Source organism: Lynx rufus, unplaced genomic scaffold (genome assembly GCF_022079265.1).
Source record: "Lynx rufus isolate CCGP_SWC_20201006 ecotype Redwood Valley unplaced genomic scaffold, mLynRuf1.p SCAF_5, whole genome shotgun sequence".
Lineage (NCBI taxonomy): Eukaryota > Metazoa > Chordata > Mammalia > Carnivora > Felidae > Lynx > Lynx rufus.
In genome coordinates, this window is record NW_025814867.1 from 141,236,005 (window position 1) to 141,380,183 (window position 144,179).

The 144,179-nt window shown below is 42.1% G+C and overlaps 1 protein-coding gene and 1 long non-coding RNA gene across 2 annotated transcripts; one reads left to right on the forward strand and one right to left on the reverse strand.

The window, feature by feature from the left end:
* Positions 1 to 32,232: 32,232 nt before the first annotated feature.
* On the reverse strand, positions 32,233 to 77,354 carry ADAMTS5 (ADAM metallopeptidase with thrombospondin type 1 motif 5). The gene is made up of 8 exons (XM_047100158.1): positions 76,038 to 77,354; positions 64,140 to 64,272; positions 51,728 to 51,895; positions 42,003 to 42,286; positions 40,571 to 40,754; positions 40,028 to 40,203; positions 37,485 to 37,660; positions 32,233 to 33,302 (listed from the first exon to the last, which is right to left on the reverse strand). The coding sequence occupies exons 1-8, from the start codon at positions 77,139 to 77,141 to the stop codon at positions 32,735 to 32,737; spliced, it is 2,793 nt and encodes a 930-aa protein (XP_046956114.1). The 5' UTR covers positions 77,142 to 77,354; the 3' UTR covers positions 32,233 to 32,734.
* On the forward strand, positions 76,802 to 83,750 carry LOC124526947 (uncharacterized). The gene is made up of 4 exons (XR_006965770.1): positions 76,802 to 76,874; positions 80,979 to 81,463; positions 82,590 to 82,715; positions 83,667 to 83,750. It is a non-coding gene; the product is annotated as an uncharacterized LOC124526947 (long non-coding RNA).
* Positions 83,751 to 144,179: the final 60,429 nt, after the last annotated feature.

A 144,179-nucleotide genomic window follows, 5' to 3' on the forward strand; every position in this document is an offset into this window, starting at 1 on the left:
AGGCTCCGGGCTCTGAGCTCGCAGCACAGAGCCTGATCCGGGGCTCAGACCCATGAAACACAAGATCATGACCGGACTCGAAGTTGGACATTTAACTGACTGAGCCACCCAGGCGCCCTGTGAAATATTTTCTATGTGAACTACGTTAATATTTTTTAGGCTTCTTATTTTGCAATGATTTAAGTAGTTACAGGAATAGGACTTTGGGAGTCTGGATGAATGGGTGGGTAAAATGCCAAATAGACTCTTTAATGAGTGACTTCTGGGAGTCAGTGGCAGGTGCTGCTGGGTCAGTGAATGATGTTTCCCATTTCCAAATTACAGCAAAGCCGTCTTGGTCAGTGGTCGAATCAGAACTGTGAGTTTTCAAAACAGCTGAGGCAAGCAGGCAATTCTGTTATTTTGTGTGAAATTTTGAGAGCAGGCTTCTCACCTACTTGGGGTTCAATCCACCCCACCAGGACGGGGGATGCTTGTTAGAGCCAATATTTTCTCTGAAGTGGATAAATGTAATTCATAAAACCGGAAGGATGAAACTTTGGTTTGATTTTAGCTCCACTACCTGAAAAACCATGAGGCATCAGAAAAGCCACGGAGTTTTCTCTGGCTGTGTTGATCCGTGATACACGGTCCCTCTCAGCGTCCAATAGTTGTCCACTGAATTTTAAGTTTCCTACCAGGGGAAGAGCAGACGTACTTTAGACCAAAGTTTGCAAGGATGTGAGCGCTGGGGTTTGTTTTTGGGGATATAACTGCTGGGATGGACTGGGGTTGAATTCCATGATTTGAAAAGCTCTATGAAAACTTTATAGCTTCCGTTTTATGACAAAATGCAAGTGTACAGATAGTCACTAAACCCTGTATGTACTGATATCAATAAACCGTGCAGTTAATGGGAAAAATGAAAAGCAGAGACTTAACATGCTAGAGCTTAATTAACACACACATGCGCGCGTGCAGATTTCTTAGTTTTCCAATTTTGATGTGATATAATAACAAGGCCACCGAAAAGGGGACGCTTAAAAGCAGACAGTCATTATGTGACCTTCAAATAAATGTAATTTGACAAACCTCAGTTTTCTTTTATGCTTTGACGCATACGTTGTCTTCTTAGCAGCTTGTAGGCTAGAGGTGCTGAAGAATGACTTCTATTTTCAGTCCTACATGAAGTATTTGGAGTTGATTTGAAAGGTAGCTGTGTATGTTTAATCTCTTTTAGCTTTTAAGACCAGTGGCATTTTTTTTTTTTGGTCATCAGAGAACATTGGCATTTGTAGGTTAATTTGATTCTCTCTAAAGTCATGGCTCTACCATAAACTTAGAATGAACAAATAACCTTATCTGAATCCAAATTAATACATTATTGCATGTCTATGGTTTATGGAAAATGTCAGTAAAAAATATTATGTTAAAGCTGATTTTTATTAGTTGCTTCTTTATTTTTTTTAACCTCTTGGTAAATAACCAAGTTACAGGACAAGTAGAGTAAGAATATGATGCGTGTATATTGCAAGTTATACTTGCAAAAATTTATTTCATATTAAAATTTTCTATGAAAAATTAGTGACAGCTGCACATTCTAATAACTGGCAAAAATGTATTAGTGTCATTGAATATTAAAGCAGTGGCGGCATATTAACAACGGCAAAAAGCCTATTATGAATATTGACAACAACTGTATTTAAATAAATAATGTAAAACATATGCTACCTTTGGAGGTTATTTGGGGGATGTAATAAATTGTACCCTACTTCCCACTCAAATTCTTTACCGATTAAGAAATACAATAAATGAGCCAACATATGGAGAACAAAAATATCACCCTTATTACAGTTAAAACTGAAATTGGAGAATGTGTTCTGCATCTGGGAGGATGTGGGCTTCTGTGTACAGAGCTACAGAGAGTTATATGTAGCATTACTCACCTTGTCACGGGAGTGCTTGACCGGGCACTACCTATAAAAATAGAGCTGGCCCACAGAGAAGTAAAATAGAACATATGGGCAGCTGCGTCTCAAGAGAGAAAAAGATGCTGGTTTCACTAGCCCGGGTTCTCTTTCCAAACTCCCCAGTTAGATAAGCTGTGTGGGGTTGAGTGTTGGGGGGGATGGGAAGAGCTGGGGGGTCAACGATGGAACACTCTCCACACGGAAGGAGAGGCCATGTGTGAAGAAGGATTGCCTGTCCCTCCTCAAATGGTCTTTCTAATGAAGAGCTTCTCGTCCACCATGAAACAGCCTTGAGTATTTCTTGATAATAGGGTGCTGGAGGACAGGGGGGAGTTTATCTTAAGCAATTTCTGTTCTCATAGAATTCTCTCTAATTGTGGAGAACACATGCACCCTCAAAGCAGTGAAACAATGAAACGAAACTGTTACTAGCTCCCATCTTTCAATATTTTTTCTGGAAGCTCAAGGGAATTTGGCTGTATCACATCAGATATGTTCCAGACCATCTTTATTGGTCAGCTAAGCTCAACATCAGTAAATGGTAGTCCTTTGTCTATGCTGAGTAGGGAGCTGCTAATGTGCCTGGGCTTTCGGGTTTAAGATTCTAAGATTATATCCATGTTGCTTTCCATTTGGTCTCCCACAGCAGGAGACATAGGGGGATTTGTCGTCATAGTCTTCAATTTTTTTTTTTTCCTGCAGATGGTAATGTTCCAAAGTGAAACACTGCAATACTTGAGTTGAGAGCTTCCTTTTTTTTTTTTTTTAATATTTATTTATTTATTTTGAGAGAGAAAGAGAGAGAGTGTAGAGGAGAGGCAGGAAGAGAGAGAGAGAATCCCAAGCAGGCTCCACACTGTCAGCACAGAGCCTGACCCGGGGCTTGATCTCATAAACCATGAGATCACGACCTGAGCCAAAATCAAGAGTGGGACACTTAACTGACTGAGCCACCCAGGTGCCCCAAGACACTTTTTTTTTTTACACAACTAAGCTGAAATTATTAATTCAATTTCTTGTGATGGAAATAGCAAAGCTCACTAAGTATTCTGTTGCTCCTCTGCAGTTCATGGCCCACTCGCAGCTCGGTGAGATCATGTGAGCTGAAATGAATTATGTCACTTCTGATCAGAGGGAAAGAAAAAATCCCCTGCATCATTCTCTAGTTTCTTTCTTCGCCTGCCATGGCAACTGAGGATAATGCAGTACCAAATTTAGAGGCTCTATTTGCTGGGAAACCTGAGTGATTGCTCAATAGAGCTATCCAATGACTCACATGGGACATAGAGTATAAATGAGAAATGAACTTTTGTTAAGTCGCTGAAATTCGGGGATTGTTTGTTAGCACAGCACATACTAGCCTATCTTGACGAATATAGTTATCCAGAGCTTTTGTGTGCAAAAAGAATCCAAGTTGGTCTGCGTGTTTCACTGGAAGCACTGTTATATTATCAGAAGTGATTCAATGGTGGAATAGCGAAAAATTGCATAAATGTGAGATTAGAACAAGCTTTTAGGAGACAGGTAGAATTTGGGATAAGTTGAGAGAGCCTCGAAGGCATATGGAGCAGGGGACTTTGACCAAAGGTAGGAAGGGAGATGTTTGTTACACAGTAAAACTGGCTTGGCTGAAAGAGAGAGTTTAAATTCTGACGTTACACAAGATGAATTTGCATAGGTATGGTGAATCTAGAGTGAGAAAGCACTCTGGGAATCCGTAGAATGTCTTTGAGGAAGATGAGGAGTGGACGTGGCAAGACAGAAGCAGTAGGCAATGGTTCAGGGAGGTGACATTGGCAGTGATGCTGACAGTATGTAGATAAGATGATATTCCATCAAATTAGCTGGTGTCAGAAAAACTTGGCATGTGAGGGATATTTTACAACTACAACTACGCTGATTTTGATTTCCTGGAGCATTCAGTGCTGGCAGACAGAGACAGAGACAGGGAGAAAGAAAGAGAAACAGAGAAACAGATCTGGTGTAAAGGATAACAAAAGGGCTGAGAAAAGTATGATTTTGGAGGATTGGTAGTATCTGCAGAAATAGACGGTGGACAGAGGCACTGACATTAGGCAGAAGGTGACAGAATACATTTTGTTTCCAATAAGGGCAAGCCCATTGGACAGTTGTGTATGAAGAATGGTTGTCTACCAGAACTGAATTAGAAGTGAGAACAGGAGCTACAGATCTGGGATTAATGCTCAGTTGTAATCAATGGCCCAAGACAGCAAGGATAGGAAGAGAGAGTCATCCTGTAGAAGAGTCGGCCAAGGGCTGATGACTGAGACCTGTTCATAGTAGAAGAAGGATGACAAGTTCTTTTTTTTATTTTTTAATATTTTATTATTTATTTTAGACAGAGAGAGAGAGAGAGAGAGAGAGACTGAGCAGGGGAGGTGCAGAGAAAGAGGGAGACACAGAATCCAAAGGAGGCTCCAGTCTAGGCTGTCAGCACAGAGCCCGATGCGGGGCTCGAACTCACAAACTATGAAACCTTGACCTGAGCCGAAGTAGGATGCTCAGTTGACTGAGCCACCCAGACGCCCCAGAATGATGAGTTCTTAAAGGACTACCTCAAGTATCTTTTGTGACCAGCACACCCACTTTTTACCATACGCATATTGCCATTTTTTTGTCATTATTACAAATGCCTCTGAAACCATGTTTATGTTATTTTGTAATTTTATCCCATTTGACTCCGTCCTATTCCCTTCCATAATAGCCCAATTATACTCTTGTTTCTTGTACAGCTTTCCATTATTTTTGACTTAATTCATTTAATCAGAGAATATTGTCAAAAAATGTGGCATCTTTCTTCTTTGGCTGTGACAGATTGGCTTAATTCATCCTTTTTCTTCCATAAAACCAGTTCTGTTGGATTGACTTATACTTCCAAGTCTGCTTGACGCATCAATATGTAAGGTGTTACCCACAAAATGTGAAACTTTCTGAAAATCCATAGTTTTTAAAAATCTTTTCATGAGAGTTTACGGAGCCCTGAGTCGATGGGAACTTCACATAAATCTAGAAAGTTTATTTGTCTGCTGCGGTAATACATTTGTTATAATCCAGGGTTGGCGTTTTTAGAGAGTCCTGAAACTACAACAGCTAGGTGTTAGGATGTTTCCTGTGTTTATAAATAGAATGCCTTAACATGTGTTCTCTCTAGGTCTTCTCTGTTCCCTGGATTTATAAAAGAGGTTCTTTTTTTTTTTTTTTTTTTAATTTTTTTTTTTCAACGTTTATTTATTTTTGGGACAGAGAGAGACAGAGCATGAACGGGGGAGGGGCAGAGAGAGAGGGAGACACAGAATCGGAAACAGGCTCCAGGCTCTGAGCCATCAGCCCAGAGCCTGACGCGGGGCTCGAACTCACAGATCGCGAGATTGTGACCTGGCTGAAGTCGGACGCTTAACCGACTGCGCCACCCAGGCGCCCCGGATTTATAAAAGAGGTTCTAAAGGCATTATTTCTGAAAATATTTTATGTGTATTTAGTCAGTCAATAAAACATTTATCGAATGCTTTCACGTGTTAGGTGTTCTGAGGAGCACAGGGAAAACGAAGATGAATCGGAAGGTTTACAAACTCAGAACAGAATGCGCCTTCTAGAAAGAAAAGCATACAAAGGAAGAGAAAAAATATAATATAGAGTGCTAGTGTGTGTATTACAGTATAGAGAAAGATAATGTGTAGGAGGGGTGCACAGGGTGATGGCATGTGGTAATGAAGGTGGGGGAGCTCCCCTTGGCCCGGAGGGTGGGAGAGTAGGAGTTAGGTGACATGAGGGCAGGGAGCAGGAAGGGCATTCCGGGTAGAGGAGTAGCTGGTGCCCAAGCCAGGAGATGAGATGATGGTTCTTGGAGGACCTGTAAGCAGCTTGTAGCATAGAGTGGTAAGAGGTGGGGCCGGAGAGATAAGCTAGAGCCACGTCCTGATAACCTTTCCTTTTCAGTTGTTTAGTCACAACTCTCTTTCCTTCCAGAGAGTTTTCAAGTGCCTTGAAGGGCTGTAAATGCCAGACCGAGACAGGTGAAGCTTTTCCCAAGACGTTCGCCAGCCTCAGGAGAGCAACATGGCAAGACTTGCACTTTAGGAAGAAGACGCCGTCTTGATAGAAGAGAATGGATCAGAAGGAAAAAGGCAGAAGAGCCAGTTGGTACGTTGCTGCAGTTAAGTGAACCTGAGAAACGCATCATGAGGTGGTGAATTAAAGCCAAGGCTTTGCCAACGGAAAGAGGTAGGAGATGTAACATCAGCACAGTCAACACGGTTTGCTAATAAATATTTTCTCACCGAATGAGTTGTGACTAAGTGGATGTGTGGGGTGAGGAGGAGGGAGAAGTCGAGGATGAATTACAGGTTTAGGCTTGGGAAACTAAGTGGGTGACAAGGAAAGTCATTGCTTGGATAATGAACACAGGCCTGCTGAGGTCTTTGTGTGCCTGGGAACGGTAATGTTGCCTGTGGAATAATCTTACCCATGCGGTAAACCCTCTGAGAGCAAGTCAGTGTCTCCCTTTTCTCCTGTAATTTTTTTCCAGCCCTAAGAACGGTACTGATCACACAGAGTGTGGTTATAATCCAATGAATCTGGCATATGTGTTACCCATCTAAGCAGAAGTGACAGGTCCTAACTGAATATTAGTTGGGATTCGTTGGTTACATGCAACGGAGAAGGATTCTGACCGACAGGAACTAGGCAGGGAGAAAGCGAGTGCAGGGAGCCCCCAGAAGTGTGCCATAACACGAAGGATCTAGTCAGGAAGACGCAGTGGAAACGGATGAACCACAACAACTTTCAGCCCCTTTGTCCCTTCGCTCAAGATTCAAATTCCAGAGTGCTCTGAATTATTGCCCACCTTAAGGAACATCTCCATTGCTTAAGTAGGAGAGGCTCGGGCCCCTTATTACAGTCCCACAAGAGGGACGGGGGTAATTCCTCAAACATTTGGAAATCACGGTGTTCTTTTTTTTTTAATATATGAAATTTATTGTCAAATTGGTTTCCATACAACACCCAGTGCTCATCCCAAAAGATGCCCTCCTCGATACCCATCACCCACCCTCCCCTCCCTCCCACCCCCCATCCACCCTCAGTTTGTTCTCAGTTTTCAAGAGTCTCTTACGTTAGCCGGCCATATAATGACTGGGCTGATTCTAGTCTTTATTGTTTTTTGTTTCAAAAAAAATTGTTTTTAGATGAAAATGAAGCTCGTGAAGGACGGGCATGAGCAATTCATCCTCCAGCTAAAAGGGACGTGGATCTTTTTCAGTTTAGCCACTCTCTTTGACAACAAGTTTCATCTCGTCTTCAGTCTGTAGAAAGTAAAACGAACGTTTGGAAAATCAAATGCAAGCACTAAGTTATGGGACCCAATAGGAAATTCTTGGTCAAGAAGGAAATAGTATATAGAATATAATTGAGGAGAAAACTGAAGAGGTAGGGGTGGGGTGGGAAAGAAAACAAGCAAGGCAAGGAAGGGAGGAACACCCACAGAAGAAAAATCCAGCCTTATTTGGATAAACTTCGGAACAACATTCAAACCCAATCTCTAACCCTTGAGTGTCTGGAGGGAACACCCGCCACTAATTACAGGACGCAGATATGGAAGCCACTTCAGGGTTGTGGGGTCCGAACCAGCATCCTGATGGCGGCTTTTAAGATGTGGCTGGGGTTGTTTGTTTGGTGGCAGAAGAGAGTTTAAATTTGCTTCCATTGGCCTTGGTGGATGTTGATATTTCTTCCGTCTCTAATCTCATTCCAGAGCTAGGGAGGTACCTGTGCCAACTATGGCTTTGTTTGGTATGCCAGACAATCCCGGTGCTGCCATGGAATCACCGCGAAGGATGTTTATGGGAAAGTGGGAAACAGGACCCTGGGCCTATTGAAAGTTTTGCTTAGAGATCACTGTGACATTCCTAACCCCATCCCTTTTGTTGATAGAACTGCTTGCATGCTTGTATGGTTGACTCTGAAAACCTTGGAAGCATTTTAAGTTGGTCTGTATTCGAAACCACAATTTTGGTGATGTTTCTGTTTTCTTTCATTTCTGGCAAATTCTTTTAGACAACAACAATTGTTCTTTCTCTGCGAACAAAGATGAGCTCCACCTTGAGAAAGCCCGAATTCCTTCGTAGGGTAAAAAGGAGACGGAACATCACTCGTGACATGTGAAAAGTACTTTTGAAAGCCTACTTAGCATTTTCTGAGAGAAATGTGGTCCTGTTGTTGTATTAGACATGGTATATAGACGGGCTGAATAAATATGCACGGTGAATGTTATAACTCACTCCAGCACTTTCCAGTTTTCTTCTCTTCCCCCCAAGCTACAGAAATGTCTTAGAAAATATATAATGAATGATAGTTCATTTTTTTGCATTTATGCAAATTTTACTTTTTATGGATTATTTTTTTTCCTTTTTTAAAAAAATTTACTTATATATTTAGAGAGAGAGAGAGAGTGCAAACAAGGAGGGGGCAGAGAGAGAGAGCAAGAGAGATTCTCAAGCAGGCTCCACACTGTCAGTGCAGAGCCTGACCCGGGCTTGATCCTACAACTGTGAGATCATGACCTCAGCTGAAATCGAGAGTCAGATACTTAACTGACTGAGCCACCCAGGTGCCCCTCCTTTCTTCAAATAAATTAAAAAAAAAAAAAGACTATGGAATAGCAGATGGGAAGGGGTAAGTCTTCAAAATTTGGAAATCAGAGAGCAGAACTGCCTAAGGAATAAATTTAAATTATTTTTAACTTGTCACCCCAGGGCGGGGAGAGGGGGAGAAACCCTGGCATATTCCTTCTGCTTCAGAAATGTTTCCCTGTCCTACTGCTAGAAGAATTATTAATACACTGTCAGGGATGATATTGAACACATGAAACATTGATTTGTGAGTTGGACTAGAGAACCTCTTACGTTCCAAAAATGAGTATTTATGTTGCTCTTGTGGTCACGGATGTGACCCAGACTGCTTGGATCTGAATGCAAGCTCTCAACTATGGACTCAGCTACCATTTGTAAATTACAAACAAGTGGCCTTTTGTAGAGCTACAATTCTACATACTAGTTGATGCAGAAAGTCCTGGAAACTTCACTTCCCCAGTTGCTTTTTCATTTGATTGTTCTGGAGAGAGTTAAGCGAGTGTGGCCATGTGTGTTTTTGTGTACACACATATGTGTATGATGATATATGATGTATACCCACATGCACGTATGTATACATATAAATACATATGTATACATAAATACATATAAGTATGTATTTAATGCATTTTATGTATGTATCACTAGCAAAGAGTAGACAGGTCTGATGACGATTGGTTAATGGTCTTGAGGAAAAGTAGATTGATATTCTAATACTTTCCCAACCCATCTCTTGTGGAATATGGTTAAAGCGAGCTTAAACTACTTTCCACTATCTCCTTTGTCTGGCACAGTCTACCTTATAATTTTATTTTTTTTACTGTTTATTTATTTTTGAGAGAGAGAGAGAGAGAGAGAACATGAGCAGGGGAGGGGCAGAGAGAGAGAGAGAGGGAGTCACAGAATTCAAATCAGGCTCCAGGCTCTGAGCTGCCAGCACAGAATCCGCTGCGGGGCTTGAACTCGCGAGCTGTGACATCATGACCTGAGCTGAAGTCGACTTAACCGACTGAGGCACCCTGGTGCCCCAACACAGTCTTTTTTTTTTTTATAGTACAGGTGAGACAAGAAGGTAGGTAGAGATTGAACGGAATCCAAGATAGATCCTTATTTGTCTTGTAAGCTCTTTTTCAGTCTATGAGGGAGGGTACGATTGAAGTGAATGTTGAGATATTGTCCCATGAATGGCAATCAAGAGAGCTTCTGATATAGAATATGGAGGGGCATATTGGTGATGAAAACCTGGTAATTCTTGGTAAGAATTTTTCCCATAACTCGCTTAGTGATGTCTACCTTCCTTTCAGGTTATCATTTATTGAGAGTGCAGAAACATGTGTGGTACTTGGGAGAAATCCCTTGAACTAATTAATGCAGACTACGGTTGGCAACAAAATTGTGAGACTATATGTTCATGTTGGGGATTATTTCAAGAGAGGTTCGAAATGGAAGTTGCTGGACCTGAAGCCATTTTGAGCTATCTACCAAAAAAAAAAAAAAAAAAAAAAAAGTATTCCCTGAGAAATGCCCACAAAATTGCACTGCACTTATGATTATATTTCCAGATCAGTTTTCATGGATTGGAGTTGTCCTTGATTCTATAATATAAGAATAAATTCCCAACTACAAGAAATGTTCAAGTCTAGCTGTGTTCCGGTATGCAATCAGTTGACTTTGCATGATTCTCTCTCCCTTGCACCACTCCCGCCCCCCGGAGTGGGAGAAGGAATCATAATAAGTTATCACAAGAAACTTTTAATATTTGGCCTTGTTTTCAGAATTTACATTTCCTGTATTGCTGTGTCTTATTTCGGGTAGGATAATACCAATAGGATTCCTTTGGAGTCTGAGAAGTTTACGCCAAAAATTTTCACCACCTTTACACCAAATTTTCAGTGGTACTTATATCGGAACTATTTAAAACCCTCTACATCCTTCCCATGAGTTGATCATCTATTCATGCCACGGTGAGAATTTCATTAACATACGGCAACACATCTAGAAACAGAGCGGCAAGGTCAAGTTGAAGTCATGGATCATGTCAGAGAGCCCCAAATTCTAAACAAAAGCAGCTTACCTTAGAACGCTCTTCAGTCAGTGATGATTGCTTTGGCTTTCTCAGTAGCCTCATTGATAATCTGCCGTTAGAAAGCTTTCAATAAGTGCATTTAAAAAAAAAATCTGCCCTTCTGAAAGATGAGTAAGAATTTCAGTGATGTAAGCATTAGATACAGATAGTCGTTAAAGTCAGTGTTTTTCAGAAAGTCTCACATCATCATTATATTTAATGCTAGCACCACCTTGTCCAATATAGCAGCCGTTAGCCACATGTGATTGAACACTTGAAATGTGGCTAGTGAGAAAAAGAACTGAATTTTCAATTTGATTTCATTTTAACTTCTTTAAATAGAAACTGAATAGAAAATGTATCATTGATAGTTTTATGTTGCCTGTTTGTGAAGATGGTAACTTTTGGGGGATATATTGGGTTAAATAAAGTATTTTATTAATAATAATGTCACCCGTGGCTTTATACTTTCTTGTTAATGTGACGACCTACGAAAAAAATAAAAATAAAAATTCCTTTGTGGCTTGCATGATATTTCTATTGGACCGGCCAGTTTGGCCTTGAACTTGGTAGGGCTCAAAGATGTCTGAATTACTTCAGTGCGTAATCTCTCCTCATTTCCTCCCATAAAATGATACTTACGTATCTGGATTTTTTTCATTGATTTACTAACTGGTTCAGGACGAAACGGCTCATTCTTCCGCGTGATTTCCCAGTTCCTTGGAGAGCGTCTTGTCTTTTCTGAGTGTTATCATCAAATAGTCAAATTCACCTGGTCTTCCTTGGCTCCCTTAATCCTCCAGGCTCACTGATGCCAACAGCCATGAGCCTGGCGTTACAAATATTTTTGGCTTCCTATTTTAGATGCGGTAATGCCTGAAGGATCTCTCCATTCTGTCTGCTTCAGTCCTGCTAGTATGTTGGCTGCTCCAGATGTCTGAACTTGGCCTTAAACCTCCGCTCTCGCTCCTTGTCACATCCCAGGTGCACTCGTTAATCCCGGTCGAAATTACTTCCCATGGTTTTCCTCAGAATGCTGCTTCCTAAGGAGTGTCGTGCCAATTTCACACCCCGACTCTTGGGGCGCAGAACAGTGCCAGGCCGGAGGCAGAGGCATTGTTGCTGTTTTCCACCAAGCTAAGCACTGGATGCAGCGCTGTACAGGACGACCTGGCTTTTGACCTCCCGTGACCCGCGGTCTAGTGGGAGAGGCACAAAACAAACACTTGTGGGTTTTGTGTCAGGCTGCTGGAACCCGCCTTGCCTGCAAGCACAGAGAGGGGAAGTGCCTGAGAAGTTTGTTTTCCTTAGAACCAGCTCTTAGCCAATGGCTGGTGCACGATGGAATATAGACACTCTGTCCCCCAAGGAGGACAACTGTGGGGTGAGACCTACCAGGGGTGCAGGGTGCCTAAACTGAAGTTACACTCTGTGGGGCTTTGTTACGATCCCACTCTTTTTGCCCTATTTCCATTTCTGGCCCTGCATCCTTACGCCTTTACTTACATGCTAAATATTTGACTTACATCGTTCTCTCAAATATCCTCATCTCAGTATTTGCTTCTGGGGAATCCAACCCGATGCCAGCATTTGTAGGTTCTTGAAGTGGTTCTGGGAAGCTGCCTCTCAAACTGAGAGTCAAGAATTGGGTCTCACAATGGCCAGATGGCAACAGAGTCCCTATTGTTTGTGATCAGCGAAGGGGTGATGACCTCTGGCTTGCGTAGCTTTCCAATTGTTGGTACTTTTACCTCTGGTGAATTTGGATGGGATACCAGTGAAAAGGGATGCACTGGGTTGTATAACAGTATATAGTTTGATAGTTACGGTAATTAAAAGAAAGGTGGAGATGTCTGGTTGCTGCTAAATTATGTATTGTAGAAAGAAAATACTGTACATTGGTTGGCCAATTACCACTTCACGGGGGAGGAGGAGATCAAGAATTCTGTTTCTGTTTTATAGATGTTTAGTTTGTATCCAAGGGAGATTTCCAGGGTGTTTATGTGTCTGCAGATGGAATCAAAACTAGAGATATAAAATGTCACATCACCGGGATATGCATGGTATTTGACACAATTTGTGTAAACCAGAGTTCTCAGTAACTGGTAACAGAGACCATTGCAAGAAGCGAAGAGTATTGAATGGACGCTGAGCAACTCACAGAATTGCCAGAAAGACAGAACAAGGCTCAGGCAATTGTCATGAGCAAAGAAGGCTGGGAGATGGCCATGACTGCACAAACAAGGCTAATGCCATAGATCCTTTCCATCACTACACAACTTGATGTCTCAGCTTGCCCAACCCCCACTTCCATATCTGATTTCTGGAAGCCACTGTAGGAACCTCTACTGGTGCCCCGGATGATAGATGTGCAGCCAGCATCAGAAAGGATTCCGTACCAACTGTTTCTGTGTCTCACAAGCTCTAAACACTTTTGGACCAGCCTAGGCCATGTGTCCACGTGTCACGCATCAGCCACCATTAGGGTAGGTACCTTTTGAAGCTTAGGGGAACACTGTTGACCTTCAACCATGCAGTTGCGTCACCACGTAAGTTCATTTGCTTTCTGTTGCCGAGTCCATTGTATTGGAATACAACAATTTGTTTCTATCTTAAAATATCCTTGTCTTCAGCAAGTTCTTAACGGTTTCTCCCTATGTTTACTTTTGGAAGGTTTGTAGCTTTCGATTTTACATTTTAGGCTTATGATCCATTTTGAGAAAATTGTCTCCAGGGTATGAAGTAAGTGTTGACATTCTTTTTCTTTTGCTACATAGCTATCTGGTTATTCTACCACTCTTTGTTGAAACAACTCCTTTCCCCGTTGTATTTCCTTAGCACATACATTGAAAATCAAATGACCAGATATGCGTGGAACTATACCTAAGACTTTTATTGTATTCCTTTGAGTGATATGTGTGTACATTTGGAAATACCACCCCGTGTTTTTTTTAAAACCTTTTTTTTAACGTTTATTCATTTTTGAGAGACAGAGAGAGACAGAGCGCAAGCGGGGGAGGGGCAGAGAGAGAGGGAGACACAGAATCGGAAGCAGGCTCCAGGCTCTGAGCTGTCAGCACAGAGTCCGACACGGGGCTCGAACTCACGAACCGCGAGATCATGACCCGAGCCGAAGTCAGATCCCCAACCGACTGAGCCACCCAGGCGCCCCCAGAAATACCACCCTGTCTTGATTACTGCAGCTTTATGGGGGAATTTTGGCCATTTTTTCTTTCTTTTTTTCTTTTAATCTTTTTTTTTTTTAATTTTTTTTCAATGTTTTTATTTATTTTTGGGACAGAGAGAGACAGAGCATGAACGGGGGAGGGGCCGAGAGAGGGGGAGACACAGAATCGGAAACAGGCTCCAGGCTCTGAGCCATCAGCCCAGAGCCCGACGCGGGGCTTGAACTCACGGACCACGAGATCGTGACCTGGCTGAAGTCGGACGCTTAACCGACTGCGCCACCCAGGCGCCCCTCTTTTAATCTTTTTAATTTCCTCTTTTTCTGGCAGTTAAGTTGTTCCACAGGTAACAGCTTCCGTTTATTTGTTTTTCAGTCTTTTTCCCCTCAGTATTTAGTTTGCATTTCCCACTGCTATGGCTTTCCATTCATTAATCTTTTACTGTCCAGTCTCTAATCTGCTATAAAGCCCATCCAGCGAATTGTCCTCTCAGATGCTGTGTTTATCAACTCCATTAATCATGTTTTAAAAATCTTTAAATTTTTTGTCATTATGTTCTTATTTTCATTTAATTCCTTGAGAATCTTTATGCCGTTTTTTTAATTTAAAATGTTTTAAAAATGATTTCTATTTAATTTTGAGAGAAAGAACACGAGCGGGAGAGGGGCAGAGAGAGAGGGAGACACAGAATCCGAAGCAGGCTCCAGGCTCCGAGCTGTTAGCACAACCTGACATGGGGCTTGAACTCACAAACTCTGAGGTCATGACCAGGGCTGAAGTCGAATGCTTAACCAGCTGAGCCACCCAGGAGCTCCAATATGTTGCGTTAATATACTTGTCTGCTAATTCTATCATCTGTCATTTCTCAGTTTATTTCTATTAACAAACCTTTCTTCTGACTATGAACTACTTTCCTGCTTCTCTTCATGTTCAGTATTTTTTGTATGATTATAGACATGGCACATGTTATGGTGATAAGTGTATGGATTTTGCTGCCGTCATTTCAAGAGCGTTGAAGTATATTTTGGCAGGAAATGTAGAGACTTGTGGATCATTTTGAGCTTATCTTTCAGCTTGTTTGAGGAGGCATGGGGTAGCTCTACAGTAAAGACTTTATCTGGGGTGTCTATTGAATGCCTCAGGCACTCGACGAGTTTTCTCCAGTTTGAGTAGTCAGACAAAATAGTTTGGGGCTTTTTCAGCTTGTGACTCTGTTGTGGCTTTTGTTTTGTTTCGAGGGAGAGAGAGAGAGAGAGAGGTAGGCAGAGGGAGAGGGGGAGAGAGAGAGAGACTCTTAAGCAGGCTCCATGCAGGGCTCGATCTCACTACCGTGAGATTGTGATCTGAGCCAAACTCAAGAGTTGGATGCTTAACCAACTGAGCCATCAAGGCGCTCCTCTCCCTTGTAGCTTTTTTTTTTCCCAGCCTTATTGTGTTTTACTATATGCAAGGTTTAACTTTACCCTGTGCACACATGACTAAGATCTCAAAGGGTCCCATGCAGTTTTCTAGAGCTATTTCTCTGAGCTTCCTCATCATCAGTACTCTGCCTTGGAGATCCATCTGCTGTCATGTCCAAATGTTAATGCCTACCTCATCCACTCAGTGGGACTGCCACGCTTTGCTTGGGCTCCCGTTCCCTGCTTTGAGACTTAGAAAGTGCTTCCAGAAGGAAAGTTGCAGTGATCACACAGCTCAGTTCATGTGTCTCCCTTCTCTCCATGATCATGGAGAGAGGTCAGTTCATTGTGATCTCATGTTTATTTTGTGACTTTTAACATTTATATTATCAATCAATTTACCAATATTTTGATAGCATAGTTATGAAATAGATCTACATGAAAATAAAATTAAGGTTTAATTAAAATAAATTAATTAAGTTATGAAATAGATCTACATGAAAATAAAATCAAATTAGTTCTCTTGAACATTCGCATGTTCTTATTAAATGTAGGGAACATTGCATTTTTTACGTTTTTGTTACAGAGTCCAGACTGAACATTCATTCTCTCTCCCAACTTTTCCTTTTCACATTCTTTCTGTTTTACTCAGTGTCTCTCTGCCTCTCTTTATTTTTACTCAAGGCTTGATTTTGTTGGTATATTTCAGCCTCTCATTCATTCATTAAATGTGACTGGAAGTGAAATTCCAGTAGAAGTTTAGCACAAACATGACTGGCTTATTTCAGTGTAAGCCCATCAACCAAAGGCGGAAAAAAATTCCAAAAAATTCTATTTGCTGGAAAATTTGCTAATAAGCTTTTGGTTACTCAAAGGCTTGGTCACAGTGTGGGGCTTGAGGGTAGGAGGCCTGGGTGGAGAGAAGACAAAATGTAATAAACACAACAGAAATTCACTGGCATCAAACTGATTGGAGTGCACTAGGAAAACAAGTTATGAGGGAACTATGAAACCCGACTTTGCACTTTGGAAAAATGGAATATTTCAGAGATGCCGATTATAAAGATTGGAGCCATAACAGTGCCCCAAAGCAAGGTTGCTGTTTCACTCCTGTGTAAGCGCTTTTTATTCTTCATTCCTAAAGAAATCTCAGTTTGCAAACAGGATGCATACCAGACCCCTCAAGGATCTCAGAACTCGATCTACGTGGAGAATTAATGCAAACACAGGCTCTTCTTTGAGAGTGACAAAAGGTTAAGCTAAAATGAAACAAAAGGTGTTTCTTTTTTTCAGGCGTATCTGTTTTCTAGTCCACTTGTTGACTCTGCCATGAATTGAAATAAGTTCGTGGTGTGTGCTTGGTTTATTTGACTTTTGATTTTAAAAAGCGAGGGGTGGATTTCAGTCTCTGAATTTGGGAGAATGCATTTGGAGTGAGGTTCTCCTAGCTTCTTGGAAGAAGTGACAGTGAAGTTGGTCCTTAGAAAAAGAGCACAGTTTCGGTAGCAAAATGGCGGGATAGAGTCCTGCCATACAGAAGGGATGGGGTCCTTCGAGACAAGTACATGGGTCGAGGGCCAACTCATTTTAGATGAGTGAGAGTGACCCTGTGGTGCAGGACAAAGGCAAAGGGGAGACAAAGTGAGAAAATTCGGCTTGTGTATGCCCCAGAGTGCCAGAACGGGGAGTTCTGTTTGAACAATTGACAATCGGTAGACACTGACAACTTTAAGTAGAACTCCACAAAGAGAACGTGGGTACACTTAGAAAGGAGGATTAAAGAACAACCAAAGTTTAAGGAGCTATTCCTCTGTGCTCTTCGTTATACAGGCATGCCAAACTCCCCATTTTACAAACAGGGAAAACAGGGCCAAGAGGTTGAAAACGTGCCAACGTCTGAACCCTCGGATCCAGGTTTGTTGAATGAACAACGCCTAAGCTTCAGTCGGGACAAGGCGAAAGACATGGCTCAGGACCAGAGATCTGGCATAAGGCACGGACGCCAGGGTCAAGGGTAACAGAAGAGATCCTCTAGCCTACGTCCAGGTAAAGCTCCTAAGTTGTATCTAATGTTACAGAAGGTGGGGCAAACACCAGAATTCTAGCTTTATTACTTTACTCTGGTTATCAAAGTTAGTAAGATTTCTGGATTATTATTACTTTGTTCTGGATTATCAAAGTTAGTAAGATTTCGGCACACTCAATAAAATACCTCTTTTATTTTTAAGTTTATTTATTTATTTATTTATTTATTTATTTATTATTTATTTATAAAGAATAAGTGTGTGAAGAGAGGAGGGCTAGAGAGAGAGGGAAAGACAGAATCTCAAGTAGGCTCCATGCCACCAGTGCAGAGCCCGGCCCAAGGCTCGATCTCATGACCCGTGAGATCACGATCGGAGCTGAAATCAAGATTGGAGGCCTCACTGACTGAGCCATCCAGGTGCCCCTAGTCTATCGTTTTTTAACTTCCTATTCCAATACACACAATGATACACAAAGTAGCGTGATCAGATATGAAAACGGACGTGTGGCTGGAAAACTTGGCTGGGATTTAAATGCTCTGAGGACCCATCATCCATCATCTGCTGGATTCCAGAGTCAGGCCCTCCAGGATGAAGAATGAGCCTGTAAATACTCTTCAAAGCGCGGAATCCCCGCAAATGAGAAGCCACTGTCTTTCTAAATGCAATAGTGCTTTGGCAGCTTGTGACTTTGGCCGAGTAAGCCTAGCCAAGAAGATTTAGTTAAACATCTAGGAGAACAGGCTGCTTCCAGCATTTAGCTTTGAACTGACAGAAGGAATTACTCACTCGCCGTCCAGATCCCGTGCACAGCGACTCAGAACCGAGGTAACGTGTTCTTAGAGATGGCCCTCAATTCTGACGACTCTTGCGAACATACCAGTCACTGTGTGTCAGATTTTGAATTGAGCCAAGATCGACCCTTATGATGGAGCACCATTTCTGCGAGAGAAAAAACAAAGCACATCAAGAGCGCCAGCGTTTTTTTGTTTTGTTTTGTTTTTTTCAAATTGTACACTCGCTTCTAGAGATGTAGCGTCTTTGGCCTCGACTTAAAAGCTGCGGTGTTGAGTCTTTTAGGAGGTGGAAGGTAATGGCTTTAGACAGCAGAAATAAACGAGAACCTCAGGAATCCTTCTGGTTTGGCACGATGGAATCCAGTGGCAACTACGCGGTATATATCTGAAAATGAGTAATAGCCTCATGAAAATGTAAGCGCACTTCCGTAGTGTGTCCTCCCCTGATCCCACGATCTTACCTGCTCTTAACCACGACGCTAGTGACCTACTCTCTACCACGCCCCCTCAGTCCACCTCACATCTTCCTAATCTTCAAGATATTGTGTATTGTGCTTCCTTTTTGGTTTTGACCAAATTTCCAGCATTTGTACTACTGGCGATTTCCTTTCTAAATTAGGAAACTCTGGAGGAGAAAGAAGGGAAAAGAAAACCCCATCCACCCCCCCCACCTTAGTCAGTTATAACAGCATTAGAGGTATTCTAAAAAATCAGCTTGAGAATGTATATTTTGGCAAAAAATCTTCGTATACAAGGCTTTATACAGCTCTTATCCTTAAAACAAATTCTTTTTTTTTAATTTTTTTTTTTAACGTTTTATTTATTTTTGAGACAGAGAGAGACAGAGCATGAATGGGGGAGGGTCAGAGAGAGGGAGACACAGAATCTGAAACAGGCTCCAGGCTCTGAGCTGTCAGCACAGAGCCCGACGCGGGGCTTGAACTCACGGACCGCGAGATCATGACCTGAGCCGAAGTTGGCTGCTCAACCGACTGAGCCACCCAGGCGCCCCTCCTTAAAACAAATTCTTAAAGAAAACCCTAATATCTATCGTTAGTGACTCCCATCGAAAACTTGAATTGGGATTGTCTGTTGTATTATGGTGTTTTTGTATTTCCTAAAGTTGTCATACTTCTAAAACTCCCCCAGAAACTGAAACAGGCTCATTTATAGCGCTTACTGTTTAAAAATAAATAACATTTTCACCTAAACTACAACATCGTGTAAAAATACCCTTGAAGGAACAAAACTTTCATTCTTCTCAATTCATTTCATTTGGCTATATGGAAAGTATTCCGCTTGGCTCATTCAAAAAATGTGCAAACCTGGCTTTGGGCACAATACTAATTTTCTAGAATGGATGGGCCAAGGCTGATCCCCGTGCATTTCTTGCGATCAGTTGTACATGGCTGGAAGTTAGACTAACAGTGATTTATAGTAATTGCCTATCATCAGTCTATGTCATGCTCACCTGAATAATCCGTCGATTGTCCCAACAATGCCCAGGGCTCCGAACCTACCTGAGATTATTTGCTTCACATGTGAGGGACTACATACCAAGTGCCAAGGTCGCAAGAATGAACCCCTGACTCCCCAGCCCCTGCCTCTCTACCTTCCACAGCAGCGAGAAGAAAAGAGTCACAGGCATGTTGAGTCACATCCACTTACTTAAGAAGTAGTCCCCTGAGAATGTGTGTCACACGGGTAGAGTGAGACGGGAGAGATCCACTAACGTGGTGTTTTTCAATCTCACCGCTACTGACATTTTGAAGGGGATAATTCTTTGTTGTAAGGGGGCTATCCTGTGCTTTGCAGCATCCTTTGATTCTACTTTCTAGAAGCCAGTAACATCCCCCCTCCACTCCCCGCATCGTGACAATCAAAAATATCTCGAGACATTGACAAATACCCTATGGGGATAAAATTTCCCCTGAATGAGAACCACTGTACTAGGGAAAAAGTAAAACTAAGCTTTCATGATTGACAGCATTGCATAATGAATGAATACATGAAGGGAACATCAGTCTATAGGATGAATAAGATAAATATTTATTAAATATACTTAAAAGTAATATATATATATATATATACACATGCATACACACACACACACACACTGCATACCTTGACACTTTAAAAAAATTTAAATGTTTATTTTTGAGAAAGAGAGAGAGCATGAGTCAGGGAGGGGCAGAGAGAGAGGGGGAGCACAGAATTTGAAGCGGCCTCCAGGCTCTGAGCTGTCAACACAGAGCTTGATGTGGGGCTCGAACTTGTGAATGATGAGATCATGACTTCAGCCGAAGTCAGACGCTCAACCGACTGAGCCACCCAGAAGCCCCATACCTTGACACTTTGAGAAATTTTTCACTGGAGGGAGAAGTAAGAAACCTTTATAGTTATGCTACTTTTGAGGCAACTGTGTTTGAAAGAAAAGCTGGAATGTGAGAACGGCAGAAGCTATTTTCTACATTGGTCCTTATTTTGACAAACTCACCAGTTTTAAATCTACCCCTCCCCCGGTTCTATAAAATAATCATAATTTTTCTTTCCCGTGATAACCTGTCAACTAGTTGAAAACGTACTACGTTGTTCTCCAGTTCCTTCCCAACCTTTTCCATCATATGAAATAGAATGTAGTTTGAAGTTCCTCTATCTTTCCCTTTCCTTTCCCCCAGTGGAGGTGCCGTCTGCTGACACAATTCCTGAATTACGATTCCCAGGACCAAACGAGTCCATTAGAAATGCTTTGGAAAGAGAAAATCTAGTAAGGACTTAAAACCTTAAAAAAAAGTTCCCACTGACAAGAATTTCAAAGGTGGTTGACTGCTGGCATTGGGTGAACTGCTCAAGGACCCACTCTCCAGCTGACCGCCTGCCCCGCATTGTTCACATGGACGCAGGAAGGAAGGTGAATGGATGTTAGCATTAGCAGTGTCTACAACGTGCAGAAGAGGAAGAGAATCTGGAAGTCTAGCAGCACACTTCAAGAGTCTAGCTCCTTGCTTGGTGACTATCTTACATGAATGACACTGTTTTCAACCATTTTGTAGAAATGATTCGACTGCAAGATGATTTCTTTTTTTCTTTTGTTTATTTATTTATTTTGAGAGAGAGAGAACAGGGGAGAGGCAGAGAGGGAGAGAGAGAATCCCAAGCGTGCCCTGTGCCGTCGCCAGTGTGGAGCCTGATGTGGAGCTCAGTCACAAACCTCAAGGTCATGGCTTGAGCCAAAATCAAGAGTCGGAGGCTCCACTGACTGAGCCACTCAGGTGCCCCCACAATATGATTTCTTTTTCACCTGTAGAGACCTCTTTCTGGCTTGAGGTCCTTGAATCCTGGAACTGTGTATTATTTGCTATCATGCCTTATCACAGACCACATTACATAAGGGATCAGTAAATACGTTTTTTAAAAATTATCAGTGTACACTAAATATGCTGTAACCTTAGGAGCAAAATTTTCACTTGCAAGTTATTTATTAGAAACTTGTCATTTACAACATGTATATTTTTCTTTCTGTTACATTGGAATTCATGTTCAGCTTCCAAAGTCCTCGAGTTCTCTAGAAATTGTACATATTTTGCGTACATGTGCATTTATTTAAGAAGTTGAACTCCTTATACAATATAGATTTTTCCAAAAAAAAAATAAAGGATAAATGGAAGATCAAGGGAAAAGTACTTTAAGAGGAGGATTATTCTCAGGAAAACTGGACAATCAGAAAGGACCTGTGTTGGAGATTTCTGTTTCTTCCTATGATCCAAAAAAAAAAAAAAAAGTTTCAGGAATCTATCTTTATTGGATTATAGGAACAAAATCATGGGCTCTGGAGACACTCTACCAATATTAAAATGGTTTTGTTCTTTCACGAGGAGGAAGATACAATATCTAAGAGTCTTTTCTTTTCTTTTTTTTCTTTAATTTTTTTTAACGTTTATTCATTTTTTGAAAGACAGAGTTCGACTGGTGGAGAGGCAGACAGAGAGAGAGAGAGAGAAAGAGGACACAGAATCTGAAGCAGGCTCTAGGCTCTGAGCTGTCAGCACAGAGCCCGATGTGGGGCTCGAACTCACGAATCATGAGATCATGACCTGAGCCGAAGTCGGACGCTTAACTGGCTGAGCCACCCTGGCGCCCCTCCAAGAGTCCTTTCTTAAAGCTCCCGACCTAGAGTTGTATGGGTGGCTCATTCATTAGGCACTCGACTTCAGCTCAGGTCGATCTCACAGTTTGTGGGTTTGAGCCCCACACTGGGCTCTGCGCAGACAGCTCAGAGCCTGAAGCCGGCTTTGGTTTCTGTGTGTGTGTCTCTCTCTCTGTCCCTCCCCTCCTCTTGCTCTCGCTCCCTCTCAAAAATAAATAAACATTAAAAAAATTTCAAAAATATATAAAAGAAAAAGAAAAAAAAAAGCTTCTGACTCATTTTCAACAGTACATACCTTTTAAAATCCGTGCTGATGGATTTATATACTGATTCATCCATAATCTGACTGGTCCCCTGTAGGACCAATGACAGAAGAACTGGTAGGATTAGGAGTGACGTCTGTCCCTTTAAAGGAATGGGAACTTGATCATTGCATTACAGATAGTTGAATTAATGTGCTATTTATAACTCCTAAACAGCTCATTTTCTGAGTCCTTATTCTCCTAAAATAGAGGGGCTTTACTGGCTCTCGAAATGACTTGAAGGTGATTGAACAATTTATTACGCTATTGCATACAGCTGGCTTAATATACTTTGGAAAATAAAGGTTTATTATTTATGTAAGTCCACATGTACCACTGATACCAAAACCTGTCTTTACAACATTAAATTTGGGGCCTTCTTAAGTCAGGCACTTGTGGTCCCATAGAACGTTTCAGACATGTTGAAATGTTATTTTAGGGAAAGGCATGCAGATTGGGAAAACAGAACAAAAAACAATAAAAATCAATTCATCTTCCCCACCCAACCCGGGAGACTCTCCAGAGTCAGGGCCGGTACACCAAGTTAATTATAAGACTATGCGACTCCTTGTCTGTAGCTTGCTTATTTTATACAGAAATAAATATAAAGGGTAATGATTTCCACTTGCTCGTTCACTCTTATGCCTCTCTGATTCTGAACAGTGTTATTTCTGAAACAAAAACCTCCATTTTTATGTGTGTAGAAATGACAGGTTAGCCAGAAAAATTAACCTTAAAGGTTGATTAACCAAACTTCCAAAAATGGCATATTGTACAATCTCTTAACTTTTGGAAGAATCAAGAAGAGGTCTTTGATTATTGCCAATTCACACATAGTAAAAAAAAAAAATGTGTTTGTTTATTTGAGAGACAGACAGAGCATGTGAGCAGGGGAGGGGCAGACAGAGCATGTGAGCAGGGGAGGGGCAGACAGAAAGGAAGAGAGAGAATCCCAAGCAGGCTCTGAACTACCACTGCAGAGCCCTACATAGGGCTCGACCCACGAACCGTGAGATCATGACCTGAGCTGAAGTCAAGAGCCGGATGCCTAACCAACGGAGTCACCCAGGCACCCCACATGTTGAAATTTGTAATTAGTTGTGTTAAAATTGGATATTCTGGAACTTCCAAGTCTCAGCCCTAAGAAGGCTAGTAGATTCCATTTGGTACTCTGGTAACACCCGCTCTTGGAACCCAGAACCATCTTGTAAGAAAACTCACAACTTGGTGAAGATACCACAGGGAAAGGCCTAAGACTGCATAAAAAGGGAAGGGCAGGGCTGACCCTGACCTTCTGAATGCACCTGTCAAGACACTAGGTGTGTGAGTAAACCTATCTTGGCCCCTCCACTCCAGTCCAGCCTGATGCATCTCACCAAATGACCCCAGTTGACCTGTGGAGTAGACATATTGTTCAACTGAACCCTGACTCACAGAATCATGAAGTTCAATAAACACCCGTCTTAAGCCACTAAGTTTGGGGATGGCCTGTGAATAGCAATATATAATCAGAACATTCTTATTAAAATTTTAACTTATTTGATGAAAACCTCTACATTTATTTATGGCAACAAGGGATTTCTTAGCCGCACTTTGGAAAACATTGCTGCGGGCAGATTTTCCCATCCATCCGCTCCTATCTCTTTGAAACCTGTTTGTGCTTGTTCTTATCACTGTGATTCTGACTTCGCACCAAGATTTTAACTAATTCTGTCCTTGAGTCTGAGTGTATATATGGACCTATCCTCTAGCAGCCCAAGTGACTCTATGTCAGTTAGCTTAAATGGGAGTCTCATTCCACAACTTTGTGCGAGTTCTAGTAACTCAGATTCTGTGTTTGTCCTGTGTTCCCCCCTTGTATTCTAGCCCCAATAACTGGGTCTTAACCTTATTCATTCCACTTAAGCGTCTAACCTAATAGCCTTTCTCATAATCCCTTGTAGATTGGGATCCTTCCTTGTTTTCACCTATGTTCTCATTCTCTGTAGGTACCATAAAAATTGTCACACATTTAGCAGCTTAAAGCAACACCAATATATTATCCCACAATCTTATCAATGTCTAGGCTCAGAGCATGGCTGCGTTTTTGAAATGAGCCCACCTACAAGTGATTAAGAAATACGCTTTCCTGCTCCCCAAGATTTTGAGGTTTTCAATAATGAATAACCACCGCAACAAAAGTCTGTACCTGCAATTCGAGGCCAACCCTGACGAAGGCTGAAATAGGGAGACAAGGTGCTGTGGGCATCTGGAGGTGAAAAGAGAAACCGAATATTACAGCCGAATTCATGAATTCATGTTAGATGTGGCCCTGGGGCTGCTCTGTATCTTTCTCTATTTCTAGGAACGACCCAGGTGGTTGATCATTCTGAGATTTGCTTCTTTTCACCTGGGAGATGGACACGGAGGGAAACTGAGAAAAATAAAGGTGCACCTTTTGCTTGTGTCTGCGTCGGGACACGTAGTCATTCGTTCTGTGGGAAGATAGGAGTTTAACTGAGCAGACAAAACAATGAGCTATCCAGAAAGATTCCCACAGAACCCAGGAATTATGGATGATTTGGACTTTTCCAGGGTCTATAGTGCCGTTTCTAATCATCTTTGTTCACTCCACTCCTGATCCAAAAGCACCCCTCAGGACCACTTTTATGCCTGTGACCTTGTCTGAACCAGCTCATTATTAGCTGTGAAGGAGACTGTAAGGTTAAAAACTGCATTTTTTTTTAATTCTTCCCAGCAATTTATTAGTTTTCTAAATCAAATTCTCTTTCCTCTCTCTTTAAACAACAGTCCTTTGTACACTTGGAGCACTTGCCTCTTTTCTTGCTGCTTGTCTGATTCTCCATAGTTTCCTTGCTGTTTTTATTGGAATTTCAGGACTACTCTTGGATTTACTCAGGGGGCCCACCACACATAGGGCATCTAAACACTTCCCTGCACTTCTCCAATCTCACACAGTCTGCCATTCACCCCATAGTCCTTCCCTCAGACTCCCATTCCATAGGGATAGAAGACTCCCAGCGCTTAAAGAGGATGAAAAGTGATAATAAATATCTAAAGTGCTTATAACAGTGCCTACACTTGGTAACAACAAAATGACCACTAACAGTTATTATAATGGGATCGTCATTACAGAGTAATATTGGGATTTTTTTTAAGTTTATGTATTTATTTAGAGAGAGGAAAAGAGCATAAGCAGGGGAGGGGAAGAGAGAGAGAATCTCAAGCAGTCTCCACACGGTCAGCCCAGAGCCCGATGAAGGGCTTGAACTCACGAACCATGAGATCATGACCTGAGCCAAAGTCAAGAGACTGGCGCTTAACCGACCGAGCCTCCCAGGCACCCCTTTAATATGCGGATCTTAAGAACAACCTTATAATGGTCATGGAGAGAAACACATGCAGGAAAGTTTGTGAGATGTTTCTCACAGGTCCTGACCCAAAGAGTTGTTCAACCAATCTTAGCAATATTATTATGGTTAAGTTTCTATACCGTCTTTTAAGAGTTTAGGTGTTTGTAATTACTTATTCAAAATCTATATACCCTGCTAAGCGGCACATTTAAAGCACAACAATTCTGAAACATTATTTGGTATATGGGAGAAATTCAACCTGAGGCACACTAAATAGCAATGATTTCAGGTTTAGAAGGAATCAGCGTCCTTAGGAACCTTAGTGCCATAAAGTTTTTTCGCAAACGGAAAGGCTTTTGCTAGTGAATGAATGTCAATTCTTTTTGAATTTCCATGTGTGCATTGTTGACTCTTTCCTTGTCTACCTAGAATAAGTTTATCTTTAAAGAAGGAAAAATGAAGGTGATTACGTTACTTGCTGTTACTAATTTAACATCAGAATTTCAATACTAGACAGACTTTAAGCGAGTGATACTCAGGTAAGAAGAACTTGAAGTAAGAATTCCAAAGTCCCGTAACTAAGGTAGAAGTACTGTCTAAGCCAAATGGAAGAAGAATGTTAGAAACTGCAGAGAGCCTAGGACTTCCTTAAGGACTTCCTTAAGACAGGGCTTGGTCCTACTCTTATGAGAAAATTAAAAATAAATGGACACTATTTTCCAACTCTAAAACATATTATATGCAGTACATACTTTAACCTAGTTTACAATTAACATTTATTATGCCCACTGAAACCACAAAGCCAATGTTTAATTTTACAGTTTGAAGTCACACATAGGGAAATGCTTTACAAAATAGGATATTGTTCCTCAACGAAAAATATTACAGTATAGGTCCCAAACGAGTCAGTTCAAGTGGTTTACCTGAATAACAGAACTGTCGTGGAATGCAGGCTACAAGACGCGGTAATGCTTTCAATAGCTGATTCAGGTTCAAAATTTGCCAAAGCGGAAGAGACATTTTAAACAAGACCCGTCTTAGTTTTCCAAGGTTTTTGGTTTTTCAACTGCATTACATTTACTGAAACATACCATCACTTCTGACAAATTGAAGATAATAAGCAGGTCACATTCTACTGCTTATATACAAAGACATGAAAATCTTCGATATTTTACTCTGGCTTGAAATCATGTTTCAAGATATGAAAATCTCCGTTATACCCACTTAGGTTTATTACCTGTCTTTACTCACAAGGCTCTTATATAGAAATCAAAAATTTGTGCCACGGCTCACGTCAAATTAAATATATTTCTGCAATCTGTTTAGTTATCTGCAGTCTATTTACAAAGCATGTGCATGATTTCCTCTAATAAACATACTAAATGGAAGCAGTGTTTGTCAACTCCTACATTGATGTCATGGCTGAGCGTGTAACGCAAAGACACCATCCGGAGACAAGATATTTTTCTTAATCGAAAGTCTAGTCTTACAAAGTCACACACAATATGCTCTCCTATTCTAATTATACTCTCAGTCTGAGGTGTTTCTAATATGCTGTGGGTTGTTAAAGAAAAGACCAAGAAAGAGTTGCCAAGGGTTTACCATGGACATAAAATATTGCAAAGCTTAAAAAAAAAAAGTCAGGCTAAATACACACAAAAGCTTGTGTATCGGAAACAAAAAGTTAGTTTGAAAGGAACACGGATGGTTTAGTAAGTGCTGAAACACGACTCCTCTAAAAGTCTGTTCCTCCAGCCTGACACTCTTCAAGTTTCGATGTCACCTTAAACATCCTGGATGTACCTATAGCTTATGTCACTGAACCCTGCTGATCAGGCTGACCTTTTGATGCATTTCCCAAACATTGAGTATCAAGTTGTGCCCCGCCTAGACCAAAAACTTAAAAGCTTTTTTTTTTTTTTGCAAATTGAAAAATCATGTAGAATAAAATAGTGAGTCCGAAGTAACATATTTGATAGTTGGTCACTGATCAATATTAGCACCTTGATAAAAATTACACTGGATGTGCCAAAAAGAAACTGAAAAAAAACATATGCGGTTTTATTTACAAATCACAGTTTTCCTCACAGTGTTAGACTTTGGATCACTCTGATGTGGCCGTGCCTTATAAGATGATGGGCCATTTGGTTTTTCATTTGACCTATGACAGTCCACATGGACCAGTTGGTGGAGCTCCAGGATAAGAACCACAGGTAGCCAATTTATCACTAAAGTGCTACTATATTTGGAAGGTGCAATTAACTGGGTTGGCTAATATGTACATTTCAGTCTTCCTCTCTTTTAAAACCAACAACTTCTAGCAACTATACCTTCATTATTTTCCCCATAAAATCTGCATTGAGAACTATGGTATCATTACACCAGAAAGACATTTGGCAGATGAATACTTTTCTGATCTGAACATCATGTGTATTTCCAGTTTCTTTATCTCACTAATGTAACGGGTTGTTTCAATATGTTCCCATGCGCTAACTGATTAGAATATAATTATGCATTATAGACTGATGTGTTTCATGATCATATAACTTCAGACGTCATTTTTCTAGTTCATGCTAGCAAGGAGGCTATTAGGGAGTTTTCTGGGTTTTTTTTCAGTGTACTAATTACCTAAAATGGTCTGTCTGACAATCTAAAACTATAGGTGCTGGCAAATGAGAAAAATGATAAAGAAAACATACAAGTTCCTTTCCTGTGTGTTTAAATGATAGACTGGCTCTATGATAGCTCTGGACGACCATTTCTATACTCATGGTTATTCATTTATTAACTTTGAAATGTTAAAAAAATATAAGGTATTTTTATCACCTCCACTTAACCATAAATAGATCAGTAATATTCACCAATCCTCAGCCATAAACTATTAGCAAAATTTGGCCATTACTAAATCCAATCTAAGTCATACACAAGTCCTGGACTTCATTGAATCTGGCTGCTGTGCTCAACCTAAACCATTACAATGACCTTGTTATTAAGGAATGAGTCAGTGGGGGAAACATCAGAGCCAGAGACAGATCTGGTCAGTTGAATATCCAAGGGTGCTTTGCCTTATTACTGTGACCAGACTGAAATCATAGTCAGAGGCAAGCTGATGTGATTAAAGATGTCCTTGCTTGTCCCAAGTCCTATTTTCACTCCGTGAGATTCATTAGTAGTACAAAGTGACATTCTATCAACGGAGACCCCATATTTGTAGCAACGTTCATGATTACTAGTATTTAAATCACTTAAATGCAATTTGTTTACTCTAACTATAGGATCCCGCCAATGCTAGAGAATAAATGGTATTAATTTTTAAGGAGTGCTTTTAAAGCAGCAAAGGACAGTATTTGGTTTTATCATCACTGATAGCCCTTGGGACATTGTGTGCACACAAATTTCACGTATCAACAGCTCCCTGTCCGCCGTTTATCACTGGTATCAGGGGTTCTGAACTGTGTCTTAGCTTCTGTGGGAAGCTTCCAGGCTATCTATACACCAAGTTGAGAACTCAGGCTTCAGTTGCTTGAATAAGTGTTTTTCTTATCTGTGACTTGGAAAAACTAGTATTAATGAAACCCAACAGACTTATTAATGTAACTACAAGTAACGAATACCACTAGTCAAGAAAGAGTAAGTTTAAAACTTCCTTAGAGAGGAAGACTACAGTATCAGAATAAGGATACGTGAGGAATATATACATATACGCCTGTTTCACGCAGAAAGCCTTCTGTAAAAAAATACAAAAGCAACCAGTGCTGTATATTATGTAAACTCACAAAGTGTACTTTATACACAAACATGAAGCATAAATTAAAAGTAGGACAACAGCAAAACTTTTTAAATATAGAATTTGCACATATTTTTGTTAAATAAGAATAAATACTTTTATCACACAAATTCACATACCAGTCGCAAAAACAATAAATTACATTTTTTTTTTCAGTGCTGCAACTTTATTTTTGTTTGTGATTAATCCCTTCATTCTTAGTTTCATGGGATAAAACTGTTTCCACAGGAAGGCAAAGGACGTTGAATTTACTGAACAAATTAAAACAATGCCCTGAAACCTTTATACAACAAGGCAGGGCTTAATTTGGCCTTTTCTGTTCCAGAAGAAAGGGATGTCATTTTCTTCTGGGCTCCCTTTATTTAGTGACACTGAATCCGGAGCGTTTAGTTTTGTGGGATTAGATTCTTACTATCCTGAGTATTTTCAGACAAACTTTTTTCCTCAAGGAGCCTCAGCATCGTGAATCCTGGACTCTTCATTCACGATGCAACTATGGAAAGGGGAAGTGCATAGTCCAACATTAGACTGGACTGAATTAGATTTTCATTATAGGGGATTTTCCCTTTATCATTCCTTTTATCTATTGAACACTCCATTTCTCTGAATTTCAGTTTCCAGTCTGTATCGCTTTTCTCAGGAGTTTAGACAGACATACATTCCTCAGTCAAACTATTGATACTCGTCTGAAAAAACTAAAGAAAACTCCTTAAAAGCACGGAATAGTGGTTTATTCCTTTTAAGCTCTCTAGGATTGTTTCAATGAGAAGTAGAAAACTTCACTGTTTGGGGGGAAAATAAATGATAAATCATACTAAAAAAAATATGAATACAGTATAGAGAAGTAGAGTAGGAGACAAACATGGCTGCCCTTCAATTATTTTTTTTTCATGCTGCTATGAATATAACAACAAAAGATAAAAACAAATTTTGTCCCAGTTGAGTTACTTGATGAAAATTATTTTGAAAACTGGGAAAAAGTCACGTTGGCCCGGCTATTAATTCTTTTGGAATAAATAGTCAAATAGTCGGTATGATTTAAAATTCTTTTCCGAGTGATTTGAATAGCATTGTTTCCTGTCCCTGATATCTGGTGACCTCCATCAAATGTAGGTGACCAGCTCTATAGAGGACTCATTTCTCTAATGAATAATTTATTAAGAGTAAATGACCATGTCTAAAGCAAAGTCAGTCGATGAAAAGCCAAAGGATGGTTAACAGTTTTGTAAAACGTTATTTTGTTTCACCAAATAATTTCTTAAGAAAATACTTAAAACAGTGAGACCTCCATTCTCCTCACCCACTGAAATCAATGTGATCTAGCAAGATCAATTACATAATTATTTTATATTAAAAATATTTTCTAATAAAAATAAACTCTGGTGAGCTTTAAGGGAACTCAAACAATTGTCCCCTAATATCTTTATATGCAAATCTCTAATAATAGGCACATTTGGTATGATTATTATAAAGTTTCATATGAAACAATTGACTTTGTAATCTATCATAAAGAAAAAGAAATCCCGATGAATTTGAACACCTTGGATTTTCTGAGCTATGGGGTAGAGGGGTGCAGTTGACCGTTTAAAAAGAGATTTTTAGGCAGTCAATTGTAAAAAAAATTCCATATCTAACACCCAAACGTACAACCTACCTAGGCAGGCTATGGAAACAGAAGCAACAAACTTCTCAAAAATCGTCCCGTTTCATCAAACACTTACTGGTACAACCAAGTGCTTTCCAACTGGGAAAAATCTTACGGACAGTATCAGTATACTTACTTGGATTAAAAAAGACAATGCAAAGAATCACTGCCTGTATGGTGTGGAAACAGTCTTATTAATATTAACCACTATTTTTTTTTTCCTTTTGCAAGAGCCACATATATGATAATCACTTCTAGATGTGGCTAACGCCAAAGTGATCTTTAATACTCCTATCAAACTAAATCAACAAGTACAAAACATTGCGGGTCTTAACAGAACCCTTGAACAAAACATACAAGCGAAAACAAATGCATTTTCAAGGCTGGCTGGTAAGAGGTATACCAGTGTTGAACGTGTCGGATGCGATTAGAAAACTCTCTGCCGTGTGTTTTGTACGAATGTTACACAAGGTAGGACATTAGCTGGAAGCCTCTGAAAGGGCAAGCGGTGTGAAGATATAAATCAAAAATTTATATTTGTGTGTTTTTCTGCCTTTTAAATTCTAACATGAGGAAACTAGTGTTTAGACTCTTGAATACGCCTAACATACACACACGCAAACACTACATCTACATCCTAATTATGCATTCATTTGGCTGACTGCCTGAAAAAATACAGGCAGTTGACGTTTAAGTAAATGGATCGGTGTATCTATTTAAATGACCAGCTACGCGGAGATCCTTTTCCTTTTTAGAATTTCGCAGAAGATGCTTCCTGTCAAAACGGTTTTTGACTAAAATCTCATCTCCTGTAGTCTGAAAGTATGTGAAATCTTGTGAAAACAGCAGCAGGTTCTTAATTTCCAGTAAATCATCCACAGCTCTTTCTGGAAACTGGAAGGAGTTGAAATAGCTGCAGACCTACTTTGGTCAAACATTTTTTTATAGAAATATATATATATATATTTTTTTTTAATAGAACCAAGTGATATAAAGTGACATACCAAGGGAGAATGATTTACAAACAGTAAAAATAAGCTACTGTGTATTATGGATGAAAATGATTATGATGCCTTTGAAGACATTCTATAAGAGGTAGGTGACAAAGGGGAGACTGTTCTGCTATCTTCAAATGTCCCCTGATTCTACATTCACCAGTGTTTTTTCATTCTTGTAGCCCAGGGGATGTTCAATAACTCCCAAGTTTTTCTGTATTCCAAGGTCACTACTGTCGCACGAAGCAGTGCACATCTCCATTTGGTCACAGAGAGCAGATTCTGCCCATAATTAGACTCCTGTTGACAATGACATTGAAGCGTGACTTTCTGTGCTTCAGGTAGACCTCTTGTTTACCACGATTGATCACCACCATTTGCCACGACCGATCAGTGATGAATCATCCAGTTAGCTCTGCGTAAGCTCATGACCACAGGCTAACATTTCTTTAGCAAACATTGCTTAAACGCAGAAGGCCTCTGGGAGAGAAGGCATCCCTTCGCTAACTTCCGGTTTGCATCCTGGCACTGGACCGTCCGGGTGTGCCAGCCCGTGTCACAGGTCCTGGAACAGGCGAGCCATGGGCCTGTCACCCACTGCAACTGTGGAGTGTGTGAGCCCACTTTATTGCTGCCGTGGCTAGTGACAGAGTTTACTTTTTGGGTGGACTTCTTGGGAACGAAAAAGCTGTAGCGGACATCTAATGCTTTAGTTGGATCTGTTGCAAGAATCTGCACTATTAGAATTTCCTTCGTGGCTGAGTAGCCCATCCCGTGCAAGAAGTCATCCCTGTGGCTCCAACCACTGTAGTTCATGACTGTTCCATTGATGTCGATGATGGTTTCCGAGGTGGAGATCATGTACTTCCCATTGATAAGGTACTCACCATTTTTCTTCTTCAGGGCTAAGTAGGCAGTGAATCGAGTCTGGTCTTTGGCTTTGAACTGTCGGACTTTTATGTGGGTTGCCCCTTCGGGGATCCTCACCACATCAGTGTAACCCTTACTGGAAGCAGGAATGTCCACAGAGGAGAGAGAGGGAGAGAAAGAAGGAAAAATAAGTAAACACTTAGTAAACGGATAAACAAATACGAGTTCTCTAAAAGTCTTACCTTATCTTCACACGTTTTAATGTAGTGAAGAGATTAGTTTAAAATTGGCTTCAAAAATTAGTTTCCTTATAACAAAATAAAATTGTGAGTAGACTATGAGAGTATATACATTTTTATTGTGATGTTCAAAATTAGGATGATGTCAACAACCTGCCTTCGTTTTAAAACGTACACCAACTTTATTTAGATTTTCAAACACATTGCACACTCTTACCAAAGCCTATCATCTTTACAAAGCTCCTTTATGTTCTTTTGTCAGAAAATGGGATATGTGTAAATACTAACAAAAATCCGCCCTCAATCTCATAGAAACATTTAAATTAACGAGTCTCAGATTTGTCCGCAGACTAAAATCACGCAGAGGTCTTTTAAAAATTTAAATCCCCAGACCCCACACCAATTAAATCCCATCTGTCAGGATGGGAAGAGACAGCAGGATTTTGGGAGTCGTTCCAAATGTGCAGAATAGTTGGGGAACCACGGATTTAACTGCTGAACTAGAGACACAGTAGAAGTTCTGTTTCTATTTCTACTAGAACTCTGGATTATTTGAGCGGAACACCATTGGAATGTAAAATTCTGTAAGTGGGTAACCATCGCTGACTAGTATCATCAAAACAAAAAAAAAAAAGTGAATCTTTGATGCCATAGCAAATTTCCTCAAATGCTGTGTCCATGAAACTTACGACAGATAAAGTGAGGCTATGTGATGGGTGACAAATCAGGTAGGTCTCGAACGACCCATCATATGCTCCAGAATATGGGCAAAGGCATCAATATCTCTAATATCCACAGCTTTTGAAAAAGGCCAGGACAGAAATGCTAATTGAGCACCAAGAGACTCTACGTGTAAGGAGTCATCTTTGTGAAAATCTCTGCCTCCATAAGTAATTTGATAATAAGGTCCCCATATGTTTTACTTTCTTAGTTATTTGAATAGAAACAAATTGCCCGTGTAGTGTGGTGTGTGTGAAATTTAATGATCTGCTGCTAAATTCTTACTCAGGTTGAGAGGTTATGGGGCAACTAATTTGTACCCTGAATATCCCTAAGGTATTTGCCCTGCCCAGGCATGTCCTCTGAATCCAGAGAGGGGCTCCTCCCCAGGGAAATCCTTTTGTGTGTTGGGAATCTGATGGACAGCGACTGCCACTTTCCATTGTGTTGGGAGAAAGAAGATGCAAGGCTGATGATACTGCTTACCCATCCAACTGGACTCATTATTTTTATTTTTGTAATACATTTTGCCTTAGAATTTGTTACGGGACTTACTTTTTTTGAAATACCTAGGATCAAGAGATCATAGGCAAACCTACCGTGGCCTGAAACATAACCTGGAGGGGTGTTGGGGAGGATATCTCGTCTTACGTAGGAAGCATATAAAGTGGAGGTATATTAAAGTATTTGAACAGGTGCACTCCAGAGCCGGTGGCAGTGCTGGGCTCCAAAGCCATGGCCCCTTACTCTTACTTTATGCTCCTTTCCCAACATCCCCATGTGCGACACCCTTACCTCTGCCAGTCATACTTTATAACCGTTACAGGAAAATACGTTCTGATTATATACAGAGTTTAAGTGACGCCGAACAGGATGTCAAGAAAATAAAGAATGAAGGGTAAGGGAATCAGGTAGGCGAGCTTTTTTGTTTTGTTTTGTTTGTTTTTTTTTGTTTTAAATCCTTATTCCTTAGCGTTCCTCATATTCGTGAGAATCAATTGGGATTATCAGCCATTGCAGGAGGTCTTGAGACTGACCTTCCCAAGGCAGCGGGAGGTAGGAGGCTTAGTGCCTTGATTTCTTAGCGCCTCAATAAAATAGGATTCTCTTACTCTCCTGATGCTGAGCAAGAGGAGGACGGAGCTGCCATTTACTGAGGTGAGGAACATTGAGGGAGGAGTGAATTAAGATTAGGGTCGTATTTGTCAAGAGGTGTGAGTTTGCTGAAATATTTTAATATGCATCATCTCCTTTGATGCACACAGCAATATTAACTTGCAAGATAATTACTATTAATTCCATTCTACTCTCACGAATTCTGATTGTAGGGGTTCCTGGGTGGCTCAGGCAGTTAAGCATCCGACTTCGGCTCAGGTCATGATCTCACAGATCGTGAGTTCGAGCCCCGTGTCGGGCTCTGTGCTGACAGCTCAGAGCTTGGCCCCTGCTTCAGATTCTGTGTCTCCCTCTCTCTTTGCCCCTTCCCCACTCGTGCTCTGTCTCTGTCTCTCTCTTTCCCCAAAATAAGTAAACATTAAAAAAAAAAGAATTCTGATAGTAAAAAAAATATAAAAGCGACTCTTCAAAGATCACATGATGTTCGTCACTGAGTCAGAGCTTGACTGTCAAGATTTCAGCTCCAAGATCAATGTCCTTTCTCATATGTCACATTTGACCAAGGTAATTTATCTGGAATAGTTCAACAGTCCTATCACACAATATAATCTTGGTTAAATCAACTGACAAGCTGTTGTGTCACCCACCACTCGTCGCTACTGTGAATTTCTTCATCTTTTCATGTGACAATGAACATGCAGATGTTGGTTGTCAATACAGAGACAAAATGCTAAATTTAGTACCTTAAAAAGTGGCTTCTAAGCTTATGTAGGAAAAATGCATAGCATATAGTACATAAGGTATTTTATTTCTTATTTGATTCTTGAACTTCTTCCCTTCCCCTTCCTTTTTTTTTTTTAAACAAGATAGCCTTCTCATCTTATGACCTAAGGCATAGCCTTTGCTTTAGCATTTAACAACTCTGCAAAATTAGATAAGCCCTACACTTTCAGAGTCCCAGTTTCCTCATCTGTAAAACAAAAAGGTATACTTCATCATTTCTAAGGTGTCTTGTATATATTTGCAATATATACAAATGCAGTATGTAATTGACATGCAGGGAATTTTACAGAGATGGCTCAATACAGTCCGATGAATCGCTAGCAAACAAGATTAGTAATGCATCTTTTAACTCAGAATAGATTCTGCAGACATACAATTTTTTTATTATATCAAAGATACTTTCCAGTGGTTCATAATAACATGGCATGTGACTATTTTAATAAATCCTTATTGTTCATCGGGTTTGCATATTACCTGCCGGTAAAGACAATACAGCACACACATCAAGAATGCATGCGTACCGGGCCGACACTACTCAGCGAAAGAGTGGTTTGACAAAGGGGAAAGACAATCCTGCATTCCAGCAGACTTTTTAGCCTACTCCGTCCTCCTAGCTGATAACATAGTATTTCATGCCAAAAATTGGGTACTTTATTTTTATCATTTTTTTAAGTTTATTTATTTATTTTGAAAGAGAGACAGTGAGCAGGGAAGGCGCTGAGACAGAGAGAGAAGGGGAGAGAGAGAGAATCCCGAGCAGGCTCTGCACCATCAGCGTGCAGCCCGATGCGGGACTCGAACCCACCAACCATGAGATCAGGACCTGAGCCGGAACCAAGAGTTGGGCGTTGAATGGACTGAACCACTCAGACGCCCCCCAAAAACTGGATACTTTATACATTTACATACTTAAAACAAGAGCATAATCAAGGACCATGACAGGAAGCAGACATTACTGCATATATTTCTTTATAGAGAAGATTTAAATCTGCAGAAGTCACTATAAAATGGGATTGCTGTCTCCACCATCGCAGTTAACTTACAGGTCTTCTCAAGAAAAATACAGCCTAATGAAAAATCCTTTGTAAAATGAAATCGTTATGATGCAAACTGGCCATCCTTCCCTAAATTATGCTTCCGAAATAAGGAGATGCTTCAGAAATAGCGAGATGGCTAGCAGGGACCCCACCGACTTTTCCTTCTGGGTGTTCCCACTCTGCAAGACCTTGACCCTGATCAGAGCCATTGCGGTTTATTTGCCACCAGAGGCACCAGGAGCTCCGGCTCTGCAACCAGAGCTTTCTCATCTCCCTCCCCGGTTCTCAAGTGGACCCTATGTTACTGGAGCCATGCTGGACCCCTCCACGGATGGCTCGTGACGTAGCATGAGTCACCCTTTCAGTTTCTCAAGGCTAAAGCTTTGTCCCATGCACGTAAGGGCAAGGGTTCTACCCCCTCACCTTTTTTTATTGAAGGTCCCGACCACCTTGGTGCAACTGGAGTTGTCTCCCCCGCACACTGCGCACTTGTCATACTGCAGCCTGGAGCCGATGATGCCGTCACAGCCAGTCCGGACACACTTCCCCCGGACGCACACGGAGTTACTATACGGCCTGCATTCGGTCCCATCCGTCACCTGAATAACGAGGCTCACGTTAGCGGCGGGAGATACTTGTGGGCAGGTGGTTTGGTTTGCACGGTAAGAGAGCAAGTCCTAATTCGTTGAGTTTTGAGTTTGATCGGGACACTACATCGAAAAATGAACAAACAACCGAAAAAGCATGGTTCCCAGGAGTATCTACCCGAGACATCCTCGACATATTGGCAGAAGGAAGACCTGAGATAAATCTTGGTTATGCACTTTCTCTCTTGAGCCTAATTCCAAATGTGCCAGGAGACCCAAGGTCGTCCTCTCCCTTTCTGTATCCCGAGCATGTTCCCATGGTATCGTCTCGCCTTTTTACATTGCTAGAAACGATCGTTTCACTTCGCATGTGGGACGTGTCCCTTGTGCGGAAAATGAGCAAGCTCAAGATGGCAGAGATCTGGGGCGCCTGGGTGGCTCGGTCGGTTGGGCATCTGACTGCAGCTCAGGTCACGATCTGGCGGTTTGTGGGTTCAAGCCCCGCCCTGGGCTCTGTGCTGACAGCTCAGAGCCTGGAGCCTGCTTCGGATTCTGGTCTGCCCCTCCCATATTCATGCTCTGTCTCTCTCTGTTTCTCAATAATAAACATTTTACAAAGTTTAAAAAAAAAAAAGATGGCAGAGATCCTTCTTGGTGGCATAACTGTTACTCTAGTGATGCATTTGAAAGTCTACACTTGACATCCAAACCTCCTTGTGGTTGAAAAGCATGCCCTATGGTGTGTTGAACCGTTAGATATTGAAATAGACACAAACATATTAGTGCAGAAAAGGAGTCTGGGGAAGTCAGAGCAAAGTACTTACTAGAAGATACTGAATACATTTGGAGTGAAGGAATCACACCCAAAAATAGTATACATTTTAAAAACTAGCTATAAAATAGTATGAATATGCACTCTGTGGTTTGTGCATGTGAGCGTATATAAATAGCATATGTAGTCACATGTATAAATAAACTTGTATTTTGCATTTGGGTATCTACTACTATTTTCATATATGTGTGTGAGTATGTGAGTGTGTATATGTGTGCAAAGTGTAGTGGGGTATACTTCAGCAGACCCACAGGTCTCCAGATGGTGGCATTTCCAGGTGATCTTATTTGTCACAGTTTTTAAATGAAATTGTATTATTATTTTTTTTCTTAAAATTTTTTAATTTCTTTTTTATTTATTTTTTGAAGGAGAGAGAGAGACAGACCGTGAGCGGGGGAAGAGCAGAGAGAGAGGGAGACAGAATTTGTTTGAAGCAGGCTCCAGGCTCCGAGCTGTCAGCACAGAGCCCGACGCGGGGCTCGAACCCACGAACCGTGAGATCATGACCTGAGCCGAAGTCGGACGCTCAACCGACTGAGCCACCCAGGCACCCCGAAAATGTATTATTTTACAATGAAAAGAGAAAGTATTTTCAAAATGACTTAAGGTGGATGTTAACTTCTGTTTTCAGTAATATGTCACACATATCTGAAGGCCAATTTCAGAGGTAGTTTTAAATGCAGCACCTGTTTACAAATTAGATAAACAGTATTTTAAATTGCTGCATACCATTCACTGTGAGAAATAAAACTGTTGGTAACTTAGCAAATGCTTTCCTGTGAAAAATGAGGGATCATTTCATGCACATATATAACGCGTCTAACTACAGGGATATGAATTCATATTATGGGTGTAAGACATTTAACAGTCTGGGTCAGAGATGATGATCTTGAAACCGACCTTCATGAATCACCAAAGGAATTCTTTCTTTTTTTTTAAATTTTTTACAATGTTTACTTATTTTTGAGAGAGACAGAGTATGAACCGGGAGAGGGGCAGACAGAGAGGGAGACATAGAATCTGAAGCAGCCTCCAGGCTCCGAGCTGTCAGCACAGAGCCCGACACGGGGCTCCAACTCACAAGCCGCGAGACCATGACCTGAGCCGAAGTTGGACGCTTAACCGACTGAGCCACCCAAGGTGCCCCGCCAAAGGAATTCTTAATTAAACAATGGAAAAATAGAAAGCTTTCTTGCTTTCTATTTCTAGTTGTTTTCTAGTTGTTTCTAATTGTTTCTAGTTGTTTCTAATTCTAGTTGTTTTCATGCTTATTTTGAAGCTAAAGTCAAACCACACCTCCCCTGACGGAGAGCTACACTTTTCAAAAGTAGCTTTTGAAATATTGACTTGTTTTGTTTGTACAGAATAATTTCTTGTTCTTTGTGTAAGGTTTGAGAACATAGACCTTCTAGAGATGAAAAGAAAACCCTCCAAAATCTAGCCACCCCAGGAATAATGACTGTTTATATTTGGTAGCTCTAGGTTTTATTCTACCAAATAATCTCCAGCAAGGCTCAACTGCTTCTGGACAGGCGGTGGGCAGTTACCTTTGGAGAAAACACCACGTAGTAACCAGTCCCCTTAGCTCTGCAGGTCAGTTTGCACACATCCCCCAGCAGGACACCTGCGTATTTGGGGACCCATTCCACAAATGTCTTGACTCCTTTCGCATCAGACTGATATCCATTTTTGGCCTCACACTGTTCGTGACGGAAAGATTTCCCTAAAAAACAAACAGGTCATGTGATTACTTTACTCTGAACCTAAGACATAATCTTGTGCTTTTAAATAATTTTCAGGAGAAGGCGCAAACTTCTTTCTTTGCGAGCCTCTTGACACACAAGGGTGGAAGGGTTTTATCTGTACATGGAGTTGAAAACGACCATTATTTTCTTCCTACTGTCTGAATACCGAGTTGCTTTTAATAACCATTTAAAAATCACTCATGCATCTGTTATTAATTCGCACACTGGTGGAACCGTGAAGTACAAGATTAATACTCTATTTCTCTAGCCTCCTTTATTTATTACTGCTAGAATACATATTACGAGTCGCACAAGGTGGGTTGCTGACACTTGGGAGCAGCGTACCGTTGGGTGGGCAGGGCGTGACGCTGCAGGAACGGTAGATGGCCCTCTTCCCCGTGCAGTAGCGACCACTGTTTCTGGGTGCGGGGTTATTGCAATGGCGATAGGCAAACTGCACTCCTCCCCCACACGAGCGAGAACACTGGCCCCAGGGCCCCCAGGATCCCCAGTTGCCATGGCTTGATGTCTGAAAGAGAAAATAGAAAATATTTCTAACTCAGAAAGGAGAAAAACATTCAAGACGTACACTTGGAAATCATCTGCATTCAATGACATAATGGAAACCGCATCCCAGGTGTAAATTTTCACTGAGTTGGGCATGGTCACAGATATTGGGCGTTCTGGAATGACAGTGCAATTCCAATTCTAAGCAATTCCTCTTTTCTGCTCCCTGCCGCCCAGTGGCACTAGGATCTGAATGTTTCCCTGTCAGTATTGAGCACACTGCAAGGATTACTCCTGGTTCCTCTGGGCCTTCTGATACTGCCCATTTCCGTCAATAACCATGGCCCTACAGTTAACTTTTTGTCAGCTCTGATTCTGCATTTTTTTTTAATTTTTTTAACGTTTACTTATTTTTGAGACAGAGAGAGACAGAGCATGAACGGGGGAGGGGCAGAGAGAGAGGGAGACACAGAATCTGAAACAGGCTCCAGGCTCTTAGCTGTCAGCACAGAGCCCGACACGGGGCTCGAACTCACGGACCGCAAGGTCATGACCTGAGCCGAAGTCGGACGCTTAACCGACCGAGCCACCCAGGCGCCCCATGATTCCGCATTTTGAACAAGATATACGCCGCTGAGGCCTTTGCACGATGCCTGGCATGGCTGACCGTATTTATGTTTTTCTCCCTCTTTAGCACCTAAGTTCTGCATCCCTTTGTTGCCATCATGCATCCCATCTGAAGCAGATCCCGTCACACGCATAACCGTATTTGACGTGAGTTCGGCTTAGTTCCTGCTAAGACTAGAGTCCTTCTCTGTCGAGAGGAAATATGACGGATATCGAAGAGCACCCACACCCCCACGCACTCACGCTACGTGTAACTGCACCACAGGGAATGATTAGCTCTGTTCTGACGCCCTAGGGGTCTACGACTCTGGCAACTGCAGCAGGAAGATGAGAGGGGCCGCAGGGAAGAACGCTATAAACTCCTTTGCGGAAGGAACGGGCGAAGAGCTCTGGCTGCTGTCGGGGCATCTGAGAATGCGTGGTTGTGTGACAGTCTTGAAAGACAAGCACTGTGCGTGTGTACGTCCGCGCTCTCCTCGGGACCCTGAAAAGCGGAGGAGACTGAGCAAATGCTCCGCTTGAGCCTTTCAAGGAAAAATATCTTCACTAGGAAATAAAGCCTTCTGGTGATAGCACCCACACATGTCACCGGAATGTTCTTCAGATCCTGCGTCCCCAGGCATTGCGTGACAAAATCACTTACTGAATAATATTTTTTCTTGGTCTTGTCCACACACTTGCCCTGCAGGCAAATCCTCCCTTTCCCACATGGCGTCCCTTCCACGGCTGGCAGCTTCTTGGTCAGACACACCATCTGGCCCTGGCGGACCACGGCACACCACAGGCGAGTGCACACATCCATGCCAGGGCACACCGAGTACTCAGGCCCGAACGTCAGGTTGCACTGCTGGGTGGCATCATACGTCTGTCCGGGGAGCTCCTCGGGGCCCGATATCTGCTGGCGTGGTACATCTAGCAAACAGTTCCCTGAAAGAAAAACCGAGATTGACCGCTGCTCTGTGTTTAGGCTTCTACCTACGCAACTCGTGGGTCTGAAAATGCAGCGCTCCAGCTGGTGTGGGAGCGTAAGCCGGCCGCACGTCTGCGGGCTGATGCCCAGGGGCAGAGGCTCCACAGGAGAGGGACACGGGGGCCTCTCTGTATTCACCAACTAACTACCTCCTGGATTTTCACGGGCTACGTACGTGCTCTGGGGCATCTGTGACGATGACTGTGGGATGATCAAGTGAAATTATTTTGTAATAATGAGCTGTAAGAACAGCCGCTGTGCTGAGGGGTGAGAGGAAATCGGGACGGACCCGGAGGAAATAAGACAATGGACACAACAACAACAACAGCAGCAGCAAAAACAATAATAATAAACGAGCATTTACAACCCTGAGAAACAGAATTTGTCCATGCGCTCTGTTTATACCCTTCTCCACTCTCAGCCTAGGTCTTCCTCATGTGCCCATCCACGTCCCTCTCCATTAATTCCATAAATAATTACAAGGGGAGACCTCATTCATTCACTACATCAACAAGCATTTGGTCAGCACCTACGATGTCCCAGCAAACGTACTAGATACGGGGAAAACACGAAAACGACCCAGATCTACGCCTTCATGTCTCCCCCAAAAGTGAAGAAAATAAAAGAAATGAGGCATTTCTTCTAGACTTATGTGAATTTTAACTACACAGCACTCAAGAGCCGCAGAATAAAGGAGCAGTGGGCAAAGACAAGACCTAATCTTTGAAACTTTGGGACAAAGCCCTTCTTTTAATTCTTCTTCTTTGTCTCCCATCTGGGTCTAGTCTTGGATGCACTCAGTAGCTGTTGGGTGCTTGAAGCGTGTCACACAAATAAGTTGGTACTCTCCTTACATAGTACTGTGAGAAGCATCAAGGAGTGACGCTGGGGAATCAGTAGAAGTGGGCATACATGCAGGCAAGGTGAACTCATGAGCTGATACATGCCTCCCCTCCCCTCAAAAGCTTCCCATAAGTATCCCTGCTCAGTGAGTTAGCACCATGAATTGTCTCTGGGCCTACAGGAGCAAGCCCATTACCCATCGGTTTCTGCACGTTTTTGTTTACTTGATTTTAGGATTTGCTCGCTGATTATTAATAGTACTAAACATAACAAATATTTACACTATTCTCACTTCTTTCTTAACTTTTTCAAGGTTTATTTATTTTGAGAGAGAGAGAGAGAGAGACAGACAGAGCACGAGCGGGGGAGGAGCAGAGAGAAGAGGGAGACACAGAATCCGAAGCAGGCTCCGGGCTCTGAGCTGTCGGCACAGAGCCCGACGCGGGGCTTGAACCCACGGACCACGAGATCATGACCTGAGCCGAAGTCAGATGCTTAACCGACTGAGCCACCCAAGCACCCCCCCCCCACATCTTTAAATGTACTCGCTTACTTAATCCTCACAAGAACTCTTTGAGGCAGATTCTAATATTTTCTTTATTTTACAGATAAGAAAACTGAGAAATGAAAACACAGGCCACTGACCCAAGGTCATGTAGCTATGAGGGGTTTATGCTCAGAGCCTGCCTTCCTCATCATATTCCTTCTCACCTCTGCTTAGCATGTGGATAGATTTCTAGCTTTTATTGCTGACCGGGCAGGCGTGTGGAGGAATCTTTTAAATGGTGGATACCCTGCCTAATGGTAGAAACACCTGGTCTAAATTCTAATTCTGGCAAAACACGAAGTGGCTGAGTATTCTTGACCAAGCTCAGTTAAGCTTTCCCTAATTTTCAAGCTCTGTGGAATGCTTCTCTTCTCACTAGGACACTGTAAGCATAAAATCAACTAACAGAAATATAAAGGGTGACCGGAAATTTACAAAACAATGACAGGTGACTCTATGCTCAACATTATTTAACAATTTTAGACACATTCAAGTCATTCTTCTCACTTAACAAAAGAAAATCACACTTCAAGCCTACTTTCCACTGCGAAAAGGAACAGTTCAGCACATTTTAAGTATACTGCAAATGTTTTCACAACCACGGTCAAGTTTCTTCAAAGTGAATACCTTAGAATTCGTCAATCTGATGGAAGCATTATATGAAAATGAATAAAGAACAGAGTTCCTATTTAGTTTCCGAGCCAGAACGTTTGAAGAGGTAAAGCTTCTGAAGGCGAGCCAGAAAAAGCATTAAAAATAAGCATCCAGCCAAAGAGAACTCTGGGAGAAAAACATCGAGTTAAAAGAAAAACATCAACATCAAGTCAATAGGAAAGAATGATAGTCAAACCTCACCAAGCTTTGTTTGGAAGACAGTTAAGACCAGGCACCGAGAATTCTATGAAAAGCGTTATCTTCATTGCTACATGAGAAGAGAACATCGTATAAACCAGGGAATGCTTGACAGGTGGCTGATGTTACAAGAACTGTCAACAAACGTCTGAGACAGCAAGAATACTTTCCGATTCTTCAAAAGTGCTGTTTCAAGACATTTTTTTATTTTACTGAAAAGCACAGAACTGTAAGACTGCCTAACTAAAGATTAGGAAGGGGAGCCTTTAACGTGTGTGGATACATGTGGTCTGGGTGAACTTCGCTTGTCTTGAGCCAAAATAATTGACCACCTCTTTGTGGGCTTGTAGTCACTGACGTCTTTCCACCTGGCTAGGAGATGGTGAGCAAAAAGAAACATAGAATTCAATTTGAAATCAACTTCTAACAAGGAGACTTTGGGATGTGGGGTCTCTTTAAAAAGCTTAATACCCAAGTGTTAAGTTTTGTTTTGTTTTGTTTTGTTTTGTGTGGAGTAAAGTTGACACATGATGTTACATTGGTTTCACGCCCAAAGGGTAAATTTTAAAAATGAATAACACATTTGCTTTGTTATTAAAAATATGGTGTCTCAGGGGCGCCTGGGTGGCTCAGTTGGGTAAGCGTCCGACTTCAGCTCAGTCATGATCTCGCGGTTCGTGAGTTCGAGCCCCATGTTGGGCTCTGTGCTGACCGCTCGGAGCCTGGGAGCCTGCTTCAGAGTCTGTGTCTCGCTCTCTCTCTGCCCCTCCCCCACTCACACTCTGTCTCTGTCTCAAAAATAAATAAACCATAAAAAAAATTTTTTTTTAAAAATATGGTATCTCAGTTCTATGGTTTTCCCTTAGAGGTCACCTGGGGATGACTTGTTGCTTAAAATAAAATGATTTATTTCAGAATTGCCATTAATTTATTATTCCGGTGTTCTCATCAGGATTTGTTGCTGCATCAGTTTCTGTGTATCCTGAAACATACAGTCTATCAGTTTCATCTATATGCTTAATTATGTCCTTTTGCAATATAAAATAGGTACGGACACCTCTACCAAATGGAATGCTTTCCACTGTTGTGCTAGAGAACAACAATAAAAAAGAAGTCCGTCTAGAGCCTATTCTGAATCGCACGGTATATAATATTTAAATTTTTTTTTTCAACGTTTATTTATTTTTGGGACAGAGAGAGACAGAGCATGAACGGGGGAGGGGCAGAGAGAGAGGGAGACACAGAATCGGAAACAGGCTCCAGGCTCCGAGCCATCAGCCCAGAGCCCGACGCGGGGCTCGAACTCACGGACCGCGAGATCGTGACCTGGCTGAAGTCGGACGCTTAACCGACTGCGCCACCCAGGCGCCCCAACAATATTTAAAACCTAAATCACAGTGGGCTGGATACACATTGTCCATTTTTATAAAAATGTGTATAATTTGGGGGAAGAGCGAAAGAGGATATCTGTCAATCTTTCGGCATCATTTGCATTGACCTCTAAAAGCAGCCATCTACGGTTGACTTTTCTTAATGTGTTTGACTTTTATTCTCGACCACTTCTTCCCATCTATTTCCCGTATTTTTCAATTTATCCTAGTCTGAATTCCTATCTGGGCTCTTCTGGGCTCTCTTCCACAAATTGCCAAGTTGTTTTTTTCTTTTCCTCCCTGCTTCCTTTTTTTCCCCCTTTGTGTTCACATTTTCTCCATAGAAGAATGGATAGTTTCTAGAAGAAAGGCAACAGAAATGTGTCCATATTGCATATTCGTTTTTACCAGCCCTGTTCAATTAAATGCTTTAAAGGTGAAAAATTAAAAAAAGTAAAAGGCAGAGATTCGTGATGAGCTATTAAAGGAAAGACGGTGGCAGTCTCTCCATGGCCACAGAGAACGTTAAGGGGGATGCCAGGTAGGCCAGGCCTCCACGAAATGGTCTAGAAAAATCTCTGGCCTTTTTCTATCTGATTTCCAGCACTGTTTGTCTTTCATTTCAATGATTAATGAAAATCATCAGATCAAATGTGGTTGTTCTCTATTCTTTTCATATTTTCTTCTCTGTTTCTAGCACGATGGTTATTTTTCTGTTTTCTCTTCCTTTCCAATAGCACAGGCATGAAATTAAGCATCGGTCCGAATACCCATGGTATATCAGAAATCAATGAATATTCCCAATGAAACTTGTCCCCTTTCACTTGCAAGCATATCTCCCTGGCAACTCATAGTTCTTTTAGGTGTTTATTTTTTTTATATATTTAAAATGTATGTTTATTCTTCATAAACCTATAAAATGATCTTGAAGTTATCTTGGCCTTTCATATATTTTTTAAATTATGAAATTTATTGTCAACTTGGTTTCCATACAACACTCAGTGCTCATCCCAACAGGTGCCCTCCTCAATGCCCATCACCCACCCTCCCCTCCCTCCCATCCCCCATCAACACTGTTGGTGGGAATGCAAACTGGTGCAGCCGCTCCGGAAAACAGTGTGGAGGTTCCTCAAAAAATTAAAAATAGATCTACCCTATGACCCAGCAGTAGCACTGCTAGGAATTTACCCAAGGGATACAGGAGTGCTGATGCACAGGGGCACTTGGACCCCAATGTTTATAGGTGTTTATTTGAATGGCTAGCAGTAGAAGAGGAAGTGATGTATTACGGGCCAGGTGACAGAGACACCTTGAGGCCATTGACAACGCACAGACCATTGTTGCTAACCAAAGGCAATTCCAGGGATCTGTTGGTGACACTGTCACAAGCTTGAAGTGCACTGTTTAGCAAATGTTACGCCGAGGAAATTAGATGAAAAAGTCTCCTTGTTATAGGGTGAAGCATAGCTGTTTAAAAATACCAGTCCTTTAAGTATGTCCTTATTTGCAGACTCTTTTTAAAGAATACATTTGCTGTGAAAATCAAGATACTGTCATGATGGGCCTGGAGTTTTATGAGTATTGCCTTAAAAACTGAATGTTAAGATCTCATTATTAGCGTCATAGTCTACACTGGATTCAGAGAACTGGTTCTCTAATACCATTTTATCTCCAAAGTTCTGTGTTTAGTAGATGGCTATAAACTTAGCTCTTCAAGTATGTCCCATGTTAATATTTCAAAGTTGTCTCTAGATTTTCCTTAGCAGCCTGTGTCAAGGGTCCTCTTGAGCTGCACCTGTTTGGGGGGTGGCCTTCCTCATCACCTCGCACCGTGGACTTCGGGATAGAGTGGACACAGCTATCTTTTTGGCTTCACGGTTATTAGCCTTTGAGAAAAGAAATTCAGCAACCTGCTTTCACCGCACAATTTCTCTGCTGGTGCTTACCCTGATTTTTGGGGATCACAGTCCTCGCCAGCTTGCATAGAGCTAAGTTGTATAAACGCTGCAGAATGTCTACAAGTATCTTGGCGAGGCTGGTGGGGGAGTGCCCCTGAGACGTGGCTTCTCCTTTTCTGAATCACAAATCGGCAGTCCAGTTATTTTAGCCTGTGCGTGTTGACTTTTCAACCGTAACCTAATTGTTACATACTTCTTTGTTGGAATGAAATCAGGAAACACTCAGTATTAATGAATTTAAATTTGGCAGTGGGAGAGTGCTACAAATGTCCAGCTACTTATGGCTAATAATTTTAAAAACAAATCAAATCATGGGAATTTAATTGAGCTTTAAGACCTCATTTCTCTAGCACCGGTGGGAAGGAGACGGATGAGCTCTTTATCCATGAATAGACTTTCCAGACAAGGAACTCTTTAGACACCATCTAAAAATTGTATAAATTTTGTGAGAGTATCTCCTTGGCTTTGCTGCCTTTATATTAGTGTCACAATTTAATCAATTTAATCTTCCTACAGAGCAAATCATTTTTTTCTGAGCATCGATCATTGTATCACATGGAAACATAGAGGTACCTTCGGGGATTACGGTGATATGATACCATTTTTGACCTTTAGGCAAAAGGTACCAGACCTCTGAGCTTTTAGGGCTACATTTTACAGCTTTTCTGGTTTCTCCTTCATTGTCAAATGATATCCCTCCTTGCTCTCAGTTTACCTGCCAGAAGCTCCCCCTGATCCCTGCCATGATGACCATTTTATGGCTTTAAACTGTTAGCAGCCTAGACAAGTAGTGCAGAAAAATAGTAGAACCATTTCTATTAACTATGAATGAAAGGGCTTTGCATGGAAGTCTGAGTCATTTCCTATAAGCAAAGTAAAAGGATTTTACAATATGGTTTCTTGGTATCAGTCTAGTCTTTTAAGAAAGATGTGTTTGTTTGTTTGTCTTTCCTCTAGGATTTTGATGCTCTCCCTGGTTTTCTCCCAAGCTCTGAAGCTGAAATGTCAGAGCCTCAACCATCTCAAAATCAGGCTTACTAGTTCTTTTTTTTTTATGTTTATTTATTTTTGACAGAGAGAGAAAGACAGAGCATGAGCGGGGGAGGGGCAGAGAGAGAGAGGGACGCAGAATCTGAAGCAGGCTCCAGGCTCCGAGATGTCAGCACAGAGCCCGACGCGGGGCTCGAACTCACAGACCACGAGATCATGCCCTAAGCTGAAGCTGGAACCCCAACAGACCAAGCCGGAGCCACCCAGGCGCCCCTGGGCTTACTGTCACTGCACTTTCACATAAACTGACTTAACTTGATTTTTTGGTGGCAGTGTAAAAGTTATTAAATTATTTGAATTCCCACTTAAATCACAGTACATAGAGGGTATCACTGTTTCGGTATCTGTGTGTGCTGTTTTGAAATGAGCGTGATTGAGCTTTGCAATTGTACCCTACTTTCTTTGGCTCTCCATATTCTGAAATGACTTTATTCATTACAGGCTCCTGATAAAAATCAGTGTGTGTGTGCTTGTGTGTGTGTGTGTGTGTGTGTGTGTGTGTGTGTGTGTGTTAGTCATAACACAAGACTGCCTGACCAATATATTCAAAAGTAAGAGTCTAAGCTTCAAGAAATGAATAAATTTAGGAAGTAGACTATGAGAATTTGCTGTTCCAAGAATTTTGGTAATTTAATCAATGTATTTAACATGTGAGTGGGAAATTCAGATAAGATTTTATCAACGCAAGTGATAAGATCCACATCGACTAAAAGTATGCTCTTGGTTGCTATCTACCATGAAGATCTCTGGAATGGACATAGAGACACATGTAAACTATGTAAATTTGTTGCAAAAGTTTTAAAAATCTGAGCGTGGACTCTTAAATACAGGAGTGATGTTTAAAAATGAAGACAATACTGGAAGCATATTTACTGCACAGAAAGTAAGATCATGAATTCCACAAACATGAAATAAACAACTCATTCCAAAATTATGGCAATAAGGAACACAATTCTGCACAGCATTGTAATTAGCTGACCTAATACTTGCACAGGAAAATAAAAATGGTCCCGTTTTAGCCATAAGTATTTGCTGCCTTAGCAACTAAATCCATTCATTTAGGGATTCAAAGTTTAGCTCAAACTTTTGGAATGTGTAATGTGTATTCTGAAATAAAATACTAATGCTATCTCATTTTCAGAAAACCTGGGAAAAAAGCAGCAAAAGTGATATTAAGAGCGGAGACTAATGCCCCACCCAAGAGGGACTTTATTAGATACTGACTTGTTCGATGTGCACAGGCAGATAATTAGGTAAACATTCAATTGCAGGACTTTACCATCTTTAAGTCAGCATTGTAAACTGAGCTGCACTGAAAAATACCCCTTATTATTAGTCTTAAGAAAAAGCCTGACACATGGATTCTTAGTATTTTTTCCTAAATCTTTGAGATATTGGGACGTCCATCCAATGAGCAAAGAGCAGCTTCTATTGAGGGAAATTTTAAACCAGGCTAGGCCTGGATTGTTTTAGGAATAGGATATTTTAAAGAGTTTAAAGTAGCTAAAGCATTACTGGTTCACCACTAACATAGCAAAATGGAGTTAATGAACAGATTTTGCCTCCAAGATACCAAAGAACTTGGTAGCAGAATTTCTTTGAAGGATTCATCAATTGTTTTGACGTTACTTAGCCAGTGTTCAAGATGGCCAACTCACTAAGATATTATGAAATGTTACGCCATTAGCTTTGTGGAACCAAGAAAAACAACTATCACGGGTCCTCTTCAGCTAACTCTAAGCCATGCATCATGAGATAATTTTATGGACAATTATCATGATCAAAAATTTCTGTCATATTCAGTTCAACCACCAGTTTCGGAAAGAGACAAATTTTAAGAGGAAAGAAAGGAATGAGAATATGTCCATTGCTATAACCTGAGAAAATTGTGAACCACACGGTCTCTGTAGGTCAACTACCTCAACTCTAATGCATCTATCCTGTGTGTCTAGGACTTTAAAATAATAAAAGATGAAAAAAATAAAGAAAATAAAAAAGGATGTTAGGAAATTAGCAACAGCTTGTTTCAAAAACTACTTAAAGGTCAGAATTTATTATTTCTAAAAACTGTGACTTCCTTGGTATTTTTATATAATTTACAGGACTAATCCTAGATTTACAGAATTTAATAAAGTGTGCTATGCTCTTGAACTGTATCTAATGGATAAAACCAAAGATTTTCCTTTGAAGTTCTTAGAGTATTTTCTCACCATTCAGATTGATTTTCTTGTTCTTTTCTGTAGTTTTCATTCTACTTCTAGGAGAATCTGCTGTCAGGATAAAACCAGATTCTTCCAGTGAATGCAAATCTAAAGAGCTTCCTTTCCTGTCTTTCTGTTGCCGTGAAGAGGATCCAACAGAATGGTCACCTACATTTTAACCACACCCTTGTAAGAGGCATGTAACAAATAATTCTGAGAGTCATATTAATAGCAGGGAAACAAGATGTCTGCCAACATTCTCACAGGAAGCTAGTGGTGAAGGACGGAATAGAAGCCAGGCTTTCAGGGCACTAGCTAGGCATTCTGTGTGGTCTCCCACACTGTTTCTCTTTTGAACTTTTCAATTCCAAAGCAAAAATACCATAGCTATAATGCCACCAAGGACGTTGGCATTATACAACAACAGACAGTCCCTTTGGTCCTTTTCTGACCCTACCTAAACAACCACCGTCTCACAGGGCGTGGTGGGTTTCGTGAGGACGTAATAAAGTAACACTGGTAATAACCCCCCCCTAAGTTTTGTGACTGAGCCCGTGTTGTCTTGAATGACACATACCATGGCCATCATCCAGGAATTCTGTGATGGTGGCTGAAGTGCACTTGGACCAGGGTTTGGACGCGTCGATGCTGGTTAGGATGGAAGACATTAAGCGCTTATCTTCTGTGGAACCAAAGTTCTCTTCACAGAATTTGGAATCATCATGGGAGAGGCCAAGTAGATGTCCTAAGGGAGAGAAGAGCGGGAGCGCAGATAATGAGCGATTTTGCATTTCTACTTTTCCGTGACAATTATACTAGCACTTGGTCTCCCTCCCCTGCCCCCAACTGTACATGAGTTCATTTTAACTGCTTTCTCATGCACAGACTGGACCCCCAGGGAAATTAAAGCTGTGTGTAGTCAGAGCAGTCACTTTTGGTGAACATTTAGAGGAAAACTGAAAAATTACACAAAGGAATAGACGGTCCCATAATCCATCTGGATCACACATGCTCAACGACGTGTAGAAACAGGCCTTATTTAGAATCTAGAATTCGCAAAGCAACTGTGGGATTATGTCATAGCCCTGACTACATGTTATTTTGATTACTTGTCTAATTTTCCGCCTTCTCTGATCAACCAGGAGCCCCATGAGATCAGAGAACATCTCCTCCATCCACTGTTGAAACCTCTGTATTTAACTCAATGTTCTGCAAGTTGCAAACACTTAATAGATGGTTGTTGAATGTCAGTGACTTCTATTTTCTTGGCCAAGTTACCAGGTAGCTATCCAAGAGACGACAAGGGGGGGAAAGAAAGAGGAGTGAAATTAGTAACGTTCTGGTTCCCAACAAAGGTAAGCTTGCTGTCACCCTTTCGTTTCCTTTGTTTAGAGAGTTCTGCATGTTTGCTCATCCCCCAAATAAATGACAGATTTTGAAAAACATACCCATTGAAGAACCGTCTAGGGCACGAAGATGCCCATCGCGGCGGGTGAGAGCTTAAAGAGAGAACAGCTACAAGAAACGTCGGTGATTGTCCCAAACCACTCAGCCCCGTGGGTGTTCGTGCTCCAGCTCACTATGCATGCTCCCTGCAATCCCAGGCTGCCATTTCCAGTCTATCAAGCTCAGTGTCCCAACCACATTCTTATAATCTAGTCTTTTTTTTTATTGTTATATAAGATTTTCACATAGTCTAAGGATAAAATGACATTCTCCAGGATATCCAAAAATTTTTTTTAATTTTTTTAATGTTTTTTCTTTATTTTTGAGACAGAGAGAGACAGAGCATGAACAGGGGAGGGGCAGAGAGAGAGGGAGACACAGAATCCAAAGCAGGCTCCAGGCTCCGAGCTGTCAGCACAGAGCCCAACGCGGGGCTCGAACCCACGAACCGTGAGATCATGACCTGAGCCGAAGTCGGACGTGCAACTGACTGAGCCACCCAGGCGCCCCTAAATTTTTTTTTTTTAATTCCAGGACAGTATTTTGTAGAGACTCTGAAAAAGTAGACAAGTAGATCCTAATAGCTTTTTTTTTTTTTTTTGGTAAAGTTTTATAGAATCATACACAAAGGATCAAAAAAAAGGGTGTATAAAATACTATAGAAAAACGATGACTGCATTGGGTTCCCGGATGCCAAAGGCAGGGACTTTGGTCATTCTGCCAAAAAGCAACAACAACAAAAAAAAAACCCAAAAAAGTTCAGTGCACAAGAGTAAAACCCAACAGAGATGAAATCTCTCATTCCACATTCCAGCTACTTTTGGCCAACTTGTTAAATCACCAACACCTCATAACAAAACTGTCCACCAAGCAGCTGCTTGTTGTTGCGGCTGAAATTAAGTGGCCAGGGCTCAGTGACCTTCCAAAGCTCCGCATTTTTATGGTATTTATACAGTTATTTACTTCAATAGCATTTGCCAGCCTAGCAAGTTTTCTGTGGGAAACCCTCCTGCTCTCGCGTTTTATTTCCTCAGTAGCACGAATGTGCATCAGAGTCTGTTAAGTATGTCCCAAATAACACGCAAAAGGAGACGGTGGGGGGGGGGGGCGGGGGTTGTCCAAGTTTTGGATGGTACATGGAGTTTTCTTGATGCAACCCACAGCTCTGAAAAAAACAGGACCTTTCACCATGTCGGGTCCAAAATGGCTTAAAGTTACTTAGTGCAAAGAACACTTGTGGAGAAGGCACTCTGTGCTTTCTTGAACTTTTCCGTCGTAGAATCGTTATCAGCTAACGCTGTGAGATTTGTGTGGAAATTTCACACTTGGGTTTTTTTTTTCCCCCTGGCATAGAAGAGAGAGAGGGAAAGTGGCCTAGGGTGACCTCTGCCACTTAACATTTATTTGAATCCAGGTTTTATATTTGAGAAAAATAGGTGATTTCGCATTCTATTTCATAAGATATTCGGATCTATTTAACAAAGCAATAGTCTTTTCCTCCAAATGTGTCGAAACAAATAACACTTTCCATATGAATTTTTATTACAGCATCAGGTGATTTTGGAGGGTAAATTTCAGACTTCTGAATTACAATACAGGCTGGGGCGCCCGGGTGGCTCCGTGGGGTCAGCATCCAACTTTAGATTTTGGCTCAGGTTATGATCTCACGGTTTGTGAGTTCGAGCCCTGCATCGGGCTCCGAGCTGATAGTGCGGAGCCTGGATGGGACTCTCTCTCTCACAGTAAATAAATAAAAACTTAAAAAAAAAGGAAAAAAAAAGAATAGAATACAGACCATGTGGCAAATACCAAAGTACCTTTGAGAAGCCCTGAAGAGTACCTCGATTTTTTCTTTCATATAGAACAGCGACACATATAATTTTTTAAAGATTTCAATTATATAAGCCAAACAGTTTATTTAAAAATATTTTGTGGGGCGCCTGGGTGGCGCAGTCGGTTGAGCATCCGACTTCAGCTCAGGTCATGATCTCACGGTTTGTGAGTTTGAGCCCCACGTCGGGGTCTGTGCTGACAGCTCGGAGCCTGGAGCCTGCTTTGGATTCTATGTGTCCCTCTCTCCCTGCCCCTTCCCCGCTCATGCTCTGTCTCTCAAAAATGAATAAACGTTAAAAAAAACAAAAAAAAATATTTTGTTATAGTTTTATGTATCTTTTGGCATGCCACTTGGCAGGATATTGTGAATCTTATGCTCGGTCAATTTCCTAATTTATCAGCGTAGCTTAGCTGCTGCCGAAGATACGTATAAGGAATTTTTATATGGCGATCAGAAAAGATTGCCATTCTGAGCAGGAACAAATCCTAGTTCCACTTCAGTAAGAGCTAAAAGAAGATGTGAATTTTCTACGATCTGCAAAAGTGAATCGGGAACGGACGGCTTAGGGGTCAAGGGAAAGACAGAATCTTTGGAGGAATATTCTGTTCTCCATGAAGAAAGTCCGTCGGCTGGTTGGGAGAAGCATGCTCTCTAAAGGACAATAGGAGTCATGGCCAACGCGAAGGACATTTAAGCACCCACAGAAACAGGCAGTCCGTTCCAGTAGCTGGAAGCAGGGCACAGTGAGAGAGACCCATGTGACTTCCCTTCAGGAGCTGGACAGGAATTAAAATGGAAGATCAATGTGAGGAATGTTTGGATGCTCTTCAGGAGAGACGTGACAGCCATACTAAAGGCCGTGAGCAGCAAAAGTTGTGGTATTTTCAAATGTGAGTCCCCCGATCATTATGCTAAGACATTAATGTCAGCCTGAGGTTTGCCAATATCTCTGAGCCCTGAAATGCCAAGATACATATAAAAGCGCAGGATATTTTAAAAGGACACTCACGTTAGAGACCACACACTATGGCACTAAACGCTTATTAACATAGAAAAATCCAGAATCCAGGAAACTTAAGATATAATGTCGTAGCGGACAATAATGCATTTCGAGTCGGTGTTGTGAAAGGTTTAATTAGAATGGATCACGATGTCCCTGATCTCCTAGGACATCTGCCTCTTCCAGTGAGAATTCGTTCATCAGTCACCCACGGGGATGTTGAAAATTGCAGATGTGAGCAGAGACGAAGCATTTTCCTGAGAAGCAGCCTTCAGCAGGATTAGCACAGCTGGGATTTGCACAAATGCGTCCCAGAGATTAAGACGGCAAATGAAGCATATGAATGAAGCCTTGGTGGAGAAAATGTTTACAACCCCTAAACTTAGGGTGTTGGTCTATCAAAATGCATTTTACGAGGAGTCTTTAGAGCAATACAGAGCAGAGTTAGTTGAGGGGTGAAGTCCTTGGAGGAGGCCGAGTGATAGAACCAAGGAACCCACAGAGAAAGGCAATTGTCACCCTCGGAAAGCCAGGTATTTCTTTCCAAAGTCCCCGTAGAAAAGAAGAGTGGAGGGCACGTGGGAGACTCAGTCGGTCAAGCATCTGACTCTTGGCCTCGGCTCAGGTCACGATCTCAGGGTTCCTCAGATCGAGCTCTATGTGGTGCCCTACCTTGACAGTGAGGAGCCTGCTTGGGATTCTTTCTCTCCCTCCCCCTCTGCCCTTCCCCCTTTCTCTCTCTCTTTCTCCCTCTCAAAGCAAATAAACCTTAAAAAAAAAAGCAAGAAAAGAAAAGAAAAGAAAAGAAAAGAAAAGAAAAGAAAAGAAGAGTGAGGAGGAATCAAGGCAGTTTTGAAGGTAAAAGAAGAGATCTGAAGAAGCTCAACCGAGCTCCTAGAGTCAAACCCCTACCGAGAAGAGACAACGTAGAAAGTAGACAGAAGGCGATAACTCACTGTCAGGGTTTCAAGTAGAGGTCCCAAAGTCTCGCTTTAAGGACGAATTAGTATTTGCATTTGCAAGAATTAGTGTTCGTATGAATATTAAAATTGGAAGTATTAGTATTTGTAATTAGTAGACGTGCAAAAGATTGAAGAGCAGTTTGCTTTAACTACGTTAAGTCATCTTGTTTACAAGGCTATCTTTTGCAGTCGATCTTTAATTCTTTTTTTTATTATTAAATTTTTTTTAACATTTATTTTTGAGACAGAGACAGAGCATGAATGGGGGAGGGGCAGAGAGAGAGGGAGACATGGAATCCGAGGCAGGCTCCAGGCTCCGAGCTGTCAGCACAGAGCCTGACGCGGGGCTCGAACTCACGAGCTGTGAGATCATGACCTGAGCCGAAGTCGGAAGCTCAACCGACTGAACCACCCAGGCACCCCATGCAGTCAATCTTTAATTCTTGATTAACGTAGCTGGAAACCTTTCACCTCAAATCTGGAGGCAAAGAAAGGAACAAACACACTTGTGTAGTGAGTGCACTTGTTAATGACATTTGTATTTATATATGAACTAAGAACATGAAAGGTATTACAGAAGTCAGAAGGAAGCTCGGAGAATAATGCACCTGGGTAATCCAATATTTTCCCAAGTGCTACAGGCTTCAGAACTGCCTCTTGTTCTTTGAAATCATTATTAAAAGTCAAGATGTAAATTGCAAATGCTTTTGGAGAGAATACTTATCTATTCTTAAAAGACATTCGATCATATCACAAATACAACAATCTTGCTCATGAGTGCCCATCACACAAAGTAAGATCTGGAAAGAGCTTATTTGGATTACACAAGGAAATAAATTTCATGGTGAATTATGCCAAAGCAAAGTCTGTAGGGCAGGAGTTTGAATTATACTGTTAATCTCAGAAATAGCAAACAATTAGTCACCCAGTAATTTCTCTAGTACGGTAATTGTCTTTTTAAAGGCAAAATGAGTGAGATCTCATTAAATAAATTTCATCTTTGATATTCACAGTATAGACTTAAAGAGTATCTTGCCTCCTTAAATTCACAAATGACTCTGATGTTAGTAAATCTGAGAAAATGTATATACACCAGGTGAAGACATGTTACTACAAAGGGAAATGTTGGTCCAGCGTCTTATTCAGCTCAGGTGTTACTCTACAACTAGGGCTAACTTACAATATTAACCTCAGGAAGGAAATTGGGTTGTTCTTCTAAACTTTGGTCTGAAAATTAGACAGCATTTCAAACTCTTGTATCTTGACCCTAAGCTGACCAACGGACAAGGGGACAGAGCACCACATCCTACAAAAAGTCACAAAAAGCTCTGTAATGTGTTTACTTAAGAAAGAACAGCTCGGATGAAGCATCTGTTTCTTCATGAGGTCATGTTTTTATTTTACCTAATTTTCCAGCTGGGATTATTGAGGTGTAAGAAGATCTTGCCAGGGGTTGAAAAGTGAGCCAACAGCTCACGTGGGATCCGAATCCAGAATCCTTGAAGAAGAGAATCAGGAGCTCCAGGAACCGGATCCTACATGTCTATTCAAATGCAAAGCCTTATGCAGAAGTGATAAAACCCTTACAAACTCCCATTTCAAAACGTTAAGCATGAATGGTAAGTGTTGCATCAGTTATAGAATTCGGAAGGAAGAAAACTTAATTTGGGGGCCTTCTAGCTAGCTGTGGATACAAAGGATATTGCATCCTTTGTAACCAAATTCAGGATTATCTCCTGGAAGATCAACACTAACGAGCCACTATAGGATAGCATCAAAATCTTGGGTTTTAGAGTCAAGTGAATTGGGTTCACGTCTTACCCTAGCAGTATACTAGCTGTTGACCTCAGGCACGTTTAGAAACTTCTTAAAGATGCTTACATCTCTGTGTTTTTTCCTTTCTTGGGTGACTCATTGATAGTGCTTACCCCATGGCATTTTGTGAGGATTAAATAATATAAAAGATGCAAGGTGCTTAGAAAATACGCTTGACAAGTATCAAAGGCCCAGGGATTGTGAGCTGACTTTATTGTTCTCACTGATATCCTCGCTTTGTTATGCTCTTGAGTACTCTAATCTTACGTAGTTTTGATAAATTTTGATATTAACAGACAATTGAGGACAGAAGGAGACGTTTGCTAACCATTAGAGGGGGAAAAAATCATGCATCAAGTTTGTGATGTCTTTACTTTTTATGTGACCTTCAACTTGGATTTCTACACATGTGGCAGGCAATCTAGAGGCTTCCACAAGAGAAATGGGAATTGGGATATGATATAGAAAACACAGAACCGGCACACAAAAAACCCTAAATCTCCCATTGCTGCGGGACGTAGAGTCGAGACCCATTTCCACCTTTCATCTGGGGGCCAAGAAAGACAGTGTGGCATGGCTCCAGACTAGATAGAAAATAATAGTAATAATAATAATAATAATAATAATAATGATACGTTTAGCTCATGTTGATTAAAGCTATACGTTCGGGTTTAAATCCAAGTTTAATCCTAGCTTCCTTTCACTCCACATTCACAGTTGGTCCTGACATCTGATTCAGTGTGTTGGCTTCAGTCTATGGTGTTTCGAGGGCCTCTGCAGCTTTTCAAAACATGGCCTTGTTTAATCTAATCATCTCTGGGAGCACAGTCACACACATCAGCGCAACCAAAGAACTCCCTCTAACCACAGCAAAACAGGGGCAGCCGGGCTGCCGTGTCTCCACCACTTACTTCCTAAGCCTCCAGCTGAATACTTGGCTTTGACTTTTTAAGTTGCCTGACTTTAGCTCAGGAAGCATTTTGGAGTCTTTCACGGTGGAGAGATTCCCTTAGCACATTTTATAATTAACTACGATAAAGCAAAGCTCCAGCAAGTTCGCAAATGATGGATTTCATTAGCCTAAATAAAATCAGATTGTTCTCCCTCGCATATGGGGAGCTGGCCCAACATCAATAAAATTATTATTTTGGAGAACCATGTGTGCAGCAGGTGAAATCTTTATTATTACAAGCCAATAATAAAAGTTTGACAAGTTAAAAATATAAACTCAAAATGTAAACTTACATTCACTTGCAAACTTTCCACAGTTCACACTTGGGTTATAAAATGGCCATAACCACATTCTTGCCTCCACTCAAGGCACACGGATGAGGACTGTGTTCCCGAGAGTTTAAAGCGACTTCTTACAATGTCCGAACAATTTAGTCGATGTTTACATACACAAAACATAGCAAGGAGGAAGACAAATTATTATTGCCTGTGTCGGGTCTGTATTTATCAAAATCTATTTTCCAGAAGCCTGCACTGGCATCAGTAGACTATATATCTCCAAAAGCTAGCTCTTTTTACAGAAACGATTAGCAGGAAAAGAGAAGTGTTCACATTAATATCTGGTCCAGGGAAAGAGTCACTTTTCAGAATTGTTCATTGAAGCCACTCTGATTTTAGCCTGATGGACAGAGAAGCTGTAAGATGGGTCCTTCAGGCTAGTTCAAGTACTTCACGTTAATTTTCAAGTTCGGAAACATTTTAGATAGAGGGGATACAAGACCAAAGAAAATTGTGATTCAAATATGACTCTGTATTTTAAACCACTAGGTACAGAAATACGCAGTGGTGGGGCATAGCGTGAGAAACTTTAAGTCCGTTAATGGAAGCATTATTCTTTTCCTTCCTTAATTAAAAAAAAAAAAATTAAGTGTATTCATTTCAAGACAGAGAGAGTGAGTGGGGGAGGGGCAGAGAGAATGGAGAGAGAGAATCCCAAGCAGGCTCTGCACTGTCAGCGTGGAGCCCGACCTGGGGCTCGAACTCACAGGATGCGAAATCCCAACCTGAATCGGAATCAAGATCCGACGGAGCCACAGGCACCCCGAAAGCATTTTCCTTCATCAAATACAGTAAAACCTTGGTCTGCGAACATAATTCGTTCTGGGAAAGCACGTTTGTAATCCAAAGCACTCGTGTCTCAAAGCGAATTTCAAGAACCACCAGCTCGGTTGTGATCGTGCGATGTTCAGCCTCACGTACTACTCGTATTGCAAGACATCGCTCGGTTAGCAAGTTAAAATTTATTAGACCTATTTGCTCATCTTGTGAAACACTCACAGACCAAGTTACTTGCACTTCAAGGTCTCACTGTATATCCTTTTACTGCTTATAGAAGAAATCAAGTAGAAAAATTATGGGAACAGCCTAGAAATTTTCTTCATGGCTTATGCTTTGAGCACAGTAACATACCTCCACAGTCTGTGTGCATGAAGCAAATTGCACGTTTTGGAATGTTCTCAAGCAGATTTCAAAGCACTCTAGCAAAAACTGAGGTCACTTTACCACTGTCCATAGTCTATATATATAACCTCCCAATCTGGAAAGTGGTAAATGTCTAATAAAAGGAAGGGAAGAAATCACACGAGAAGAATGAAGTGGAATTAGAATCCAGAGCACGGTTAGCTCAGACCCATGGTTTCACGCAACAATCTAAAAATAAAGTGCCGGAAACAGCTCAGAGAGTGGCATTACCAAAGATCACGCTGGCTGCAGAGGCAAGACTGTAATAACAGACAGATGATTAGGAAATATTTTGTGGGGTTATTGTCTCTAATTTCTTTAAGGCTCGTACTTTATAACATATGTTCACAATATCTAGGCAAGAGGTGAAATTAAAGAATAATAAAGCAATTAGAAAATAAAGAGAATGCAAGCCAGATCCCTTTGCGAAAGGAAAATTAAGCCCATATCCCCTTATCCCCAGATCTTAAGTTTCTCAGATTAAGCTATATGTAATGCAGAAAGATAGATTAAGTGGGCAGTGTTTGACTGAAGAACGGATTATAGAGAATTCTAAAGAAGGAAATAGAGATGACCCAACCAAGAAATTAAAGGGAACAGAGGGCACGGTCATATAATCAAAGATTTGGGCGTGAGTTTTTCGCATAGCAGCCTATACTTCTCCATCATTGTTCCCTTGTAAAACTGCCCAATACTGTACCATTAAGAAAAGTCCTTATTGTACATAAACAGCTTTAATAAAACATTTGTTCTCATCAGCACCTGTCTTCCTACTTCTCAGGCTGCTGGGCCTGCCCACGTTTACCCTTGGTTTAGGAATTCAGGAAGGCTGGGAAAGGTGATGCCGGAAGGTTCTTCATGCCAGCCCAGTTGTCTTGAGAGTCTAATGCATCCCCAAAGAGACTTAATTCACTGCCACAGCGATACTCTTGCAGAGAAACCTCCCAAATGCTAGCAATGTGTGATAACAGACCATTGCAGGATTAAAGGGAGAAACAGCCCTTCCTTCAAGAACTTTGTAATCTCTTCTTTAGAAGATCAGGATGTAGGGCTCATAATCTTACGGATGGCTGATGTCACAATCCAACAGTGTCACTTACTCACAGAGTCTGAGATGAAGCAGCCTCTGCCTACCCACAGATACAGAACCTTTCTTTCGGAACTTCCATCGCTCTGAATAATGGTGATTAACTACTGGTGTACTTTCAAAATCATCTCTGCTTAATGATAATCCTCTGGAGCATTTGGGCTAATTCTTCTTAGCTTCTGCTGCACTTTCAGAATGTTGCCTTGGGCAGCTCTTGTGTTTTTCCCACTTACTCACTCGTGCACATCCGTCTATAGGTAATAAATACTGATTAAGGATCTATATTAGGCTGTATCATTATCAGCTTAATAGGTATAAATGAGAGAGAGGTAAAGACATATTCCCAGCTCCGAGAGCTCAAATAGCATATGTGTTTTAAAAACCTTTTCAGGCTTGCCAGGTCTTTTTTTTTTTTTTTTAATGTTTATTCATTTTTGAAAGACAGAGAGAGACAGAGTACAGCAGGGGTGGGGTGGAGAGAGAGGGGGAGGAGAGAATCAGAAGCAGGCTCCAGGCTCTGAGCTGTCAGCACAGAGCCCGACGCGGGGCTCGAACTCACAGACCGCAAGATCATGACCTGAGCCGAAGTCGGATGGACGCTCAACCGACTGAGCCACCCAGGCGCCCCACTGCCAGGTCTTTTAAGGTAGCACACATCTCATCATTAGCCCACGTTACAGACAAGAAATGGAGACTCAGTGTCTGAATCGCTTGCGTGAGACAAATCAGAGACCACGGAGGCAGAGATGAGACTCCGTCTGGAGGCTACAGATGCCCAATTACTGTGTAAATTAAATTATTCTCAGTGATGCTGTAAGGTGGTTATTTATGTTAAGGCTTTTATGTCCGTGTGCTGTTTTTTTTCCTTAGATAGTAAGAAGAGTGTCAGTGGAGAAAATTAGAGTCGTGATTAATACTTCAGAATTGAAATTTAACCACTGATTTCCACTTCACTGTTGCATTGTGCTGACTTACACAATTACATCTCTGCTTTGAAGTTATTTGACTCTCCAGGGAAAACACAGCAGCCAGAAACCTGCCCTCTGTGAAATGTTCTCTGCCTACTAGGAAGGTGAAAAAGCAGCTTTAATTTCTGTTTGAGAATTACAGTTTTAGGTTAAAAACCTCCATCTGTTTAAGAGAAATAGAGCAAAAAAGTATCAAAGCATGCTCTGCTCCCAAGAAGATGATGCTAAAAGGTGAGCCATACGTCTAACGTTAAATGAATTTGCTACCTAAGAAGCAAAACAAAAGCATACGTGGTTATAAATAACAGCTGGTGTCTGTAACCTACCCAATTTGGACCCCAAAATAACTCCATGAAATCGGCACCATTATTCCTATACTTCAGATATGAAAACAAGCTTTGAGAATTTAAATAGTAAGACCAATGTCACACAGCAGAAAGTACTTTAGGAAGAATTGAGCCCAGATGTGTCTGATTCTAATATCTAATTCTAAATACTAAAGTACTCATATACCTAGGAACCTAGGTCACTGCCCGGGAAACACATTTCCTAACTGCTGGGATATTTTTCAACAATTAACTCCGTCCTAAATTCCCAATCTTAAGATTTAGACGTGTCTCTTTTTTTTTTTTTTTAATTTTTTTTTCAACGTTTTTATTTATTTTTGGGACAGAGAGAGACAGAGCATGAATTGGGGAGGGGCAGAGAGAGAGGGAGACACAGAATCGGAAACAGGCTCCAGGCTCTGAGCCATCAGCCCAGAGCCCGACGCGGGGCTCGAACTCACGGACCGCGAGATCGTGACCTGGCTGAAGTCGGACGCTTAACCGACTGCGCCACCCAGGCGCCCCTAGACGTGTCTCTTATGACACGCAAATCGGGTGACATTTGAAGACAAACCCTGTGGGCTGTTGGTCTCAGTTTGTCTTTGTTATTAAAGACGAGATAGGACTGTTTGTTGTAAGCTATTATTTACCTTTGACAGGAGCTATTATCGCTCACAGTGGAATAAACGTGACAAATCTCTGTGCAAAACTGATTAGCCCCGGAGGAGTCAGGAGACTCTTGGGTAACTTTCAAGAGGCACCTCGCTGCATTTCATAGTCAACCGTGACAAATGCCATCTCAGAGTCATTGATGGATACACGTCACAGGACAGTAGGTGTCGCAAATTTCTCTTACACGTTTAAATGACACTGTCCACAGGCAACATCTCCTGTGTGCCCGACTGTGCCTTCCTTCTCCCTAACCAGTTAACCCTACAAGTGCAAATATAAACACATTTAATCCCCAGCAGTACATCTGAACCTGGAGAGATCTGGAATTAATTGCCAAGTATTTTGGTTCCCGTTGCAGCTGTTACAAGTGTTTGATTTGGCGAGGGAAGAGAAAAGGCGCTGCATACCAATTTCGTGAGCCACGGTGAAAGCCGCATGGAGGCCATCATCTTCAATCACAGCACAGCTGCGCTCCGGGGAACATATGGTCCCAACGTCTGCCATTCCCAGGGTGTCACATGAATGATGCCCACATAAATCCTGCCGGGGAGAAAGAAAGAAATCATTAAAATCAATTTACATCCAGAAGGAGCCACCTTGTCGAGTCACTTGCTCACTCCAAACAGCAAGAGGGGGATAGGTTTATGGGATCACCTGTTCAGCTCTGGAAATGCTCCAAAGACAGATTAGTGGCATGGACTCTTCTAAACATCTCCTGGCCCCAGAGGGGATGGGACTCAACTGCATTTAAAAAGAAGTCCTGGGATTGTAGCTTGTCCGTTACAATAGCAACCTCGGCTCTCACAAAGAGGTACAGCATATACACAGGCACTTAACGGGCAGGATCACTTTCACATACAGCCATGCTTACTTACCAAAGCCCTAAAATTCTGACCGAAAGTCATGCTAAGCTTATCAGAAGCCCGGCCTAATAATTTATTTTGCATCACAGGGGCAAACTGCAACCACGTGTTTGTGGCAAAATACAAGTGTGTCAGTAACTCAAATAGGAAACTAAATTGTAATCCAAAAGTGTAATCCCTTGAAAGATTGGCTCTTCATTTCCAAATGCAGCTGTAATTTCATTGGTTACGTCTTCAAAAACGCGTGCATTCTTACTCATAGCATCCGAGGCAGCGTTTCTCAACCTGATCAATCTGCGGAAAATATATGCGATATGTTGTGTTTATAGAAGTGAGTGGGAGCATTTTTCTGGTGAGAAGTTGTATAGCTTTGAAAAGCTTCTCAAAGAAAAACATGATCATATCGCATTAAAATGATCATTAAATATGATCGAGTTAGCTGAAAGAGACATCACGAGACAATTTTAAGTTATGAAGCATAAAGAGAAAATATAAGCCAGGATTTTGTACATGATCGATCTGTAATAAGCCTTCCCTTAAATGCTATTTGAGTATTAAGAGACATCAGAACTTCTTGCGTTTGACCACCGTCTTCAGTGAAAATTAATGAACACTGTGTATTTCCACATCCCCAAATGCAAGACAGTATCCTAGTGAGCCATAAATGAATTCCAGAAGAAAAAGGTTTTTTTGAAATACCATTATAAAAGATGACTATTTACCGGTTGAGATAATAAGTATTGTTTCCATCATAGCTATTATCTTTGCATCCCCAACTACGACAATGTCTGGCTCATTTGCTTAATTGAGGTGAACTGGGACATAGAGTCAGATGCAACGTAGACCTTGCACACCTTCAAGACACGGTATGCTAGAAAGCTCTCAGCAGGTTCCAGGACGTCAGTGCACGATGTTTTTACTACATAACCAACGTTACCCACTCCATGTCAACATAGTCATCTAACTCTTCCCTATTTTGCTGCATACAAATCTAACCAAGGTAAAGAATATTTAAAAGATACACCCTACGATCTTCTCTCTAGTACACTTTCAGGTCCTTATTGTGTTCCATAGATTATGAGATCCCAGCTGTGATGCATTACATTGTTGCCTCCATGTCATTATAGCTTCAGACAGTGGAAATCTCGGCCAAGTAGCCTTGGTGAATCAAGTCCCCAAACCAGCAATAGCCTCCCCAAGTTTCCTGTGTATCCTCATATGTCATCCCGTGGGATCTCAAATTACAGCTGTTGAGAACAAATTAGTAGCTTTTAAAATTGAAACTGGAACACGCTTTTGCATAATAATCAGTCTTCGAGATAATAATATAGCACAATACATTTTCAATCCAGTTTTTCTCCAATCATCTCAGTCACGTTAAGACCAAAGACTCACTTGTCATTGCTAGGCACGACAGGCTTTCCCTGCACACATTTTTTTTAAACCCAGAGTGACGTGTATCGTCACAATTTGGGGGTCGTTATCTTCACATAACGAAATGCAGGAATTGTTGCCCCTTCTCACTCCGTATGTCGTTCAGCAGCTCAGATGAAGAGTCACAGCAAATGGAAATGGCCCTCCTGCTTTGAACAAAGTTTAAACTGGATTCTTAATCTCTCTCTGTGTGCTTGTGTCAATTGCTCATTAGAGGCTATCAACTCTCCTTGTTATCCGTGAATTGCATTAAATGCAGTTGGCCCTTTGCCACAGAAATGTGTGCATGTGCCAAAATTATGAACAGAAGCAGTTGTTCTTTTTTTTTTCTTTTTGTAAGCACAACTGATTAAACCCCTTGATGACACGGCCATACTTTACATAATTTCGTAACTATAATTATGTAAACTGGCAACCTCTCCACTTCATTCACGCATTGCAAACCTTGGCAACCCAGATACAGTTTCATCCCCCAGATTTCGAACGAGAAGTCTGTATTTCGTTGTGATCCGATGTTCATGCCAATGCGTAAAAACTCAACTTGTGCATCAAATTACTGAGAATACAGCACATCACACCTATACCAATTTGTGGTAGAGATTTATGACATTTACAGGTGCACACTTTATTTGAAGTTAGTAGGATTTTTTTTAAAGGTTATTTCAGATTAGGAGTAAGGAGACAAGGGGGCGATAGCATCTATCTGTCTGTCTATCTATCTATCTATCTATCTATCTCTATTATCCATCCATCCATCCCTCCACCTTTCTGTCTTCTGGATCTGGAGCAGGGGATATTGACTCATATATACTGTGACTCATATATACTGTCCACATAAAAGGTAATTAAGTGAAAACTGCTAATAAGAGTTTCTGTTTGGTCAGTATAGATCTGAAGGTTCGTTATAGTTTTGTTATGTTAAAGATGGCCCTTTTCACGCAGAATCCAGATCCTATCACCATGGTGTAGATAGCACTGCAAAGGAAGATTAGTAAAATGTAAAAGTTGGAAAAGCATGCAGAAACTTAACAGGTGGCTTGTGGTGTAGGCCAGGAGATATGACTGGGACATTGGATCTAACTCAAAAATAGAGCTTAGATGGTCAACAAGATCGATGAAGACTTGACAAGGAAGTCATTGACATGGTGACCACTCCCCAGATGTGGCTGTTCAGGGGATTATGAGTGTGTCAGCATCTGTGATTCATCATGAAACTTAGAAGGACTAGTAGCACCCCAGACCTATTCTTGGGGATGGAGTCGGGGGGGAGGGAGCCAGAAAAGTATGCTACCTGGAGAAGCAGATGCCCAGAAGATAGTACAAATCCCACTTGACCCACTGGTCCCAATGGCCCCTTAGCAAATCCCAGTGGTCAGTAATGAAGCAAGAAGACATGAGAATGTGCAAAGAGGAATGAATAGCGGGAGCCATGGGATTTCTTGCCTTGACTGGGAGACTGCCTCTCATACAGCATAAATGCGCTGCGGGAAGGAGCCAAAAAGCAACACAAGGTAAGAAGAGCGGCCATCATCACACCTGCAGCAATGGCAGCCCCAATTAAGGGAGAGTTGCTCGTCCAATGGAATCCTGAGTTAAATACCAGCAACTTCTGTTTATATAAATATTACCATCTCATAAGGGCAAGCATGGAGCTCAAGAGAAGGGCACAGAAGAGGAATGAATAAGCCTCAGATGCCTGTCTGACTTCCCAATTCCTATGAAAAGGGATTAAGATAGAAGAATTCGTCTTGCATGGTACATATTTTAGTCTTAAGTACTATTCAAACATATACACCATAATGCAGATTTATCTGTGCATCCAATTCTTGAGGTGTCATTTGCCTCTCTGGCCACCTGTACAGCAATCCCCAATAGCAGAGGTCTTGATTTAGATCTCAAGAGAAACTGGGTTCCTCGGGTCTGTTAGTCCGACCATTATGGTGACCCATGGTATACTATCTCTGTCCATGCTTCTGGATACAACTAGGTGATACAAATATACCGAGGCCACAGATCCAGATGCATTGATTCCTAAAACAATTACGATGTGCCCCCAATCTGCTGACGCTGTGCTCAGTGCCGACCCTGTGATAAATAAATAAGATCTGATCTTGGCCTTAAGAAGCATCGCGATCTAGTGAGCAAAACAGATATGCCAAGAAGGAAGCAAATTGTGACATGCTATTACAACTGATTTTTGAGGGAATATAGAATGAATCTGAATCAATAAAAGTGTCTCAAAGGAGGTGACTGATACTGAGGGATGAATAGAAGTCTGAAAGTCTTAGAGGAGGGGTATCCCAACCAGGAAAGATTGGTCAATGCATCAGGGGGTGGTAGAAGGCAGGCTCTGTTTGGGGGGAATGACAGGAAGCTTGTCATGGCTGGAGAATGTAGGATTTGTCGGGTGAAAGGCAATCAGGGGAAGCTGGAAAGACGGTGTGGCCCAAGTTCCAAGATGGGACATTTCGTCTGCTAAAGGTAAAGTAAGAAGAAGGGAAAGACGGAAGCAGCAAGCTGGAGGTTAGGGGGAGGAAATGCTTGGGAGAGTCCTTTTGGAGAACAGGAATGGAAGCTGATTAGACACAGTCAATGCAAAGTAGATCACTGTTTTTTTTAAGGTTTTATTTATTTATTTTGAGAGAGAGGGAGCTCGCAAGCAGGGGAGGAGCAGAGAGAGAGAGAGAAGGAGGGAGAGAGAGAGAATCCCAGACTCTGAGCTGTCAGCACAGAGTCCCACACGACCCGGGGCTGACCTGAGCCCAAATCAAGAGTCAGTTTTAACCAACTGAGCCACCCAGGCACCCTTAACGCAGATCACTTTTTAATTCTAACACTATTAGTCAGAGTCATTACCTAAGTTGTTTAAATGCTTTGAGACAAAGTTCCCTCATCATTAACATAAGGAATTTGGACCAGGTGATCCCTAAGTCTTTCCAGCTATACCTGTGTTGATATTAAATGGAAACACTCCAATTTATAGGTGGAAAAATTAAAGCTGAGGGCAATAAATGTCCAAAGTTGCAAGCCTGAGACTGGTGAAGCCAAAATTTGAACCCGCATCTAAACGCCCCAATTCCTAAACCACCTTCACCATGGTACTGGTAAAGCATCACACATATTTTTCTTGACAGTTCTGTTACCTTTTACATTTATAGCCTGTGCCTGGTCAAGCAAATTCTTTCCTACAACAAATAATGCAGCATGGTCTTTATCTCTATGGTGTGTTCAGTAAAACTCAGCAATTTAGAAGCATACTAAATGTATAAAAAGCACTGAGAACGATATTCCAGAAAAGAAGAAAATGGAAGGGCTGGATAAGACACCTGGACTTCATTTACTTGTACTTCTCTCTCTCTCTCTCTCTCTCTCTCCCCTACCACATCTGATTGGTCACCTAAGTCACTGATCCCACCTACCAAATGTCTCCTCCTCTTCCTTCCATTATGGCTTCCTGCCTGTACCATCATCTGAGGCTTCTAAGTGGTCCCTTTGTCTCCTGTAACTGCCCTGCCTGTACGCGGCAGTCAGTTACCTTCCAGAGCCCAGATCTGATTAGCATGGCATTCGACCTGCAAGCCAGGCTTCCTGTCAGCCTCCACTGCACTGTCATGTCCCCTCTTGTCCGCTATTTCCTGCATATCTTATCAACATTTTGGGGCCAAACCTTAGCCCAAGCACTCCTTCTGTTGGAAAGGGCTAATTAACTCACAGCCACCTCATTTTAAAATCTCTCGATTTGGTGCCTGCTTCTGTATTGCTAATGCCATTCTTTTCATTTTGATTATCTCAAGTCTCCTTTTGAAGGTTACTGATGGAGCCTGCAACGGCTCCCCCTGGATTGAGTCCAACTACTCCCGCTGGAAGGCTCATCCCAGAACATACTCCTGGTCACGGCCGTTTTAGATTCCCATTGGATTTAATTAACAACTTAAAATCTTAAGTGTGGTGCTTTGGACTGACTTGTGTCTCCCCCCAAACCTCAAATTCGTATGCTGAAGCCTTAATCCCCAATGTGACTGTATTTGGAGGTAGGGCCAAAAAGAAGGTAATTAAGGTTAAATAAGATCATAAGGGTGGAGCCCTAATCCAACAGGATTAGTGTCCTTCAAACAAAAGACATTGAAACCTCCTCTCTCTCCGCTCCCCTCCAACCATCAACGCCGGACCCTGGAAGAAAGGCCATGTGAGCATACAGCGAAAACGTGGCAGGAAGAGATCTCTCACCAAAAACTGAATAGGTTGGAACCTGGATCCTGGACTTCCCAGGCTCCAGAACTGTGAGAAAATGTTTCTGTTGTTTAAGCCCCCCAATCTATGGTATATATTTTTTTATGGCAGCCTGAACAGACTAGATACACATGACACACAATTTCTTCTATAATCTAGTTGTCATCGTCTTCTCTAGACTAGACTCTATCAACCTCTGCCTTCATATTGTGTGCTGTATCACTTCCAACCCCTTTTGTCCCTGGGCCATTGCACATGACAGCGGGGCAAGTTTGCAACGCCTACTTCCTCCTTACGGTCTGGTTAACTCTGAGACTTCTTCCAAATTGAACTCAGCTGGGTTAGGCAACCTTCTAACGCATTTCCATGATATCTCATGGGCACATGTGTCATAAAAATCATCATGCTATATAGCAATTATCCATTTCCTTGTCTGTTTCCTGGGACAGATTCTTTTTTTTTTTTTTTTAATTTTTTTTTTCAACGTTTATTTATTTTTGGGACAGAGAGAGACAGAGCATGAATGGGGGAGGGGCAGAGAGAGAGGGAGACACAGAACTGGAAACAGGCTCCAGGCTCTGAGCCATCAGCCCAGAGCCCGACGCGGGGCTCGAACTCACAGACCGCGAGATCGTGACCTGGCTGAAGTCGGACGCTTAACCGACTGCGCCACCCAGGCGCCCCTCCTGGGACAGATTCTTAGGAAAGGGGTCACATTTTAAATTTCTGAATCCCTCTCTGTTTATTAGGAACATATTGACTGTCTGACTAAATTAGTCACACTATTTCGTTTAGAGAGCATTAGACAGGACTACGTTCTCTCTCTGCCACTTGTCAGTTATTACTCTTAGAAGACTATTTCTTTTCATTAATGTCTTCATCTGCCCAATTATGATGATATTTTGGTTGTATAACACAATGATAGCATGATATCACATACACAATGCCATTATGTTAAGATCTATGGGCAGAATTGATTATTCCTCCCTTCTCTTTTCACATACTTTGTTTATAACTTGGTCACAACATTTACCCAAGTTTTCCTTAATTAGAGTGATATATGTGTGCACCTGCTGCCTTTCCCTTGGTGATAAGCCCAGTTGGGCAGGGAACAGGTATATTCCACATATGCTGCATTCAGTTGCATCAATGAGTGCCTCACACATAGAAGGTATTCATATCCATGCGCCAAAAGTGAGAGAGAGAGAGACAGAGACAGAGAGACAGTAATTACAGAAGTCCTGTGTGTTTTGGTATATTGTCTGTAACGAACCTTAGGTTTTTTAGAATATTCTTCACTATATTTATTGGTTTATTTATCAATTGAGATATAATTGACTTATATTAGTTTTAGGTGTACAACATGAGGATCTGATAGATGTATATGTTGTGAAACGGTCACCTCAATAAGTCTGGTTAACATACATCACTATGCATAGTTACATTTTTTTTTTCTTGTGATGAGAACCTTTAGGTCTATTCTCTTAGCAATTTGCAACTCACATTTGTTTTTTTCTTTTTAATGTTTATTTATTTTTGAGGGGGGAAGGGGCAGAGAGAGAGGGAGACAGAATCTGAAGCAGGCTCCAGGCTCCCAGCTGTTAGCACAGAGCCCAATGCAGGGCTCCAACTCACTAACTGTGAGATCATGAGCTGAGCCAAAGTCTGACGCTTAACCAACTGAGCCACCCGGGCATCCAACACATTTTTTTAAATGTCTATTTATTTATTTTTGAAAGGGGCATAGAGGGGGTAAGGGAGACAGAGAATCACAAGCAGGCTCCGTGCTGTTGATGCGGGGCTCGAACTCACGAACTATGAGCTCATGACCTGAGCTGAAATCAAGAGTCTAAGAGCTAACTGACTGAGCCATCCAGGCACCCCTACATTTGTTTTTAAAATGTCAACTACAGCTGCTTAATCTGCTCCCAGTCTTCCCATTTCTGAGTTATTTAGATGTTTATTGATCAGGATCGATCTATACAGGCTAGGAACCCTGGCTAAGAGTTCACTTTTGACTTTAAATGGGATTTGAACTCAGATGGGCAAGTGGATTAGTCAATCTAGTCAGCAAGCAAGTAAGAAACAGCACATCCTTCTTCCTCCTAGCTTCAGGTCACCCGTTAGGGCTCCCTATTGTCACAAGCTAACAAGGGGCTGGCTGCTGGAGGAGAAATGCTCTCTCATTTCTCAGCACTGCAGAGCAGAACATAAGGAGAGGTGTTAGCTGAGAGACAATTGCCTATTAACTGGCAGAGTGATAAGTAATGAAGGCGAGTGCACCTTGTATATTGCACAGTCTGTAGCTGGTTCATTTTCAGTCGAATGCTTTCGATCCATGTTATGTTTGGGATGAGGGGGGTCTTAAACAATCTCCAATTTTATCATCCTGCAGGTAGGACATTTGTTCCTAAAGAAGAGTGTGTGGTCTCCTAAATGGGTTTAAGAGACTGTCTTTAAAGGACCTATTTTAAAACAAAAGAGGAAACCAGGGGACAAGGAAAAGATTCTGGAAAGCAAAACGAAATCCTGGGGAGATCAGATGTCTACTGTTTGATGGCAGAAGGGGTGCGAATTCCAGCATGAGCGCTATTCCAGGATGAAAATGGTTCCTCTGCCAGAAAATTGACTGGTGCTAAGTTTCTCTAATTAGAGTGCCAGGTAAATGAATTACTAGCACCATTCTGCTGACTCCCAGACACAACGTTCAAGGTGGCCCGGGCCAGTAAACAGGGGTGGAAAACATATCCTCACACATTCGCTTCGTGCCTGAAAAACAAGCAATTTAAGAGAAGACATCTGGACACAAAATTTGAACGGTTCTCAGAGCCCATCAAAACATGGATTTGATGGCTTGGCGTCTGGTTGCTAAGCAACGTACTTCTTACATTCAAAACAGAGTTGTAAAAGTAGGTTCCAGGTGCCAACTTCGGGTATTTCTCATTGAAAAAAAAAAAAAGCCATGAACGTTTCTCTTAGGTCTTAGGGTACCTGATTTCTACGGTGGAAGGGCTCAGATGATTTCTGCTCTCGTCCCCTTATTTCTCACATTCTGAAGCATTAGGTGGAGTTTAACTTTACATTTCAAGGTACTCTTACTGGATGCTGCATAAGGGTCTTGTCATATTTTTCTCAGCCCCCCAGTGAACAGCATTCTTTGAAATTAAGTCTATACAGTCACAATACACATGCTTTTCAAGTATTTGGTTCTTCTCAAGTTAGATGTATATACCAGAGGGCCAACCACAACCTAAGTGAGATTCGCTTTACCAAAAGTATGCTTCTGCTTGGCAGGGAGGCGACGGAGGGCCCATGTAAAATATTTTCCATGTGCAGGCTCCTTTGGAAAATGTTATGTTATTACAATCCTTATTAACATTAAGATAGACCATTAATCTCTTGCTCCCTTGCTTTTATCTACTTAAAACGTACTGATAGGTTTCAGAGCTTGGAAAATAGGAATTGTTAACTCCCCAAATAAAACACAAATCCAGAAAAGCAATAGGCAGATCATTTAGAACCACTAACGGATTTCCCTTTTTTTTTTTCTTCTGGGAAGCAATTAGGAAAATTATGGGGCAGGAGGAGGTAGGGAGTAATGGGGTCTTCTATTAATTTTTGTTTGTTTTAAAAATTATGGAACGTGCATTTGTATTCCGAAATGAAAGTGAACTATTAAAATGACCTACTCATTTGGAGTAGTGTGCCTACGAAAGTATTTTTTCCTCTGTCTCTAGAGAACTTCCTTCCATAAACTCTCTGAAGCCTTCTTCTTGGCAGCTTCTTATGATGCAGTAGAGCAAGAAATCCAGACGTGGAAAATTGCTTACAAGAAAAAAAAAAAAAGTCTTGGAAACCAAATAAAAAAGGACTAGTTTTACAGGAGAAGTTCACTCCATACAGAAGGCTACAAAACGAATGTTCTTCCATTTCAAAGATTAATGTAGCGCAGAGAAATTACAGGATGGTTTTTAGATCACTTAATGAGAAGGAAGATTTTCCATCGTGCGTAGCCTCATGTCCTGCCAGGTTCTTCCTAAACTGTTGCCCTCTGGCATCTTTGTTTACATGTGGCTTACATTTATGTCCCCCCCCCCCCCATGGACCACAAGTGTTTCTCCATTCCAAATTTGTCGACACTTCTCCTTCATACCAGGGGTGCCTGGGTAAAAACAGAGAATTAGGTGGTGGAGCCCTGTGATTCTAAAGCCTGCAAGCCATCGTGGCATCTTCTATCCTAGCTTCTGGGCACTCCATTTCATACCATGCGTTTGCATGATATTTCAAACTTTCAAATCCTTCAGCTACCCCGGGTGGATCCCAAATACTTAAAGAATGAGCTTTCAAAGGCAATTCTTACCAGGCAGCCGAGAGGCATGACTTAAAACTGCCAATCAGAGCACAGTCATGAAGCAGGCTCAGAGCTCTGAGGAAGCCAGGCTCAAAACCAGCCCAGGCTCCGTGTCCGAATGTCACATTTAGGTGGGGACTGAATGATTGAGCAAATAGATATTGTGTTCTTCCCAGAACCTCCGGGCCTATAGAGATCAGTTTCTTTCCTTCCCCTTTAACCATCTTCCTTAAAACAGGGAAATCCTGGGAAAGCATTCCTTCCTCGCGTCTTGACTCTTTGCCCAGGTCTTTCCACACTGGGGCTTCAGAAACACGTTCGTCCAAAACCCAAACATGCAAGCTGGATGTGACCCTTCGCTGGCAGCTCCGGAGGGACAGGCAGTGCCTGACTGGAGGACGAGGCAAAGGAGGCACTAAGGATCCTGATAAGACTGGGTTATCCTCCTTGCCCTCCCGAATCCCTTCCTTACCAGAAACAAAAATTCATCAAGGTGGACACGTAAGAACTTCGTTAAAAAGCCAAACTAGAAAGAGTCTTTCCTTTGAAAAGTCTTTCCTCAGCTTATGCCACAGGAGTGGTTCCAGTAAGGAAGTATGGACATTGACAATGAGAGGTCATGGATGAAAGTGGCTACAACGGATGAACCAACAAGCCCCTCCCATGAGGTTGCACCAAGTTGTATATTTAGGCTCACTGAGAGGTGGAAGATCCCCCTTCCCCCACCCCCACAAAAGCAGAAGAGGGAGGAGGAGGAGAAAGAAGAGGAAGAAGAAAAGGAGGAGGAGGAGGAAGAAATGAAAGGAAGAAAGAAAGAAAGAAAGAAAGAAAGAAAGAAAGAAAGGCCACCCATTCCAAAGATAAATTTGCTTTTGAGGTGCCTGGGTGCCTCAGTCAGTTAAGCGTCCCAGTTCAGTGCAGGTCATGATCTCCCGGTCCATGAGTTCAAATCCCGCATCGGGCTCTGTGCTGACAGCTCAGAACCTGGAGCCTGCTTCAGATTCTGTGTCTCCCACTCTCTCTGCCTCTGTCGTCCTCACACACTCTCTCTCTCTCAAAAACAAACATTAAAAAAAAAAGAGACAGATTTGCTTTTCTCCTTCTCCCACTTAGCTCTGTATATTTTCTCAACCATTCTAGTCCCTTCTTATCCTATTCACGCCTCTAGGACACCATATGTCAGACTAGAGACATCCAGCCTGATTGATCGTCTACGCAGGTCTAGCCATTCAAGGCAGGGACTGCTTCTGGGGACACCCAGACCACGCGAGCAGGGCTGCAGGCTAGCTGGGTTACCCTCCAAGGAGCACTCCGGCAAATCCGCAGCGGCAGGCGGCGTGTGGGAGAAGCCAGGCGGTCAGCAAGGCTGAACCTCTGACCCACCTCCTTCCACGGGCGCTCGGACCACCCACGCAGGTTGCACTCACCTCCCGCGTGAACAGAATGGCCGCGTCGTGATGCTCCTCGTGGTCATCCTCCAGCTGGTTGTGCTGATGCTGCCACTTGCAAAAGTTCTTGAGCGTGGTGGCCGCGTTCTTGCTCACCTCCAGGCTCTTGTCCTTGTCACCCAGCACCACCACCTTCACCACGGCCAGGCGGATGTGGTTCTCGATGCTGGCGTGGCTGTACAGCCTGTTGGCGATGGAGGCCAGGGTCAGCAGGTAGTGCTGCAGGCCCCGGCCGTACATCCGCGCCATGGACGCGTCAGCCACCAGGAGAAGCTCCACCTGGCGGGCCCGGGAGATGGAGCGGCGCCGCCGCCGCCACCACGTCTGGGGTCCCTGGGTCCCCTCGGAGGAGGGAACCGTCTGGTCCGGGAACTGCGGGGCCAGCTCCCAGCGTGGGTCTGGGCCGCCGTGCGCCGGGGGGCGCTCGCGAGGCCCTGGCGGGGACGCGGGAGTCTCGCAGCTAGCGCGCGGCGGCACGGCCTCAAAGCTGAAGCCCTCGCGGGTGTAGACGTGCAGGACCCGCGAGGACCCATCTCCGTACACTCGCCCGGCCTCTGCCTCGGCCCGGGGCCCGCGCAGCAGCGGCTTCAGGGTGTAGCGCGCGTGCTTCACCGCGAAGAAGCCGTCGAGCCCGCCGCAGAGGTCAAAGACAGCCAGGGAGCGGGGGCTGCCGTCCACGGTGCCGCGGTGGAAGCAGTGGTCCCGGTGGCGCCGGCTGGCACCCGGACCGCTTCCCGCGGGCGCAAAGCCAGCGGCGCCCAGCGAGCCATCGCGCTCCAGGTCCAGGAGGAACCTCCGGCCGCCCGCGTAGACGAGGTAGCCCACCTTGCCGCCGCCGGCGTAGATCTGGTCGATGTTGTGCACCAGCCCGCCGCTCCTGCGCTGCGGCGCCAGGGGGTGCGGGTGGCCCGGAGGCTCGGCCCGCTCCTGCGCCTCCTCCCCCTGCCGCCCGCGGGGCTGGGCGGCCGCTGCGGCAGCCCGAGGCTGCCCGGCTGTATCCTGGGCAGGTGCCGCGGCGGGGCCGGCCGCGACCGGGGGCAGGCGGAGCGCGCACAGCAGCAGGGACGCCCACCCGAGCAGCATAGTGCGCCGCCCGCGGGGAGGGGCCGCGCGACGGGGACTTGATGGGTATCTGTTATTCGGTGTGGAAGTGACCGGGGCGGGAGGTGGGGGGCACAACACACACTTGCTTGCAAGGCTGAGTCAAGTGTCGGAGGGAGGAGGGCCTGGCGGCAGCGCCAGCCGGTCCCGGCCTCGGTGCCAGCGTGCGAACTTTTCTTTGTTGCTTTGGAAAATGTTTGGATGCGTGCTCCGGAAAAAAAAAGGGGGGGGGTAAAAAAAAAAGGAAAAAAAAAAGGGGGGGGACGCCGGGTTGTGGAGGTTCCGCAAATACAAGGAACGGGGGTGGGGGGAATAACCCAAATCCAGCCCCCAATGCAGCCACTAACGGTGCACGACAAAAAGTAAGGATGGTGTCGCGCACCAGGCTGGCAACTGGTGCGCGCGGCCTCCCGCCCCCTCGCTGCTCTGGACCCAACGGCAGCGGGGGTTCCAAGCTCCGGAGCCCAGTCCTTTTCTTATTCTGTGGGTGTCCTTGACTCTACTAGAACCAGGAGGAAAGGAAGAAAGAGAGGGAGAAAAGCCATAAAAATTGAAACAAAAAATGCCAGGCGCGGCCTGCGGGCAGCCAGCGAAGCGGCGCGTCCGTGTCCCTTCGGATGCAGTGTCGTCCTGCCCGCCGTCATCCCCAGTCGGCCGCTGCGAGCGCGGAGAGCAGCGCGAGCGCTGTGAAGATGCGAGGAGGTGGAACAATGAATTTATAGCGGCATGCCATCCTGCAATGGCAATTTCAACAATTCGTCACTGCAAGCTGCCTCTTAAAGGGAGAGCTTCCCCCACCCCTCCCACCCTTCCCGGTCCGCGCCTAATCAGATGGGGGAGGGCGGGCGAGGGGTGGTGGTTGGGGGGGGGTTGGGGGGTGATCGAGGAAAGGAAGACCGAGAGGGACCCGGCGAGGTGGAAGAAGGAACGAGGGAGGGAGCAAGGGCGAGGGGGGGGGAGAAAAAGTATTGGGGTAAGAAAAACAGATTTCCTTGGCCTCATTTAAAGCCACAGTGGCTCCGGGTTTGTCTGATATTTCACAACCAATCGGGGTTGGCTAACCCCGGCTTACCTCATCTCCTGAAAGGGGTGTTTTGAAAGTTAGTGAGACAGTGCAAGTCTCTCCCTGCCTCCTTCTCTCCTGCTCCTTCTCCCTGGGTAGGAAGTTCCTGCCGCAAGTTTTTTTCCTCGGTGCACGCCCGTGCGCTCCCGCCTCGAAGACCTTGCCACTCCGTCCGCCCGCCCGCCCGGGGCTTTCGGCTGCCCGTGCGGCCCCTCGCCCCGCGCCCTCCCCGCCGGCCCGCCGCCGCCCCGGTCCCGGGGTGCCTCCCCTCCCCAGGTCCCCGGCCTCTTCGCTGCGGGACGCTCGTCGGGCTCGGGCTCCGGGTGACTAAATTCTCCCAGCCACCGGCAGAGGGGCCGGGCGGCCGGAGAGCCGCAGGCGCTTCCTGGCGCGTCGCTGCGCCCCGAGTCCTGCGGTGTCCGCGGCAGGGTCGCCCGCCGCCTGGGAACTCCGCGCCTTTGTGTGCGAGCCCGGGGCTCACCCCCCCCCCACCCCGCCTTTCTCCGCGCGCCGATCCTCGGCGCCCGCAATCTGTCACTTCATCCCGGGCGACTGGAACTTCCTTCGCTCTGCTCTAAGAAGGCAGGGCGAGAAAGAGTTAACTGTGGTAGAGAATTGAGCTTTTTTTTTTTTTTTTTAATAAGCTTAAAAAAAAATATGTGCCCATACTTTCTCTTCTTCCTCCTGCTTAAATGAAAATCAGATACCCGTTATTTGCATTTATGTGTCCTAAAACAACCGCTCATCGCTCCAGGCCCTGACCTACTATCCTTCTCAGAAATTCCCATTGGGAGAAAAAAAAAAAAAAAAGACTGGAGAAGAGGGGAGAGGGGGGTGCAGGTCGGTGCTTATTGGTAGGTGAGTGGCATAGTCATTGTGACTAGGTTTCTCCTAGTTTCTTTGTTTCCTGTCATTATGGACCCTAATAGAAACGGAAAGAACATCCCAGGGCGTTCTGACCACTATCTGGTAATGGGTAGAAGATCTCCTAGAACAGGAGCACCTCCCACTTCCCTTCATTCTTCAGGCTAATTAATGAATCCGTGGGTAAAATGAATTCTGTATAATTAGCACTTTTCTGCCTTTCTTACCTTTCACTTACAGAGATGCGCACGATAGTGGGCCTTCCTCAGCGGACCCTGAGCTACAGGTGGTTTCCCCAGATCCTTGCTAAGAGGTGTGATCGCTTTTTCAGGGAGTGGTTGGAGGTCCTCAGAGTGGCGGGGAACCCCGTGTGGGAAGCTCAGGATTGCCCAGCAATGGTGCCCAGTGCCCCGTGTGTTGAGGACCCTCTGGAGTCAGTCATGGGGGAGGCAGGGTGATGCATATCCTGAGCATTAGCTCATGTGTATAAATGAAATGATCGCTTGGGGACCCTGGACCACCCAACAGCCCCTAGTGGATTCTGAAATACCTCCAGACTTGGCAGGAAATTGCTGTTGCTTAAGGCTCGTCATCCCCTTTTTATTCCACACCCCCTGGGTCTCTCAGTGGTCAGTTGCCCAAAGCCAATTCTAAAGTTGAATAGTTGGAGGGACCAGAGGTGTTCAGGGTCAGGATATCTATCCTGATCTGTCTTCTCTGTCCCTCCTCAAAACCTTGTGGTCCCTCGGTCTTAATAGAGAGCAAACTTTTTTTTTTTTTTTCTTCCAGTTTCACTGAAAAGTGAGCACCAATACTGGGCACTAAACACCATGTCTAAAACAACTTTGATTTACTAACGTTAACCATTTCATCATTGTTACTCCCAGAGGATCATTTTGCGAGATAAGCATTTTGGATGACAGTGGCTTGAACTTGTGAATTACGATTATTTGCCTTCACAGGCAGGAAATGTCTTCTTTAGCACTTATGGGAATGCCAGCCGAATTTTCCTCTTAGTGAAAGTTTTGCTCCTCTTTCAAAAACACGGTATTTCTCATGTGAATCATGCCTCTGAACTTTATGCCTTTAAGCTTAATTACATAATGACATTTGTCCTCAGAGTATTCAAATGTTTAGAAATATGTTGAAGAACAGGACAGGGCAGAGAAGGCCCCAAACATGAGTATCAAGCACTAAATATTTATTAGAACCACATAGTCACAAAGAAAGGCACTATAACGACAGCTTATGAATAGGATGAGTGGATTCTTACATAGTCAGACGATTTCTACTTGGGGGTGATTTTAACTTTTCTGTGAAAGTAACTTGGATACTTTAGGAAGTTCGTTTGGTAATGCTTTTCAGATATTACCCTCGTGGATTAGGATGAAGTGCTAAGTTCCAGAACAATGAATGTCTTGTCAGTCCAAGGAAGTCATTTGTCCTGGATGAAAGTAGTCCAAGTTGTTATTTTCCTTTTACAGTAGAAGGCTAAAATATATTAGCAGTCGTGCGTAGGTGGGCTAACTGCTACTTCAGTCTTTGATTATTCCGAAAATACCTTTGTATTTGTGCATTTTTAAATAGCTATTTTTTTTTTCAACGTTTATTTATTTTTGGGACAGAGAGAGACAGAGCATGAATGGGGGAGGGGCAGAGAGAGAGGGAGACACAGAATTGGAAACAGGCTCCAGGCTTTGAGCCATCAGCCCAGAGCCTGACGCGGGGCTCGAACTCCCGGACCGCGAGATCGTGACCTGGCTGAAGTCGGACGCTTAACCGACTGCGCCACCCAGGCGCCCCTGTATTTGTGCATTTTTAACGAGAACTTTTCGCTGCGTTGGTGGAGGACGTGATCACACCTGATAACGTAATTTTACATTTCCCAAAAGGAGGGGAGACTTTCTCTGCCGGCCAGTGGGAAGTTGCAGTTGAAATTTATCCTGGTGATCACCTAAGGCCGCTTCCTCCGGGTACCAGAGAGGAGCTGAGAGCAGAGACCAGAGCGATTGCCTGCGGTTAACAAGTCCACCGGTGGTCAGCTCTCCTGAATCCTGAAAACTTGACTCCTTCAGTCGGTGCTCAATCGACAGACAGCACCTCTTAAAATCTATCCAGTTTCGCAAATGTCTGTCGAGGGCTGGCTACCAAGTGCTGTGTGAAGTTCTCCGGAGACACATAAACATGAATAAGCCATGATTGACGTTCAGAGAGGCTCACGGTTCACAGAGGAGCCAATTGTACCAGGAGCTGCTTGGACTACAGGCTGGAAAATGCAAATATGGAGGGAAAAAGGCAAGAGAGTAACTAACCCCTGCGGGCGCTCTGAGCTATGTATTTCCAGGACAGCTTCACTCCATAGGACTTGTGTATCCTTGTAAGTAGTATGTTCTCACATTTCCATTTGCTAAAGTGTCATTTCCTCCCCTCCCCCATCTATGATTTTAATGGTAAGGGTGAGGAAATAAGTGACAATAAAATACTCCCCCTCTAGCCAAACACCTGCTCCTCACCTCCCGTGCAGGAGAATCACAGCCTCTCGACTCTGCGCAATAATTTTCCTTTCCCACACCCAGATTCCCTACCCCAGGCCTTACTGTATTTCGAGCTTCCTTAGTATCGTCCCCCTTTGGGGCCTGATGGTGGATGCGAGGAAGACAGCCTCTCCGTGGCTACTTAAGGCCCTTTATGAATGCCTTGAAGACTCTGGGCCAGCCCTTTCCTTGGGGGGCCACTCAGCTTTTCAAGTTCTAGTTCTCAGAAGACATGCTTCAAAACCAGAGGTTATTTTTAGTCCCTTCGTGTTGTGCGATTAGGCAGCATTTGTCCTTTGGTGATGGCCTATTTCTCTTACCGTAATGCCTCCAGGTTCATCCGTGTTGCCACCTATAAAACAGTCAAACTTCTGGAATCAGAGAGTAGAGTGATGGTTGCCAGGGCCCAGGGAGAGGGGGAAATGGGGAGTACAGATTCAGTTCTGCTAGACAAATGCTAGAGATCTTCTGGACCACGTCGTGCCTACAGTTAACGATACTGTATCGTGCACTTAAAAATGTATCGAGGGTACATTCCGTGTTAAATGTTCTTACCACAAAGCAAAACAAAGCTAAAGATGACACTCTAGGAATGTGGGAAGGGGTATATTTACTATACTACCTTTGATACCAATCCTAAATGTTTAGAAGATGAAGCTATACCCGAACGGTCCTCTCCTTTTCCAGCCCTTTAACTCCGTCTCCAAATCCTCTTATATCTCAGGATGGTCTAACGTGCATCTGGACCGGCCGATACACGTACACAATCTCCCACACATTGAGCACACAAGGCACGTCAGCATGCCTGTGCACACACACACACACACACGCTCACCCCTAACTCGGTGACCCTCTGTGCCGCACTGGCCTGTGCAGAGAAAGTTCTGATCTGATTAATTACACCAATTTCTCTTTGCCCCTCACAAAGAAATCTTTCTTGCATAGCAGAGATTTTTTTTTTTTTTCCAGCGAAGTTTGCTGCAATCCTGGTAAAGCTATTGTCTCTGCTATGTGCCTAGGACATATTACAGAACATTCTATCTGTTGTGATGGATAACATCATACACTTCAGGATCAGTTTGCTGAAAATAAAAAGTAAGTTTTTGGAAAAATAGATTTTCCTTTTTCTTATTCACAGAAATTTTAAACTATAAAAAGTCTTCGAGTGAATAATGTACACGTGTATTATTTAAGACATACAGGTGCTATCTGTAAAGTAAAACCAACAAGTCAGTTTTTATGTTGACCAGCTGGGAAATGTTGTTTTAGCTTTTCTTACACAATTATGCGCATATTACTTGCTTTTATGAGTTACTCCAGTTTTTTTTTTTTTCTTTTTTGCCCCTTTATTTTCCGGAAATCATCTTGAAATCAAACCTTACTGGAAACACATGGAAAATCAGGAATTTCCAGCCTACAGTAATTTGAAACATTTGAGGTCTTTATTTTTCCCTTCATGGAGGCAAATTTAAGAAAAAATTTCAAATTCCTTAATGAGTAGTAATTGTAGTAGGTAGGAGTTGTTGTTCTATAGCAACAATTAATTGTTATTGTTGTTGTTGTTTTAATTCAGGTTTCATGGTAACAACACCTTGCTCAAGCTCCAGAATATTACAGTCTTCTTTGAAAGGATTCGATCTCTCCATGTTAAATGTATTTACCTTATTCTGGTCAGTAAAGTAAGAAGAGGAAATTAGTCTAAACAAAGTTGATAGACACCAATTGGTTACTGTTTCACTCCCCACTGGGCAGGAAGGAAATTGACAAAGTGACTGGGGAGTCAACAAGCTTTCCTCTCTCTTACCATGCTGAGGTCACTGCAAGTTGCTTAGATGATTTAAGAAAGACACTCAGTATCCTTTTTTTCATGGCTGTCCATAGGCTAATACATATCTTTCTAACACACATCTGTCCCAGTCAGGCACTAATAGATGGAAAAGCAGATGATCCTACACGCAGATAGGTGTTCAGATGAAGGCACTGCAGTTTTTAGTTACTTTCTTTTACTTAGGAGGTGATGCTCATCCTATACCTCTCTGTCTCCAGAATCATTTTGGAAACATGAAATGAGACTGCCTGAATGACGATTTGATTCTACATCGCAGGAAGAACCCTACCTGTCAATCACCATCAACTCAACTGAGCCTCCCACAGTCGCTGAAACACTCCAGAATCCCAGCAAGATTGCTACATCTGGTGGGGGGACGCTTGGGTAGCTCAGTTGGTTAATTTTGGCTCAGGTCATGATCTCTTGGCTGTGAGTTCAAGCCCCGCATGGGATTCTCTCCCTCTCTCTCTCTCCCTCTCTCTCTCTCTCTTTGCCCTCCCCTGCGCATGTTCTCTCTGTCTCTCTAAATAAAGAAATACATATAAAAATAAAAGACTGCTACCTCTGATCGCTGAAAATAGGAGCAGATGAGCCTCAGGCAGCAGAAGAGACAGGGAAGTAGAGACTGATTGATTTATCTAGTTCAGGGAACTGTTCCTTGACCACATTTTCCTGCATTCTTCCCAAAAGCTAGACTCCTGCTTTTGTTTTTCTCCTTTCAGGATCTTCTTCCAACCCATCTACACCCTTTCCAGTCTAGGTAAGTGATGAAACCATGATTCCCCTTGTCCTTCAGGAATGGGGGACATCAAATTTTTAGAGAACAGATCTGGGTAGGAAAGGATAAAGTTGTCACTCAGTAAGACTCAAACCTGTGTTTTAAGTCATCCTGTCAAGGGGAGTCCTCACCAGATCTGCCCACAAAGGTTATCACATCCTTGATGGCCCATGTCAGCTGAAGCCCAGATGATTTAGGGGACTCTGTTGAGTGATACCTGAAAGGTTTCTTTTTGACTCATTACTTTAGAATTATTTACCAGTCGTTGGATGTGAATTACTGAACACACACTGACATGTGATTGTGTAACCTCTAGCCTGGTTCTCTGCATCTCAGATCTTCATTTATTTCTGCCACTGCATCGATCAAGTTGTCATCATTTCATTACACCTGGTAGTGTATGAGGTGGCGCTCTTTGAGGAAAGTTGGATGAGGAAAACGGTGCATATTAAAACGGAAAAGACTGGAGGCACTTTCAGAGGGAAACTGTCAGTCGGGGACGGCACAGAGAAAGCCTCTCGGGTGTATTCCACAGATACACTCTATGGAACCTGCAGAAAATTTAAAAATGACTTAAAAAAATTGCTGATGGAGGGTTAAACAGCAGAGGATCCCGTGGCCTCTCTGTTAGCTCCCAGCTAAACAGGTTACCCTCCAAGAAATGCACAACGATGTCTTGAGACTATGAGGTGTCTTGGAGTTTTATTTTTCCTTCACTGCATTTGATTGTAAACCTTGTTTTGCCTTTGATCACTGACAGGTCTCACGGCTGGGTCCCTCCTACACAAGTCAATTTTGGCATGCTGAATGTAGTTCAGTGTCTCAGAATTATTCTTGTCTTTCCCCCTTCCTTCCACACTCTTTCCCTTTTCCCTGCCCTCCCTCCCTTCTCTTTCTTTTCTTTTATTTTTTTAATGTTTATGAGAGCGAGAGATCGGGGGAGGGAAAGAGAGAGAGGGTGAGGGAGAGAGAATCCCAACCAGGCTCCTTGTTGTCAGTGCAGAGCCCGATATGGGGCTCTAACCCTCAAACCATGAGATCGTGACCTGAGCTGAAATCAAGAGTCAGATGCTTAACCCACTGAGCCACCCGGGTGCCCCCTCCCTCTCTTTCTTTATGTCCCGCTTCTCCACTGGAATGCATGCTCCATGAAAACACCAACCTTGCTTGTCCTTGTCACTGTGGTAACTCTAGTTTCTAGCCAGGAACAGGCACCTGGAGGCATGGGTAGACATGTACGCTCTACAAAATATGTATGCTAATTATTTTTTAAAGTCTGTTTGCACGTGTTCACTGAAATTTGTCTGACACCCTTCTTAACCATCTTCTCTCTAATAATAAAGCCCTGTCTTTTCTGAGAAACCCATGGCACGTGTTTGAATAATGATGATCTTCTTCCTGCCCCCTTCCCACAAGCCTGGGCACTGGATACCCAACCTGGCAGCTCAGAGCACCCGCACACATGGCCATCGCGGTTTGTTCCAGAAAGAGCTCTGCCCATTGGAGTCCCATGGGGGACATCTGCCCTAGTCATCTGCCAAATGTACTCTTTCTCCATGATCAAAGATACAAGGACCAGGCACGAAAAAGAGAAATCTAGTTGCTATCATAAACACCCATAAATTCTCCATGGTTTCACACAATTGAAGTTTACTCTAACCGTTGTAATCAACACCTTCCAGTTCCCAGTGCTTTTGCACAATCACATTGTAGTCCTTACCCATATCCTATTTCATTGTGGGTCGATGGCAGGTGGAGTTCTACTGCTCCATGCAAGCATTCAGAAATTCAAGCTCGTTCCATGCTGCGATCCTACCCAGTCTCCATCTGTTGTCTCCAAGGCTGACTTAGAAATGGAAGGAAGAGAGAACAAGAGGGCCGCCCCTCTTCTCTACTTCTGCCTCTAAGTAGTGTCGTTCGTTGCTTGCAGTCCCTTGGCAGAAGTAGCCATGTGGTCCCATCCAGATGTCAGGGGAAGGCGGGAGCTGGGGAATAGAAACAGATATGAGCCCAAGAAGAAAGGGGGACAATAAACGCCTAGCCAGAGATGCCATCAAATGGTAGAAGGCGAAGAAGGAAGCCAAGCGGTAGAAAGAATAAGAGAGAGAGAAAAGAGAGAGAAGATAATGCCATCAGAACCCTTGAATCCGGCGAGGGCGTTAAAATCTTGATTTTTGTTTACTTTCATTAGGAATTCTGTCACCCGAAGGAGAATCCGGATTCACACACTTCTGGTTCGTCGCGTCTGTCCAGTCCCCAGCTCAATGCTTTACATACAGTAGGCGGTCTAAACATTTTCTGAATTGAAAATAGTAAGATCGCATAGTCAGTATTATTATATTGGTCTGATGTTAGCGATCAGGCTTATCCCATTATGCCCGAGAACTGTAGTCTCAAGTAACTAACACGTGTGCGCCACTGGTTTTATTAGTGTTTTGTTTGTTTGTTTGTTTTGTTTCGTTCTTGTTTCTCTGATTCTGATCTGTGTTACCTGTGCATGTCTCATGCTGGTCTGGATCAAAATTGCCAACACCCGTTATCCCAGCCCATACGCCAGTTCCAGAACTTTCACATTTAGGATTAGTTAAACCTGACTTCAACTGTATTTCTGTTATTCTAGGTCTGTTACATCCTAGTCCGTACTGCAAATGTTTGTCAAATCTTACAACATAAGGGTACGCACACCCCCTGAGGTGGGATGCTTGAAGGGATGCTTGACTCACCTGCCCCTTCTCTGTGCCTGACCCTGGGGTGTGGGGAGATGCCGATCGTGTGGCTCGTAGAAGTTAGAGCAAACCGCCAGAGGTCCACATTGTGACAAAAGTCTTCTGCCAAACTGTGACGCAGAAGAGTGGCTGAAAATGTACTTTGTGCTAGCCTTCTGTATGGTTGAGCACACCCTCAAAAAAAAAAAAAAAGAAAAAAAAAGAGAACTGTTTTAAAACAAAAACAAAAACACAGCAATGAGCCAAACCCCCAAGCTCATATCCCAGTCTAGGCATGATCTGTGATCCTGGGAAAGTTATTTAGGCTTTTGGGATAAATAGACACCTATTTCCCCATTGCAAGAGAGGAAATCTTGTAACACATACCTCCCTAAGTTTTTATGAAGGTTTAGAGTTTAAATATGTATGAAGTGCCTGGTATATGGCAAATAAATATGATTACAATGACGATTGGTATTGTTATTAGTTGTGGGTTAGTTTTAACTGTTTTGTGTTCACTTAAACTTTGGCTCAAAGAGTGTATCTCTGACTTTGCCCTGATGGGAAGTGTTGGACGAGAACTGCGAGAGCTGAGAAGAGTAACGATATCGAAGACATTCATTCCAGGCGCTAAAGTTGAAGAAAAGCCTGATGCAAAGTGGAAACTCCAAAAGGGTTCAGAGAGACACGTCTTCTCATGCTCCTTACCTCTGGTGTCTGCGTGCACTATAAAGATGAATCTGAAACAATCAATGTGGGGAGCCTGGGTGGCTCAGTTGGTTAAGTGACCGGCTGTTGATCGCGGCTCAGGCTGTGATCTCGTGGTTCAGGAGATCGAGCCCCAAGTGGGGCTCTGCCCTGAGCGTGGAGCCTTCTTGGGATTCTCTCTCCCTCTCTCTCTCTCTCTCTCTCTCTCAAAATAAATACAAACTTAAAAATAATAAAATAAAGCAAACCAATGTAATTTTATCATCCATGTCCTCTTGTGTTTATATTCCCTGACAGTATGAAAGTTGCTGCCCTGCTTGTCTCTTTGTCCCTCCTGACGTGCGCCATACTGCCCGTCACAGAGTGTGAGGACTGTTACCGCTATCTGCACGTGCCTCCAGCACCCAGGCAACGTCAGACCTGTGCTTAATTGATTTCCGTGGCATCATTCAATCCCACAGGAGTTAAGTGAAGAGAGACAAAGCAAAAACCAACAAACAAAAATGTAATTCTTGTTTCTTCTTCACGATCTCGGCCTGAGTTGAAGGAAAAGAGAAAGCATTACGATTTATGAAGATAATCATGACTCTAGCTCAGTTTAATGGCAGCTTTCGCATTCTAGACCCCGAATCCAGAAGGGAATTCAGGTGGCAGCAGTATGGTGTCATTGTTGGTCCTTGAGGGAAGACTCCATGACCCTTGCCTTTCCCACCACATGATGTAACGTATCCCCCCCTCAGACCCTTACGATGAGTGGGTATGGTATTGACATTTCCAATCACTGGGTGGTTCCCTGAAAAACTTAATGTATATAGGATACAGCAATTTGTAATTTGAAATGGGTCACCCTATGCAGTTGTCTGGCATTTCTGGTTCTCGGTTTTGTTTATTTTGTTTCGAATACTCATTATCACGTAACAGGCAACTAACGTAAAGATACCGAGCAAAAACTAAAACCCCAACTCCTTGTTTCTTCGAAAGAAACCATCTGAAACCTCACAATGCGACCTTGTCTGGAAATAAGGTTGTGACAGAATTAGTTAAGATGAGGTCGTATGGATTAGGCTAGGCCCTAAATGCAGTGACTGATGTCCTAATAAAACACGCATACGGACACACACAGGAAGACGGCCGTCTGGAGATGAAACAGAGATTGGGGGGATGCAGAAGCTACAAACCGAAGAAGGTCCAAGGAGTGCTGGGGGCCACTAGAAGCTAGGAAGAGGCAAAGAAGGATTCTCTCCTAGTGCCTCCAGTGAGAGTGTGGCCTTGCTTACACCTTGATTTTGGACTTCCAGCTTCCAGAATGCGAGAGAATAAACTCCTGTTGCTTTAAGCCAAGCAAACAAAACAAATCTACAACCACAACTTTTTCAATTTCTTTTTAATGTTTATTTATTTTTGAGAGACAGAGAGAGACAGAGTGCGAGCAGTGGAGGGGCAGAGAGAGAGAGAGGGAGACCCAGAATCCGGAGCAGGCTCCAGGCTCTGAGCCGTCAGCACAGAGCCCGATGTGGGGCTCGAACCCACGAACCGCGAGATCGTGACCTGAGCTGAAGTCAGAGGCTTAGCTGACTGAGTCACCCAGGGGCCCCCCAACTTTTTTGCTCAAAGGAGGTTAACTGTTCTTGTTGGTGGTGGGAGTGACAAGAACATACATAAATTGTACTTTAAGACAGAAAATAAAATGGATACACCGACAGGAGAATCCAGTGATGGCTCAGATCTACAAGGCGAACAGTTTCACTCACGCTACCCAGAGGTAGAAGAAAAGGAGGTGGATGGAATAGCACCTCCAGGCGGGTTCCTGCCATGCAGAGTTTCCTCACTGGTGAGACAAACATCCGAAAACGTTGCAAGATGGCAAAATGTGTTGTCATGCACACAAAGCACAAGGCAGGAAATCGCCAACAAAGTGAGGTTGAAGAGAAAGAAAGACAAGGGTGCAAACTTTTCTACAAAGCTACAGGTGGTCAAGGCAAGACACAGGCAATTGGATTAAGCGCTCCTGGAGTAAATATGTTGGTTTGAAACTTCCCGACGCATTGTATCTTTTGCCACATGTGAAGTCAACAAATGCATTACTTGACTCATTGCCCCACAAGTGTTTTGAAGAGAAGATTTCAGAAGAAATAATATGCTCAATAAGGAAAATACTTTCCCAAATATTCCTCCACGAGATGGGTAAGAAAACATGAGAATTTAAGGAAGCCAAGGGTAAGCTGACTCATCTACTTTTGTGGCGATGTAGCATATTTTGGGATTAAGACTCACTTGTTTTCCTGTTCTGTCATTTCCCAACCTTAAGGGACTTGAATAAGAACTCCTTGAATGTTTATTGACATTCCATTAAAAAGAGTATAAGTCATAGCCAAACTCTTTTATTTTTTTTCCTCCTGAAATGTCCCTAAGTACTTTGCAGTAAGGTAGTATTTTAAAAGGAGTGCATTCTCAATATTTTCTTGACCTATCTATATATTGGGATGCTTTCCCTTTCTTAATATTTCTGTGGAAACAGGGAAAAATAAATTTCCACCCTCTATGAAGTGGTCCATCTCAGATATTTGGGAGCCCTTGAAAAATTACTGAGAACCTCCAAAAATCGGGTTTATGAGCAGTCCTCAATATGTGGTTAGATCTACTAATAGTGACCATAATAGGAACGAGACCTTAAAAAATAAATATTTGTTGATGTATTCACTAACAACAATAATAAACCGATTCCATGCCTATTTAGGTAATATATTGCTTATGAAACATAGCTATATTTTCCAAAATGAAAGTGAGTGGTATTGTTTTATATTTTTGCAAATCTTTCTACCCAAGATGGTTGGATTCTCATATCTGCTTCTGTATTCAATCACTGTAACATCACGTGTCATATACCCTTTGGAAAACTCCACTGTAATGTTTTTGTATCAGTTTGATGTGGGGGATTTCCTGAGAGGGTTTGAGAAACCCTAGGGGCTCGGTACACTTCATGACGTGGGAGCTTCTGGAAATGCAGTATCTCAGGCCTGGCCTCGGACCCGCAGATCTGCATTTTTCAGAAACTCTACACATACTTGACATACTCATTAAGTTGAGTAGTGTGCTGTGCTCGGATATAAATGGAAAGAAACTGTCGCTCTGTTTACATCTCTTACTGACTTCTCCCCAGGGAAAAAGAGAGGCTCAGCTAATTGGGAAATGAAAAAGAAAACTGGTTTGACCAATCTGTACTGGTCAGATTTCCCAGGTGGGAATAATGAATATGGTAAAGATCATTAAACGTGTAGGACCTTTTTTTTTTTTTTTTTTAAAGGAGCAGAGTTCTCTGTGCTCCCAGTTGTATGCAGCAAGGCTGGTAAATATCTTTTTTGTAACTCTTCCTAAAAGTAGGTCCAAAAGACTAACCCAGGAAGTCGGAAGGATACAGATACAAGTTCAAACCATGGTCCCATTAAGCTGTGCCAATTATATATTGATCCTTATCAGACTCTCTGGCGTATTTCTCAGCTCGTTCAGAAAGGGATGGTTGTGATAATTTATTACTTAATCGTGTCTTCAGACACAACAAATGCTGACTCTTGTGCACAAATCTTTAAAAAAAATTTTTTTTAATGTTTATTTATTTTTGACAGAGTGAGCGAGCGTGCGAGAGAGAACAAGCAGGAGAGGGGCAGGGAGGGAGAAACAGAATCCTAAGCAGGCTCCAGGCTCCCAGCTGTCGGTACAGAGCCTGACGTGGGGCTGGAACTCACGGACTGTGAGATCACGACCCGAGCTGAGGTCAGAGGCTTAACCGACCGAGCCACTCAGGCACTCCTCTTCTGTACACATCTTAGTTCAGTACGTGTGCCCAGTCTGGAGATATGCTGCTGCTATGGAAGATGAAGTGATAGTCCAGAACTTAGTATTTGCTCAATTATGCTTTTTCTTTGGAAAAATACGCTGTATGTATTTTTATCGATTTAGGGAGTGTTGTTGTCTTTAGCAAGGTGTTCAGACTTAGCCTCAAGGCAGCACACAAAGCTTATGTGGGTTACACTTACGAGTGTGTAAACTTACACTAAGTTTATACTTACACCTGTTCACATCCCTGTGTTCAAAACTGTAACAAAGACGGAGGAGATAAAATAGAAAAAGAGAAACAGGCGTTTTCTTTTCTTTTTTTTTTAATTTTTTTTCAACGTTTATTTATTTTGGGGACAGAGAGAGACAGAGCATGAACGGGGGAGGGGCAGAGAGAGAGGGAGACACAGAATCGGAACCAGGCTCCAGGCTCCGAGCCGTCAGCCCAGAGCCCGACGCGGGGCTCGAACTCCCGGAGCGCGAGATCGTGACCTGGCTGAAGTCGGACGCTTAACCGACTGCGCCACCCAGGCGCCCCGAAACAGGCGTTTTCTAAAGGAGGTCTCTTTGGATCAGAAACAGAAGTTCCGAGTCATAAAGTCACAGGCTTTCTGGACTCTGGGACCGGTGGGCAGTGGCATTTAGGACTCTGGCCCTCTAACGGATGGACGCCTGGAGTCAGCCTCGCCAGCTGAAGCCTCAACTGAAATCCTCTACCTTGCGTGTCTAGATCATGATGGTGGGCTTAAAAAGGGGCACCTAGCTGGTATTTGCAGCAGTGGTTTGTAGTAAGCTGTGGCCCCGGGTTAGCTGTAAAACTAAGCTCAGACGTCAGAAATGGAGCCGGGGAACGTAGTGAATCTGTGATTATGTCTGTGATGTCCCCACTGTCTTCTCCGGCAAGAACACTGAAGTGTGCAATACCAGGGTGTTAGAACTAATGATCGCTAGGCAGGGATGGGTAAAGAGAGGAAGTAAAGGAAAGAGCTAACCGACAAAACCTCCTTATCTAAACGTGTGGGCGACCTACACCCAGAAAATCGAATGTTAAAAGGTACCGCCAACAAAATCAACAGTCCAAATTGGAATATGATTTCAGGGGAAAGGGATTTCGTGGAATCAGCGGATTACAACTTCAGAGTTTCGGAGGTCTTTTGAAGAGACAGATGAAGAAATCATTCCTATCTCGGAGAACAGGATATTATAAAACAGCACGAAGGTGCAATAGAAAAAGAAGAGGTGAGCGTAAAAGAGAACAGAATAGAAATATTGAAAAGAAAAAAATACGGTTTTTAAAATATAAAACGATTATTCTGTGCGTGGCTCTGACTGACGATACGGAGAGACCCAGGCCGCTGAAAAATAGTTTTAACCGTACGGTTCCTCCAGAAACGACAGGCCCAGCGTGGGTTTGCAGGGGACGCGGGGGGGAAGTAACAGGTTTTGGTCAGAGAGCAGAAACAGGTGATGGCAGGCACTTAGACCTTCCCTGCTGTTTCCACAGCAAGGTAAGACAGGGGCAGGGTAAAGAGTTTAGGATTATCTAGGGTGGGTATTTCACCAGGGCTATAGGTGACGTCCCTGGATGCCTGATACGTGGCCCTGGGATGAACGATTAAGGCAGAGGAATCCTGTTCCCTCTAGCGCCTGAGCCCGAGAAAGGAGGTATGGAGTGGGCTTGAATATCAAAGTCTAGTCCCAGGATGGGCAGTGCCTCCCTAGTCAGAAGGATAATTTTCTTTTTAAGACGCCAGAACATAATATACGGAAAATAGCAATATATTCACATACTCTGCGTACAGTTGAAGACAGGGACTTGGAGGACGGTACTGAAGATTGAATTCATCCAGGGTGCCTCTGTTTTGGTCCATTTGGGCTGCTCCAACCCAAAATACTACAGACCAGGTGGCTGGTAACCAACAAACACTTCTTTCTCGCAGTTCTGGAAGCTGGAAGTCCAAGATCAGGGTGCCGGCAACGTGTAAGGGTCCTCTCCTCAGTCGCCGAAAGAAAGGGGAGTTTATAAGGAGCCAGAAGCTTTTGAGTGAAACAGAAATGTAAGTGTAAAATAAAATATGAGAGAAAATGAAGGCTGATTCAGACCCAAATGGAGACAGGGAGAGTGAGCTTGTACAGCTTTCATAGTGAGGAGAGAAGAAAGAAAAAATTGCCAGGTAATGCGTGGCAGCACCCAAGTGGGATTTAAGTTTAATGTGAAAAAGAGAGAAATTTTGGGGTGCCTGGGTGGCACAGTCGGTTAAGCGTCCGACTTCAGCCAGGTCACGATCTCGCGGTCCGTGAGTTCGAGCCCCGCGTCGGGCTCTGGGCTGATGGCTCGGAGCCTGGAGCCTGTTTCCGATTCTGTGTCTGCCTCTCTCTCTGCCCCTCCCCTGTTCATGCTCTGTCTCTCTCTGTCCCAAAAATAAATAAACGTTGAAAAAAAAAAATTTTAAAAAGAGAGAAATTTTAAATGGGGGGTAATTGGAGGAAGGGGGTCAAAAGGCACAAACTTCCCTTTATAAGATAAACAAGCATTAGGGCCGTGATGTACAACATGATGACTAGAGCTAACTCTTGCGTGATGTTAGGAGAAGAACCTAAAGGTTCTCATCACGAGAAGAAATCTTTTTTTCTTTTCCTTTTATTGTATCTATACGAGATGATGGGTGGTCACTCAACCTACTGTTGTCATTTCACAGTATTTGTAAATCAGATCATCGCGCTATTTTGTACTTACAGAGTGATGTATGTAGGTCAGTTACCAATAAAACTGGAGAGAGAGGGAGAGAGAGATTGATTCTCTTGGCTAAGCTGAAGGGAAAGAGGAAATAAACGGATTTTGCGGATGGTGATGGCGTTTGGTTTAAATTATAGCGATGGCGGTTGAATTAAAGTTTGAATGCCTGTACATGGGACAGCGCTCAAGCTGCATAGGTAGCGTAGGGTTTTCTAGTATGGTTTATACATGAAGCTAAAAGGATATACCTCCTATTTTATTGTGTAGTGTAATCCACAGTGTGGTAAAAAAGGCGGAACCTATGTATAGCGTTGGCCACGGGAAGCCTCACCCCCCAGATCCCAGTCTCTTCCAAAGAGAGAGCTTAGAAGAGATGCTTTAACCAGATACAGGAGTGGGGCAAAGGGAATTCTTAGAAAGTACTGCAAGCCAGAGTCGGGGGGTGAGGGGAACCTATGCATTTTGCATCAGAGATATCACTCTTTCCCAGAGTTTTCTCATGCTCTAACAAATTCCAGGAGGCACTTGTTTTAAAAGGGTGGTTCCTCCCTTACACTGATTTGACTTACAATGAGTCACATGCTGAGTGTTCTGCCCACGACTCAGGGCCCTGGCAGGAGGCCACTCAGTCCATCAGTGACACTGTCTGTTTTCTGACATGAACCAGTACCTGAGACTTCAGATGGCCTCCCGGCAGCTTACACAGCTCCATTTGCCTGAGTGCTCTTGGGTTCTCGGTCTCAAACATTCCCTATCAATAAGCAATAATAATCACGTAGGATAGACGATTCGTGCAAATGTTCTCTCTTTTTAACCAACAGGTACCAACAACCAAATATTTACCGAGCACTTATTGCGGGACAGTCACTATAGCAGTCATTTTGCATTGACGAACGTGTTTAATCCTTTGAGAAATTTATGACAAGGACATCATAAATTTCAGTTTGCATATATCAACCTGTTAAAACTTGGAAATGGTGCGTGACTTGGGCAAAGCCAAAGAGTGGTGAGGCTGAGCAGGAACTTATCCAAGTCTCCTGTCTCCAAAGCTTGTTCTTTATTATATAATATTGTTCCTCCTCAGAAGGTAACTTAGTTGCTAAATTTTATCCACCGAGTATTTCTACCCGTTATACTTTCATTATACTAAGTATGTTAGTGTCTCTAGTTACTGCATCATTCAAATTTATTAACTTCTCTATACTGTTACAACTTTTACAGTGCACGGCATATAAATTTATGATTTAATGAGAGACAGTTTTAAGAGAGAAACTGTGGTCATTTTATGAAAGAAAATTGGACATCAGGATGTTGATTAGGAAATATTTCTTTTTTTTTTCAATATATGAAGTTTATTGTCAAATTGGTTTCCATACAACACCCAGTGCTCATCCCAAAAGGTGCCCTCCTCAGTACCCATCACCCACCTTCCCCTCCCTCCCACCCCCCATGAACCCTCAGTAGGCAATATTTCTTTATTACAACATCGTACCTATGGGAAAACCAAAGTTAACTGGGATCATTTCATTTACAGCCCAAATGATGAGCTGTACATTTAAGGACTGTCTTAGAATGGTCCAGGAAAAGAATAGAATGGATGGCAAAGTCTTTGAAAGAGAAACTTTGTCTTCATTTTTGGTTCTTGGGTATAGATGATGTGATATTGACCTACAATCAAAGACTCAGAAATCTAGCCAATTCCTTGTGCCTCGACGTTGTCCTTGTCAAGGACAACTCTTGCTGATTTTGATGGCTTATCTGTCATTCACAGGTGTGAATGAACTGTCTTCTGAGATCAGATTACTGTCTACCAAGGAACCTTACTTGGGAGATTCTTACTACCTTGGTGAATTTTCCTGGTCTAAGATTGGGTCGTTACCTGTGCAGATGAGACTGGACTTTTCATTTCCCTAGAGCACCCACTTTCCAGTGCTGAAAACCCTCTTTGATACGTAATTTCTTTGGCAAATTACATTTACTGATAAAGCCAGCAACTCCTTCAGTCCAGGAAAACATTTCTGTCGCCTCTCCTGTGTTCAGTCCAATAACAGGTCCAGCAAGAGGGTAATTTCTTGTCCTGGCTACTGAAGTATGAGTTAATATATACAAACAGAAACATGTACTCTCCTCTCTTCCACTACTGAGTTAGTTCTGTTGCAAACACTGGAAATGTTTTCTAAAATAGAATAAGATACCAAAGAATTTATTCTGTATGAGAATTTATTGGCAAACTTTATGAATTACGTAACACTTAAAAATATTGAGAAAAAACACGGTAAAATTATCACCCAGACTAACATCTTAATAGTAAGGCAAGTGTAATTTTTGTGCATTTTTTTTCCCGGCCTTTCATTTTACCATTTTATCAGTTTTAGTTTTTATTGTATAGGCTTTTAAATGAATATTAAAAGGCTTGGAGTTAGAAAATAGCATTCCCATGCCTCCACATCTACTAGCTCTGTTCTTCAGAAGCAGCTATTTAAAAATGTTTAGCGATTTCTTTTGAAATTGACTTCCATGTTGATCGGTCGTCAGCTAATCATGATTTGCCAATTTTGATCATCACCCAGTGGCTTCTTACAGTAGCTAAAGATTGATCTCTTTTTTAAAAAAATTTTTTTTGGTAACTTTTTTTATTTGTTTCTAAAGAAAGACAGAGAGAGACACAGAATGAATGGGGGAGGAGCAGAGAGAGAGGGAGACACAGAATCCAAAGCAGGCTCCGGGCTCTGAGCGGTCAGCACAGAGCCCGACGCGGGGCTCGAACCCACGGACGGTGAGCTCGTGACCTGAGCGGAAGTCGGACGCTCAACAGACTGAGCCACCCAGGTGCCCCAAGATTGACCTCTTAAATAGCCCTCCTCTCCATACCCCATAGAGTTACATAAAAGCTTGAATACATCACGAGTTTGTCAAAGTCCTATTTTCTCAATTTGTAGGAAGCAAGGTTTTTGGCTGAGTGAAGAAAAGGAAGGAGGTGTCAGAGGTGTGAGGAGAGAGGGAAATACGAGACAGGGTGGTCTAGGAAAGTAGAATAAATTGGTTCATTGGTTCATCTTTTCGTTTCAGTGTGTTCTTGAGAAGGCAAGGGAGAGGCTGTAAATGCATGTGGTCAATCTTACATGGTTAAAGAGCAACAAAAATCATTTTTTAAATGAAAAAAATATCTAAGAAATGTATCCAACTCACTATACTGTATGGGTTTTTTTTGGCTTAAATATTATGGTACTTTGTATACCTTGGTTAATTTTTTTTTAAGGTTTATTTATTTTTGACAGACAGAGAGACAGAGCATGAGTGGGAGAGGGTCAGAGAGAGAGGGAGACACAGAATCGGAAGCAGGCTCCAGGCTCTGAGCGGTCAGCACAGAGCCCGATGCGGGGCTTGAACTCACAGACTGTGAGATCATGACCTGAGCCGAAGTCGGACGCTCAACCGACTGAGCCACCCGGGTGCCCCATTGTATAGCTTGGTTACAAATAAATCAATACGTTTCGGCATCCCTCATTAATTGAGTATGCTTTCTTTAGTTATGTCCTTTAAACCAACTAAAGGCAACATTCATAAATATGCTGAACTTTGATTGTAATAGAAAAATGACATTTTTCCTCAGAGGGCTAAATCTGGGTGAAACCCACCCAAAACATAAGTTTTGTTTGATTATTTGAGGTACTGTGTTTCTGAAGCAGCGTGCTGTGCTAGGAATAGCTTGGCATCGGGGTGGAAGAGTCACATGCTTGGTTTGAATCTCCATTCTGCCAGGTAAATTTCCTCATCTATTAAAATTTCCAAAATAATATTTTCCTCATCCATTAAAACGAGAAAATTACCCGTTTCCATATCTATTAAAGTAACATTTCTCTTCAGCAGTAGTGGGTGGAAGAGAAGTTATTTTTACGTAGGACCAGGTATTTTGGAGGCCTTTAATGATTAGAAATCTCCCTGATGCAGAATTAGAGAATAGCAATGCTGTGGAGCACTTCCCAAGAGGATATGAAGTTTAAACTCTGCCCAGGATATCCATGGGACCATTTTTACATCCGTGAAAACGAACCATTCTCAATGCAAGAAGGATGCCAAGAACCAATGTATATACCAGGTACCTAATTCTGGCCATGGAAAGTTTCTCTGTTATTTGTTTATCTTCTTTTCAACCAAGACGCCAAACTTGAGAGATGTTTGCATGTGGTCATGACTATCACTGGCCTGGGAAGCATTGGACATTCCCTGATTATCAATATAAAAGAACCGCCATGCCCCTAGCCTAAGAATAATCCTGGCTTTCAGGCAAAAAAGAAAATAATCACTGTGTATTGTATACTGCCTTCTTATGGTCTGGCACAATTGTATCATAGGTGGGGATAAAAAGAGGAATATTATGGCTTATCTCCTAGACTGGTATTCTTTTAACGTGTGTTTGGACAGCATATACATGTAATCAGTATCTCACCGTATCTAAACACGTATCAAAGTTTTTACTGTGTAAGGATTACTAAATGACAGATGAAGCTTCATTCGAACGTCTATGGTAAGTTTGCTCCTGGAATTTTAATAAAGTGCAATGCTAAGTGCGCCTCATTATCTAGCAGCCGTAAACATACTAGAATGTCCATATCTGTAGATCACTGTACATTTTTATATAGCGGTACAGTCTAAAAAATGCATGTAAAAGGAGAAGATTCATGTGGGATGTGATTTACGTTTAAAGCCAAAACTTTTCAAAGTCAACCAATCGTTAAAATGTTGCCAAGGCGGGGTGCCTGGGTGGCTCAATCAGTTAAGTGTCCGACTTCCGCTCAGGTCATGATTTCGCAGGTTGTGAGTTCGAGCCCCGCGTCGGGCTCTGGGCTGACAGCTCAGAGCCTGGAGCCTGCTTCCGATTCTGTGTCTCCCTCTCTCTCTGCTCCTCCCCTGCTTGGGCTCCGTCTATGTTTCTTTCTCTCTCAAAAATAAACATTAAAGAAAATTTTAAATGTTGACAAGTTGCATTTGTGCTCAAGGAGATAGAACATTCTTATCGACAGCTGATTTACCTCTTGTTTTAACAACCGTTCACACTTTTCAGCTCGCCTGTCTAATCTACATACAGCCTCTTCACCGGCTATCTACTCCTTTCCACACTGCCAACCCACCCCAAAATCAAAACGAAATAAACCCAAAAAAGTACACACTGTCTGAATGACTCCTTTCCCTCCTCCCCCTTCTCCTACTGCTTGACCTTCTTCAGGTGCTGGAATCACCCCAAGCTGAACATCACTAGCCCGGAGGCTGGACAAAGTAGGTGAACAGTAAATATTTATTAAATGAAGAAACGAATTGTGTAAACAGGCCACAAGCACCCCCATCTTTCTTTTTTCAGGTCGTAGCACTGGCATCCATTCAATCTGTGGCAGAAAAAAGAAAAGAAAAGAAAACAAAAAACAACCCCTTGGATTCCTCCTCATTCCTGACGTTTAATTTGGTCAATAAGTCCAGGGAGCATGACTTCAAAAATAGCTAAGTTCATCTCCTCCTCTCTGTCATCTTTGTCGTATTTTCGCAGCTGGGCTGTTGTAATTGTTCTTTAACTGATCTCGTCTCTCTGCTCTGGCTTTAGTTTCTTTTCTGTGTAGCTTCTCGGGTGAACACATTAAGATATGTGTATATAAAGTATACCATAAACCCCTACTCACTAACTGGGTCAGAGTTGTGAGTTCCTGTTCCTTACACGAGTAAGTCCAGAATCTTCAGTACCAGCTCCAAGACCATCAGCAATAAGGCCCCAGATTGCCTCTTTTGTCTTTAAATGTTTATTTTGAGAGAGAGAGAGAGAGAGAGAGAGAGCGCACATGGGGGGAGGGCCAGAGAGAGATGGAGAGCGAGAATCCCAAGCAGGCTCCGTACTCAGCACAGAGCTCGATGCGAGGCTCGGTTTCACGACTGTGAAATCATGACCTGAGCCCAAATTAAGAGCTGGATGCCCAGCCGCGTGAGCCCCCCGGGTGCTCCCCTCCTCAGATTACCTCTTCGATTTCATTGCTGTCCTTCTTTTCATTCATTCCATATTTTTTTGTTGAATGGGATTCCTTTTCACTTTTCAAACCCCTCTTACTCTTTCGTTGCCCCATACCCTTTTCTTTCTTGTTCCCGCTAGGTTAGTGACCTCCTTTGTCTTACTGATCCAGATAAACTGCATTTAACCTACAATCACAGCTAAAGTCATTGCTGTGATATGCTCCTTACCCCAAGGAGAGACCAATCTTTCTTGTTTTGTGCACCTGCCATTGTTGCGAGGGCTCATAATTCCTCTCGACGTGAGTCTGGCCCCCATGAGCCTGAGATAATCTCTGCGGAAGAATCTTTCTCTACAACAGATGATCACAAACCTGGTGTCTTAAAACAACAGAAGTTTGTTTGCTTCCGGTTCTGAAGGCCAGAAGCCCAAAATCAGTATCATGAGGCCAAAGTCCAAGTGTCAGTAGGGATGCGCTTTCTCTGGGGGCTTTAGAGGACAATCTGTTCCTTGTCTCTGCCAGCTTCTGGTGGCTTTCAGGATTTTTTGCCTTGGAGCCCCATCATCCCAATTCCTGCTTTCTTGCTCACCTTGCCTTCTCTCATTTGTGTCAAATCTCTTGGCCTCCCTCTTAGAAAGACACATGTGATGGGATTTAGTGGCTTGTCCAGATAATCCAGGATAATCTCATCTCAAGATTCTTCATTTGATCACACCTGCAAATACCTTTTTAGTTTTCTAAATAAGATAACACTTATGGATTCTAGGGATTAGGGGATCACTATTCAATTCACTATGTCTACTCTGGCCCCGAAGTGTCACGTCCTTCTCAAGGCAAAACAGAGTCACATCATCTCATCATTTCCAAAAGTCTCAACTCATTATAGCATCAACTCGAGTCCAAAATCTCATTTAAATATCATCAGATTCAAAGTCCCAATGTCATCACTTAAATCCCCTAAATCAGGAATAGCTGAGGCTCTGAGTAAGATCCACCTTGAGGCAAAACCCTCCTTCTGCCAATCTGTGCAACTGGAAAAGACATGATCTGTTCGCAAATTCTGATGGTGGGGCAGACATCGCATAGCAGCTGTAAAAATCCCCATCCCTAAAGGGAGAAAATGGAAGGAAGGAAAGGTCGATGGTCTTACGTGCTTTTGAAACACAGCAGAGGAGATCCCTTTGGGTCTCAAGGCCCCGGGAATAATCCTCTGTGGATTTGGAGTCTCTGGCTTCTGTGTCTGTGACGCCACCCTCTGGGTCTATGGGTTCAGTCTCTGTGCAGCCTTTTACACCCATGGCTGTAGCCTCTGGGAGAAAGTCTCCGCTTTTGGAGTTACACTTTTTTTTTTTTTTTTTTTTTGAATGGTAGCACATGTCTCTGCAACTGAGTCGTTTTTATCAGCCCATTTCCTGCTTCTGGAATTTTGAGAGTCTGGCAACCCTCTTTCATTTTGTCCTGACAGTTTTTTGTTTTTTGTTTTTGTTTTCGTTTTTTGCTGATACAACATTCTTAAAAAGTGTTGTGGCTCTCAGGTGTATGTCATGGGGATTCACTCCTTTAGACAAAAGTGTCTTCCAAAGATCTTACCTGTGTGGGGCGCCTCAGTCGGTTCCGTGTCCGACTTCGGCTCAGGTCAGGATCTCACAGCTAGTGAGTTTGAACCCTCGAAGGGCTCTGTGCCGACAGCTCAGAGCCTGGTGCCCGCTTCCGATTGTGTGTCTTCCTCTCTCTCTCTGCCCCTCCCCTGCCTGTGCTCTGTCTCTGTCTCTGTCTCTGTCTCTGAAAAATAAATAAACATTAAAAACAAAATTCAAAGACCTTACCTGGGCAACCCCATCTTCTTTCCTGCCTCCTGTTGAGAGGGCTAAGAAGACTGATGCGTCACATGCTTCACCATTTTGCACTAGCACAACGTTGTCCGCACACTTGTGCCTTCTTCAGAACACATTTTCCTAGCAATGAGTCTGCTCATTTTAGCATCATTGCGATTGGGAGAGGCTGACAACGTCCCTAAATATCAGGTACTGGTTTCCTTTTGTTTAATGGTTCTTTCCTCAATGTATGTCTTTTGGCTCATATTTTACTATAGGCAGAAAGAAGGAACCAAGTTGCATCTTGAACCCTTGGCTTGGAATCCCCTCAGGTAAATACCCAAATTCATCGCTTATGAATTCTGCTTTCTGCACCACCGTAAGGCACACTTCCGCGAAATTTTTCCGCCATCGTATCACAAGAATCACCTTTTCTCCAGTTTCCAGTCATGTGTTCCTCATTTCCCCCGGAGTTCTATTAGAAGTGTTTACCATCTGTATTTCTCAGCAGTTTGTTTAAGGCCATCTAGGCTTTTTCTTTTATATGTCTTGAAATTCTTCCACCTTCCGTCCAATGATCCAAGTTCAAAGGCACTTCCACGTATTTATTTCTTTGTGACAGCAGTGTCCCACTTTCCGGAACCAAAAGCCGTATCAGTTAAGCTTTCACCAGAGAAACAGAATGGATAGGACATGCATATCAAGATGTTTATTGCAAGGAACCAACTTTAGGCAACTGTGGGGGCTTGTTACATCACTCCAAAATCCATAACACAGACTTTTAGGAAGGCAGGTTAGTACTCGCAAGCACCATCTGAGACTGAAGTTTACAGGCAGCATTTATTCCACTTCAGAAATGCCCGAGTTCTACATTTAAAACCCTTCACCTGATTGAACCAGGCTCACCCAGTTTAATCAAAGATGATCTCTTTCACCTAGAGTCAACTGATTATAGACGTTAATCACACCTACAAAATCCCTTCACGGAAATACCCAGATCACAGTATGAATAACTGGGAAATATAGCCTAGTTGGAACATAAAACAGCATTAGAGTACTTTAGTAGTTAAGACAGGTTCTTTTTTTAAAAAAATTTCTTTCTTTCTTTTTTTTTTTTTTTAACATTTATTCGTTTTTGAGAGACACAGAGAGACAGAGTATGAGCAGAGGAGGGGAAGAGAGAGGGAGACACAGAATCCAAAGCAGGCTCCAGGCTCCGAGCCGTCAGCACAGAGCCCGACGAGGGATTCCAACTCATGAACCGTGAGATCACGACCTGAGCTGAAGTCAGACGCTTAACTGACTGAATCACAGGTTTTAATACACAGTAGGCTCTCATCTCACTTATGCTGAATAAACAAGAGTATGATGCCTCCATCTAGGAGCTACACTTCTGGTAGAGTTGACTTCCTATAGAGCTTGAATTTTATGGTTAGTTTCATAAATAACTTCATCACATTATTTTTATTTATTCATTAAAAATTTGTTTATTTCAGTTATTCCATCTTATTTAAATTCTGTTTATTACTCCTATTAATTACTATTCCACATCTCTTTCCATGGCAGTTTCTTTTTTTTCCTAACTCCCTGCCAGAATCATGAATCTGAGACATTATCTTCCTACACATGTTTTTCCAGGTTCTTCTAGAAAACTTACAATAAAGTCAAACTAAAGTGAAGTCTTTAAATTCCTCAAGGTGTGAACTCTTGAGGCATGTGGGTGGTTCAGTCGGTTAAGCATCTGATTTTGGCTCAGGTCATGATCTCATGGTTCGTAGGTTCAAGCCCTGTGTCGGGCTCTGTGTTGACAGCTCGGAGCCTGGAGCCTGCTATGGATTCTGTGTCTCCCTCTCTCTCCCCGCCCCCCCCCCCACTCATGCTCAATTGCGCGTGCGCTCTCTCTCTCAAAAAAAATAAACATAAAAAAATTTTTAAAAGATGTGAACTATTCTTGAGTTAATATTCTAAAATACTGCAAGTACTTCACATAAGTTTACTGCCCCATCAATAGTGAAATCCTCACTCCGCACTCTCAACGACTTTGAAAATGAAAATAATATATTATTCTCTGTCAGTTCTCCTATTCTCCATGAATTAGCAAAGGTTACTGATGGGAACCTGGCTTGTCCTCTGCGGTTTTGTTCAGGTCCTTAGAATACAGATTACCAGGCCTAGACACTGTAACACATCAAAAAGTTAATGTCCTTTGCTATTCTTTTTTTTTTTTTTTTTTTTTTTTTTGCTAATTTGAGGCTGAAATTTTAACAAAATTAACTCGCTCCAGTTTGAAAATTATCCTCTTCGATAGGGAAAATGAAAACAATTATAAGATGGTAGTTTATGCTACCCTGTGAATCCCAAATCAATTACGTGAATACATAAATTTGTGCATACACAAATATACAATTTGTGAATACACAAACCAATTACATAGCTCATCTGTTTGGTTCTTAGAGTGTGAATAGTTGTCGAGTGAATGGTACGTTTTTATAGCTCTTAGCATTTCTCAAAAGCCTCGGTTTTGTGTTCCGTTTCTTCATTAGTTTTTTCCATTGTAATATTTTTTTCCTAGTTACCAACACTTCTCTCTTTCATGTTTCTGCTGGGCAAATATTCAGGTATCTGAGGGCTCTCTATCCAGATTTGTAAATTGCCTTGAGGACATCAATATTTTCTTCTCCACGGGCAGGATTTTTAATTACTTACTTAGAATTTCACTTCTGATACATCACCTGCACTCAGAGTACTTCCTCCCTTGCAGAGAACCTATTCGTGTGGTCATTCATATCATTTTTTTCGGAACTTTTTGACATCCAGGTCACTAAGTCTAGAACGTATGCAATGCGGATATACTAAGCTGTTAACACTTCTCATTCCGAGTTGGGTCAACTACCCAGGAAGTTCTTGATCTTGTTTGGTGTGAAAGTTCGAGTCAGGTACATTCTGTGGAATATTTTAATCTAGGTTTCCATTAAATTGACTGGAAAAATGCCAGACCATGTGCTGTTTGTGATTTGTTTTTCTTCCCTGCCTCCTCCACTGTTACCCACATTCATCTGACCGTAAAAGGCCTTCTAACTAGGGCAAACTCATCCATGTTTGGGTTCCTCAAATGTTTCAAGCTATTTTTCCAACTGTTGGGGTTTGGCAAACACTTGTCAGCTTTTTGCCAGAGTGGTTATTTTTTCTTTTTAATTTTTAAACCCAAGTGTATTTCCAGGGAAATGCAGTCCATATGTTTCTTATTTATTTGTTTGCCTATTTATTTACTTATTGATTTATTTATTCAAAACTCATAAAATAGTTTCTGATAATTATTTTACACCCACCATAATCTGTACATCTATGCCTTGGTCAATCCAAAAATATTTCCCCTTTTGTACTTCAACTTAGATGAAAAATTTTGAACTGAATCTGAAACTCTGATGGGCCAAGACATTGAAAGGTTGGCAAAAGGTAGCTTTCATTTCTCTTATGACCCTTAATAGAAATGAATGTTGCCTCTTTTGCTTAATTCAACAAAATGTTAGGTCCTTTCAAATACCTAATAAGTAACACATGAAAATAGTATGTTAGAAATCGATGGAGAACAAATTCTTTATATTGTGTCCTTAATTGCTAGACCCATTTGTTTTGGAATTCACTTCCCTTTCTACTCCCCAAGAGAAACGTTTGCCAGAAAAGAACGCAACGCTAAGTCCTCAAGGAGAATTCATGGAGATTCTTTTCAGTTTTTCCACATAAACTAAAACTTTTCACTTGAAGTTAAATCTTGATGTCTAAAGTCACTAGTTCTTGTACTAAGTATTGACTTTTTTCTCTTCCATCTTAATTCGTCCTATTACCATTCAAGTTAACTCTTGTCCAGTGTTTTCCTTGAGTGCCCCAACTACCATTACCACACTGTGGCCACACTCCTCATCATCACTCAGTGGGTCTATTTTAACATGACTCCTGTGTCCCTCTTCCCTCTGTCCTCTCCCCTAGCCAGTGTCCACACTGCTACCTGAGAGACTGAAGAATTGTGTTGCATTCTTTATATGAGTCTCAGTTAATTTGCCTTAATTCCAAAGACAGATGTACAGATTTAAATCCCCAAAAGCTTAGGAAAATAATTGGTATCCAGTAATCACTGGTCAATTTTAGCTTGCATAGGTGCTCAAATTTCTAATGAACAAAATCAAATGCATTTAACTGTGACATTATACAAATATAACCTTAGATGCTGACTGAGCTCAGGGATAAACTTCAGCCATCTTTCAAATTCCATAGAAAGTGAGCATGCTATTGTTTATCAATCAGCCAGCCAGCTGAAGCAAATAACACCTCCTAACGGTGATCATTCCAGGAAGCTTTAGTGAGGAATTGTTTGCAAATGAGTGGGCAAGATGTGCAGAATCAAAAGATAGTTCATGACAACAGGGTGATAACAATGGTAACAGCTGAGCATGTGTGTCAGGAAAAGAGGTGGGGTCAATTTCTAGAACCTGGGATACAAAGAGCCTATAGAGGGGGTTATCTGGAGGAAAAGAGCAGTGATCTCTGCCCTTTGGTTGAGGAATGCAACCAGTCTGAGGCAACCACACAGGAAGACAGCTGTGGAGGTAAATATCTTAAATTTACTTCCCTTCTTTTGTTGACCAAATCCAATGGAGACCATTGGGCAATGGTGCCCATTAATATAGTCCCTACAAGTTAGCCTCAAAAACAGAAGATAGAGGGCAAAATGTTGAGAAGTGGATTTGGAAGGACAGGAAATACCCTGGGACATATTGAAGGGTCTGTCAAAGCCTCCTATTTAGCGAAGATATGAAGAGGACACCGTGTTGACCATAATTACTGAGCTGGATGGTTCTAGGTAACTTCAACAGCTATGCAGTTCATTTACTTACGTTTCTTGCTGGTTGACATATGCTGCACGTGGGCAGTGGGCATGAGTAATATCAGGTCTCTATTGTCAGGTCTCTAATCAAGAATGGGGACAAAATGAGCAGAATGAGGATATAAGGATGAGAAAGACTATCCTGCTGGAGGTCATGGCCATAAAAGAACATACTCAGGTTTCGCACTTGTTTGCATCAAATTTCTTTGGACTATGATGCTCAGATCTGATTCTCACGGGCACCTTTCACTCCCTGGTTCTGTAAATCCTTTAAGAGAACTTCTTCTGATAGAGCAAGGGACTTTTTTTTTTCCTGTAGTATCTTTATAAAAATTTAAATGTCTAATAAATGTGTTATTGATTAAGGGATTTTAGTCTTGCATTATTATTTTTTAATTTTTTTTTAACGTTTATTTATTTTTGAGACAGAGAGAGAGACAGAGCATGAACGGGGGAGGGGCAGAGAGAGAGGGAGACACAGAATCGGAAGCAGGCTCCAGGCTCCGAGCCATCAGCCCAGAGCCCGACACGGGGCTCGAACTCACAGACCGCGAGGTCGTGACCCGAGCTGAAAGTCGGACGCTCAACCGACTGAGCCACCCAGGTGCCCCCCAGTCTTGCATTATTTTTTAATAAAACAGTTTGGTGCATACTTGGTAGGGTAGAGTATTAGAAAAAAAAAACACTCCTTCCATACTTATGATCAGAGACAAAATATCAAGAGCACCTATTCAGTGGATAATTGGATCATGGCTTAATTTCACTTGTGAAATAACGTGTATTCTTATAAGCTCTCCTTATGACAATTTGGTAATGATGGTCAGCATTTGTTACAGGTAAAGATGCAATTTTAGATTTTAAGTGATTCGGCTTCGAAACAGGAAATTTTCACTAGGAATTTTTTCAAGATTTCAGATTGGTTAAGACTGCCCTAAAATTGTTTCAGTTACTCAACACAGTTCCATTTTCTTATTGATCAACTCTGCCATAAATTTTAACTTACCAAACAAATTCATACTAATAAATATTGCTTTTTACTTCAGTGAGTGTATGAGTGAGATTTTATGTAGTAAATAATTTCCCTTGCTAATTTTTTTTTTTTTTTTGCTAACTGTAGATCTTATGGATTTGTGTCCATGGAGAAGGTGTTGTTTAATAGACCCCCAAAGGATAAATGTATATGATGAGTTGCCTGGTTGAGCCTTGGTGACCACAATTGCATCTTTCTCTTTTACAATAAATTCTCTATTTTTTTTCATTTCTGTCTCAGGGCTGTCTGAGATTCCTGTGCAAGTGATTTACTGATGGAGGGTCTCAGGAAAACAAACTTTTAAGGGGATCAGGAAAATAGGATGGACCAGGCGAGAAGTTAGGCAAGCATGTTGTTCAGCAAAAGTCTAGATTGATTCACAGGGAGCATGAATCACATGATAGAGGTTGTGCTGCCCAGAGACAAGGGCGGGGGGGGGCTGGATTATTAGACCCCTGTTCCATGAGTCATTGGCTAAGGAGCAACTCCACGCATCTCCAGGTGAGTCCACTCCCATTCTCTAATGGTGGTCTTCCAGAGAAAGGTGGTGGTGTGAACTGTTAAAAGCGAATGTCTCCAGACTCCCGGGGGGTACATACAGTGACTCAGTAAAAGGAATCTGAGTAGAGCACCAAGGAATTAGGTTACATATATTCTGGGAAGTGGATAAATTTCACTGTCTAATAGGAATGTGATCTTTGAGAAGGATAGGTAATTGGTAGGAACCAAAACATACATGTCATTTAATAGGGCACTTGACATTTGGACTCCCAGATAACTCTTACAAAAGGAAAAACATCAGCTTCCCATATTTAGTCACCTCCTAAAAGCTTTATGATCTATGTAAAATATAGCCAATACTCTGTCTTCACCATAAAATTGTACAATGACAGCACCAAGATGAATCGGGTATCCAGGGCTATGTCTATATTTGACTGCCTAACCCACAAGCTCTACCATTACTCCATTCTACACAGTAACATGGGTGTATAATCACTGGAGAACCATTACTGTGCTTCAGATGTGGCACCCACATTCCTTTATTATCAGCCACCCGTAATGATTAAAGAACAATGGAGTTGGGGCACCTGGGTGGCTGAGTTGGTTGAGTGTTTGACTTCAGCTCAGGTCATGATCTCATGGTTTGTAAGTTCGAGCCCCACATTGGGCTCTGTGCTGACAGGTCAGAGCCTGGAGCCTGCTTCTGAGCCTTTGTCTCCCTCTTTCTCTGCCCCTCCCCCGCTCATGCTCTGTCTCTCTCTCTCTCACAAAAATAAGTAAAAACATTAAAAAAAAAAAAAGAAGAATAGAGTCACCAAGGAGCAATATACATTGTCACAGTCTCTGAAAGAACACAGGTTCTGAAAATGGTGAGGGTTTTTGGTGTCTCTTCTCACATTCCAAATGCAAGTGTACCTGTGCATACAGTAGTAGACTGTAGTCTCAGTAGTAGACTGAGGATTCTTTAAGGATTGATAGCTTTTTGGCGAGTCTATGGGTTTTATCAATGTACTTGAAGACCTTCTAAATTTACCATTACACTATTATCCCATTACCAAGCTCATAAAGGAAGGGCCATAGAGCTGTAATCCATTTACCTGTAATCCATTAGATTTTGGTTACTGGGTAGAGGATGCCCTAGGGACCACCTGCAGAGAAAGAAGTTCTCCTCAAGTGAGCATTGGTTACAAACTGTAGTGAAAACTGACCGCAAGGCTAATGTTGCCCCCCTTCCACCAAACAAATCACATTATGAAGCCATTTCTAAATCCCACCTATTGGCCCTAATCAACAGTCTAAAAGCTACCATATCTGGAAAGTTAGAACACGTTTCAGTTAGACCTTCACAAGCTTTTACCGTGACTACCTAGCTAAAACTTTATCCAGACTAAAGTACATGAGAAAAATGTTACCAGTTTCCAAGCACTGCCAAGACACCACAAACTCTTGCCTCTGGAACAACGTGCTAAGGGAGTTAACCAAATGGTCTGAGATGCATCGTATTGGGCCAAGATACACTATTGGACCAAGGTGTCACTGAGAGCAAACCACAGCTTTTAGCATCGACCATGACATTCCTATGTCAAACAGTCCGTAAATAAAAGTCAGAGGCCTCACCAGTTGCTAACAGCACTAGACTCCACGAACCTTCAATAAATGGAACCAAGGAATAAGTAGGTTCCGACCACACACCCAACCCACAAATCTTTACTGTTGCAGTAGGTGAAAGAGATCTCTCTTCATCTTTGCCCAAGAATTAACCTTTAGATGAAATGGATGCGCTTAGCCTTGCAATGGTCTCTGCACCGCCTTCCCCTCAAACCAGGCACAGGTTAAAGTTTGGCAGGTAAGCCAAGACCTTTCACCAATTTCTTCTTGCCAAGTCCATGTCCAGAGAAACTCTGCTTCTCTTCCCCTGAAGAGAGTAAAAAAAAAAAATCTTAGAATCCTAGCTTTCCTCATGATAATGGCTTTCTTTCCAAGGACTTAAAGCTGGATTCACTGTTTCCACAAATTGTGATATCATAAATCTCAGATCAGAGAAAAAACATATCTGGTACATGGGATTTTCACTCTGTTCTTTCTTTGGCAGGGATAAGTTCTGGAATATCACTTGCTTGGCAAGCCTCTCAAATTATCTTCTCAGGGCTGTTATTAGCAGTTCTGCAAGAAGTTACTCTCTAGCAAATGAAACCTTCAGTAACTCAAATCCCCAGAACACCCTTGCCTAGAAGTGCCAGATACGTGTTGTGCACACTTGGGGGATAAAACAGTGACTCCACAATGGATCTTGTACAGTCATGTGCAGAGATAGGAAAGGTACACAAATGAGCATTCTTCACAGAGCAGTCATGGTGTCATTTGGAGGTGAGCACCCAATGCAATGGGAAATGAAGTCCAGAAATGATTGCTTTCAGCTGGTAGGATCAAGATACTCTTTATAAGAGAAGATGTCAAATGTTTTTGGAGAAGATTTTTGGTTTAATGCTCCTCTCAGTGTTTCTCATGAACACCAAAAATCACTCCCTTAGGACGATTTTCATTCAAGAGTCAGCAATCCCTAAGACAGAAGAATGGAGAAGACCACCAACTAAGGACGTGGCCCTAGATACATCCACCATCCGCCCAAGCAGATAGGCTTGTCTGGCTGGAGTAGTTAGTTATGTGATCAATTAGTCCTTTTTATCTCTGTGGACAGAGCTTCCCTGTGATGACCCTGGGACCTGGTATCTGAAGCGCCTTTCTTTGTCCACGGTCCTGGATAGCTATTTCCTTGGCAGATGGCTTGATTTAAGCCATTATAAACAGTTTGTTAAATCCCGTAATATGCCCACTCCAGGAAACTCCAGGCCACAATTATTCCGCAAGCCTGTCCTTAATCAGCTTAACATTTGCAGACCAAGAAGCTCATTGACAAGCTCTGTTTCTCAAACAGACTGGGTCATTTGCCAAAAAAAACGCTTGACGTATTGTTAAAAATGTAGATTCCAGAGCCTCACCCCAGGAGGGTTCTCTAGGGTTGCACTTAAGAATCTGAACTTTGGGGCCCCTGGGTGGCTCAGTTGGTTGAACATCCAACTCTGGCTCAGGTCATGATCTCACGGTTGGTGGGTTCGAGCCCCGCGTCAGGCTCTGTGCTGACAGCTCGGAGCCTGGAGCCTGCTTTGAATTCTGTGTCTCCCTCTCTCTCTGCCCCTCCCCCACTCACGCTCTGTGTCCCTCTCTTTTTCAAAAACAAATAAAAAATTTTTAAAAAAAAAGCATCTGAATTTTAACAGATCTCCTGTTAAGTTTTATTCACACCAAAAGTTTGAGAACCTCTACCCTACCTTATCAATATTACCAAGTGACGATGGAATCTCAGGCAAGTCAACTGATTAAGTTTGATATTTATTTTGTCACAAGAGGTCATTCTGGCTTATCCGCAGTATAGGATGGCTGTGAGGAAACACCCGAGGAGTATCATGCGATGCCACCGGAAGCTGTAATGACTGAAAAAACCAACATCTATCCCTTGTGTTTGCCTGATTTCCCCTGAGCACTGATGCCCACACCAAAGTTTCTCTGTTGTAAACCAAACATACAGAACTGTTCACTCAGACTTGTGGCTCACCCCAGATGCCACGTGTGACTTTTTCTTTCCTTTTTCTTTTTAGATAATGCTCTTATTTTGTTGCCTAACTTTCTGCTGATACGCACACACTAGGCTGTGACAGGTGTTTTGAGAGCTGTTCTGGAGGTTAAGAAACCTTTGGCACTTTGACCATGACTGAGGCTCATAGTTCCGCCATCAGCTTCCCAGAGAAGGTGAGAGCACTCGAAAAGCTATCTTACCTGGAAGACGAAGCGGATCACAGGTAGACGTTCATGGCCGTCTGAGGAGAATGAAAGCTTTGGACTCAGATTAACTGGGTTTGGGTGTTGGCTCTATCTTTGTGATGTTGGAAAAGTGGCGATCTTTCATCTCTAAAAAGAATCAATTTTCTCTTTCTTAAAAATGAGGATAGTTATACTTATCCTCTAGATTGTTCTAACGTTTAAATGAGGTGCTTAGAACAGCATGTGGCACATAGAAAAAACCTGAAATGGTAAGAATTTTTATTTTTGCCCAGTCCCATAAAACATTTATTCACAGAGATTATATGAACCAGACTTCCATAAGTTCAGGAACATTATAATAGACTCATGAGGAAAACAAAACACAACAAAGTTTTGATATCAGCCAATGTTAGCTTCTTTGTTTCAAAGTATAACTTAATAAATATCTAAATGTGGCTCATATCCTGATATCATAATCAGATATCCATAGTTTATGGATAAGTGGCTTATGAAGCGATTCCTGTCAAGTTATCCCTTCACGAAATAGTTTGTTGTTTATTTATTTACTTTTTTTTGGTGACAATGCTACTTGCAAGTAGAATTTTAAAAAGCAAACAAAAATAATTTATTCTCTATCCTCTCCCTGTTTTTGACTCTCTGGTTATACAAATAAAGTGTTATTAAGGTATGGAACATGGATATTTTATAGAACAGAGGCATACTTTTATGATGTTGAATTTATCGACAATATAAAATCCTATAGGTGTGCATTTCCTCTCTCTCACTTGCTTCTCAGATTATACAAAATAATAGGATTTCAGAGGCATATAGAATTCCCATATCACTTAGACTCCCATACAAGTAGCAAATGATGTTCCATTTCTGTCCAAAATGCTGACTACAGAGTAGAAATTGAAAGCATTTATCAATGAACATTTTAAACAATTGTTTTATTGTTTCTTCTCATGATAAGTACACTCCTTAGTCCCCATCTCCTATTTAACAATCCCCCCACCTACCTCCCCTCTGGTAACCATCAGTCTGTTCTCTATAGTTTAGAGTCCGTTTCTTGGTTTCTCTCTCTTTTTTTTCTCCCTTTGCTCATTTGTTTTGTTTCTTAAATTCCACATGTGAGTGAAATCATAGGTTATTTGTCTTCCACTGACTGACTTATTTCACTTCTCATAACACTCTCTAGCTCTATCCATGTTGTTGCAAATGGCAAGATTTCGTTCTTTTTTATGGCCGAGTAATATTCTCTATCTATCTATCTATATATATCTTCTTTCCTCATTCATCTATCAGTGGACACTTGGGCTGCTTCCGTAGGTTGGCTATTGTAAATAATGCTGCAATAAACATCAGGGTGCACGTAATCCTTTGAATTAGTGTTTCTCTGATTTTTGGGTAAATAGCCAGTAGTGGGATTACTGGATCATAGGGTAGTTCTATTTTTATTTTTTTGAGGAACCTCCACACTGTTTTCCAGAGTGGCTGCACCAGTCTGCATTCTCGCCAACAGTGCAGGAAGCTTCCCTTTTCTCCACAGCTATGCCAACCCTTGTTGTTCCTTGTGTTGTTGATCTTAGCCATTCTGACAGGTGCGAGGGCAGCGGACATGCTTTTACCACTGAGAAAAAGTTCCACGTTAACAAAGCAACGAGTTTCTGTTGAGTTCGCTTTAAATTTACAAATATTAAAGAACGGATGTTAAACTGTAGTCATGAAAAAGAGCCACAATTATGATGATACAGGTCACAGTTTTACATTTACTTCAAGATGCAAATAGATGAATAGGATAGCTACTCACTGTCATTTGTTAAGCACCTACTACCCAGTAGGCATTTCATATGCATTTAAACATCCAATTGTAACAATATCCTGAAGACATAAGTTTTCTTATTCTCATAATACATTTGGCTAAAGTGAAGATCAGAAAGGTTTCATCATTTGTCCATAGCCATATTTGTAATCAATACCTGAATTGCTGTTAGAATCTAGTTCTTTCTGATGCTAAACAAACTCTTTCTCCACCTCCCTGCTTCCCCCAGCCCAGTGAAATGGAGTCGAGCAGGCGCATGTTTTCAGAATGTGGTTTCTGGGAAGGTTCCTGCTCCAAATATTCTTTCACCAATGATTACGATGCTCGAAATTTCTCCGAAGGTTATTTATTGCTGTGAGTCTTAAGGGATTTTAATTCATTTAGAAACTGACACTAAAATCCAACGACCCTTAAGGTTAAAATAAAGTCTATTAGCCGACATCTTGACAATTATTGCCGAATGGCGGGCCAGAGCTTTTGTGAAGTAGAAGAAAGAATCATGCTGAAGGGCCAAATGAGAGCAATAATGAGAACTTGTTACTTTTGCTACTTAGACATTATGCCTTTTGGGTTGTGGCTTCTGCCCTTGCCATGTGGCTTTTCAAACATGAGATTGAAGGGCTAAATATTTTGCTAAAGTGGAATGATTTGTAATATTCACATTGTGGAAGAGCAGTGGGATATTATTCCCTTTGATGGAAGGTCTTCAGTGTGGTGGGAAGTGGCCTTAAGAAACGTTCAGCGGTAAACAGAAGGCAGTGGCTTGTAAAAACCACACATGGGTTCGGGAAGCTACTCTATATCTCTAACTCATGTGCAAGCACATTAGTGTTCTGGTGGCTTACAGTAAAGGCTGGTATTCGTTTGAAAGGAATAGTCTTGTTTTTGTTGAAGGGGTTATGAATGTATATGAGTGTGTGTCTTTGTGTGTGCACGTCAGTGTGTGTTTGGAATCTGAATAAAATGGTTTTATTTACAGATTTTCTGGCTACACTGACAAAATAGGAGGGGAGGGGAAACATAACTTATTGGGATGATTCTAGTTGAAGTGATACATTTACTTCAAACACACAGCGATTTCAAAGCAAAGAGGCAATTGCTTTAACCCCCAATTCTTTCATATGTAGATATTCATCCTACATAAACTCAATTCATTGTGTTTCAAGTGAATTATTAGCCCCCATGATGGATGGTGATGGAAACTTCCACGAGTAGCAAAACATTTTGAAAAACAATCAGACTTTCAACCTAAACCTCTTTAGAGGTGCTTGGGTGGTTCAGTAGATTGAGTGTCTGACTCCTGATTTAGGCTCAGGTCATGATCCCTGGGTCATGGGATTGAGCCCCATGATAGGGTCTGTGCTGACAGCGGGAGAGCCTGCTTGGGATTCCACCCCTCTCTGCTCCTCCCGGACGCATGCGTGTGTGTCCTCTCTTTCTCAAAATAAGTAAGTACACTTCAAAAGATAAATAAATAAAACCAATCTTCTTTAATAATAGTGATCTTTGGTTTTAGATTTAAAGAATTCCCAGTTGACAGACCTTAATGAAAACATTCACAAACACAGCTATTTTGAAAATCTCTTGATTTGGTTAAAAAATCATAACAGTCATTTTTATTTTCACTTATTTTTTTATCTGAGTATAATTGACATAAATGTTATATGAGTTTTAGGTGCATATTTGACATTTCCGTGCATTTGACAATTCTGCGCGTTACTCATTACTCACCACGAAAAGTGCAGACACCGTCTGTCTCCATACAGGGTTGTTACAATCTTCTTGGCTCTATTCCCTATGCTGTACTTTTCATCTCTGTGACCTATTTATTTTATAACTGGAAGTTTGTATCTTAGTCTCCTTCACCTATTTTATCCATCCTCTCACTGGCTTCCCCTTTGACAACCACGAGTTTGTTTTCTGTGTTCAAGGGTCTATTTTTGTCTGTCTGTTTTATTGATTGGTTGTGTGTTCATTTGTTTTGTTTTTTAGATTTTACGTATAAGCGAAATGATGTGGTCATTTGTCTTTTTTTGTCTGACTTATTTCACTCAGCATAATACCTTCTAGGTCCGTCCATGTTATCACAAATGGCAAGATCTCGTTCTTTTTATGGCCAAGTAATATTCCAATTGTGTATAAATACCACATCTTCTTTATCCATTCTTCTATCAATGGACACTTGGGCTGCTTCCATAGTTTGGCTGCTGCAATAAACATAGGGGTGCATATATCTTTTTGAATTAGTGTTTTTGTTTTCCTTGGGTAAATACCCAGTAGTAAAATTAGTGGATCATATGGGGTATCTAATTTTGATTTTTTGAGGAAACTCCATACTGCTTTCCACAGTGGTTGAACCAATTTAAAGTCCTATCAACAGTGCACAAGCGTTCTCTTTTCTCCACATCCTCACCAACACTTGTTGTTTCTCGTCTTGTTGCTATGAGCCATTCTGGTAGGTATGAGGTGATATTTCATTGTGGTTTTGATTTGAATTTCCCTGATGATTACTGATATTCAGCATCTTTGCATCTGCCTTTTGGCCATCTATGTGTTTTCTTTGAAAAAATGTCTGTTCAGTTCCTCTGCTCATTTAAAAATTTTTTTTAACATTTATTTATTTTTGAGAGAGAGAGAGAGACAGGGACAGAGCATGAATGGGGGAGGGGCAGACAGAGAGGGAGACACAGAATCCGAAGCAAGCTCCAGGCTCTGAGCTGTCAGCACAGTGCCCGTCACAGGGCTCGAACTCATGAACCGTGAGATCGTGACTTGAACTGAAGTTGGACACTTAACCGACTGAGCCAGCCAGAAGCCCTTCTGCCCATTTTTTAATTGGGTTGTTTGGGTTATTTTGGTGTTGGGTTGTAGGAGTTCTTGATACATTTTAGATAACAACCCCTTACTGGATATATGATTTGAAAATATCTTCACCCAGTCAGTAAATTGCCATTTTGTGTTGCTGATGGTTCCCCCTCTGTGCAAATAGTAACGATTTTTACATCCAACACCAAAAGTATGATCCATGAAAAAAAAATTGATACATTAGACTTCTTTAAAATTTAAAATTTCTGCCCTCTAAAGGACACTGTCAAGAGAATGAAAAGACAAACCACATACTGAGATAAAATACTTCAAAAGACATAAGTGATAAAGGACTATATCCAAAATACACAAAGTAGAACTTAATAATGAGAAAACAAACAACCTCCCCCCAAAATGGGCCAAAGACCTTAACAGATACCTCATCAAAGAAGATATATAGAAGGCAAATAAACACACGAGAGATGTTCCACATCATACATCATCATGGATACACAGATGAAAACAACGACCACATTACCACTACATGTTTATTAGAATGGTCCAAACCCAGAATACTGACAACACTAAATGCTGGTGATGCTGTGGAACAATAGGAAACTACATTCACTGCTGGTAGAAATGCAAAATGATACAGCCACTTTAAGAGGCAGTTTGGTGGTTTATCATAGTGTGTTTTTTAGCTGGATTAAATACGCAAATACTGTCATAGGATTTTCATAACCTTAGTTATAGGCGCTAGAGTGTTACGCTTGATCGTGTGCATATGAAGGTGTCTATGTGACGAACTGTGTGCTCTATTCTCATTTATAATGGAAACATTTATTGTGAAGCTAATAAAGCTTGGCTTTCAGATCTTCCCATGTATTCGCATCTTCCAAATCTCTTGACCTAATCTAATTTTGTATTCATGTGTGTATTCTTATTTTTTGCGAAAATACCCCCACAATGATATAAGCGACAGACCTCCAAAACTTGGGTCACTCTTTTTTTTTTATAAAGCTATTTATTTATTTTTTTAAGTTTATCTGTTTTGATAGAGACAGAGAGAGTGAGTGGGGGGAGGGGCAGAGAGAGAGGGAGAGAGAGACTGACAGCACAGAGCCTGATGTGGGGCTTGAACTCATAAACCGTGCATGAGATCATGATGTGAGCCGGAACCAAGAGTCAGATGCTTAGCCAACGGAGCCACCCAGGCGCCTTAGGATCACTCTTTGAGTTGAGCATATTAATATTTCTCACTATAAATAGTTTCTCACTATCAATATTTCTCACTGAATAAAATTCTCACTATAGAAATTGTGATATTAACGCTAGGGTTGTGAGAGATTCAGCCATAACGCTGCAGTGGTGCCTCTCAACTCCAGTGGGTGGTACCTACTGACTCAGTAGGGAGGGAATGATGGCGGAGCCGGCCATGAGACAGCAGTTTATGAGACAGAAGGTGGTTGTGCCATGGATAAAACCTTAGATTGCTGCCAGATTCTTGTGTCTGATCTTAACAGATTCTTCCGATTGTCAAAATGAATTATATTACAGTGAATTAGAGTACAGGATTTGATGATACTGCATGAACTCAAGATTTTATTAACATAGAAAATGAGTTATATGTTTGACTGATTTCCTGCCTTATACTGTAACTCCCATGATGACAGGGACTTTTGCTTTTTCTCCACTGTTCCTTTCATGTGAAACACACTGTTAGTGATCAATGATTATTTGGGAGATACATGAGTGATCTTTTGTTTGTTTTTGAGAGAGAGAGAAAGCTCGCACTCTAGTGCTTGCAAGTGGGGGAGGGGCAGAGGGAGAAGGAGAGAGAGAGAGAGAGAAATTTTAAGCAGTCTCCACATCCAGCACCCAAAGACTCAGGGCTCGATCTCACGATCAGCCATGAGATCATGACTTGAGCAGAAATCAAGAGCTGGACACTTAACTGGCTGAGCCACCCAAGCACCCCCATGAGTGAGTGATCTTTGAGTTAGGTTTGCTAGAACAAATAAAATCACTTACCCAGGATACATTTTTCCAGGCATGGTTGAGTGTAAGAAAGAATGGGTAAGAGTTCATTTCTTCCAAAGTTGATGGATGGTTACTTTTGCTGGGAAAAATCTGGATTAATTTGTTTCGATAATGGAATATTTCAACTTACTTAAATAATTTTTGAGCCTTTTCTACAATGATCAAGTTATTATATATTAACCAGCTTTGATTCAGAGAGCAAACAACCAAGCAAAGAAGTTTTGACATAAGGAAAAGAAATTTAGATAATAATTTGAATATAGATTAAATTAATCGAAAAATAGGAAAGATAAGAATATATAATGCATGGGTCCAGCAAAATACTCATTTAGGCATCAATAAATTCCACTCTTGTAAAATTTAGATATCTAAGGCAAGGATACACGTGATATTGTTTGGCTTGAATAATGCATGTTATTTATTAAAAAATTATCATTCATTTATTTTTGAGAGAGAGAGAGAGAGAGAGAGAGAGAGACAGAGCACGAAGAAGAGAGGAAGACACAGAATTTGTAACAGGCTCCAGGCTCTGAGCTGTCAGCACATAGCCCAACGCGGGGCTTGAACTCACACATTTTGAGATCATGACCTGAGCCGGAGTCGGTCGCTCAACTGACTGAGCCACCCGGGCACCCCCAATAATGCATGTTATTTTAACCAGAACACCTTTTTTAGCTGAAAAAGAAAATGAAATCTAGAGGAGTTCTAATTGCTAATAAAGGAATGCCATCTGAAAATTGCAGGTAAAGTTTAGACAGGTTAGAATAATTTAGCTGCCTACCCCCATAAAATGATCATCTTGTCCTTGCAATACAAGTCTTTGGCATAACTACAGGCTTCTGCCATGTAATCAGAGGATGCTAAGCCTCTTTAATGGCTCTACAGGCATTTGTCCTTGGATTTCAGGGAGTATTGAGCATGAAATAAAGATGTGTTATTAAACCACGTTGATTGGCACCTTTTCTTAACTGAGAATCCTGTGACTCTGAATCACGAGTGAACTTTTTAGAGAGAACTTTCAAGAACCTATGTCTTATCTCTTCTGCTTTCTCAAGAAATCTCGTGCTGGGAATCTGTTGAAATACCACCGCTGTTTACCCATCTGCAGAAATATGTGCTCTGAATTTCTAAAACATATCTGCGGCAATTATTCATGAATGCTCAGCGATTATATGTGTGTGTGCACGTGTGCGTGTGTGTGTGTTTCTTGATATCGGAGATGATGTCTCTTAGCCTTTCTGTTTGTGTGCCATACCTTAACAGAATATGGCTTAAAACAATATGTAAGTGACAGCAATGCAGAAGAAATACTCGTGCCTGAATTCACCCTCATTACCACTTAGTTTCTGAGAGCAAACTATTTTCCAATGTTTTATCTAGCTGGCACACTTTATGGCTCATTTTTCTCTTTCTGCCTCACTGGTAAGAATTATTGAGAGAGATTCTTTGTGGTAATTATCACACAAACATCTCATTGTTGTTAAGTGTTATCTCATGCCTCACTTGGCAGACATATTTGAGAAGCAAATACCCAGAAACATGATCACTTGCAGGCATCAGGAGAAACTTCTATAAGATCGCATATGCAGGCTGGATTTTAAATCGATAGCGTCCCATGTGATTCACTTGGAAACATAGTCCCGAAACATGGCTTATGGGAAAGAACACTAATGTTACGTTAATATGAATTTTAGCGGTCCTGGATTCCACTTACGCATCTGGAAATTACTAGTTTTCTTTGTTTCTGGGATAGTTACTTCGTTTTTCTTTTTTGTAAAAGTCTACAATAACAGAGTACATTTTTTAGTGATGAAATAAGATGCTCTATTTAAGAGTATCTTTGTTACACACACACAAATCACATAAATAAAGATATATTGCATCATCAGTGATGTGATTATACGGTATTCCTGCTTGAAAGACATGCCATTGTGAGCATGGACATCAATATGTGAAATGTTAACAATTAAACGTCACTTTCCTTAGGGGAACTTTTTTATAAGCTTTTCAAAAATTTTTTTAAATGTTTTTATTATTTATTTTTGAGAAAGAGACAGAGTACGAGTGGGAGGTGGGGGCAGAGAGAGACAGAGATACAGAATCTGAAGCAGGCTCCAGGCTCTGAGCTGTCAGCACAGAGCCCAACGCGGGGCTTGAACGCATGAACCGTGAGATCATGACCTGAGCCAAAGTCAGACGCTTAACCGACTGAGCCACCCAGGTGCCCTTCTTTAGGGAAACTTTTTAAAAAAAAATTTATGAAGTTTTATAGTGCTCCATTTTATTTTATTTCATTTTATTTCATTTTGTTTTATTTTATTTTATTATTTTTATTTTTTTCAATATATGAAATTTACTGTCAAATTGGTTTCCATACAACACCCAGTGCTCATCCCAAAAGGTGCCCTCCTCAATACCCATCACCCACCCGCCCCTCCCTCCCACCCCCCATCAACCCTCAGTTTGTTCTCAGTTTTTAAGGGTCTCTTATGCTTTGGCTCTCTCCCACTCTAACCTCTTTTTTTTTTCCTTCCCCTCCCCCATGGTCTTCTGTTAAGTTTCTCAGGATCCACATAAGAGTGAAAACATATGGTATCTGTCTTTCTCTGTAAGGCTTATTTCACTTAGCATAACACTCTCCACTTCCATTCACGTTGCTACAAAGGGCCATATTTCATTCTTTCTCATTGCCACATAGTACTCCATTGTGTATATAAACCACAATTTCTTTATCCATTCATCAGTTGATGGACATTTAGGCTCTTTCCACAATTTGGCTATTGTTGAGAGTGCTGCTATAAACCTTGGGGTACAAGTGCCCCTATGCATCAGTACTCCTGTATCCCTTGGGTAAATTCCTTGCAGTGCTATTGCTGGGTCATAGGGTAGGTCTATTTTTAATTTTTTGAGGAACTTCCACACTGTTTTCCAGAGTGGCTGCACCAGTTTGCATTCCCACCAATAGTGCAAGAGGGTTCCCATTTCTCCACATCCTTGCCAGCATCTATAGTCTCCTGATTTGTTCATTTTGGCCACTCTGACTGGCGTGAGGTGATATCTGAGTGTGGTTTTGATTTGTATTTCCCTGGTGAGGAGCGACGTTGAGCATCTTTTCATGTGCCTGTTGGCCACCCAGATGTCTTCTTTAAAGAAGTGTCTATTCATGTTTTCTGCCCATTTCTTCACTGGGTTATTTGTTTTTCGGGTGTGGAGTTTGGTGAGCTCTTTATAGATTTTGGATACTAGCCGTTTGTCCGATATGTCATTTGCAAATATCTTTTCCCATTCCGTTGGTTGCCTTTTAGTTTTGTTGGTTGTTTCCTTTGCTGTGCAGAAGCTTTTTATCTTCATAAGGTCCCAGTAGTTCATTTTTGCTTTTAATTCCCTTGCCTTTGGGGATGTGTCAAGTAAGAAATTGCTACGACTGAGGTCAGAGAGGTCTTTTCCTGCTTTCTCCTCTAGGGTTTTGATGGTTTCCTGTCTCACATTCAGGTCCTTTATCCATTTTGAGTTAATTTTTGTGAATGGTGTGAGAAAGTGGTCTAGTTTCAATCTTCTGCATGTTGCTGTCCGGTTCTCCCAGCACCATTTGTTAAAGAGACTGTCTTTTTTCCATTGGATGTTCTTTCCTGCTTTGTCAAAGGTGAGTTGGCCATATGTTTGTGGGTCTAGTTCTGGGGTTTCTATTCTATTCCATTGGTCTAAGTGTCTGTTTTTGTGCCAATACCATGCTGTCTTGATGATGACAGCTTTGTAGTAGAGGCTAAAGTCTGGGATTGTGATGCCTCCTGCTTTGGTCTTCTTCAAAATTACTTTGGCTATTCGGGGCATTTGTGGTTCCATACGAATTTTAGGATTGCTTGTTCTAGTTTCGAGAAGAATGCTGGTGCAATTTTGATTGGGATTGCATTGAATGTGTAGATAGCTTTGGGTAGTATTGACATTTTGACAATATTTATTCTTCTAATCCATGAGCACGGAATGTTTTTCCATTTCTTTATATCTTCTTCAATTTCCTTCATAAGCTTTCTATACTTTTCAGCATACAGATCTTTTACATCTTTAGTTAGATTTATTCCTAGGTATTTTATGCTTCTTGGTGCAATTGTGAATGGGATCAGTTTGTTTATTTGTCTTTCTGTTGCTTCATTATTAGTGTATAAGAAAGCAACTGATTTCTGTACATTGATTTTGTATCCTGCAACTTTGCTAAATTCATGTATCAGTTCTAGCAGACTTCTGGTGGAGTCTATTGGATTTTCCAGGTATAATATCATGTCATCTGCAAAAAGTGAAAGCTTGACTTCATCTTTGCCAATTTGGATGCCTTTGATTTCCTTTTGGTGTCTGATTGCTGATGCTAGAACTTCCAGCACTATGTTAAACTACAGCGGTGAGAGTGGGCATCCCTGTCGTGTTCCTGATCTCAGGGGAAAAGCTCTCAGTTTTTCCCCATTGAGAATGATGTTAGCTGTGGGCTTTTCATAAATGGCTTTTTTGATCTTTAAGTATGTTCCTTCTATCCCGACTGTCTCGAGGGTTTTTATTAAGAAAGGGTGCTGAATTTTGTCAAAGGCCTTTTCTGCATCGATTGACAGGATCATATGGTTCTTATCTTTTCTTTTATTAATGTGATGTATCACATTGATTGATTTGCGAATGTTGAACCAGGCCTGCATCCCAGGAATGAATCCCACTTGATCATGGTGAATAATTCTTTTTATATGCTGTTGAATTCGATTTGCTAGTATCTTATTGAGAATTTTGGCATCCATATTCATCAGGGATATTGGCCTGTAGTTCTCTTTTTTTACTGGGTCTCTGTCTGGTTTAGGAATCAAAGTAATTACTGGCTTCGTAAAACGAGTCTGGAAGTTTTCCTTCCCTTTCTATTTTTTGGAATAGCTTGAAAAAGATAGGTATTATCTCTGCTTTAAACGTCTGGTAGAACTCCCCTGGGAAGCCATCTGGTCCTGGACTCTTATTTGTTGGGAGATTTTTGATGACTGATTCAATTTCTTCGCTGGTTATGGGTCTGTTCAAGCTTTCTATTTCCTCCTGATTGAGTTTGGGAAGCGTGTGGGTGTTTAGGAATTTGTCCATTTCTTCCAGGTTGTCCAGTTTGTTGGCATATAATTTTTCATAGTATTCCCTGATAATTGCTTGTATCTCTGAGGGATTGGTTGTAATAATTCCATTTTCATTCATGATTTTATCTATTTGGGTCATCTCCCTTTTCTTTTTGAGAAGCCTGGCTAGAGGTTTATCAATTTTGTTTATTTTTTCAAAAAACCGGGGCGCCTGGGTGGCGCAGTCGGTTAAGCGTCCGACTTCAGCCAGGTCACGATCTTGCGGTCCGTGAGTTCGAGCCCCGCGTCGGGCTCTGGGCTGATGGCTCAGAGCCTGGAGCCTGCTTCCGATTCTGTGTCTCCCTCTCTCTCTGCGCCTCCCCCGTTCATGCTCTGTCTCTCTCTGTCCCAAAAATAAATAAACGTTGAAAAAAAAAATTTAAAAAAAACAAAACAAAAAAACCAACTCTTGGTTTCGTTGGTCTGCTCTACAATTTTTTTAGATTCTATATTGTTTATTTCTGCTCAGATCTTTATTATTTCTCTTCTTCTGCTGGGTTTAGGCTGCCTTTGCTGTTCTGCTTCTACTCCCTTTAGGTGTGCTGTTAGATTTTGTATTTGGGATTTTTCTTGTTTCTTGAGATAGGCCTGGATTGCAATGTATTTTCCTCTCAGGACTGCCTTCGCTGCATCCCAAAGCGTTTGGATTGTTGTATTTTCATTTTCATTTGTTTCCATATATTTTTTAATTTCTTCTCTAATTGCCTGGTTGACCCATTCATTCTTTAGTAGGGTGTTCTTTAACCTCCATGCTTTTGGAGGTTTTCCAGACTTTTTCCTTTGGTTGATTTCAAGCTTTATAGCATTGTGGTCTGAAAGTATGCATGGTATGATCTCAATTCTTGTATACTTATGAAGGGCTGTTTTGTGACCCAGTATGTGATCTATCTTGGAGAATGTTCCATGTGCACTCGAGAAGAAAGTGTATTCTTTTGCTTTGGGATGCAGAATTCTAAATATATCTGTCAAGTCCATCTGATCCAATGTCTCATTCAGGGCCCTCGTTTCTTTATTGACCGTGTGTCTAGATGATCTATCCATTTCTGTAAATGGAGTGTTAAAGTCCCCTGCAATTACCACATTCTTATCAATAAGGTTGCTTATGTTTGTGAGTAATTGTTTTATACATTTGGGGGCTCCCGTATTCGGCGCATAGACATTTATAATTGTTAGCTCTTCCTGATGGATAGACCCTGTGATTATTATATAATGCCCTTCTTCATCTCTTGTTATGGCCTTAAATTTAAAGTCTAGTTTGTCTGATATAAGTATGGCTACTCCAGCTTTCTTTTGACTTTCAGTGGCATGATAAATAGTTCTCCAACCCCTCACTCTCAATCTAAAGGTGTCCTCAGGTCTAAAATGAGTCTCTTGTAGACAGGAAATAGATGGGTCTTGTTTTTTTTTATCCATTCTGATACCCTATGTCTTTTGGTTGGTGCATTTAGTCCATTTACATTCAGTGTTATTATAGAAAGCTATGGGTTTAGAGTCATTGTGATATCTGTAGGTTTCATGCTTGTAGCGATGACTCTGGTACTTTGTCTCACCGGATCCCCCTTAGGATCTCCTGTAGGGCTGGTTTAGTGGTGACAAATTCCTTCAGTTTTTGTTTGTTTGGGAAGACCTTTATCTCTCCTTCTATTCTAAATGACAGACTTGCGGGATAAAGGATTCTCGGCTGCATATTTTTTGTGTTCATCACATTGCAGATCTCCTGCCATTCCTTTCTGGCCTGCCAAGTTTTAGTAGAGAGATCGGTCACAAGTCTTATAGGTCTCCCTTTATATGTTAGAGCACGTTTATCCCTAGCTGCTTTCAGAATTTTCTCTTTATCCTCGTATTTTGCCAGTTTCACTATGATATGTCATGCAGAAGATCCATTCAAGTTACGTCTGAAGGGAGTTCTCTGTGCCTCTTGGATTTCAATGCCTTTTTCCTTCCCCAGATCCGGGAAGTTCTCAGCTATTATTTCTTCAAGTACCCCTTCAGCACCTTTCCCTCTCTCTTCCTCCTCTGGGATACCAATTATGCGTAGATTATTTCTCTTAAGTGCCTCACTTAGTTCTCTAATTTTCTCCTCATACTCCTGGATTTTTTTATCTCTTTTTCTCAGCTTCTTCTTTTTCCATAATTTTATCTTCTAGTTCACCTATTCTCTACTCTGCCTCTTCAATCCGAGCCGTAGTTGTCTCCATTTTATTTTGCGACTCGTTGTTAGCATTTCTTAGCTCCTCCTGGCTGTTCCTTAGTCCCTTGATCTCTGTAGCAAGAGATTGTCTGCTGTCCTTTATACTGTTTTCAAGCCCAGAGATTAATTTTATGACTATTATTCTAAATTCACTTTCTGTTATATTGTTTAAATCATTTTTGATCAGTTCGTTAGCTGTTGTTATTTCCTGGACGTTTTTCTGAGGGGAATTCTTCCGTTTCATCATTTTGGATAGTCCCTGGAGTGGTGCGGGACTTCGGGCACTTCCCCTGTGGTGTCTGGAATAACTCGCGTTGGTGGGCGGGGCCGCAGTCAGACCTGATGTCTGCCCCCAGCCCACCGCTGGGGCCACAGTCAGACTGGTGTGTGCCTTCTCTTCCCCTCTCCTAGGGGCGGGATTCACTGTGGGGTGGCGTGGCCCGTCTGGGCTACTTGCACACTGCCAGGCTTGTGGTGCTGGGGATCTGGTGTATTAGCTGGGGTGGATCGGCAAGGTGCATGTGGGCAGGAGGGGCAGGCTCAGCTCGCTTTTCCTTCGGAGATCTGCTTCGGGAGGGGCCCTGCGGCACCGGGAGGGAGTCAGACCCGCCGGAGGGATGGATCCGCAGAAGCACAGCGTTGGGTGTTTGTGCGGAGCGAGCAAGTTCCCTGGCAGGAACTGGTTCCCTTTGGGCTTTTGGCTGGGGGATGGGCGAGGGAGATGGCGCTGGAGAGCGCCTTTGTTCCCCGCCAAGCTGAGCTCTGTCGTCCGGGGCTCAACAACTCTCCCTCCCGTTGTCCTCCAGCCCTCCCGTTCCCTGAGCAGAGCTGTTAGCTTATAACCTTCCAGATGTCAAGTCCCGCTTGCTGTCGGAACACACTCCATCTGGCCCCTCCGCTTTTGCCAACCAGACTCGGGGTCTCTGCTTGGCCAGCGGGCCGCCCCTCCGCCCCGGCTCCCTCCCGCCAGTCCGTGGAGCGCGCACCGCCTCGCCGCCCTTCCTACCCTCTTCCGTGGGCCTCTCGTCTGTGCTTGGCTCGGAGACTCCGTTCTGCTAGTCTTCTGCGGTTTTCTGGGTTATTTAGGCAGGTGTGGGTGGAATCTAAGTGATCCGCAGGACGCGCGGTGAGCCCAGCGTCCTCCTACCCCGCCATCTTCCATAGTGCTCCATTTTAAAAGCTGCTTCTGATCAAGAATAGTGTGTGTCTTCTTTCATTAGCTTTTGTGTAGTGGATCCTAGGGGGGAGTTTTAGAACCTACCATCAACGCAAGGGAAAAAGTACAGGTGGAGAATAGCCAGAACTGTCTAACGTAGACTAGTCTGCAAACAGAGTGGCCGTGGATCTAAAGCCTCATAAATAGGACGATAGTCTGTCACACTGTGTTACTCTTTCTCAGAAAGACCTGTGAATGATTGTAACTAAACATCAGAGTGGGGAAAATGGTTGCCAAGAACTGCCCTTGTTCAAATTTTTAAAGGTCAAAAGCCAAGAATTGATATGAGAGATTTTTTTTTTTAATTTTTTTTTTCAACGTTTATTTATTTTTGGGACAGAGAGAGACAGAGAATGAACGGGGGAGGGGCACAGAGAGAGGGAGACACAGAATTGGAAACAGGCTCCAGGCTCTGAGCCATCAGCCCAGAGCCGGACGCGGGGCTCGAACTCACGGACCGCGAGATCGTGACCTGGCTGAAGTCGGACGCTTAACCGACTGCGCCACCCAGGCGCCCCGCGAGATTTTAAGGACAAAGTATAGGAAGTAGCCTCTTAAGTCAGAGCTTTGCGATACTATTTTCATTGTGGGTAATGTGAGGAAATAAGGAGAGGGAACATTAAATATGAGGTCCACTCAGTGCTTGGATAATATTTCCTGTTTGTGCTATTACATTTCAACCGTAAAGTAATTTAGCATTTGGATTTCACATCTTAGCTATTTGTTTCTTTCATTTTGTAGAAACAAAAATTTTCATTACTGATATATATATATGTGTATATATATATATATATATATATATATATATATTTCCCCCCCCACATACACACAGAGTATTTTGCAAATGCAGTGGGGGATCAAGACAAATAATGAAGTATTTGTATCAAAAGTCTTAATTTCCCAGTGACCCAAATTCCTGAAAAAAAAAAAAAAAAGTAGTGAAAACCAAACCTAGCTCTGAAATCTTGGGAAATATTCTCAACATCTCTATACCTTAGTATTTTCGTGTGTAAAATAGGAATATTAATAGTGTCCACTTTGGGTCTTGTTAGGATTCCCAAGGGGTACATTTATTATTATTTTTTTTAATGTTTATTTATTTTTGAAAGAGAGAGAGGGAGAGAGACAGAGCACAAGCAGGGGAGGGGCAGAGAGATCGGGGGAGACACAGAATCCGAAGCAGGCTCCAGGCTCTGAGCTGTCAGCACAGAGCCTGACGCGGGGCTTGAACTCACAGACCGTGAGATCATTTCCTGAGCTGAAGGTGGATGCTCAACCGACTGAGCCACCCAGGTGACCCAAAGAGGTACATTTATTAATTAAACTTGAGAAGCTCTGCTCTATGACCCTGTATTTCCCTTCTTATTAAACAGGGCTATCCAGTTATGACCTACATTCACCAGACGTATAACACCATCACTGTCGGCGGTCCACCAGCTTCCTATCACCCTTGTCTCCTCAGGGCACGCCATGTAGCTACATACTGCCAGCTGCCAGCATCGGTACCTGAGGGCTTTCTCCTGGTGCTCGAGCTCCTTTTCTGCCCACTGAAGATCAGGAATGCAGCTCTCAGACAATGAGTTTTTGGAAGTACTCCAGCTCTCACGACTCATCTGTGATAACTGCAAAGCTTGTGTTCTGCACTGAATCCCAGAGTTTTCCCAGTGGAGGTAAGCTCTAGTCCCAACAGTTGTTACCTTCTGTTATCCGCCTTCTCTGTCTTACTCCCCAATTTGCCAGCCAAGGCCCTTTTCCCTCCAAAAGTAAATCCCTTGCATACACATTCTTGTCTCAGGCTTTGCTTCGAAGGAACCTGAACCAAACACCTACACTTTACCTCTTCCCCACACGGTGTAGAAGATTCATGCAGCTTTGTTCAGCGAATCTATTTAACCCAGCAGGAAAGGGTACCAACTAATGCTGTTGTTTATACCCTGCTGAAGGTGTTTGTGTTCATTTGCATTGCTCTAATTCCTATGGGTGGGCATTGCCAGCCGCAAAATACGAAAACCCATAGGAAGGAGATGCCCTTGGTTGCCGAATAAGATCCCCAAGGGTAAATATTTAACAAATTTGAGTCAATGATCGCATTGCAAATATACGAGAACTGAGGATACAAAAATGTTTGGCTTTACAAATCAGTGGTAAAAAGCAGATTGTTTAATATGTGGTGTTGAGCAACATACTCCTTCTATGGAAGAAAATAAAACTTTAGATTGATTAAAGAAATAAATATGAAAAGCAAAAAATTTTAAAAAGTTATTAAAAGGAAAAGTAGGAATTTATCTTTTTTTTGCCTGCTTGTTTTTTTAAGAATTTATCTTTTTGACCTAGAGGTCAGAAAGGATTTCTTAAACAAAACATCAATGGGAAAATTATCTGATGCTATAAAACAATCTGATGCTATAAAAGTTATGGATTTCTTTTCCGAAAAGGATAGCACAAAGTTAAAGACAAGTTGCCAGAATGGAAGAAAATATTTGCAATATCTGAAACTTAAACTAAAAACCAAAAAATCATGAGTAAAACTCACGAAAATCAATGGCATATAAAGATAGCAATATAAAATGGGAAATATCTGTGAATAGTAAAGTTGAAGAAGAAACACAAAAATCTCGTGATCATATAGTAAGATACACAAAACCATTTTGTATCTGAGAAATGCACATTAAAATAATAATGGAATATAAACTTACATATCAAAGACTGTATTTGTATATTACAAATCCAGCTAATGTCAAATGTTGATATGGTTATGAAGTCTGTCCTGGACGGACTAGTGTAAGTTAGGAAGATGAATGACACCAAAATCAAAATGTTGGTGGCTAAAATAACTAAAGGTTTATTTATGGCTCATGGTACCTGCATATGACAGTGTCAAAAGTAGTCCTCTGCTCACTGTTCTCAGAAACCCGGGCTCATATAGCACAACCAATTAAACATTGTTGGTCATGTCAGTGGGAAAAGGAGATCCCTCTGGGCAGAGAGTGTGGGTGGCAATTGAGTTGGGATGTGGGGGTGAGCCTTTGGATTGGCAAAAACATTTTATATGACACTTCTGCCCATAATTCATTGGCCAGAAGTAACCATATGTCCCCAGTCACAGGAAGTCAAAGGAACTTTCATGCATTTCTGGTAGAGGTGAAGACCGCTGTATTCATTTCGTAGAGCAACATGACAATACCTAGTCAAGTTGAGCTATGGCTTCATTCTCTTCCCAACGTTAGTGACTCTTTAATGTTTTTCCCTTTCAGACAAAGGGCAAACATCTTTTAATTGCTTTCAGCCTCTGATGCTGTAGGCTCTTGGTTTTGTGTCCTTGAATACCCTTTATTGCATTAGACTCTCTTAGAAATGGCAAAGATATCTTTCAATTGGAACTACCAATACCAAGGAAATGAGATATTTGAACTTTTTTAGACTTTCTTAAAGAATGGGGGCACCTGGGTGTCTGACCTGGTTGAGTGTCCAACTCTTGATTTCAGCTCAGGTCATGATCCCAGGGTCGTGGAATCGAGCTCCTCGCTGAGTGTGGAGACTGCTGAAGATTCTCTCTCTCTCTCTCTCTCTCTCTCTCTTTCTCTTCCTCTACCCCTTAACCTGCTCACATGAGCATGTGCTGTGTCTCTCTCTCTCTCAAAAAAAGAAAGAAAGAAAGAAAGAAAGAAAGAAAGAACGAGAGAAACTTATTTCTTTTGTTGTTAATTTTTTTAAGATGTCAGAATTTTTTATTGGAGACAATGAAGCATATCTTTCATATAGATGTTTCCTAATAATACATGACAGATAGTGATATTAAGCTCCCTACACTTGGTTTAAGAATTGGGCCTTCTTAAAAGGATTAAAAAGAATTAAAAAATTCTTAAGAATTGGGCCTCACCTGGGGCCACCGTCACCATGAATCCAGAGATTCCAGGCGTGCCTAGCTTCTCTGTATCCTTGTTGCTATTTTGGTGTTTAATAGGTTTTTCTCCTTTCTCCTTATTTGCATGATTCTCATCCGCTCTGCGGTCCATTTGAATCTTATCCCAGTGTGCCTCTTGAAAAATGGTTTGCTTAAACTGCTTGTGGCAAAGAACAAAGCATAAGAGGGAAGTCATTTCTAGAGTGAAAGTTCTCCATTCACATTTCTGAGCAACATTTGCTCAAGGTCCTAAGGATATCATCGGAGCAAAAAAAACCTGCTTGTGGCTGCTGGAACACAGATGCTCAGTGAGCCCTCAAAAATACACTTCTGTGGAGTCTGTTTCCTCTCGCTAGGAATTATTCCCTTTGGAATGTCAGATTGTCCCCTAAAATGACAATTAACCATGAAAAATTAAAATTTGGGGAAGGCATGGAAATTTGAGTAAACAAGTCCTTGACTACTTCCTTAGTTTCTGTACTTAGAAGAAGAAGAATTTATCTTCTTTAATATCTAAAATGTCTCCACTATACAATTCCCTATTCTCTTTTGACTTTCTAATTTGACTGTAAGTCTATCAAAGCTAGAGACATTAGTGTTTGTTTTATACTGTATCCCTTGTACCTAGAAGATAATATATGCTTGGGGTGCCTGGGTGGCTCAGTCGGTTAAGCATCTGACTCTTGATTTCGGCTCAGATCATGATCTCACGGTTCGTGGGATCAAGCCCCATGTTGGGCTTGGCATTGATAGCAGGAAACCTGCTTGGGATTCCCTCTCTCTCTGCCCTTTCCCTGCTCACTCTCTCTTTCTCTCTCTCTCTCAAATAAACACTTTTTATATGCTTATTGAATAAATAAGTAAATGATTGCTCTAGTTTCAAAGAGAAGATACCAATGCATCAGAACTCTGTGTATTCAAAACATAAATAAGTAACAGGCATGGAGACACTTGAACTTGGGAGACTAGAAACAATAGCGAAAGATGAATCAAAGAGTTCTTACCTCCAAGGACCTATCGGTCAGTTTTAAGGGTTGAATTTTGTCTCCCTTAAATTTATATGCTGAAGTCTTAACCTTGGTTATTTTACAGTGTGACTTGACTTGAAAATAGGCTCATTGCAGATGTAATTATTTTAGATGAAGTTATATTCGAGTAGGGTGGGTCTCTCAAACAGTATGACAGATGGCTTAATAAGAAGGGGAAATATGGTCACAGTGAGGAACACAGGGAGAACACCAGGCGAAGATTGGAGATAAGTGGCCACAGGTCAAGGAAGGCCAAAGGTTTCTGGAAAACCACCAGAAACTAAGGGAAAGGCATGGAATGTATTCTTCTTAGCTCTCAGAAGAAACCAATGGTCCTGGCATCTTGATTTTGAGTTTCTAGCCTCCAGAACAGTGAGGCAATAAATTTCTGTTAAGTCACCTAGTTTGTGGTATTTGCTATGGCAGCCCTATAAAACCAATATAGTTAGTAAGAGCAATCTTATTTTTTCTTAGTGTTTATTTATTTTTGAGAAAGAGAGACAGAGCATGAGCAGGGGAGGGGCAGAGAGAGAGGGAGACACAGACTCTGAAGCAGGCTCCAGGCTCTGAGCTGTCAGCACGGAGCCTGATGCGGAGCCTGAACCCACAAACTGTGAGAACATGACCTAAGCCAAAGTCAGATGCTTAACCAACTGAGCCACCCAGGTGCCCCAGGAATCTTATTTTAAAAGTTGATGGAGGTGCTTGAGCTAACGTCAGTAGCTCAGACAACCTCTCTTCTTTATACTCAGATTCAACTAATTCAGGGAAAAGACTGTCTTTTGACATACGTGATTAGAAAAATCTGAGTGGTGGCTGGAACATTTATTACTTAAATAAATGTGTGTGTGTGTGTGTGTGTGTGTGTGTGTGTGTGTTTAGGGGAAGTTTCTGGAAGGGAATGTGTTCCTAACTAAGAAAGCTGGGTGAGTTCATGAAATGTTTCCATTTTGAAGTTACCAGTTGTCAGAGCCAAATAACTCCTACTCAAAGGTTCTACATGATTAAGTTATGGGTAAGAAGATACATTTTTCTCGTCCCTTATCCATTTCCCTAATTTTAAAGCAAGAATCTTAGTAAATTTAATGAAGAGCCAGACACATTCATACCTAACTTAAGACTCAGGGTCCAAGAACCTTAAAAAATGGGGAACAATTTAGCTGCTGAAACGTGTCTAAAAGACACAGGCTATCCCATCTGTTGGGAATATGTATTCTCTTATCTTCACACTTTTTTAAGAGCAGGCAATCATAAGACGGGATGGGAAACTGACTACTAAGGAAACTTACGGGTGACTTACTCCAGTAGGAACGCCATCCCAACACACAAGCCTAGGAAAAAGGGCAAAAATATTTTTACATTGGCTTCCATGGTGAATTTCTGGAACCAAATTTATTACCTCTGATATCAGTGGGTCTTTCATGCCATATCTATAAGATGTATATAAAACAATAAAGCCCATGCCAAATCTGAAGTGGTCAAGGAGGGAATTTTTCCATAATTCCTTGAAAGAAACCCCATTGATACAGTCTTTCTTCTCTTCATCAAGGATTGGAAAGAAGCAGCGAGCCATAGGCATTGGAAGTTAGGTGAAGAGTGAAGGTACTTACGTGACTTTTTTTTTTTTTTCTTTTTTTTGGTACTGTTGCTATCCCACATCCTACTCTGACTCTTTTTAAACTTCATACTGACCATTCAGAGCAAGGGGACATTTTAAGGGACATGTTAACCTGTTATGAAGACAGCTGCCCTAGCATTTGGGGCTTGTGTGGGAAGGAATGTCTCAGCCACAGCAATTCCTGTTGGCATTCATACTAACACAGCATCTAAAGAGATTCATCCCTCTACTCTTCAAAGAATAATAAAACACATATTTTAAAAACAGCATACTCATTCATGAGTACTTTGGGATAACCCTTCACTTAACTAGTTAGGGCATGTATTTGTAGCCAATCTATTTTCATATTCGTTTTTACTGAAACATATTAGACTATCACCTTAATTTCGTAAAGGTGTACTGGCAGAACAATTCTTAAGTTTTGAGCAACATCTATGAAAATAACAAAGGTAGAAAAAAATACGTACACGTAGAACCAAGAGTAAACAACAATGTCAAAACGGAAACCATAGGAATGCAGAATCACTGGTCAAGCTGTTGACCAGAGATGAGAGACTGTGCGTCCAAATGTACGGACTCATTTATTCTCCTTTTACAAAAACACGTGAACTTTATTTTGCTCTGTTAAGTTGTATAACTTGGAATTCTTTTCTGTTTTTCCCCCTCCGAAGATAAAAAACACAGAGATAAAATATCAGCTGTGCTAAAGAGTAACTGAAAATGAGTTAATAACCATACATTTACACAGACAACTTTATTTTTGTCATCTTGTTTGTCTAAATGAAAAAAAACAGAGGTATCCAAGCTGAATTTTTCCCTTGCCGTTATTAGTCATCCAAATATTTGCGTTCTCTTTGAGTTAGGGTTTTAGTCTAAGTAGCTTTCAATATGCTAAAATAAGTAACACACTATTAAGCACTGGTAGAGTTTTTTAATTAAACAAATTGAATGGATCACGCAGCGGTATCTGTTAATTAACAGTTATTCAAATATATGTTAATTAAAATGTTTTTTAATGGTATTACATTTCCTAACATATTGAAATAGGTAACCATGTTGCCCCAAATTCAAATTGCATTTCTGTTTCCTTAGATTAAAAAAGTAAGAGCCTTAAAGATTTCTTAAAATACAACAAAACAAAATAGACTTAGTTACTGCAAGGCATATCTGTCTACATATATGGTAACATTGAATGCTTTTCTGTATAATTTTCACCAAGGGCCACTACGATAAAGTCAGAGATGCGTTTTTCCAGAAAATATTTGGCTTTAAACAAAGCAGAAGCTTTAAATTGGGGGCAGCCGGGTGGCTCAGTTGGTTAAGCCTCCGACTCTGGGCTTTCGGCTCACGCCACGATCTTACAGTTCGTGAGATCGAGCCCAGTGTCAGGCTCCTCCGTGATCACAGCATGGAACCTGCTTGGGAGTCTCTCCTTCCCTCTCTCTCTCTCCCTCCCCCGCTCTCTCCATCGCATGCGTGTGCATGTCATTCTCTCTCTCTCCCAAAATAAATAAACTGGAAAACTGTAAATAAAACTTCACCCTAATGTATTAATTGATGCAGAGTATGGTAAAATACACAAGGTCGAAACTGCATTTTGAAAAGATGATCAGTCAATACATTGAGGTGGTGGTGGGGCCATACCCTGGCTAGCAGGGTGGGCCTCCACACCTTGTGAAGAGTTGCGCTCAGCACCACCCTCCACACCCGTCTCCATCCCTGTGCTTCCTTTTGCCGAAGATGGATTCAGCATCATCATCTGCCTCGGCACTAAGAGGCCCAATCTCGCCGCCTCCCTTCATCTCTGAGATGTTGCTCATCCCGTTTCCCTGCGTCTGCTCTGCACCCCCACCCTCCGGGTGCACATCGTTATTCCGGGCCCGCCTCCTACTCCCTACTTCCGCCCCTCCCACGCAGCATTATTTTCATCCTCGCCATCCTTTTGATGACACAGCCACATCCCCGGTAGCCTTGATCTTTTTCCTGGCAGTTTTCTCTATCTTCTTGCTCTGAAACCTGGCCTCACTGGCGCGCAGCTTCTCTCGGGGTGCCCAGGGGCCGCTGTGTCGTGCCCACAAACTTGGTCTCCCGCGCCCAGGCAGGAGAAGGCAAGCTCTTTGCTGCTTCTGCTTATTTGAAGCTTTGAGACGATTCTTCCTTCCTCTTCTCTAAATTCTCCCAGTTTTAACTCTCAAGCCTGCAGATTATAACATTGTTTACGGTACCTTGGGCAAGTGTCTGCTGATCCCGAGGCAAACCCCTTAATTCCTTGAAAATATCAGCCCTCGTAGGGGCGCCTGGGTGGCGCAGTCGGTTAAGCGTCCGACTTCAGCCAGGTCACGATCTCGCGGTCCGTGAGTTCGAGCCCCGCGTCGGGCTCTGGGCTGATGGCTCGGAGCCTGGAGCCTGTTTCCGATTCTGTGTCTCCCCCTCTCTCGGCCCCTTCCCCGTTCATGCTCTGTCTCTCTCTTTCCCCAAAATAAATAAACGTTAAGAAAAAAAAAATATCAGCCCTCGTAGATGCCACTCTCTCCAAAACACCCCTTTCCTGATTTTTGTGCTTGAAAACATCTGCGTGGACCTTTCCCTCCACGGGCCTCTCTGGTTTCGACTTCCTTTCCAGTTGTTTTGCCCTCCACCTCCTTCGGGCACTCACCCATGTGGGCGTGATTTTGTTTTGTTTTGTTTTTTAATGTTTATTTATTCTTTGGGGGGGGGAGGGAGAGAGAGAGAAAGAGAATCCCAAGCAGGCTACACGCTGTCAGCGCAGAGCCCCACATGGGGCTTGAACTCGTGAACCATGAAATCACGATCTGAGCTGAAATTGAAAGTCAGACGGGGCGCTTCACCGACTGAGCCACCCAGATGCCCCAGTGATTTTGTTATTAACAGCAACTGCAAACCTTCCATACTATCAATTTCAAGTACCACGTTCTGACCTTCACCTCCCACCTTTCTAGCCCCATCTCTTTTAGTAGTCTGATTCCAATAATCACAAGCCCTTTCTCTTGTCCCGTGCCCCTTAATGTTATAATAACCCTATGTTCTGGTTTGCATAGGAGAGTTTTGGGTTAAACGTGTTAGTCATCTCAGCGTAAGAATCAATAGTGCCCTGGTTTAGATAATAAATTATGTGGCTACTCCACCTAACGTCCTCACCTTTCTTTTTACTCCACCTCCATTCTACAGTCAACTAAAAGCTTTTCTTGGCATATGCTTTTCAGCTGCTTTGTCCTTCCTTCCCATAATCCATCCTTTGGCAAAATCCCAACCCTGGCGAAATCCAGCCCTCCAAATACTTCACATCTGCACCTGCACCTCAGCGTGGCCGGAATAGGACACCCAACGGCGCTGGCTGTTCTCACATGAGCTTTACCGTCCTTAACTTCAAGTTGTCGGGTAATCGTCCTCTATCCACCGGCCCATTTACTTTTCCACTCTCCCAGATGATCATTTCACATCTTGTCTTTCCTTCGACTTCCAGCATTTCTTCACGTATTTTTCCCACTGAAATGACGATCTTCTATTTCACTGAGAAAAGTGAAGCAATCAGAGAAGAACTCCAGCAAACTCTCCATCCATGCTCTGGACCCCACCCCATCTCACCTAGTGGACTCCTCTTTCTGCCATATCTCAGGCACAGTCCACTTGCAAATACCATTAGCTCACCTTCAAAATAACCTTCTCCTGCCTTCACTGCTTCTATTCTGATCCAAGATGTTGACATTTCTCAACTGAACAACTGTATTAGCTGAATCACTGCTTTTTTTTTTTTTTTTTCTTTGCACTAACCCACATCTAGCCTATTTGCAGCACAGGTATTAAGTGATATTGTTAAGATATAAGCTACATCATATAATTTCTCTTTTCATTTTTTTTTTTTATTTTTTTTTCAACGTTTTTATTTATTTTTTGGGACAGAGAGAGACAGAGCATGAACGGGGGAGGGGCAGAGAGAGAGGGAGACACAGAATCGGAAACATGCTCCAGGCTCCGAGCCATCAGCCCAGAGCCCGACGCGGGGCTCGAACTCCTGGACCGCGAGATCGTGACCTGGCTGAAGTCGGACGCTTAACCGACTGCGCCACCCAGGCGCCCCTAATTTCTCTTTTCAAATCCTCCCGATGGCTTCACGCTTCATTCTAAATAAAAGCCAAAGTTCAACAATGACTTGCAAAAGCCTATAAATGCCTACCTCCCTCACCTCAGCCCTACCTCACTAACCTTTCTGGTCTTATCTTCCACTCTCCAATTCTTGTCTATTACCCCTCAGCCATACTGGCTTTCTTGCTACTCCTCAGTCACTCCAGGAATCTTGTTTCCCTAGGGACGTTTCACTGGAAGTTTCCTGTTCCTCAGATACCTTCTCCCTCCCACCCCCAATGCCATAGGACTTAAGTCACAAAGACACCTTCTCTGTGATGCCACTGTAGTCCCCTCTTCTTAAAATGGAAATCCCATCCAAAGCCCGACTCTCCTTATCCCTAGTGTCTGCCTTGCTTTTTTCCTTAGAACCTACGCGCTTTCTACTTTCACAATTACTTCCTTTTTTTTTAGGGGATTAATATATGGTTATATACATATACTTAAAAACATTTTTTTTAACACTTATTTATTTTTGAGAGACAGAGAGAGACACAGAATGAACAGGGGAGGGGCAGAGAGAGAGAGGGAGACACAATCTGAAGCAGGCTCCAGGCTCTGAGCCGTCAGCACAGAGCCTGACGCGGGGCTCGAACTCACGAACCACAACACCGTGACCTGAGCCGAAGTCAGTTGTTTAATCGGCTGAGCCCCCCAGGTGCCCCTATATGGTTATATATTTTATGTGTATTTATACAACTGACCCTTGAGCAACACAGGCTTGCGTGGTGCAGGTACACTTACACATGTTCTCTTTTATTGTTGTCAGTAAATATACCAATAGTGCTGTAAATGTATTTTCTTTCTCTTATGATTTTTCTTAATAACATTTTTTATCTAGCTTACTTTATAAGAATACAGTATAGGGAAGCCTGGGTGGCTCAGTCGGTTGAGTGTCTGGCTCTTGCTTTTGGCACAGGTCACGATCTTGTGGTTTGTGAGTTCAAGCCCCGAGTCGGGCTGTGTGCTTACAGCATGGAGCCTACTTGCCATCCTCTCTCTCCTTCTCTCTTTGTACCCCCCTGCTTACACTGTCTCTCTCTTTCTCAAAATAAATAAATAAACTTTAAAAATGAAAAAGAATACGGTATATAACACATGAACATATTATGAGTTAATTGACTGTCTATTTTATTGGTAAGGCTTCTAGCCAACAGTAGGCTATCAGTAGCTGAGATCTGAGGAGGGTCAAATGTTATATGTGATTTTTTACTGTGTTGGCAATCAGTGTCCCTAACCCCTGTATTGTTCAAGGATCAACTGTATTTTTTTTTTTTTCTGGAATTCACTGATGCTTTTATATTAATTAAGGACATAAAGAACATTAGTGTTTTTTTTTTCAACGTTTATTTATTTTTGGGACAGAGAGAGACAGAGCATGAATGGGGGAGGGGCAGAGAGAGAGGGAGACACAGAATCGGAAACAGGCTCCAGGCTCTGAGCCATCAGCCCAGAGCCCGACGCGGGGCTCAAACTCACGGACTGCGAGATCGTGACCTGGCTGAAGTCGGACGCTTAACCGACTGCGCCACCCAGGCGCCCCAAGAACATTAGTTTTATAAACAGAAAATGTGATTGCTTGGTAGTAAGGAATATGGCCAGAATATTCCCTTTCTTACTTATTCACTGTAAAACCCTAGACATCTTGTGCGACTTCCCCAACGCTCCAGATCTCTATCAGTTTCAAGGAAAAAAGTCTAAAATTGTGCTTAATTTTTCTTTACTATTTGGAGATGAAGTACAAATGTGTGTGTAATACTTATCATAAAACCTGGTAGAAATTAGTTCAATCGTAAGTCTTTTTCATTATTTAATTTTTTTTTAATGTTTATTTATTTTGACAGAGAGAGAGAGCATGAGCGGGGGAGAAGGAGACACAGAATCTGAAACAGGCTTCAGGCTCTGAGCTCTCAGCACAGAGCCTGACACGGGGCTCGAACTCACAGACTGCGAGATCGTGACCTGAGCCGAAGTCGGACACTCAACCGACTGAGCCACCCAGGTGCCCCTTTTTCATTATTTTTTAAATCATTATTATAGGAATCATCTTACAAGGACTGATATTGTGGTGATTTTTTATTGGAAGTTTCCTGTCCCTCAGATGCCTCTCGATCAGGTGAGTGACACATTCAGCCTATATTTTGTCACATCCCTGTACCATTTCTGTGAAGTTATTTGAATATGACTATAATGGATAAATAGAAAATCAAAGCTTACAAAATTTAAAATTTTGCTCTTATGATAGGCTATGTTGAAAAGCAAAATTTCAGTTGGTTTGATGTTCGCAGAAAGTACTGGGAAAACGCGTGCATTCCTTCCATTAATTAAAATGTGTTTCAACTATAAATAATTCACTAACAAACTCAGAGAAGGTACTTATTGGACCACTTCGGGGATTTTGTAAACCTAATTCCAAAAGAATGGTAAAAACCTGGTTTTCTTTGACAGTTCTACATAAATGGCTCACTTCCCAGAAAATGATACTGTCACAACATCAAGCCCTAACAAATGTCTGCTTAATAGTTTTATTTCTAGCAATTGCTAATTAGGTTAAGATCTGAACTTTTTTGAAGTAAGACTCCTACATTGGTTCAAGAATGTTAGTAGGTCACTAATTTGTCTTGCAGAGAAAGACGAATAATAAAGAGTTTTAAAATAATAAAGAGAATAATAATGTCTTGAATTCTCTGTTGTACAAATGTAGAGTCAAAAATAAGATTTCTTCCCCTAAATTACAGGATAAAACTTTGTGCATTGGTGTGTCAGATTACAAATGTTATCTATGTACTTTTACACATGTAAATAAACACCTATTTTAAATGTACCCTTCAAAATGTTTGTTAGGGTTTGGAAAATGGAAAACACACACGCACACAAGAGATTGGTGACGGACCGCATTTAAAAGAAAACATTCTTGCTGATGAAAAGCATTTTAAAGAGGAAGCCATTGGCCTTATCTCCGAAAAGATCTATTCCACTGCAACTAATTACTCCTCAATATAGCTTGGAATTAGAAACAGCCCCCTACTCCCACCAGCTAAATACCAGTGCACTGTAAATCCACCCTCCCTCCAGAACTGATAGTTGCAAGGAATAATTCAAACCAGAAATACTCAAGTAGGGAGAACGCATACCAATCTGGCCTTCTTTGTGAATTGCTTAAAACAACAGATTCTTGGCAGAAAACCCCACAAAAGTTGCTCTTCACAGCAAGGATCAGTATCAGCCAATATTTCTTAATTTCTCCAGGGTACCCAAAGGGTGGAAACATTGTGAAGATAGGTCAACACCCTCCTTATAGGTTTCAAATTGCTGGCTGTTAATATTTTGTGAATTGCCTGCTTTTAATTATCCACGTCCATATTGGCTAGTTAGCAGGTGAAATTGCCTAACCCTTCAAGGAACACATGTGGACTCAAATCAGCAATGTTTTCATTCATAACCTCTCCTTGGAGGAAACTTGTATCATATCGAGTGAACCCTCCCAGCTGCCCCCATGTTACAAACAGAATTAGTTATCATTCCTTGTAAGCAGTTGAAGGTCTGCAGAAGTGAAACCATGCACGGTACCATGATAACTTGCCACAGACAAGTTGGAGGCAAAGCCAGACTACTGCACGAAGGTAGCCTGCTCAGAATTCTCTCCCCCAGATGGTATGGACTTTGTTATCCTCGGGACCTCGATCAGGACCAGGCTGAAAGGCATTTGGAGACACAGTCTCACAACAAACATCCACTGGGCAATGAAGCAGGTGACCATGACTCCTAAGCATGGAGACAGCGCAGGAGCAAATCATACAGGGAAACAAAGAAATCTTAAAAAGAAACAATTCTGAAATTGAGGCCCTCGGTCATTTGGCTTCCCCCTTACCCTCACGTGGAAACTGGCATGGAAAGAGACAGCCTCAAAAGCCACAGGTGATGACAACTCAAAACAGCCGAGTTGTGCTGCCACGTCCGCCGTGTAATATTCCCAGCCCCCTCCCATTACTACTGCGTTTGAAATGCAAGACTCTGTGCTAATTACAAATTCATTTGAGCTAAGGTTACGTCCTCCTTTCAAACTACACCTAATCTTGGGAAAGTTTAACCAGACTATATATACCTTTATATGCTTATTTCCCTATATATACGTATGCTTTTATATGTTTATTTCCATATATATGTGTATATATACATATATATATACACATACATACATATATACACATATATATGTATATAAACACATATATATACACATACATACATATACACACACATATATGTATATAAACACATATATACACATACATACATATATACACATATATATGTATATAAACACATATATATACATGTGTGTATATATATATATACACATATATATATATTATATTTAGCTATATATGCTTTTAATCAGGTTGCTTTCTTCCTATCACCTACTTGAAATTTTCAGACATAATAAGGGAAGTTTTAATGAAGGTAAGGGAGAGACAAGTTCATTTCTATCAATGCAAGCTTGGATATGGACAATTCTGGTTGCCTGTCCGGGGAAAAAAAATGTAGAATGATGGGTTTGGGACCCTGAGTAGCTGAATACAGAAATACAAAGTAGTAGGGATGGGCATTAAGTAAGGATGGGCTAGCCATTGGCTGACACATGCATTCTTTCCTAACTTATATCTTGGTGTTTATGTTATGAGAAAATGTGCCAAGTGAGTCCGTTTATTCATGAAATAGAATTTAATAAATGTTCAGGGCATTTTAGATTTGTCTAGATTTTCCAGTGCCTAGTTTGAAATCTCACATCATTTATGTTGTTTCCTAGACTAGTTAAAATTACCCCCCACTCCACACTCACTTGATACAATGAATGATATAGGAAACAGATTGCCATTGTTTGCTTCTGAAACTCAGATAAATGTATCCTCTGGAGGGCGTGTTAATCCACCAAGGGTGAAAAAAACAAAAACAAAAACAAACAAACAAACAAAACCCCAAAACGAAACCCACCCAAACCCAGAAAACCAAAAAACTGGACTCTGCCTACCACACTATATAAGCTGTCTTTATTATGCCTGAATTTTTTTTTATTGGTAAGATATATGAAACATTATTTTTACATTAAGAGAGACATAGGTATATTCTACATGGGCTGAAAAATTCACATGGCTTCAGATACTTCCAAGAAATGTTCTGCTTCCTGTGAATCACTACCATTTACCTGTCTAGACTTTTAGGGTGTAAGCTTCTTCTCTGTTTTAAATGTGCGTCTGTGGAAAAGTGTTTGTTTTGTTTTGTTTTGAGAGAGAAAGCATGAGCGAGTGGGGCAGGGGCAGAGAGAGAGGGAGAGAGAAAATCCCAAGCAGGCACCATACTCAATGGTAGCCTGACCCCGCCATGGGATCATGACCTGAGCTGAAGTCAAGGACGCTTACCCGACTGGGCCCCTCAGGCGCCCCTGTGGGAAAGTTGTTAAAAGTTTTTAATGAATGGCGTTGCTTCGGGGTTAGTTCTGCCACTAACTAGTTGTATGAACCTAACATCTCTTCGTTCCTCTAAATCTATTTCTTCATCTGGAATGTTAAAGGGATCGAAATAATACTCCCCCCTCTCCCTTGTGGGGACACAATTGTAATATATGACAACTTTACATCCCCAGTTTTGACTGGAAGGGTTGCAGCTCTCAGCCACATTTCATGACCCATGTGTGACAAGGACTTTGCTAACAGATGTGGGGAGGGACAGCTCATGGAATTCCTTGAGGTAATGTTATGTTATACCAAAAATATCTACTAAGGTTTTACAGAAATGCCAGACATTTTAGTAGAGACTTTGGAATTCTGGCAGAAATGTTTTACACAGGAGCTGTCATTTCTAATGTGCAGACTTTATTATGATTTCATCATGGAACATTGTATCCTTTCAACTGTGTTTTATAAGAGACAAACTTGAGAGAGAGAAATTCTTCTATAAAATAGAGGACCCTCATTACCAAGTGTGGAAATGTCCCTGATTTTCAATAGAAGAATATTTTTCTGAAGTTTAAATA

Excerpts from the sequence above, each read along its gene's own strand:
- ADAMTS5 (XM_047100158.1), bottom strand. The coding sequence starts at position 77,141 with ATGCTGCTCGGGTGGGCGTCCCTGCTGCTGTGCGCGCTCCGCCTGCCC. Across the intron at positions 51,896-64,139 it reads CACCGTGGCTCACGAAATTG|GACATCTACTTGGCCTCTCC; the intron begins GTATGCAGCGCC and ends TCTCTCCCTTAG. Across the intron at positions 40,204-40,570 it reads CACGCCCTGCCCACCCAACG|GGAAATCTTTCCGTCACGAA; the intron begins GTACGCTGCTCC and ends TTTGTTTTTTAG.